Source organism: Nomascus leucogenys, chromosome 9, assembly GCF_006542625.1.
Source record: "Nomascus leucogenys isolate Asia chromosome 9, Asia_NLE_v1, whole genome shotgun sequence".
NCBI classification, from domain to species: Eukaryota; Metazoa; Chordata; class Mammalia; order Primates; family Hylobatidae; genus Nomascus; species Nomascus leucogenys.
The window spans coordinates 54808002-54929897 of NC_044389.1; the positions used below are offsets into that span (position 1 = coordinate 54808002).

The window sequence follows — 121896 nt, forward strand, 5'->3', positions numbered from 1 at the left end:
CCTGATTTACCTAAAATACCGTGTTTGCTTTATTTTCTCTTAATGTTATTCTACATTCCTTTTTCTTTGTTACTACTGTCACTATAATTAAAACTTTTTATGGCCACATAAATTTCGTTGAGTTAACATACCAGAGTGCTCCTGGTTTCCCACTATTTAGTTAAAACTAATACATAATTTTCTGCTTGTAGCTTTTATGTTTAATTGTTTCTAATTGGTATATTTCCAAAAATGAGTTTTCTAAATCAAAAATCTATAAATATCTTTATTGATTTTTAATCAACACTATTAAACTGTTTTCCAAAAGCGTTGTTTTTAAAAGGATTACGCTACTTTTATAACCATCTGACAAGAATGTGTTATTGTTAATTTAAATGGGAAAATGGTACTTGAATGTCACTTTAATCTGCATTTTCCTGATTATTAGCAATGTCTACTTCTTTACTCTTTGTAATTCTACTAATTGAGAATGTGTCATTTATCTATGTCTTTTGCCTTTTGGCTATTCTTAACATTAAGTCTTTTTTATCTTTGATGCAATTTTTAAAATTAATCTGCTTTTTGCCTGTCAAGAAAAAAATAAAACCAACAGCAACACTGAGTTTAAAACAAAACAAAAACTGGATCAGAAATGATCATAATTAAGGTTATAGTCTTCTCTGCCCTTCTTCTCTTCTATTGCCCTCCCACTAGTCACTTGGTTAATTTCTGTTCCTTTCTTGGGTCCAGGTTTGCTTTCTTCTTCCTGTTGTGCTTTCTTGAACTGTCTTCCCAAAGCTTCCATGTAGTTTGCAATATTCTACTCTTTTGCAAGGCAACATAACAGTTTATCCTCATATTCCTTAAGGTAATATTCCCCAAGGTGGGGTACAAGGTGGCACATACTATTAGTGGAATATATGATAATTTAAAATGCTCTATAGACAAACTTTGTAAAAATTAATAACATTTTATTTAATCTATATTATTATCCACCTCCCGTTTATGTCAAGCTACACTGATTTTCCACTTCTGTGAAGAATTTATATAAAAAGATACTTAATAACATATATCTTTTTTGTCAGACGGACTTTTATTCCTTTCTCATGTAAAAGGAATGCAGAGGTAGCCCAGTCCAAACTGGAGATGAAGCTTTCTAGGGCTGTCAAAAACTCAGATTCCTTTCATTCTGTTTCTCTGCCACCCTCAGCATGTGGTATATACCCCATGGTTCAAGGTGGTAGCCTGAGTGCCACCATATTTAAGCTAGCAGTGAGAAGGATGTATGGCAATGTCATCAACTGAGCTAGTGTATGTTTTGGGAAGAAGACCATGATTCTAGTTTTAGATATGCTGAGTTTCAGGAAATGTTGAGACAGCCATTAACACTGTCAAGTAAGAGTCTGGTACTTATAACGGAAATCTCGACTGGAGATGTAAATGTAGGGATTGCCTTCATATGCTTGCTAATTAAGGCCAGTGGTGTGGATAAGAATGCATAGAAATTAGTCTAGCATAAGAAGAGAAGTGAATCTAGCACTGAGCCTTAAAGAAATATCTATGTTAGGCCGGGCAACATGGCTCATACCTGTAATCCTAGCACTTTGGGAGTCCAAGGTGGGTGGATTGCCTGAGCTCAGGAGTTTGAGACAAGCCTGGGCAACATGGTGAAACCCTGTCTCTACTAAAATACAAAAATTACCCGTGTGCGGTGGTGTGTGCCTCTAGTTCCAGCTAGTTGGGAGGCTGAGGCACGAGAATTGCTTGAACCTGGGAGGCAGAGGTTGTAGTGACCCGAAGTCAAGCCACTGCACTCCAGCCTCAGTGACAGAGGCTCTGTCTCACAAAAATAAAAAAAGCTGGGTGTGGTGGCTGATGCCTGTAATCTCAGCACTTTGGGAGGCTAAGGGATCACAAGGTCAGGAGATCAAGACCATCATGGCTAACATGGTGAAACCCTGTCTCTACTAAAAACACAAAAAATTAGCTGGGCGTGGTGGCACATGCCTGTAATCTCAGCTACTAGGGAGGCTGAGGCAGGAGAATCGCTTGAACCTGGGAGGTGGAGTTTGCAGTGAGCCGAGATCGTGCCACTGCACTCCAGCCTGAGCAACAGAGTGAGACTGCATCTCGAAACAAACAAACAAAAAACAAAGAAAGAAATACCTATGTTAAATGGCTGCGTAGGAAAATAAAAATTTAAAAACAGCCTGTAAAGGATACAAAAAATGAGTAGCCAGAGATGCAGGGTAAACAAACAAAAAATAGGGGATTATGATGAAATATATGTCAAGAGGAGGAGCTGTTACAGATAGAAATCAAGCTGTTCTAAGGCCAAATAAGATGCAGTCTGAAAAATATCCATTGTATTTCTTTGTATTTCTCAACATGGAAGTATTGATGATTTTTGCAAGGTTGTCCGGTGAGAAGGTCTAACTGGAGTGGGTTGCTAAGTGGATGGGAAATGAGGAAATGCAAACGACAGATTGGACAGCAGAACATTGCAGTTGTTCCTGAGAAGGAATGATGTAGGTATTACAAGGTACTACACTGTAGGTAGACCTTGCAGGAAAACAGTGGGACTTTTATTTTGTTTTGTTTTAAATGGAAGATCTTGACATACATAAAAACCTGGAATAATTCATTTCACAAGGAGAGAAGAAATATACGAGAGAGTGTGAGAATCCTGAAAATATGGGAGAGGGTGGGAAGAAAAGCTCACCATTGTAGACATAGGCTTTAGCTAGGAGAAAGAAAGACAAGCTCCTCTATTAAAACCAGTTATAGCAAAGAATGATGAATGGAAGCGTGGAAGTTAAAGTAGGGTGTGTATGTGTTTACAGGAGAACTACTCAGGGAAAGGGGCATATCAGGTCCTTCCCTGGTTTTATATAATTTTCTCCTGCTTATGGATATAGTCTATTGTTTTCAGTAGTGGTGGAATGGTAGGGGTGGGGAGCAGGAGAATAGTTCTTGCAGTGTGTTGTTTCATGATGCAGAAATGGAATCATAGTTTAAATGATTGTTACATAAGTTTTATATTTCTTTTAATTTGTAATAGAATCCTAGCAAGCTAGACATTACCTCACTGTCTCATCAAAAGCATTGCTATTGTTTTCATTCATTTTAATGACTTATTTTTCCAGTGGTATGAGGGATTGTGTAGAGCAATGATTCACAATTATTTTTGCACTTTGATTTGAGGATCTCAGGTAATTTGAGAGACAAAATTTGAATACAAAATTTGAGATACAATAATTTGAATACAAAATGCTTTTCTCTTCATAATTTTATTTTACCCAACGAACTTATTATTCTATCCTATGATTCCTGTGTTATCTCTTTAATGTCTTTTTCTTTTCTATGACTTTCTGTGCCTTGAGTAATCTGATAAACTTTAGAGAAGTGGGACCAGCATCCTTACCTTGAACTTGGTAAAGTCTTGGGAGAAATACCCCTTCCTAAATCCTCAGTGTAGTCATCAAACACACACACTACACACACACACTTGTCAGAATCTGCAACTTTAATCCAAGACCAAGGAATCCTACTTTAAAAGTTCTGTCTCACCATAGGCTTTTTTTCTGTATTCCACATGTATCAGTGATATAGGCAGAGAAATATAGTAGATAAAGAAATGAATTTGGCTTCTGGAACTGTTCTTTCATTAAATACCACTCCATAATCTTAGACAAGTCACTAAACCTTGGTGCCTCTGTGTGGATTGGAAATAATTATATACTAACTCTTCACAAACCTAGCGTACTCTTGTGAGGATTAGGTCCAAAAAGCTCCTCACAGGTTTCTCATGCTTACAGCACCTTTAATTATCCCCTTCTCAGTAACTGTATAAATCTCTAAGTTAATCCATTAAAGTGTAGTCATGATCTCTCTATTAGCAAGACCCAACTGGGCAGAAAGTCCTGTTAGGATCATTGCGAGTTTCCCCAGGGTTCTCCCCCTTCCATTTCTGATTATGCTGTGAATGTATTTCCAGAACTTCAGAGGGGTTTGCTTGCAACCTAAAAGATCTTTGCAAAGGCTCAAAAAATAGGGTCTGCTTCAGACAGAGAGAGGGTTTGCAATATGCAATGAACCTCTCAGTCCCATTAGAACCTTAAAGATGATGATAGCTCATATTTAGTGTAATGATTAATATGTACCAGGACCATTCCAGGCACTTTTGCACTTAGACAAATAATTCTCAGATTACCTACTGATTAATATCATCATCATCTCTATTTTACAAACGAGGAAACTGAGGCACGGAGAGGCTAAATCACTTGCCCAGGATCTGGAGCCAAGTAATGGCGATGTTGCTAGTCATACTGATGCTTCCTTTTCTTTGCTGCACTCAGATTCTGAGTTTCACAGGAATGCACCTGGGTGCCCCTTAGCGGGATATGAATAGCTTCTTCGGAATCCCAGCGGCTAGGCTAGCTGGTGCCTCCTGAAGAGTGACGTCTCATCTGAAGGGGACAAAGAGGCGGGGAGGGAGCGCAGAGCACTCAGCGCCCGGCAGCGCGGCGGGGCAGCCTGGAGCGGAAGCCTGGAGTGGAGCAGGGAGCCTGTGGGGGACAGACGTCGGCTGGGATTGAGCCGCCAGACTGCGAAAAGTAGCTGGAGCCGGAGCAGGGACAGAGCCTGTTGCTGCAGACCGGCTTGGTGGATTCTGGTTCCCGCCGCCGACAGGGCTCGCCCGGAGAGGTAACAGCATGGGCCAGTTTGGCTGGGGGCCCCCGCTTGAGGGCGCCAACCCTTGCCTTGATGATACATATTAGCGATTGGGGTCTGACACCTTGGATTTTTCAAATCCCTTCCTAATTATACCGGCACCCGTTTGGTCACCGGCCCAACACTGGGGGGCTTCTCTGCCCTGGATGTCTGCACCACAGATGGCTGTGGCCCCAGGCTTGCAGAGCTTCCTGGGCCACATCGGTGGTCAAGGGATGTGGGGCGCTTTCTTAACCTTAAAGTTCCCCCCAAACCCTCTCCGGGGCTGTGTTATTGTAACTTTGTTGAATTTCCTTAGCGGGTCTGAAGCTAGCCAGTTTCTAAACTGTTTTTATCCATCATGCTTCTGAGCAATGGTCTTTGTGTATCTGAGGCTTCATCCTGTGCATTTCCACTTGCTAGAAAAGCAGAAATGAGGTTTCTGAGCTGCGTGCAGGACACCAGAGTCCTTATTGAAGGCGTTTGGAGAGGTTTTATCCCCTTCTGGGAGTGAGATAGGGTTTCCAGACAATACCATTTTAGTTCTTCTGTCAAACCATCAGGCATTTTCCATCAGTGCCGCCCTAGGTCAAATTTAGGGTCTGGAGGAGAGGAAAATGATCTTCAAGCTGTCGTTCTAGTTAAAGACAGACCTACTAACTAAAAACCAAAAATACGTTTGTTCATCTCCCATTTCCCCTCAGCTAGACTGTAGATATTTGAAATATTTATTGATTTTTAAAAAATTCTTAATGATAACATTAATTATACAAAGATGCTGGTTTCATTTTTTAATCCAAATATTCAAAGTTGTTTTAAACGTATATTTAAATTTATAATTCCATTCACATCCAAATAACTTTCAAGTGGGAACAACTAATGAGAGGAAGGATCGAAAAAATCAATGGTTTGTAAACTTTGAAGGACATATTTTTGTTTCCATCTAGATTTCTAATTAAACCATAATAAATTGAGTAAAATTATCATAATAATGATGAATCTAAGTTATGGATGAATTTGCAAAATGGCTATAACATGCTCAAAAACAGTGCCATTATCATCAACAGAATGGCAATTGTATGCAGAGTTCAATTAGAGTCTTTCATCTGTTAAAAACTTCTATAGGTTGATCATTTAATAAAACAGTGATGCAATATAGTGCAGTAACAGTACTTACTGCACTATATTTAAAGGCACATATTAATATTAAAGACTGGCTATAGTAATAATAAAAAAGTGCTTTCTTTTATTGCTTGAAAATAACATGTTACTCATATACCATTATCCTATTCTTTTTCTCAATATGTGTTTTTCCAAAATCCATACACCCCAATAAGATCTTTCTACTAGCCATGATTTCTTCATGTCTTAGAAAACTTCAGAGCATTTGAGGCTTAAGCTTATTTTTGCTTCATCTATCTATTTGTCTGTTTTATCTGGCAGTTTTATTCTTAGTGCATTTTGTGAACACATTACAAAGTATCTAAAATTATATATTAGAAATTCATTGTTTTATTTGTATGATTATTTTATCCCATAGTTCCTATAAATCATACAGCTCACCAATGCTCTCTTTTACAGATGTCAAAGACTATAGGTTGAATAAATATGAATTCACTATAAACCAATGAATGATTTCTTCCAGAAATATCAGTTTATTTATTGTAGTTGTTCTTCGGCTCTGTGTGTGTGTGTGTGTGTGTGTGCATGTGTGTGTGTGAGTGATTTTTTATGAGAATTCCATGCAAATGCCTCTGTGATAAATATTTATAAACCTTTTCATTGTATTGCATTAAAATGGATTTCCAGCTGTAATATGGAACACAAAATAAGGACAACTTCATGCCTTGAAACTTCAGATACTTAAAAATAGTAATTTTGTAAAATACTACCCTCTTTATTATGGAAAAAAGGACATTGATTTTAGCTAAATACTTCAATACTGTCAAGCACATTCAAAGAAAATGGAATAAATATAATCTCACATTCCTAAAACATATCTGGATTAGTCTATTCTCATGCTGCTATAAAGGACTCCCTGAGACTGGGTAATTTATAAAGGAAAAAGATTTAATTGACTCAAAGTTCTGCAGGGCTGAGGAGGCCTCAGGAAACTTACAATCATGGCAGAAGGGGAAGCAAACACGTTCTTTTTCACGTGATGGCACGAAGGAGAAATGCCAAGCAAAAAGGGGAAAAGCCCCCTATAAAACCATCAGATCTCATGAGAACTCACTCACTATCATGAGAATAACATGGCGGTAACTGCCCTCATGATTCAATTACCTCCCACCAGGTCCCTCCCAGCGACACGTGGGGATTATAAGAACTACAATTCAAGATGAGATTTGGGTGGGGACATGGCCAAACTATATCAATATTTATATAGTATTTTAATAATCTTAACAAATTGTTCCCTTAAACGTATGAATTTTATGCTTACCATTAACCTGATGTTAACAGCTGATTTTCCTTTCCTCTCTGTTTCCCTTTGATTTTAAGTTCTAGCTTTGTGGATAAATTGGTTCTTAAATGAATTTTCCAATTGCCTTGAAACTGAACATTAAGGGTCCAGGGAGACCTTCACTCCATTAAACTAGAAGGAAATGGAAATATACTGCCTATACAAAAAGATGCAATGGTCACTACAGCAGACAGCTGTTTAGAACGGGTCTCGTATCCTTGCTTTGTGGAGTTTTCAAATACAAGACTTCTAAAAGTAAAGAAATTAGGTTTCTTCCCAGTCAGACTTCTAACTGGCTCTGTGCCTCAGGCGAATCATTTAACTTCTCTATGTCTAAGATTCCTCAAACGTAAAAGGATGAATTATAATTTGATTTCTAAAATCCTTTCATCCCTCTAGATTTCTCTGTTTCTATGGTAGAAGGCAGAGGATACAGGGTGAGAAAGCCCAGATATCCTTACTTTGCCATTCGAGAGCTTCTGCCCTTAGGCAAGGCCCTGAATTCTATGACATCAACACCTCCTCTATAAAATGGCCTAATAGAAGAAATTAATAGAATGATCTATCGTGCTGGATACAGTGTCTGGTACATAGGGGATGCACAAGAATGTTTTTAAGGCACCCATCTCTGAAAAATCTAAAGGGATTTCTGCCTGTGGCAGGGGAAGAAATGAGCTAAAAGCAGAGGAGTCTATCCTGCATCTGCAGGTAGGCATTTCCCAATATAGTTTCTATAGTATGCACCAGAGACCAGGAAAAGAGAGGGCCAGAACCTCAAGCATAGTATGAATGCCTCCTTGATATCTTTCCATAGTTTAGTGCCCCGCAAAAAAGTCAAAGTGAGTCAGGACAGCATAAATATTAAATTTAATGCCACACATGACTGAAAAGACATGTCCTGTTCTGGTTTCCATGTCAAACTAGGCTTGATTCTATTACAGCTAAGCATAACAGCTAGGTTGTATAATGACCATCAGAATAATTGCACAATCCAAATCACGCCACACCAGTAATTAGAAAAAGGAAGGAAAACACAAACAAACAAAATAACTCCTGAAATGCCAAAAAATTGGTTCTCTTTCAGCTGTATTTCCATTTAGAATTTAAAGTTTTCAAATATTATGAAAGTATATTTCTTACTTTTTATCTTCTTGGGCTATTGTAAGAGTCTTATTTAGGTGTCTGCGTGGAGTCTGGGTTCCATGTGGCAGTCGAAGACTAAAGAACCTGCCATTAGAACGGATGTGCCTTTTTCTAGTCCCTCAAACAAGTCTCAGTTGATCCATATTTTCAGAACTCTGGAGGGTTTACCAAACATATTAGAATATTACAGTTCTGGTTGAATTCCCACAAAATTTAGAAAGCATCAATAATTTCCCAAAGCCAAATGAGATCAAAATATCTAAACTTGAGTGAGCTGTAACCATACACGTTATCTCATTTAATCCTCATGATTTTAGAAATTCAGTATGCTCAAAATCCCTTTTCGGTGGATAAAGAAACTGAGGCTTAGAAATAACTTGCCAAAGTAAACATGTTTACTAGGTTGAGGAACCAGGATAATGAACTCATGTGGTCTCCCAGTCTACATGCTTAAATTCTACATTGCAGGGCTCCCAAGTATGTAGTAACAACAGCTTATAATCAAAGTACCAATTTCTATATATACTCATCCTTTGCACATGAAAGCTATGTACCTAGGAAGAGATAAATATTATAGTCCTCATGAAGATTTTTCTAAGTGGAAGTAAGAAGCATCACAGTTATTTGTGAAACTTTCAAATGTCCCACCACAGATTAGTGGGCTGGAGTTGGGTTTGGGTGGTATGTGCATATGTATATATATATATACATTTAAATATATAGTATATATATATGATTCTCAAAATTATTTTCATGATTTCCCATAATGAAACAAATTTGTCCCAATCCACAATGCCATTTTTCAGCCATAGACTAATCTGAAGAATCTTAAGTGCTGTCTTGGACAGGAGGTATTTAGAAAAATTATAACGAGAGGATAAACATTTCTTTAATTTAGCCTCACCAGAATGTGAGTTAAATCAAATAGTTGTATATATTAGAATTTACCACCTGCAAACATGCAAGGAAATAAGGACAAATTTCAGATTAAGCGCTTGCACATGACCTTATGATTCTCATATCTTGGGAAAGTTTGTGACTTATAAAAACTGCTTTATCTTATACCAAGAGTGCCATCTCAAACACCCTGTCTCCTTGCTAAATGTAAACATTTAAAGAGGTGATACTTGCAGTGCTCAGGATTTCTCTTAAATTCCCTACTTTCCCTTAAAGTATGGAGTCTCATTTAAAATCTTTAAAATACCTCATTTAGGCCAGGTGTGGTAACTCATGCCTGTAGTTCCAGCACTTTGAGAGGCAGAGGCAGGAGGATTGCTTGAGCCCAGTTTGAGACCAGCCTAGGCAACATAGTGAGATACTGTGCCTACAAATTAAAAAAAAAAAAAAAAACTAGCTGGTCATAGTGGCACATACCTGTAGTTCCAGCCACTCGAGAGGTGAAGGTTAAGGTGGGAGGATCGCTTGACCCCTGGAGGTTGAGGTTGCAGTGAGCCATGATTGTGTCACTGCACTCCAGCTTGGGCAACAGAGCAAGATCTTGTTTGAAAAAAAAAAAAAAAAAAGAGGACCTCATTTAAAGTCTTTAAATATTCCTTCTCATTTTGCTCCCTGTCCTTGCATTCTTGGCACACTGATAATAAACTGAATATGGGTCTTTCTAGGATCGCATCTTCCACTCTTTATAAGGATGCTGCATCTCATTTATAATAGACAACTCTCTCAGCAGAGTTTATAGCCTTGTGTTTCCTTTTGTCCTTATTCATGATCTCCTCTTCTGTCTGGAACAGCCCATCCTCCACAGGTGTGCAAAGTGTTTTGTTTGTTTGTTTTTGTCCTTGGGTAGCCATTTATAACATTTATATCAGTGTTACTTAAGACTTAGAAGCCTTTGGCTAAAATCTTCCCTGTTTCAGGGAGTTCCCTTTGTTCCTGCTCTTTTTTCAGCTGGAAAAACTACATTAAGTAATTTCTGTGATGCTTCTTTCAAAACTAGTGGCCCTGTGCTTCCCTTAACACGGAAGTATCAAAGACCAGCATGAACTTGGCCAATATCCTGAGCTTGCTTTTCTTGATATTTTGATTATCTAGGTTTTAGTAACTTTTTCTAATTCATGTTTACCTACAGAATTAGTGCCCAGCTTGAAGATTCTACAGTATCCAAAGCCTTACAGTTTCTCACTGTCCCTATCATCAGCTCTCATCTCTTTTTTCCTCCTTTGACACCCTTGAGCCTTGAACATGCCAAGCTCATTCTCAATTACAGCTTTTGCACCTGATGCTCTCCCTGCCTGGGAATCATGCGTCTTAGAGCTGCACGGGAGGGGTTCTTTAAGTCCTTTCATCTCGGGTCTGGAACGCCTCTCCACACTACTGGTCATCACAGTATTGTCTAGTATGTGTCAAAGCCCACTTGCTAGTTGAGACTATCTCATTTATGTGTTCACTTTTTTTTTTTCAGCATAGAATAAAGTTTATTTTTAGAAAAGATAAAAAAAACTTACACAAACCTCTAACAGCATTAATCAAGAAAAAACCAAAAATAGTCTACATTTTCATATTAAATTATTGAATAGTAAATTAGGTATTTATAGTATTTAATATAAAAATATAGATTTAATGGAATATTTCCTAGAGAATTAAACCTTATTAAAATGGATCCAGGAAGATATTTTAAAACTGAATACACTTACATGCATTAGGGAAATGCAATCAGTTGGGAAAAAAAGCAGGAGTCCTAGTTATTGACATGCTTTTATCAAACTATCAGGGAATACATAACTATTAACTTTTAAATTTTTCTAGAGAACAGAAAATGTGTTCCTGGTCAGACACTTACTAACTATATTCTTAGGTAAATACTTAGCACTCTCACTGGCTTAATTGGGATAATGACCAGAGTACCTACCACATAGAACTGTGATGATTAAATGGCAAAAACAAAAGAGATATGCTAAGAGCACTGACTGACACATAGTAAGTGCAAAATACTTGTTAGCTATTCTTTTCTTCTTATTATTATGGTACCAAAACCAGAAAAGTTTAGTGCTTAAAAGAAATTCTTTAGACCAGTATTACTTAATATAGATGTAAAGATACTAAGTAACACATTAGCTAACTAGATTCAGCAAAATATTAAAAATGCATCATGGTCAAATAATGTGTATTCTAGGATTTCAAGGGTGACTTAATATTAAAAATTTTGTTAATCTTAATATATTACTATGTTAACAGATTAAAAGAGAAAAAGTTTATGATTGATTCGGTAGATTCAGAAAACTCATGCAATAAATGCAGCACCCATTTGTAATGAAAACTTTTCACAAACTGGGAAAAGGAAGGTACTTGTCCACTTATCAAAGTGTATCTAAACCTGTAGCAAATACTATTAATGGTGAAACCTTACAAAATCTCCATTAAAGTAGGGAGCTATGCAAGAATTTTATAGGAGTTTGTAATCAATGCAATAAGACAAGGATAACGAGTAAGAAGAATGAGAATTGGCATGGGAGAAACTAAATTTCATTATTTGCATATGATGTAATTATCTATATATGTAAAATCTGAGATGGCTTATAAATGAATTATTGGCATGATTTTATTCCCCAAAATGAAGTATAAGCTCCATGAGATGTACACTATGCTTTCATATTTATTGCTGGCCTTAGTGACTAGAACAGAGTCTAGCACATAATAAATACTCAGCAAATATTTGTTCTGTGAAAATTTTACTTCCATTTCACTATTAGATTCTCCTGCATCTTTTTATATGTCCACACAAGTTGCCAAAACTTCAACCTTAGGTTGGTCCCATGCCTCATTCCTGTTTTTAATTCCTTTCTGTTGATCCTACCTTAGCTAAAACACCAATCAGTATATATTTTTTTCCTTTAATATGGAAAAAAATTTTGAAAAAGCTATCATTGCACCATTTTAATATACATTCAGGCTCCATAGTATCTGCATATGTTGATTTCAAAGAATAATCTGGATCTGAGTACTAGGAAAAACGAAAATAAAAAGTAGCACATTTACTTTTTATTAAAGTTACATTACCCATTCCACTATTTTCATCGGCATGATTTTTCATGTTTAAAATATATTTTTAAAATATACACATATAGAGATATAAGTTTGTATAAGTGCCTAAACTAAATTATATCATAATGTTATTTTTCAATTCTTAATTTTTAAATTTCCTTTTTTTTTTTTTTTTTTTTGAGATGAAGTCTCGCTCTGTCGCCGAGGCTGGAGTGCAGTGGCCCCATCTGGGCTCACTGCAAGCTCCGCCTCCCGGGTTCAAGCCATTCTCCTGCCTCAGCCTGCCGAGTAGCTGGGACTACAGGCACCTGCCATGGCGACCGGCTAATTTTTTTTTTTTTCTTTTTTTTTGAGACGGAGTCTCGCTCTGTCGCCCAGACTGGAGTGCAGTGGTATGATCTCGGCTCACTGCAAGCTCCGCCTGCTGGGTTCAGGCCATTCTCCTGCCTCAGCCTCCCTAGTAGCTGGGACTACAGGCGCCCGCCTCCACGCCTGGCTAACTTTTTTGTATTTTTAGTAGAGACGGGGTTTCACCCTGTTAGCCACTATGGTGTCGATCTCCTGACCTCGTGATCCGCCCGCCTCAGCCTCCCAAAGTGCTGGGATTATAGGCGTGAGCCACCGCGCCCGCCAATTTCCTTTCTTAAATGCCTCTGCCCACCACTTCTCTTCTGCTTCCATATTACAGGTAACCAATCTTAACTGGGCTCTATTATGTTAGATTTTTCTCTCTGCTCTTATAGCCATTCACATATATACACATTCAAATCAATCTTTTTGTCCTCATTTAAAAAATATATACATCTTGTTTTCTTACTCATGATGACCTTGTGGAAAGCCCTCCGTGTCAATTGTTACAGATAAAATTCAATTCTAAATGGCTGTATATAATATACTACGACATGGATAATAAGAAACAAACTCAACCATTCCCTTCTTGATAAACATTCACTTTGTTTCCAGAGGTTTCTATTTTGTTGGGTTTTGTCACAAAACAAGGCTACAATAAAAGTAGTTATTTAAAAACTACTTTATCTCCAGGTTTAAAGAGCAAAGCTATTTTTCAATTTTAATGTATGTTGCCTTATTGCTTTCTAAGTACTACAGATATTTACATTTTTACTAGAAGATTAAGACACTGTTCTTTACTCACATTCTTTTGGCAATAGGTGTTGTAACTGTTTATGTTATTAGTTGTCAAATTAATTTGAATTTCTTAACTACTTGTGAAGTTAACTATATTTTTATATTCTTCAGATGTTTGGACTTCTTATGTAAATCATTTATTAATATTCTTGCCCATTTTACTGAGATATTAGTCTTTTTCTCAATTTATATGTTCTTTGAATATTGTAATTATTAATGCTTATCATAGGTAGTAAATGTTTTCCATATTGTCTGCTGCCTTTGCTCACAACTTTATTGTGCACATTTAAAATATTTGTATAGACAATATATTTAATTTTTATTGTATACATTTTGGATTCCAGTGTTGATTAATATGATTTTTCTCATTGCTGCATTAGACATGCAGTCTTCTAGATTTTACTGAAGGACTTTTATGTTTAAAAATTTTAGCATGTGTTTTTAATTCAAGTGGAGTTTTAAAACACATGCCAAAAACAGTGAGCCAACTTTCACTTCTTCCAAACAGCTTACTAAATATTTCATTCTTCCCCTTCGAATTGAAAACCCACTTTTGTCATATTTTAAATCTCATATATAATGTGATCTATATTTGTATCCTTGATTCTGTTTCACTGACCAATTTCTCCATTTCTATGGCAACATCAAATTGCTTTGATTATATTTGCCATAGATTATTTTTCTGATATCCTAAAAAGCATATCTCCTTACTGTTTTTCTTCACAAATGTTCTTAGCTTTTCTTGGGCACATTTTCTTCCCTCTGAACTTTTAAAAATAATATTCCAAAACAAATCCTGTCACTGCTTTGCAAATATTTTTACCGAACGGTTTGTCTATATATATTTTAAATGATATTATATTAAATGCATATGTTAATTTAGGGAGATGACCTATAAATTATTAAAATTTCTTTTCCAAAAATTAGGCATGTTGTTCAGTTTTAAAGAAATTTTAAAATCTTTCAATAGGGTTTTATTTTTTATGTCATTTTATATTCCATCTTTTTCCTGTTAAATTTATTTGTATATATGCTACATTTCAGTCACTGCTGTAAAAAATATATATATATTTATATATATTCATTTTAATTTCTAGGTGCTATTGCTAATATTAAGAATGGCTACTTTTAAAAATTTTTTAACTTATTTTATATTCAGGGGGTACATGTGCTGGTTTGTTACAAAGGTATATTGTGTGATGCTGAGGTTTGGGTACAGTTGAACCCATTACTCAGGTAGTGAGCAAAGTATCCAATACGTAATTTTTCAACCCTTGCTCCCTTCCTCCCTTCCCCTTCTCGTATTCCTTAGTGTCTATTGTTCCCATCTTTATATCCATGTGCTTCCAATGATGAGCTCCCTCTGATAAGTGAGAACATGGTATTTAGTTTTCTGTTTCTGCATTTATTTGCTTAGGATAATGGCCTCCAGCTGTATCCATGTTGCTGCAAAGTACATGATGCTGTTCTTTTTTATAATTGCATAGTATTACATTGTGTATATGTATCACATTTTTAAAATCCAAACCACTGTTGATGAACACCTGAGTTGATTTCATGTCTTTATTATTGTGAATAGTGCTGCAATGAATATATGAGTGCAAGTGTCTTCTTGGTAGAATGATTTATTTTCCTTTGGGTATATACCAAGTAATGGGATTGCTGGTTCGAATGGTAGTTCTATTCTTAGTTCTTTAAGAGATCTCCAAACTGTTTTCCACAGTAGCTGAACTAATTTACCCTCCCACCAACAGTATATAAGCATTCCTTTTTCTCCACAACCTCATCAGTATCTGTTCTTTTTAGACTTTTTAGTAATAGCCATTCTATTTGGTGTGAGATAATATCTCACTGTGGTTTGGTTTGCATTTCTCTGATGTTTAGTGGTGTTGAGCATTTTTTCATGTTTGTTGACTGCTTGTCTCTCTTAACAAGCGTCTACTCATGTCCTATGCTCACTTTTTAATGGAGTTTTTTTTTTTCTTGATTTGTTTAAGCTCCTTATAGATTGTGGATATTAGGCCTTTGTTGGAGGCATAGTTTGCAAATATTTTCTCCCACTTTGTAGGTTGTCTGTTTACTTCGTTGAGAGTTTCCTTTGCTGTGCAGAAGCTCTTTAGCTTAACTAGAGTCTCATTTGTCAATTTTTATTTTTGTTGCAATTGCTTTTGAGGTTTATAAATTCTTTGCTATGGCCAATAATATGACTTGGTTGTGTCCCCCACCCAAATGTCATTTTGAATTATAGTTCTCATAACCCCATGTGTCCATGCTGTTCTTGTGATAGTGAGTTCTCATGAGATCTGATGGATAGCTTTATAAGGGGCTTTTCCCCCTTTTGCTTGGCACTTCTTGCTGCCGCCATGTGTAAAAGGGCGTTTGCTTCCCCTTCTCCCATGTTTGTTAAGTTTTCTGAGGCCTCCCCAGCCCTGCAGAACTGTGAGTCAATTAAACCTCTTTCCTTTTTAAATTACCCATTTCATGCACGTCCGTGTGAAGAGACCACCAAACAGGCTTTGTATGAGCAATAAAGCTTTTTCATCACCTGGGTGCAGGAGGGCTGAGTACAAAAAGAGAGTCAGCAAAGGGAGATAGGGGTGGGGCCATTTTATAGGATTTGGGTGGGCAGTGGAAAATTACAGTCAAAGGAGTTGTTCTCTGGTGGGCAGGGGTGGGAGTCACAAGGTGCTCAGTGGGGTAACTTCTGAGCCAGGAGAAGAAATTTCACAAGATAATGTCATCAGTTAAGGCAGGAACTGGCCATTTTCACTTCTTTTGTCATTCTGCAGTTACTTCGGGCCATCTGAATGTATATGTGCAGGCTTGGGCCCAGAGGCCTGACATTCCTGTCTTCTTATATTAATAAGAAAAATAAAATGAAATAGTGGTAAAGTGTTGGGGTGGCAAAAATTTTGGGGGATGGTATGGAGAAATAATGGGTGATGTTTCTCAGGGCTGCTTCGAGCGAGATTAAGGGCAGCATGGGAACCTAGAGTGGGAGAGATTAAGCTGAAGGAAGATTTTGTGGTAAGAGGTGACATTGTGGGGTTGTTAAAAGGAGCATTTGTCATATAAAATGATTGGTGATGGCCTGGATGCAGTTTTGTATGAATTGAGAAACTAAATGGAAGCCACGAGGTCCAAATAAGAGAAGGAGAAAAACAGGTATTAAAGGACTAAGAATTAGAAAGACCCAGGACATCCAATTAGAGAGTCCCCAAGGGGGTTCAGCGTAATTACTTGCTTGGTTGGTGAGTTTTGGGGCTCTATCCAAGTTTTTGGGGTGCAGTTCAAGTTGGGCTGGTGTCTGGAATGAGACTGGGGCCTAATAAAAAGGACTGTCCATACAGGAGCTCAAATGGGCTGTAACCTGTAGCATCCTGAGGACAGGCCTGGATTCTGAGAAGGGCAAGTGGTAAAAGTATTGTCCAGTCCTTTTTAAGTTGGAGGCTGAGCTTGGTGAGGTGTGTTTTTAAAAGACCATTAGTCTGTTTTACCTTTCCTGAAGATTGAAGATGGTAAGGAGTATGAAGATTCCACTGAATACTAAGAGCCTGAGAAACTGCTTGGGTGATTTGACTAGTAAAGGCTGGCCCATTATCAGACTGTATGGAGGTGGGAAGGCCAAAACGAGGAATTATGTCCGACAGATGGGAAGAAATGACTGCAGTGGCCTTCTCGGACCCTGTGGTAAAAGCCTCTACCCATCCAGTGAAAGTGTCTACCCAGACCAAGAGGTATTTTAGTTTCCTGACTTGGGGCATGTGAGTAAAGTCAATTTGCCAGTCCTGGGCAGGGGCAAATCCCTAAGCTTGATGTGTAGGGAAGGGAGGGGGCCTGAACAATCCCTGAGGAATAGTAGAATAGCAGATGGAACACTGAGAAGTTATTTCCTTGAGGGTAGGAAATGAGAGGTTCTAAGGGGTGGGCTAATGGCCTGTAATCTACATGGAAGAGGTTATGAAATGATGACAAAATAGAATGGGCCTGTAAGGCTGGAAGGAGATATTTTCCTTGGTCTAAGAACCATTTGCCTTGTGTGGGAAGAGATTCATAGGTGGATCAGTGGGGGAGTAGGTGGGAGTGACCGATGAGAAGGAGAAAAACTGGCCATGAGGGACAGAAGTTGGAATGCTAGCTGCTTTTTTAGCTACCTTATCAGCATATGCATTGCCCTAAGTGATGGGATCTGACACCTTTTGACGGCCCTTTCAGTGAATGACTCCAGCTTCCTTTGGAAGTTAAGCAGCCTTGAGAAGAGTTTTATTAAAGAGGAATTAATGATTGGGACTCTTGTGTAGTGAGGAAACCTCTTTTTGCCCATACAACAGCATGGTTGTGCAGGATATGGAAGGTATATTTAGAGTCAGTATAAATATTGACATGCAGTCCTTTTGCAAGTGTGAGGGCTCGAGTTAAGGCAATGAGTTTGGCTTGCTGAGAGGTAGTGGAGGGGGCAGAAAGTATATGTGTCAGGTGTGAGGAAGAAAATAGATTTTGGAAGTTATGACAACTGTAGAGAGTGAGTTGAGCATAGTTTGTGATTTTGAGGGTCTCTAAAAGTGTTAAGACAGTGGCAGCCGCAGCTGCCGCACACAGACATGAGGGCTAGGCTAAAACAGTAAGGTCATGTTGTTTGGATAAAAAGGTTACAGGGGCTGGGCACGGTGGTGGCTCACGCCTGTAATCCCAGCACTTTGGGAGGCCAAGGCTGTTGGATCACGAGGTCAGGAGATCAAGACCATCCTGGCTAACACAATGAAACCTGTCTCTACTAAAAATACAAAAAAATTAGCTGGGCGTGGTGGCGGGTGCCTGTAGTCCCACCTACATGGGAGGCTGAGGCAGGAGAATGGCATGAACCTGGGAGGCAGAGTGTGAAGTGAGCCGAGATCGCGCCACCGCACTCCAGCCTGGGTGACAGAGTGAGACTCTGACTCAAAAAAAAAAGGCTACAAGGCGCAGTCCCGGCTCTTGTGTAAGAATTCCGACCACACAGACCTGTGCTTTGGCTGTGTATGATGAAAAAGGATTGGGATGAGTTAGGGAGATCTAGTGTGGGAGCAGCTTCTAGGGCTGTTTTTAAGGAACAGAAAGGAGTGGCAAAAGGATTTAGGATCTGTGGGGTCAGCTAGGTTTGCTTTTGTGAGTTTATGCAATGGTTTAGTCAGTATGGTAAAACTAGGTATCCAAAGGTGGAAGTACCTAACCATGCCTAGGAAAGAAAGGAGTTTTTCTGTAGAAGGGATTGGGGCTTGGGAGATTAGACGGACATGATCAGCAGGGAGAGCATGTGTGTTTTCATGAGAATTATGCCGAGATAGGTAACAGATGAGGAAGAAATTTGGGCTTGACTGAGGTAATGGGGGCTGTCTGTGAAGCCTTACGGCGATACAGCCCAGGTAATTTGCTGAGCCTGATGGGTGTCAGGGTCAGTCCAAGTGAAAGCGAAGAGAGGCTGGGATGAAGAGTGCAAAGGAATAGTAAAGAATGCATGTTTGAGATCCAGAACAGAATAATGGGTTGTGGGGGGAGGTATTGAGGATAGGAGAGTATATGGGTTTGGCACCATGGGGTGGATAGGCAAAACAATTTGGTTGATAAGGCACAGATCCTGAACTAACCTGTAAGGCTTGTCTGGTTTTGGGACAGGTAAAATGGGGGAATAGTAAGGAGAGTTTATAGGCTTTAAAAGGCCATGATGTAACAGGTGAGTGATAACAGACTTTAATCCTTTTAAAGCATGCTGTGGGATGGGATATTGGCATTGAGCAGGGTAAGGGTGATTAGGCTTTAATGGGATGGTAAGGGGTGCACGATTGGTCACCAAGGAGGGAGTAGAGGTGTCCTATACTTGTGGATTAAGGTGGGGAGATACAAGGGGATTATGTGAAGGAGGCTTTGAACTGGGATAAAGGGCAGCAATGAGGTGTGGCTGTAGCCCAGGAATAGCCAGGGAAACAGATAATTTAGTTAAAATGTCTTGACCTAATAAGGGAACTGGGCAGGTGGGGATAACTAAAAAGGAGTGCATAAAAGAATATTGTCCAAGTTGGCACCAGAGTTGGGGAGTTTTAAGAGGTTTAGAAGCCTGGCGGTCAATACCCACAACAGTTACGGAGGCAAGAGAACCAGACCCTTGAAAAGAAGGTAATGTGGAGTGGGTAGCCTCCGTATTGATTAAGAAGGGGACAGACTTACCCTCCACTGTAAGAGTTGCCCAAAGTGTCTGTGATGGTCCAGGAAGCTTCCGAGGCAATTGGGCAGCATCAGTCTTCAGCCACTATGCCAAGAAGATCTGGGAAGGAGTCAGTCAGAGAGCCTTGGGCCAGAGTTCCAGGGGCTCTGGGAGTGGCTGCTGGGTTAGTTGGACAGTCCGATTTCCAGTGGGGTCCCACATAGATGGGACAAGGCTTAGGAGGAATCATGGGCTGTGGGCACTCCTTGGCACAGTGGCCAGATTTCTGGCACTTGAAGCAAGATCCTGATGGAGAAGGTCCTGTAGGAATGCTTGACTGCTGCAGCTTAGGCATTTCGAAGTTCTTGTTTGCTGGAGATGTGGCTGGGTTTTCTCTCACAGTGGACGCAAGGAATTGCAACTCAGAAATACATTGCTACTTGGCTGCCTCTACTCTATTATTGTACACCTTGAAGGCAAGGTTAATTAAGTCCTGTTGTGGGGTTTGAGGGCTGGAATCTAATTTTTGGAGCTTTTTTTTTTTTTTTTTTTTAATGTCAGGAGCTGACTGGGTGATAAAATGCATATTGAGAAGAAGATGGCTTACTGGCCCTTCTGGGTCTAGGGCTGTAAAGGGTTGCTGCCAAATGGGCCATGAACTGGGTGGGGTTTTTCATATTTGATGAAAAAGAGCCTAAATGCTAACTGATTTGGGAGAGGTCGGATAAAGAAAAAGGAGCATTAACCTTGACTATGCCTTTAGCTCCAGCCACCTCTTTAAGAGGAAATTGTTGGGCAGGTTGGGGAGGTCTAGTCGCAGAATGAAACTGTAAGCTAGACTGAGTGCGAGGAGGGGAGGTGATAAAAGGATTATAGGGTGGGGGAGCGGAGGCTGAGGAAGAATTGGGACCTGGCTCCGCCTGACGAGGAGCAGCCTGTTGGGGAGGGGCGAGGTCAGATGGGTCTGTAAAATAGGAAGATTGGAAAGACTTGGCAACACTTGGGGTTGGGACTGAGGGGACAGGCAGGGGGGAAAGAAGGAAGATTTGGGATGAGTTGCATTGGGAACAGAGACTAGGGAGGGACCGATGTGTAAAAGAATACCTGGACATCAGGCATCTCAGACCATTTGGCCATTTTATAACAAGAATTATGTAGATCTTGTAGGATGGAAAATCGAAAGTGCCATTTTCTGGCTATTTGGAACCATTGTCGAGTTTGTATTGGGGTTAAGCAGCATTGCAGAAGAAATTACGGCATTTAGGTTTTAGATCATGTGTGAGTTGAAGAGGTTTTATGTTCTAGAGAACACAGGCTAAGGGAGAAGAAGGAGGAATGGAGCGTGGAAGTTTGCCTATAGTGAAGGAGGTAAGTCCAGAGAAAAGAAAGGGTAGAGACACAGAGAGAAGGGGTGGAAAGTGCTTGCTGCCAGGAAAGTGGAGAGAAAAGAGAGGGTAGAGAGATGATTTAGGGCATTTGACAGAAGAAATTTCTATGTGGCAAAGCATTCAAGAGAAAGCAGAGCATAAAAGTTTAAAAAATGTGCAGCCTGATTATGAAGTAGAAAAGAAAAATCCATTTTCTAAAAAGAAATTTAAGCCAGAAGCAGAAATTTGAATAAGTAATGAGGAGTAAAATGTTAATCATGAAAACAATGGAAAAAACGTCTCTAGGGCACATCATGGTAGCCCTCCCATCACAGGCCTGGAGGCCTAGGAGGTAAAAATGATTTCTTAGGCCAGGTCCAGGACCCCCTGCTGTGTTCAGCCTTGAGACTTGGTGCCCTGTGTCCCAGCCACTCCAATCATGGCTAAAAGTGGTCAATGTACAGTTCGGGCCATGGCTTCAAAGGGTGCAAGTCCAAATCCTTCGTAGAGTCTGTGTAGTGTTGGTTCTGCAGGTGCACAGAAGACAAGAATTGAGGTTTGGGAACCTCCACCTAGATTTCAAAGAATGTATGGAAGTGCCCGGATGTCCAGGCAGAGGTGTGCTGCAGGGGTGGAACCCTCATGGAGAACCTCTGCTAGGGTAGTGTGGAAGGGAAATGTGGGGTTGTAGCCCTGACACAGAGTCCCCACTGGGGCACTGCTTAGTAGGCCTGTGAGAAGAGGCTACTGTCTTCTAGACCCCAGAATGGTAAATCCACTGACAGCTTGCACCATGCACCTGGGAAAAGTGAAGACACTCAAAGTCAGCCCATGAAGGCTGTTGGTAAGGGGGCTGTACTCTGCAAAGCCACAGGGGCGGAGCTTCCCAAGGCCATGGGAGCCTACCTCTTGCATCAACATGACCTGGATGTGAGACATGGAGTCAAAGGAGATCATTTTGGTAATTTAAGGTTTGATAATTGCCCTGTTGGATTTTGGGCTTGCATGGGGCCTGTAGCCCCTTTGTTTTGGCTAATTTCTCCCATGTGAAATGGTGTATTTACCAAATTTCTGTACCCCCTTGTATCTAGGAAGTAACCAACTTGCTTTTAATTTTATAGGCTCATAGGTGGAAGGGACTTGCCTTGTCTCAGATGAGACTTTGGACTTGGACTTTCGAGTTAATGCTTTAGACTTTAGGGGACTGTTGGAAGGGCATGATTGTGTTGTGAATTGCGAGGACATCAGATTTGGGAGGGGAAGGGGCAGAATGACATGGTTTGGCTGTGTCCCCACCAAAATCTCATCTTGAATTATAGTTCCCAAAATCCCCACGTGTAGTGAGAGAGATCCGGTGGGAGGTAATTGAATCATGGGGGCACTTACTTCCATGCTGTTCACATGATAGTGAGTGAGTTCTCATAATATCTGATGGTTTTATAAGGGACTTTTCCCCCTTTTGCTTAACATTTCTTCTTGCTGCCACCAGGTGAAAAAGGACATGTTTGCTTCCCCTTCCACCATGATTGTAAGTTTCCTGAGGCCTCCGCACTCCTGCAGAACTGTGAATCAGTTAAGCCTCTTTCCTTTATAAATTACCCAGTCTTGAGTATGTCCTTATAGCAGCATGAGAATGAACTAATACAGCCAATGTCAAGAAGTGTATTCCCTAGGTTTTCTTCTAGGATTTTTGTAGTTTTAGGTCTTACATTTAAGTCTTTAATCTATCTTGAGTTCCTTTTTGTATATGGTGAGAGTAGGGGTCTAATTTCATTCTTCTGTTTGTGGCTTGCCAGTTATCCTAGCACTACTTTAACAATATTGACTGTTTGAATCCATGAGCATGGAATGTTTTTCTACTTGATTATGTCATCTGTGATTTCTTTCAACAGTGTTCCCTTTTATCCATATTCTCATCAGTGTCAGTTATTTTTTGTCTTTTTAATAGTAGCCATTCAAACTAGGGTAAGATGATATCTCATTGTTGTTTTGATTTGCATTTTCCTGATGATTAGTGATATTGAGCATTTTTTTTCATATAGCCACTGGCCATTTGTATGTCTTCTTTTAAGAAATCTCTATTCATGTTCTTTGTCCACTTTTTACTTGGATTATTTTTTTTTTCTGTTGAGTTGTTTCATTCCTTGTATATTCTGGATATTAGTGCCTTTTTGGATGAATAGTTTACAATTATTTTCTCCCATTCAGTAGAGTCTCTTTACTGTGTTCATTCATTTCCTTTGCTGTGCAGAAGAAGCTTTTTAGCTTTTACTAATCCCTGTTGTCTATTTTTGTTTTTGTTGCCTGTGTTGAGGTCTTAGCCATAAAATCTCTGCCTAGACAAATGTTCTGAATTGTTTTCCCTATTTTTTCTAGTCATTTTATAGTTTTAAATCTTAGATTTAAGTCTTTATTTCATGTTGAGTTGATATTTGTATATGGTGAAGGATATGGGTCCAGTTTCGTTCTTCTGCATATGGATATCCAATTTTCCCAGTACCATTTATTGAAGAGGGTGTTCTTTCCTGAATGTATGTTCTTGCACCTTTGTCAAAAATCAGTTTGCTCTAAATACCTAATATACTGATTTTGTTTCCTTTGGATAAATACACAGTAGTGAGATTGCAGTATTGAATGATATTCTATTTATAGTTGTTTTTGAGAAATATCCACATTGTTTTCCATTATGGCTGTACTAATTTACATTCCCACAGCAGGGAGTATTTCTGGAGTTCTCTATTCTGTTCCATTGGTCTATGTGTCTATTTTTATACCAATATCATTCTTCTTTTGGTTACTGTAGCCTTATATTTTTAAATCAGATAGTGTGATAACTTTGCCTTTGTTCTTTTTGCTCAGGATATCTGAGCAGCCAAGAACAGATGCTCCTCTGCTTATGATGTATAATAAACCCATAGTTAAGTTGAAAATATTGCAACTCCAAAATGCCTTTAGAACAGCCAACTTTCTGAACATTGCAGCTTAGCCTAGCCTACCTGAAACATGCTCAGAAAACTTGTATTAGCCTACAATTGGGCAAAAATCATCGAATACAAAGCATATTTTATAATAAAGTTTGAATATCTCATGTACTTTATTGAATGTTGTACTGAAAAGAGAAAAAATAATGGTTATACGGATACTCAAAGTATGGTTTCTGTTGAATGCATATGGCTTTCACATGATCATAAAGTAGAAAAATCCTAAGTTGAATCTTGAATGTTGGGAACTGTCTGTATTGATGAGGGTGTGGAGTAATGAAGATTTTTGCTTACTTTGATCACTTTGGAAAGCAATCTGATTTCATACAATTAAAAATGTATATGCCCTATATATGCACAAGGAGATATGTATAAAGATGTTTATTGTGGTATTATTTATAATAAAATAATGAAAAAATTAAGCCATTAATCAAATAATGGGTAAGTAATATGTAATTTATTCATGTGGTAAATACCACAGATAGGCAAAAAAAAAAGAAAAAAAAAAACAGCTGCCATGACTTGGTTAAATGAAAAGACTGGATAGATTCGAGTCCTGGCCCTGTTATAACTTTGGATATTACTTATACTTTTCCTGCTTCAGCACTGTAAAATATAGATAATGCTATGGTTTGAATGCTCCCTCCAAAACTCTTGTTGAAATTAAATTGTTAATATAATATTATTGTGAACTGGGGACTTTAACACATGATTAAGTCATGGGAGTTTCACCCTCATGAGCGGATTAATGTCATCACTGCAGAAGTGGGCTAGTTATTACAGGAGTGGGCTCCTGATAAAAAGATAAGTCCAGCCCCCTTTTGTTCTCTCTGTCTCACATGCTTGCTTACCCTTCCACAGTGGGATGACCCTCACCAGATGCTGGCACCATCCTCTTGGACTTCCCAGCCTCCAGCCCCATGAGCCAAATAAATTTCTGTTCTTTATAAGTTACTCAGTGTGTGGTACTCTATTATAACAGCAGGAAAAAAAGGAATAATATTGGTACTGAAAAGTGAGGCTGTTGTTATAGCAAAGTGCTGAAAAGGTGGAAGCAGCTTTGCAACTAGAAAAGGTAGAGGCTGGAAGAATTTGAAGGAATAGGCTACAAAAAGCCTAGATTGCTGTGAATGTAGCATTAAAGGCAACTCTGGTAAGGGGTCCAAACAAGAGGAAAGCTGTAGGAAAACATGAAACTTTTAGAGATTACATAAGTGGTGGTGACCAGAAGGCTGATTGGAATATTAAAGGTAAAGGCCATTATGAAGAGGTTTCAGAGGGAAAAGAGGAACAATGTTTTAGACATTGGAGTAAAGTCCATCCTTGTTTTACAGTTGTAAAGACGTTGACTGAATTGTACCCAAAGCCTGAGGGCTTTGCAGAATGTAGAGCTTAAGAGTGATGAATTAGGATATCTGGTGGAAGACATACCCAAGCAGCAAAGCATTCAGGCTGCTGCATGGCTACTTTTAATCATATACGGTGAGATGCAAGAGAAAACGGATGACTTCAATGAAGAACTTATAATAAAATAAGAAACAGAGTGAAAGGATTTGGAAAATTCACAGCCTGGTTATGTAAAGAATTTAAAAAAAGAGAGAATTTCAGAAGAGAACACTAAGCGTGTGGCCAAGTAACAATTGCTAAAGAGATTAATATGGATAAAAGCCAGGTGCTATTTATCAAGACCATGGAAGAAAGACCCTGAAGGCATTTCAAATATCACTGGGGTTGCCCCTTCTATCATAGGCGCAGAGATACAGGAAGGCAGAATGGTTTCTGGTGATGGGCCTGAAGCATTCTCCATGGGCTAACTGCCCAGGGCTAACCTGGGTCTCTACTTGTTGCAATTCTAGCAATGTGCCCCTAGTTTGCCCTGTGAGCATCTCATATCTAAGGTTTTGATTTAACTTTTTTCCAAGTGGGCATGCCCAATCTGGGACCTGGTTTAGCTCTCTGTGATCTACTTTGCCCCACTGCCCAGGTTTCTGAAATCACAGAACCCATAATCCTTGTGATTACTTGCTCAATGTTTTGTCTTTTATACAGGATTTTTAGATTAATGCAAACTGTTAAGCCTGAGTATTGTGTTTAATTCACAGCATAAGATCCTAAATGAGTAATGAATGAATAACAATTTTAGAAATATATGCAGATATGTTAATAATAGTTGGGTCTTACAGAGCTTTTCAAATAGTAGCCTTCTTTCCACCCATCTGAATTTGGAGCTATTTAGAGATAGACACAGAAGTATATATGCTTGCATTTAGGATAGATGCAAACATATAGACATCAAAATATCAGCTTTATTTCTGTTGAAACTAACTATTTGAGAATAGACTGTGTCTAGGGACTGTGGGTAAGGAATAAAGTTATTCCTAAATTTGACAGATTTCCCCCATTCAATCTCTCATTACAGGGAGATGACTAAGTTCATATATATTACAGTTCATATCATATTATGTGTGTTTATATTACACAAGTCTATTACATACACACATACACATATATGTATATGTATAGGTCATCTCCCTGCCATATATATGTATATGTGCACATATACATATATATGCACATATACATATATACATATGTATATACACACACACACGTACATAAATACACACACACACGTACATAAATACACGTACTTTATTGGCAGCAAGATCCAATAGGGAGCAATGAAAAGGCCAGAGACACTCAAGTTCAGTTTCTTCTTCTCAAGTTCCGGATTCTCGGAGAAGTGAGGGAGGAGTCAGGCAACTTACCCAAGAGAAGCTTTCACCATGTAGAAACATCAGAAACAGAGAATAAGTTGTCTCTAGGAGGGGGTAATTAGGATTTTTGGTTTTTTGTTTACATTTTCTGTGTTTTCCAATGATCATGCACTATTTTTAATCAGATAAAAATTCCTAAAACATAAATTGCAATCTTAATTTTTCTTGGCCTCTTATTTTCTCACAAGTGTTAACTTGGCCAATTCACAGTATACATATGCCTGTGTAAAATTGTAGATCTCCTGTGTGGGAATGAAAGAAGTATCTGGTGGAAAAAATGAACAAATTGCTCAAAAATATATAAAAGAGAAACATCTATATTAACTATTTACAATTACTTGGAGATAGCTTCTTGTGAGAGAAAATTATATTATAAATGAAGTGGCTGGTGCCAAGTGATATGAGTACTATTTTTTTTAATGATACTTTGGTAATGTGGTCAAAATGTGAAATAACTTCTTCTCTTATCTTTTTTTTCAATATTTTTCTACTACTTCTCAGTAAGCATGAGTTTTGTTGGAATTATTGTGAAGTTTTAGAGTAGAATGTAATCTCTTTCCTAATTTCACAGATCATATTAAAATTTACAAATAGTTATATTGCTTATAGAGCCACAGTGAGGAGTCAGGTTTCTTGTTCTGCCAGTTAATGTAGTGTCTACTTTAGAATACTATCATCTACCCTAGTTCACAATTTTTGAAGATCCTGTGAAAGAAGATATGTAGGGAAGTCAGTAACAATGAATCTTCCAATAAGGAAAAGGAAGAAAGTTCTCATTCCCTTATTTTTTGAACCTACCTTTTAACCTGATGGTTTTACTGCTCTATTACACAGCATAATTGGATTGTTTTCTCTGAAAATGAATAATAAGGACAAAACTTTAAAAATAGAACTGTTTGAACTTAGAGCTTACTTTTATTAAGAGAACTTGTCCTATGAAAATTATTATTTGGAAACAGAAGCCAAAGTACATATATTAAATAGCATCTTTTGCAATCAATGTCAAGGCTGTGTTGTGTCTTTGGTTGTCTTTTGATAAATCTACAAAGGAGCGTCAACTTAGTGTCCTCATAAAAGACACATATGTGTTCCACTACATTCCGTGTGAACAATATTTTAATTTAGCTTGCCAAGATATAGTGAAATAGAATTTTTGCAGGGTGATTGTTCTGTTAAAAATATATAAATGGGCCTAGAAAATGATCTTTTGGCTAAAGCTGTAGAAAACAGACTGCCATTGATTTGCAGAATATGCTGTTTGGTGTTTAGACAGCTGGAAAATGTTTAGTAGGAGAATTTTAAAAACCTGCTATAATTGTAGCCTTGAGTATGATATGATTTGGCAACTAAGAGATCACCTTACAAAGCTGTGATCCACAGGCAATGAAGTCTTAGGTATTATAAATTCATATTTATATCAACAACTCCAAATATCTATTGAGATACTGTGATAGAATAAGAATACACATTTTGGTCTTCTTTCCCAGCTCCTGGCCAGACCTCCTGAAACTCTTATAAGTGCTAGTGATAAGAGCTATAGGAGCACCTTTTATTATAATGTAATTGGTTTTTGTTCCTGGCTCTTGAAACAGCTTCTAAAAATGTGAAAGAATAATCTTTTGCTAGTCATAACAAGCCCCATTCAACTACACTTGAATTAATGTCAATGAAGTGACCTGTGGAAAGCCCCTAAGGGTGGGGGTCACTGGTTGTGAGGGAAATCAACACCATGATTAGAGGTTGGAGCTTTTAGCACTCCCATCCAAACCTCCAAGGATGGGAGAGAGGCTTGAGGTTGAGTTAATCATTAGTGGCCAATGATTTAACAAATCATGCCTATGTAATGAATATCCTAATCCTTCATAAATATCCTAATCAAAGGAGTTTGGAGATTTTCCACGTTGGTGAACACATGGAGGGCTGTAAGTCTCAATCTCCAAACTATACAAACCAAGAACAAATAATGTTACACAAATCCTTTGCCATTGACATTCACCAGAAGACAGAGTACTATATAAACCCAAACTAATATTTTAAGCCCCCTAACCGACTGAATGGAACTGTCTTCTTTGCCAAGGGCATTCAAAAGTTAACCTGAAAAACTAGTTCAGTCTGTGATGGGAAGGGGGGTTGTATGTGCTTCATTATGCACTCCTCCCTTTACAATTCGGGCATAACTGAACAGCATTTACATTAAAACTGACACCTTAAGACTGACAAAACAGACTCTTTGTAGCAATAAAATACCAAATTCCAAGCCGACTCTAGTATAGCATGTCATGACAAATAACAGGCCCTGAAGGAAATCAAAGTGTTTTACCTCAAAATACATTTATTTGACGCATTTTGAAAAGGCCCTGAAAAACTGTCTCTTGTGGGAAAAATCTACATTCTGTAGAGAATCCCTTTCCCTTTCCAGGTCTTTTCCCTGATCTAGGAGAGATTAACTAAGTCTGGCACCTTTTTAAGTCTAATAAGAAACATTTACAATCTATTCTCTTTGAAGCCTGCTACCTGGAGGCTTCGTCTTCATGATAAAAATCTTGCTCTCTACAACCCCTTATCTTAAGCACACACTCCTTTCTATTAATTTCAGGTCTTAGATAATAACTCTTTCAACCAATTGACAATCAGAAAATCTTTGAATCTACCTATGACCTAGAACACCCCTACCCCTTGCTTCAAGTTGTCCTGCCTTTCTGGGCCAGCCAGTGTACATCTTACACGTATTGACTGATATCGTGTGCCTCCCTAAAATATATAAAACCAAGCTGTAGCTCGACTACCTTGGGCGCATGTTCTCAAGACTTTCCGGGGCTGTGTCATCGGCAATGGTCCACGGGTTTGGGTCAGAATAAATCTCTTCATATATTCTACAGAATTTGACTCATTTTGTCAACAACTTCAAACCAAGTTATCTGTAAATAGAAAACAGTGATAATGACAACAACAATACTAATTTCAAGCAGAAATGTTTCTCAAGCTCCCAGATCTCCAGGCTTTGTGAAGAGCAAAGTGAATCTGGGGGAAAGAAAACAGCATAGAAGAGATAATCAGAGAACAGAGAGCCTATGAGTGAACTAAAATTGTCCCCAGAAAGAGAAAGTTTACCCTAGGAACAAAAATACTATAAATAGTACTGGAAATTCTATAAGAAAGGTATTTTTTAACATCCACCAGCAATGTTTTGTAGTTTTAAGTATATGCATTTTATACATCCTTTCTTAACTTTATTTCCATGTATTTTAGTTTTTTATTTATGATAAATCAAGTACTTAAAAAAATTTACTTTCAGGTTATCCATTGCCAGGATATAGAAATACAATTATTATTTGTAAATTGACTTTATATCTTGAGAACTTACTAAATTATTATTTATGATGACTTTCATATAGATTCAGGATTTTCTATGTACACAATCATGCATTACGCCAATAAAGACAGTTTTAGTTCCTTCTTTCTGATCTGTATGTCTTTTATATTTTTTTCCTAATGCACTGGCTATATCTCCAGTAGAGTGTTAAAACAGAAAGAACAGACATCTTTGCCTACTCCTTATCTAAGAGCACAGTATTCAGTCATTTTACCATTGATGACTACAGTAACTGTATGTTTTGTATAGGTCTCCTTTCTCAAATTCCCTTTTCGCCTAGTTTTAAAAATCATAAATAGTATTGAATAGCATGTTCATATTTTGAGTCTACATTTATGGGAAACTCAATATTATTAAGGTTTTGATTCTCTTAAAATTGATCTATAGATTCAGTTGATCTATAGACACTATTGATCTCTATTCAATCTATAGATTCAACCCAACAAAATCTCAGCAGCTTTTTTTGAAGAAAATAATAAGCTATTAATGTATAAGGAAAAACAAACGACCTAGAAGAAACAACGATTTTTTTTAAATGAACAAGTTTGACTAGACTACTTGGTTTACAGATTTGCTGTAAACTACAGTAATCGAGACAGTGTTTTTGGTGTAAGCGTGGCCACGTAGACAAACAGAACACAATCACCGATACAGAAATAGACCCACACTTATGTGGTCAATTTATTTTAGACAATAGATCCAAGATAATTCAATTAGAAAAGGTTAATCTTTTTAATAAATGGTACTGGAACTACCAAATATCCCTATAAAAAATTAACCTTAACTCTTATATTACACCATACACAAAAATTAAATTGAAATGGAACATAAATGTAAACATATAAGCTAAAACTATAAACCTTCTGTAAAAATCATAAGAGAAAATTTTTGCAAACTTTTACAGGAAAGATTTCTTAAATATAACACAAGAATCACAAACCATAAAAGAAATAAACTGACACAATTAACTTTATCAAAACTTAAAGAAAAATTTTTTTTTGCTCTCTGAAAGACACAGTTAAGAAAATAAAGAGACAAACCAGAGAATGGGAGAAAATGTTTTGAAAATATATATTTTACAAATTACTTTATCCAGAAGATATAAACAATTCTTATAACTCAATAAGAATATGAAGAACCTTCACAAATGGAGATATTAATAGCTAATAAACTCATGAAAAACTGTTCAGTCCTGTCTTGGTGAAAAAGCAAACTAAAAAACAATGAGACATCTCTACACCATCATCCTCAACAAGGGTGATATCATCCCCAAGGAAGCAAAAATTAGTTCTTAGGTGCAGATTAAAATTTTCTATATTGTATAATATACAGATTTTATATGCATATATAATACATATACACACAGTATAAAACAGTATTAAACTACTAATATATGCAAAACATCAATGAATCTTAAAAAGCATTAGGCTAAGTAGAAGAAAATCTTAATATCCACATACAGGTATACCTCATTTGATTGCACTTTGCTTTATTGTGCTTCACAGTATTGTGTTTGCAAATTGAAGGTTTGTGGCAACCTTGTATTGAACAAGGCTATCAGTGTCATGTTCCCCAAGCGCATAGGCTCACTTCGTGTCTTTGTCATATTTCAGTAATTCTTGTAATAATAATAAAAAAGTTTGAAATACTGCATCTGTGAACATGATCTGTAATGCTACTATTGTAATTGTTTCGGGGTACCACAAACTGTGACTATACAATGGCAAAGGTAATAGATAAGTGTTGTGTGTATTCTGACTGCTCTACCATAGCAGATAGTAGAGCAGATATTCTCTCTTCTCCCTCTCCTTGAGGCTTCCTATTATATGAGACACAACAGTATCAAAATTAGGCCAGTTAATAACCCTACACTGGCCTCTAAGTGTTCAGGTTAAAGGAAAAGTTGCACATCTTTCCCTTTAAATCAAAAGCTAGAAATAATTAAGCTTAGTGAGGAAGGCATGTCAAAAGCCAAGACAGGCCAAACCCTAGGCCTCTTGAGCCAAACAGCTAGCCAAGTTGTGAATGCAAAGGAAAAGTTATCAGAGGAAATTTAAAGTGCTGCTCCAGTGAATACGTGAATGATAAGAAAGCAAAATAGCTTTATGGCTGGTATGGAGAAAGTCTGAGTCATCTGGATAGAAAATCTAACCAGCCACAACATTCCCTTAAGTTGAAGCCTAATCCAGAGCAAGGCCCTAACTCTCTTCAATTCCATGAAGGCCAAAAGAGGTAAGGAAGCTGCAGGAGAAAAGTGTGAAGCTAGCAGAGATTGGTTCATGAGATTCAAGGAAAAAAGCTCTCTCCGTGCCATAAAAGCCCAAGGTGAAGCAAAAAGTGCTGACACAGAAACTGCATCAGGTTATCCAGAAGTTCTCACTAAGATAATTGATGAAAGTGGCTACATAAGAAATAGATTTTCAATGTGCATGGAAACACCTTCTATTGGAAGAAGATACCATTGAGGACTTTCACAGCTAGAGAGAAGAAGTCAATGCCTGGCTTTAGAACCTCAAAGGACAGCCTGATAAGGCAGCTGGTGACTTCAAGTTGAAGCCAATGCTCATTTATTATTCCAAAAATCCTAAGGTCCTTAAGAATTATGCTAAATATACTCTGTCCATGCTCCATAAATGAAACATCAAAGCTTTGATGACAGCCCTTCTGTTTACAGCATGGTGTACTCTATACTTTCAGCCCACTAGGGAGACCTATTGCTCAGCAAAGATGATTCCTTTGAAAACATTACTGCTCGTTTACAACGCACCTGGTCACTCAAGAACTCTGATAGGGATATACAAATAGATTAATGTAGTTTTCATGCCTGCTAATACAGCATACATTCTTTAGTCCATAGATCAATGAATAATTTTGACTTCCCAGCCTTATTATTTAAGAAATACATTTTTTAAGGCTATAAATGGCACAAATAGTGCTTCCTCTGATGGACATGGGCAAAGTAAGCTGAAAACCTTCTGGAAAGGATTCACCATTTTAGATGCCATGAAAGAATATTTGTGATTTATGGGAGGTAGTCAAAATGTTAACATTAACAGGACTTTGGAAGAAGTTGATTCAAATCTTCAGGGATTATTTTGAGAAGTTGAAGACTTCAGTGGAGGAAGTAACTGCAGATCTGATGGAAATAACAAGAGAACTAGAATTAGGAGTGGAACCTGAAGATGTGTCTCAATTGCTGCCATGTCATAATCAAACTTGAACAGATGAGGAGTTGCTTCTTATGCGTAAGCAAAGAGAGTGTTTTTTGTTTGTTTGTTTGTTTGTTTTTTAGAGGGAGGGAATCTACTACAGGTGAAGATGCTGTGGACATTGTTGAAATGGCAACAAAGAATTTGTACATAAATGACATGAGTAAAACCTCAATAAAGCGATATATTGAAGCTTATTGAATAATAAAAGAATATATTGGTTCATACTGAAATAAACAAATAGAAGAAAGCTCTTCCTTATATTAGATTGCCAACTAACAAATAACAAAAGAAATAATAGAATTTAAAAATTACTACTTGGCAATCATCATCATAATAATTGACTCAGGTGGGAAACATCAATATTGGAAGTCTAAAACTGGTGGGTGCAGGTTTGCTGACCATGTGAGTTTCCTAGGGCTGCTGTAACATATCATCATAAATTTGGTGGCTTAAAACAATAGAAATTTATTTTCTCATATTTCCAGAGGCCAGAAATCTGAAATCAAGGTGTAGGAAGGGCCAAGTTCCCTTGAAAGATCTCAGAGAAAATTCTTCCTTACTTCTTCCAGCGTGTAGTGGCTCCAGGAATATCTTGGTTTAAGGCAGAAAAACTCCAATCTTTGCCTTTGTCTTCTCATAACCTTCTTTGTTGCTGTGTCTGAATTTTCCTCTGTCTTTCTCTTATAAGGACATCTTTCACTGGATTTAGGGCTCACCCTAAATTTCGGGTGATGTCATTTTCAGATCCCTAATTATGTTCGCAAAGACCCTTTTTTCCAAATAAGGTCACATACATAGGTTCTAGGTGGACAAATCTTTGGAGGAGTCACAAGCCAATGCACAACAGTGAAAACAGGATATTTACAGAGTATCCCCCACAATATACTTATTAAGTGCCAAGTGAAAAGTAGAAACTCCATAATGGAGAGACCTGGCAAATCAAGGTCAATGTCATCAATAGTAGTACAAATCTATACCGCATCCCTCCATGCATGATGCACTATGAAGAGTACTGTGTCACTTTTGCCACATTTCTGCCAACAATGCATAATGAGAGTCTAATTCTGAGGAGACATACACAAATCCAAATGGAGTGGCATTCCGATACTTCCAGAAACCTCAAAGTTATGAAAGAAAGGAAGAGAGGATGGAGAGGCTTGACGAGTTAAAAATTAGACTAGATAAATATTTCTTCAGCTTTAAAAGACATTGCCAGGAGGTAATAATATTTGAGTAAGGTCTTTGGATAGAGACAGTGTTTTATCAGTGATAACTTCCTGATTTTGATTATCATATTTTGTAGGATAATGTCTTTATTTTATGGGGAATACACACTAAAGTATTTATGGGCACAGGGACATTATTTCAATAACTTACTCCTAAAGAGTTTAGAAAATACTATGTATATACAGAAAGATAATTTAGTAAATATGGCAAAGTGTGAGTATTTGGGGATTCTGAAAAGTATGTGGCAGGTCTTTGTATAATTGCTGTAACTTTTCTGTAGTTCTGAAATTATTTCAAAATAAAAAGCAAAAAAAATATTTTGAAGAAAATATCTAGTTACCCCAGAGGAGTCTGGTCCCCGAAAGTCACTGTGGCTGGAACGCTGATGTGATACGTGTTTTAATCTATATAAGCTGGTCCCTGGCAAGAAAGCCAGCGACCTGACTGGTTTTCTGAAGCAGCAGTGAATAGTTAGAGGATTTTATGATTGTTTGTCCTTATCAGTCTTTGAATGGGCTTAGGGAAAACAAGACAACTTCTGGATTGTTTATAATTTAATGTGAATTATTTGACTGAGTTTTCTACTTAGGGTTTCATCTAACACGGATTTATTTGTAAAACCCCTGGGATTGGCTGTTTTTCCCCATTCTAGGGTCACCAGGATTTTTTTGCAGTGTCGTGTCTGTCACACACCTTTCAAGTACAATTGAATCTTCATGATTTTAAGGCCCAAGAGGCACAGCAGCTCACACAACAGCATGTATTTGCTGCAAAACCATCTCCTGCTCCGGGCCCCACTCAAACTTAACAGCTCCAGCAAATACACCAGTAAATCCATTACAAAATATTGTTCATATAAGCCAAATAAGCCCATCAAGTGCAGTATTTCTTAGTTGTTGAGGAGGTACAAATTAATGGAACTGTCTTTCCTTTTGGAGGGAATAACTATTCTGGCCATAGACCATTGTTCTCCTAGAAACTTTATTCAGGTGGCAAGTTACTTTTTTTTGTGTGTGAGAATTATCTCCCATCCTCTAGTACTCATGTGTCTTATTAAGGCATCTCATGAATTAGCTAATTTCCGCTCAGCAGGTCTGATTAATATGATCTCATTGATTTAGTAGACCAGTGTAATGACAAGATGGGCAAGGTCCCTGCAAGATAGATTATGACAAAGTTAAAGAAAATACATAGTTTCACATAGCACTGAGGTAAAATATTTACTACTATCTCTGCACAGTGAAAACCAACTAGTTTTTTGACTAGTTTGATAATTTGCATGGAGAAAACATATTTGTCAGACTAAGAGTGGCACACCAGATTCTAGGGACTTCTATACTATGAGATTTAAATTTGCAGTAAGTCCCTGTCATTTTCCAAGACCTGTCTATCTTCTTAAATAGGCAATTTAACAGGGATGTAAGAGGAATCAACAACTCTGTGTCTTTGAAGTCTTTGATGATGGTACTAATCTCTGTAATGCTCCAGAGATATATTAATTGCTTTTGGTTTACTATCTTGGTGGGGAGGAGAAAATTACAGGGTCTTTAACTTGGCTCTTCCTATTCTTATAGTATTAACTCTATGGTGCAGTGAACCAAAGTGGGGTTTCTTCTAATTGCTGAGTATGGATATTCCAACTTATATTAATATGTAGTCGCTAAAGGAAGAAAAGAGCATGGCTTGTTGGCAGACCTACTGGGTCTACTGTGATAGAGACTCAGGCTAATGTTCTATTATTATCTGACCTCTGTAAGTCTCCACTATAACTTGTGGCCTGGAATTAATTTGGGAACCTACACATTAGCAATGACCACAAATCCTGGAAGACCTGGTTATTTCCCCCCCACCAAGATAATTATCACTTTAATAATTAGCTGCAGCTTCCTTTATTAAAATATCTATGGAAATATTTGAGGCAGTGATGCATGATGCCTTCTCAAGTGGATCCAGCTTCCAATTTATTAAAGAGATTTTATGTCTCTGTGAACTGGTTCGGGTCTAAAAATTGGGTGAGAGACTATAGTTTTCCATTGTAGTGACTTGAGACAGATGTCCAATCTTTATTCCTAAAGTATAACTTTAGTAGAAAGTACACATACTTCAGTTCTTGAATCAGTGGCATTTTGTAATAATCTCTGTGTGTCAGACGTTCTTACTACCTTATTCAACCTGCCTCCCATTAGAATAAGCACACTCACCTTTGTCTGGCAGTTAAGTGTCTGTCTGTCCAGGATTCCATAATACCTATTGTAATCAAGGAGCCTCTTTCAAATGACACCATCTCAGCCATTATATATCTACTGATTTCAGAATATAACCATACTCAAGGATGCTGGCATTTCACTGACCAATGCATTTCCCAGTGCTTTGGTAAAATAGAAAGTTCTCTGGGCCCTCCTAGTGATACAATGAAGAGGCAGATTCCCTCCTCAATATTATAACAAAAGTGTTAAGGAATATAATTTTATTTAATGTAGATTAATGTTGAATTTAATGAACCAAGAAAACAGATTTATTCCAGTTGCTTAAAACAATATATTAAATTCTGAACCTTTAGGGAAAACAATGCATGTAAATATAGATGTTGAGCTGAGAATTTAAAACCCTGAGCTTGTCATTCTTATTATTATTTGGGGATTTTTCTGATGAGGTCAGAAGCCAACCCACCTGAGTCCCCTTCATCATCACTTTTCTACTGAAGTCCCCATTTAGTAGCTGCTGAGTTGTTCATTCTAAACCTTGCCTTTAATGGACATTTCATTCTATTAAAAAACCTGTGATAATTTAAGTAACTTTTTTGCCACTGCATGTTAGAGATTACAAATATCACATTTTTCGCTGGAAGCCATTTATGTACCTTACACAATATCAGTCGTCTCTTAAAGGAGAGTTTCAACAGCAGAAAGACATTTAAGTCAGAGAATATACGCTCACAAAAGCATTAGAAATATGGAGGATCAAAGATCAGGGAAAGCTACTGCTGGCTGTAGGTTTTAGAAACCTCTATCAAGTTTTAGAAAAAATCAGGAAGGTGTAGAACCAGTGTCTTCACTGCAGCACTGACAGTCATGATTTGCAAAGCACCTGGAGGCTAGTGAAAGACTTTTGCACCTGGAGGCTAGTGAAAGACTTTCAATCTGCTGAAGCTCATAGATCAGACTGTCACTGCTGGAGGAGCAAAGTAGAGCTTTCTGCCTCTCTTTCACCTTCCAAATCTCATAACTGCTTTTTGCTGTTGGATCTAACCCAGAACTAAAGAAAGTTACTTGTTTCCAGCCCTGCGATACAGGAAGATTAGAGAAAAGTCTGAGACTGTGCTAATCTATCACTAGACAAACTGACATAGTGGTTAAGAGAATGGGCTTTGAAGCTCTGGAGCCAGATCACCTGGGTTCAGAGCCAGGTTCCTCCACCTACTATTGCTATGAACTTTGGCAGGGTGCCCAATTTCTCTGTGCCTCGGTTGTGACAGTTTTGAACTGTAGCTAATCTCCCTACCTCAAAGATTTTTAAGAGTTAGTTCACATATACTGTATGATAATGGCTGGCATATGTAAGTATTTCTTTGCAGGAACATGGATGAAGCTGGAAACCATCATTCTCAGCAAACTGATACAGGAACAGAAAACCAAGCACCTCATGTTTTCACTCATAAGTGGGAGTTGAACAATGAGAACACATGGACACAGGGAGGGGAACATCACACACTGGGGCCTGTCGGGGGGGTGGGAGGCAAGGGGAGGGAGAGTGTTAGGACAAATACCTAATGCATGCAGAGCTTAAAACCTAGATGATGGGTTGATAGGTGCAGCGACCACCATGGCACATGTATACCTATGTAACAAACCTGCACGTTCTGCACATGTATCTCAGAACTTGAAGTAAAATAATAAATAAATAAATAAGGAAGGGAAAAAAATTATTACTAAAATATATGAATGTAGAAAATGGTTTTGCAAAAATGCAAATAAAGTGATTAGGCATTGCATAATCTGTTTGGAACTCTTTGGTACTCTACTTTTTTTATTTGAGGTATTTCTTTCCACATGAGCCATAATTATTTACCTATTTTAGGTTTACGTTATGTTTTAGGCTAAATATACTAGCAACTAGCTTATGTTTAATCAGCATTGCTTTTACATAAAGGACACTCATCTGAAAGCTCAAGGTAGTAAACTTAAGTCATTATATTTTACTTTTTCATGAAGGCCAAGGAAAAATACCACAGTTCTTTTTACTCTTCTTGGTAGGATCATAATTTTGTTAAATGTCCATAAATAATTAAGATGCCTCTAAAGGTTTGCTCCATAACTATAAAGTAATAAAACAAAATCTTCCAATTTGAGTTTCTCTGGAAACATTGATTGCAATTTAATCAATTAAACTTTTCATAAGTTGACTTTATAATTTCATAACGTTTTAAATTCATTCAAGAGTAGCCATACTGTAATAGATTGTAAAAAAAAAAATGGTCATGAGTCTTCATTCTCTCCTGTATCTATGTCCTTTCCAATGTGAAATTGCAGCTTCTTCCATAAAGACGTGAACTCTTCCCGATCCCTTTAATCTGGGCTGCAATGTGACTTTTTTTTTTCCCCAACAAAAAGTGATGGTACTCCAGGTTGAGGCTTTGTGATTCTTTCTTGCTCCTCTGCCTTTATCATGAGAAGATGCTCAAGCTGGCCTGTTAGAGGGTGAGACTTGTGGAACCACATGGAACAGAGCTGATTCAGCCCAGTTGTCTCAGTTAAAGCCCCAGATGTGTGAGAGAGGCCAGTTGAAATTAGCAAAGCTAGCCTATAGCTGACCAATGATGCATAGATGAGCCCAACCAAGCCCATTTCATATTAGTAGAATTTCCAGGAGACTTTTGAGAAGACAGACAAACAAACAAACAAAACACTGTACGTCTTGAAGGTTGTGTAGTTAGTTGTAATTATTGCAGCAACAGGTAACTGTACATACACAGTGACATGATTACAAACTGAGCAGTAAGTATATTTAAATTCAAAAAGTATTTTTGCTTAGCAATGTTAGAAAAGTAGCAGTTTCATCTTTTTGATGCTTTTTCTAAATATACAATATAATGCTTTCAAAAACATTAATTTGGGGAAATTTAGAGCATCTGCATTCATAACCAAAAGTATGTTTTTATTTGTTATTCTACCAAGGGTCTATAAAATAAGTCTAAAGAATTTATTCATTGGCAAAATGAATTTTGTATGGCAAAATTGTATGGTAAAACATACAAGTCAGAGGCAATTATTCATTCCTTGCATTTTGCATTCTACACTAACTTGCTGCCTACGTAGAAGCAAACAAGGTAATTTGAATAAATAAATGGTTTCTCTTTAATAATGTTGTGCAGTAGGGAAGTCAGCTTCTAAAGAAATGGTTTTGAAGTGATTAAGAAGAAAAAGTTTTATAAGTATTTTAAGGGTGTTGAGTTACTCTGAGGATAAATAGGATAAATGTTATGAGTGGAAAGCAGAGCAAGGTTTCAAGCATTCAGCAGGCAAGCTTTCAAAACATAATATTAGTTGGCACAAATAAAAATAAAAGTTCTTTTTAGTATTGCTTGAGAAAGGCAAAAGTGGTTATTTTCAGTCAGCACACTTTAATTCAACACCAGGTGAAGTTTTCCAGCTGGGGCACATGGAGCATAGAAATAACTTATAAAAAGAGGGAGTTCAAGTTAGTTCAAGAAAATTTAATCTTTTACCTATAATGTGTTAGCCATTCTGCTAGGTACTGAGAACAGAGTTGACCAAAGAAAACGATTGTAAATCTGTGTGAAATACAGAATAATAGTATATGCAAGACATGAGAAACAAAATTTGTCTATGTGACTAGAGAATGATTCACAGAGGAGAAAACCAATGACTGGGTCTTGATTTACGTTTACAGTTTACCATTTAGGAAAAAAGGATGAGAGTAATAAAAAGGAACAGTATAAACAAAGGCATAGGGATGTGAATGAGTGAGTCACAATGGGAAATTCCACCCACGAGGAACATAGATAACCTGGGACGGAAGAGGATGGAGGTAAAATATGATAGTACTGATGGTATGTTAGTTATTTATTTCTGTAAATGAATTTGTGCAAAACTTACTTGCTTAAAAACAACAATATTCATCTCACAGTTTCTGTGGGTCAAGAGCTCAGCATGGCTCACCTGGGCCCTCTGGCCCAGGATCTCTCAGGCTGCCATCAAGGCTGCTATCAGCCTCATCTGGAGGGACAGTGCAGGGAGGATCCACTTCCATGCTCACTGGTCAGCAGCGGGATCCAGATTTTGTTGGCTGTTGGCCTGAGGCCACCCTCAGTTCCCTGCCACCCTCCATTGGCAGTTCTCAACTTCTCAGCTTGTAAGCAAGCATGGAGAGCCAGAGAGAGTGTGAGCAAGATGGATGTCAATCTTTTGTTACCTAATCTCGACGTGACTTCTGTCACTTTTGCATATTCTATCCATTAAAAGCAAGTTACTAGATCCAACCCAGTCTTAAGGAAGTGGGAGGGAAGATAATGCAAGGACATAGATAGCAGGAGGGAGAGATCATTGGGAACCTTTTAGAAGCAGCCCCCAAAAGATGGTAAAAGTAATTCCATCCATCATGAGTGATAGTACTAGGAAAAGAGGTGGGTGATAGGGATACATGAAACCGATGAGACAGACAGTTGGTAAATAATAGGGAACATTTTAGTGTTCTACTGAAATGACCAGAGAGCCTGCATAGGTAGGACACATTGATCCCTGTGAGACGGGCTAAAAAATGCTAACACTGATCACTTGAGACATCTAGGAAAAGACAAGCTTCGAGTGCCCACATGGTGGAGACTTGTTTCTTACTTCTTCTACACAGGCAAGATGCTGCTGGAGGGATGCTTGCAGCCTAACCTGACTGCCAAATATGAAAAGAGAAAAGAGGAGGTGAAGGACAGAGCGCAATATCAACCCATCCAAGTTGTCCAGTGGCCGGAGAGAGAAATCTGAAATAAAACAACCACCACTGGTGGCTCAGAGAAAAAAAAACACAAAACTTATGACAAAGGCAATTTTCACAAAAATAATATCAAGAATATTTTAAAAGATGTTAGAGGATTAAAAAACTTCATTAAAAATTATTTTTGAGTGAAATTATTCCATAGGCAAGTGGAAAGAGACCACATTAACATTGAGAACTGAATCAGAAGCCTGAAATATGAAGTTAAAGAATCAGGTCTCCGAAAAAAATCAGAGACCAAAAGGAATGTGATGGAAATAATGAATGCAAATATGTAAATAATCTTAATTCTTAAAGAAGAAAAAGTATCAAGAAATTACAGGCAATCATTAAATATATGAGATAAATAAGCTCTTGATCTCAAAAAGACTTTCTTCTCCAACAGATTGAAAGGAAAATGAAATTCCAATATTAATGTTTTAAAACAAACTCCTGATCATATGTTAATTACTGAATTCTGAGAATAAAACAATTTATCCCATTGTAAATTATATGAATTGACCCAAGGAGATACACATTTTCTTCTAACACAGTCTCTTTCAGCCAAAGTGGTCTATTTGCTATTCATTAAATGCAGTGCACCATCACTTCTAGTTCCATTTTCTTCTAGTAGGAGCAGCCTTTCCCCAACTACACAGTTGGAATTGGAGAGCCAAAGAGAGTGCTATAACAATCACATCAAGACTAGCAGCAGGGTACAGGAACTATCCCAGGCAAATCTGGTCCTACCCAGATCTTCAGAAGGCTCATCCTTGTGATGCCCTTAGGACTTTGCTTAAGTGTCAGCTTATCCACTTCCCTGACCATCCCCTAGTGAATTAATGAACTACTACTCATGCAAGCCCCTTTATCCTACTTGATATTTTGCCTCATAGATTATGCATTAGTTTATTATATCTCTCCACCTGTCTTAGTTAATTTGTGCTACTACAACAAAATACCATAGACTGTGTAATTTGTAAAGAATAGAAATTTGTTCTCCCATAGTTCCGGAGCTTTGGAAGTCCACGATCAAGGAACTGGCAGGTTTGATTGTCTGGCGAGGGCTGCTCTCTGCTTCCAAGATGGCACCTTGTTGCTGCATCCTCTGGAGAGGAGGAGTGCTGTGTCCTTACAAGGTGGAAGGCATAAGGGCAAGAGGGCCAAACGCCTAGTGAAGGCTCTTTCATAAGGGTTTTAATTCCACTAATGAAGAAGGATCCCTCATGACCTAATCACCTCTTAAGGGCCCCACCTCTTAATACAATCTCGTTGGCCAGTAAGTTTTAACACCTGAATTTTTGAAGAACTACATCCAAACCATAACATTTTGCCCCTGGTCATCCAAAATTTATGTCTCTCTTCGATGAAATATACATTCAGTCCATTCCCATAGCCCCCAAACTATTAACTATTTCCAGTATCAACTTAAAAGTCTAAAGTCCAAAGTCTCATTTAAATATTTCTCAATCAGATATGGGTTAGACGCAAAGGTGTATATCATCTGGAGGCAAATTTCCCTTTAGCTGTGAATCTATGAAATTAAAAAATTTATGTGCTTCCAAAATACAGCGGTGGGATGGGCACAAGATAGATGTTTCTGTTCCAAAAGGGAGAAACAGGAAAGAAGAATGAGGAAACCGGTTTTAAGTAAGTCTAAAATCCAACAGGGCAAACAACACTCCATCTTAATTAAGCCTTAAGAATAATCTTTGACTCCATGTCTCACATTCCAGGCACACTGGGGCAAGGGTTAGGTCCCCAAGGCTCCAGGGGACTACAACTCCATGACTTTACTGAGTGTACCCCAAGCAGCTGCCCTCACAGACTGAAATTGGGTGCCTACAGCTCTCCCTGACTGGCATTCCACATTGGTGACTGTATAGATCTAGGCTCTCTGAGGTGGCTCTGCTCCCATGGCTCCACTAAGCATTGCTCTAGTGGGGGCTCTCTGCAGTGGCCCCAACCCCTCAGCTCTGCTGGACTTTTCCCAGTTTGGGGCCTTATTCAGCACATGAGCAACAGTCCTCTGCCTGGACCCCGAGCCTCTCTGAGGGTCATCTTTTGAAATCTTGGTGGAGGTGAAATCATGCCACCACAGGTCAAGCACTCTGTGAGCCTGTTGAATTAGCATCATGTGGATGGATTCTCCTGTTTATAGCATCATGGTTTACAGATCATGCCTTGCAGAGCAGTGACCTGAGTTCTACCTTGCCCACTTTAGCCACAGCTGAAGTGGCCAGTGAGTGCTGTACCAGAATATGGAAAGAAGGGACTTACAGCAACCTTGGGTGGAAAGCCCTGAGGCCCCACAGCCACCCTGGGCCCCTCTCTTCCAGCTGTTCTATTCTCAATGCCTAGCACTCTGGGTGTTTGATGGGCACTGCAGCCTCTAAGATGCCCTCAGTGTCATGCTCCCATTATCTTAATGAATAACACCTGGCTTCCTTCAAGTCGTAATAATCTTATCAAATGGTCTCTTGGGTATGCTGTTGGTTTTCTCTCCTAAACAAGCTTTTAAAATTCTGTACAAGGCCAGGCTGAGCATTTTTTCAAATCTTTATATTTTACTTTTGTTTTAACTATAAATTCCTTCTTCAGTTTTTTCTCTTTTCTCACAATTTACTATAAACAGGAGAATCCATGTAGCACCCTGAATACTTTGCTCACAGAGATTTCTTCCACCGAATATCCTAGTTCATTGCTTTTAAGTTCTGCCTCCTACAAAATCCTAGGTCATAGACCCTATTCAGACAAATTATTTTTCTCTTTATAATGAGGACAGCCTTTTCTACAGTTTCCAATACCTTGTTTCTTATTTCAATCTGAGGCTTCATTAGAATAGTCTTCGCTAACCATATTTCTACCAGCATTCTGTTCACAACCACTTTAATCTTTGAGAAGAATGAACCTTTCCCTGTAGCTCTTCTCTTCTTCTGAGCCCTCATCAGAATCACCCTTAACACTCCATTCATGGCAATACAGGCTTTTTTCAACATTTACTTCAAAAGTGTTCCAGCCTGTACCCATTACCCAATTCCAAATCTACTTCCCCATATTTTGGTATCTGTTATAGCAACACCCACTTCTTTGGTACTGATTTCTCTCTTAGTCCATTTTTGTGACTATAACAAAATATCACAAACTGAGTAATTTTTAAAGAACATGAATTTATTTCCTCACACTTCTGAAGGCTGAGAACTCCAAAATTAAGATGTGGGCAGGTTCAGTTGTCTGGTGAGGGCTGTTATCTGCTTCCAAGATGGCACCTTGTTGCTGCATCCTCCGGAAAGGCATGCGGTGTCCTAAGATGGCAGAAGGCATATGGGCAAGAGGGCCAAACACTGAGTAAAGCTGTTTTAATAAAAGGCTTAGTCCCATTTATGAGAAAAGAGACCCTCATGCTCTAATCACTTCTTAAAGGCCCTACAATAATACTTAATAATATCATGTTGCCCATTAAGTTTCAACACCTGAATTTTGGAGGAGACATGCTCAAGTCATAGCACCACTTCTATGAGAGCAGGGCCCTCTCTGTTCAGTTTACTGCTATATCTATCCCTGTGCCTACAACAGACAGTGGCATATCATAGGCATTCAGTAAATACTGTTGAATGAACCAATTTTTGAATTAAAGAATGAATAAATGAACAAAGTAGAAGAATTATATAGATCAATTTCCATAGAAAAAAGTTGGAAGGGGATTAGCAGATGGATTCAGGTGAGACAGCATAGAATAATGGTTCTATGCTAGAGAATAGAACTTAATAATGCTTAAGTTCTAGAATATGACTGCCTGAGGTTCTTAGTTTTTTTTATCTTATCTTTTTTTTCCTGCATGGCTCTAGACACATATGGTTTGATTTCTTTATTTCCAGGTTTCCTCAGTTGTGAAACTGGGATGTTAATTATAGCTTTTGACATACAAGAAACATCAAAAAGATTGAATGTCTTAATAAGAGTGAAGCATGTAGATCAGTGACTGGTGTGTAAGTATTCTAATATTATTTTGATCTTTTGAAGAAGAGATAATACCAACACTACTTAAGCTATTCTGATGAGGAAAAGATAAGAATAGCATAACAGTAATGCTAAGCCTTACAAAGACTGACTAAATCTCACTTTTAACTAGAGAAATATCATTTATGACTACAGATTTTTAAAAGGCAAAGTATTAGCAATCTGGAAATTAGCTGTGTGTCAAAAGAACACTGGAGTATGACCTATGAAAAAATACCTTATGAATGCAAAGGTAGTCAATAGTAAATTATCAAATTATATCATTATGTAAACACAACATAGCATTTAAAAAACTATAATTGTACCGTCACGTTCTAAAAAGGCATTTCAAATAATGCAGCAGTCTTTGCTGATTAAAGTGCTAAATAAAATATAAATTTAAAAAACTTTTATGTAGAAAACAGAGTCTTCACCAAAGTCCAACTGGAAAAATTCTAAAAAGTGAACTTTTAAAGCCGTTTTTATTAAAATAGGAATCAGACAGGGATGCCTATGATCACTGCAGATGTTGTTATTACTATTAGTCAACATGAAAGTTTTAAAACGTTTGCAGTAAGACAAGACAATAAACAACATTGACAAAAGATATAATAAAGTCAAAAGCTTTTCCATAGATTAGAAAAATATTTAATGTACAGAATATTTCTGCAAATTAATAAATGACAATTAGTAACAGAATTATTGGAAATATGAATAGGAAATTCACAGTAAAGTAAATCTAAATGGCAAATAAACATATGAAAATATGTTCAACCTAGTAATAAGGAAATGTAAATTGTTTCAAAAGTTATAGAATACTTTTTCTATATCAGATTGGTAAATATAAAAAAAATTGATCATACAAGCTGTTAATAATAGCCAACATTTATAATCAAGTATTGATTTATGCTAGGGACTGTTCTCATGTTCTATGTATATTAAGTCATATGTTCTTTATAACAAGCATATGACTAAAAATAATAGTAGTCTAATATTTCAATACTGGTATTATTATTCCTATTTTACACCCAATTAAACCAAGGAATATAGCAATTTAGTAATTTACTCAAGGTCTCACAGGTGAAAAGTTGAAGAGCTATAATTGATCCCTAGCAGATTGACCCTAGAGATTGCTCCTTTAACCACTACACTAAATTTTCTCATTGCTATCAGCAACATAGGTAAAGTGCCCTTCTCATATATAGCTCATTGAAATAAGAATTATTATAGTTTTTATAGAGTAACCCACAATATTTATTGAAATTAGAACTATAGCCTTTGACCCCTCACTTCACTTCCAGGTTTGACAATATTTATTTGTGAATAAGCATTCCAATAGGAATAAGCATAAGCAAATTCAGGGAGGTAGAGGAACACACGGTTTTTAAAGGAAAAATGAGGAGGGTCACATACGTTTTTTTAAGAAAATTATCCCTGGCTACAAGTATCAATAACACGGGTGGCATCAGTCCAAAGTTGGACAGGCAGTTGCTGGGCAGATATCCTCATGGAAGTATCGTGTGCGTGTGTGTGTGTGTGTGCGCGCGTGTGTGTGTGTAAGACTGTGGTGGCCTTTGTGAAAGATTGTGTTTTTATGCAGAGTGTTTTGTGATAGTTATTTTATCAGACACACATGCCCAGGAACCCTCCTCTCATGGCCTTCTGCAGCTCCATTTGTCAGGGTTTTCAAAATAAGTGGCTCCATTTTGATTCTGACAACTTTCACACACTTTATAGGAAAAAAAGTACATGAATGTAAAGATGTGTACAAGATCGTTTATTGCAGCATGTAGTACTAAGGGGTGGATGCATAGCAATAGGTTTAATGATTGAAAAACCTATTGTATACTTGTAATGAACTTTGTGGTTTTTATAATATCCATTCCCATTTCCTTAGGATCAAATTTATTTTGACAATGTTTCAACCTTCACCCTCTTGCCAATAGTTCATGTTCTTTGAGAGGGAGAGTAACAGTTGACTGCATTTCTAGTTTTAAAAGTGGTACACGTGACTGAGGCTTTATCACTGTTAGCAAATTATCAAAAGCAAATAATGTTGAACATTGACTGAGAAAAAAACATATTTCTGGACATCATCTTCAGAAATTATGATTCAATAGCTCTAGAGTTACTTCTCCAAGAATCTGTGTTTTCCTTTTTTGTTAGCAAGCTCTCCAGGTGTTTCTCATGCACAGACATGTTTAAAAACAAGCATGACTATCATAAATGTCAATGCTGTATGGTAAATATCACCTAGCAGAGGCTATGAATTCATGGAGGAAAGTGTAATTAATTACAAAGATCAGAGGTACAGGCAAGAGTTGACACTTTATTGATTTTTGAATATTAAGTGAGATTTTGTTTTTGTGAGGAGCGTGTATGACCCCCCAAATAGAAGATAGTACAGAGTGGATTCTTGGAAGATGGTGGAGTATAAAGCATGTGAAATCTTTCTCCCTAACTAGACAATAATTGCACTGGCACAATCTGTCTGATGTAACTATTTTGGAGCTCTACAGTGTATTGAAGGCTTGCAGTTGAAGACTTGGATGACAAATTGCAGTTAATTTCAGTAAATTTCAACTCTTGGCACAAAACCATCCATTCCCTACCTCTCAGCCACATGACAGGTAGATCTGCACATGTACCTGGAATAGCTTGAACATAGCTTGAAAAAGCCTGGGTGCACCAAAAAGACCCTTTCCTTTATATACCGGGGATCTGTGCCCTGATTGTTACTTCTGATTGCAGATGCACAAAGAGGCTAAAGCCATTGTTGTTTTACCTCCTCCCATTGTTGCAAGCCCTTCCCCTTCTGGCTGAAGTGACTGCCAGGGGTATTAAAGGGCCAGTGACTTCCCCTTCACCTTCATTTTTCTCTTTTTCCACTTTGTGAGCCAGACATTGAAGACTAGCTCATTGAAAAGAAACCACATACACGAGAAAATTAGAAAGTCACCACTCATGTCCAGGGGAAGGCACTGGCTCAGAAAAGGCCAGAGAATACATTAAGTTTGCCCCTCTGGTTTATTCTTGGCACAGAGATAGATAGCCTACAACAATCAAGAAACAACAACAAAAAAAGCAGCAAATCCTGGTGAAGAGGAAGGATTCAATTTCCAGCGTTGCTATATCATTAGATTAACATGTCTAGTTTTCACCAGAAGTCATAAAGCATATTTACAAACCAGGAAAATATGGCTAATTCAAAGGAAAACCACACAAACTGCCCCTGACAAAGAACTGATAGTGGATCTATGAGACACAGACTTAAACAACTGTCTCAAAGATGCTGACAGAACCAAAGCAAGACATGAAGAATGCCAAGAAGTCAATGTATGAAAAAAATAGAAACATAAATGAAGAGATAGAAAACCTAAAAAGAAAGAAAAAAAGAAATTTTGGAGCTGACAAATAACTGAGATGAAATAGTCACTAGAGGGATTCAAGAGCAAATTTGATCAAGCAGAAAAATCAGCTAACTTGAAGATACGACCATAGAAACTATTGTCTGAGAAACAGAAAGAAAAAAGATTGAAATAAAGTGGACAGAGACTATGGGTCCTGTGGGACACCATCAAACAGATCAACATATACATTATGAAAATCTCAGAGGGGAAGAGAAGGAGGAAGAAGAAGAGAGAAATATTTGAAGAAATAATGGCTGAAAACTTTTCAAATATAATGAAAGATATGGAAATAAACATCCAAGAAGCTCAATAGATTCTGAGTAGAATAAACTCAAAGATACGCAAAGTTATATACATTATGACCAAAGTATCAAAATCCCAAAACAGATAATGTTGAAAGTAGCTTTAGAGAAGTGACTTACCACATAAAAAGGATCTCAATACTATCATCAGCAAATTTCTCATCAGAAACCTTGGAGCATTTCCCCTGTGGATAAGGGGGACTAAGGTATAGAAAAAAATAGCAAAATGGCAGCAGTAGGTCCTTATTTATCAGTAATTGCTTTTAACGTAAATGAATTAAATTCTCCAATCAAAAGGCAGAGATCGGCAAAAAAGAGTTTTTAAAATGATTCAACTATAAGCCATCTACAAGAGACTCATTTTAGATCCAGAAGGCAGTGGAATGATATATTAAAACTTCTAAAATGGCAAACAAAGAAACAACATGTCGACCAAGAACTGTATAACTAATTTAATTGTATATTTTGAAATAACTAAAAAAGTATAATTAGATGGTTTGTAACACTAAGAATAAATGCTTTAGGGAACGGATACCCCATTTTTCATGATGTAATTATTACATATTGCATGCCTGTATCAAAATATGTCCTGTACCCCATAAACATATACACTACAATGTACCAACAAAAATTAAAAGTATTCTATAGCCGGCAAAACTATCTTTCAAAAGCTTACCACTAGAACTGCCCTGCAAGAAATGCTAAAGGGAGCCCTGCAGGTTGCAATTAAAGAACACTAAATAATAAGACATAAAGATCTCAATAAAGGTGAATACATGTGCAATTATAAAAGCTAGTGGTGTGATAACTTTGATGTATGATTCCACTTTTGTTCTCTACTCTATTTAAGAGACTTATACATTTAAAAAAATTATTAGTGTCAAAGTTAGTATTATTATAACTTTAGTTTGTAAATTAACTTTTTTTCTACATAATGGTAGAGATGAATACATTAAAATTTATTAGTTAATGTTTCTTAAAACACAATGTGTAAAGATATAATTTTGTAACACCGACAACTAAAAAAGGTAGTGCTGAAGCTGTTAAAGGTGCAGAATTTTTGTGTTATTAAAGTGAAATGGTATAAATTCAAATTGGTGTAACAACTTTAGGATGTCACATGTAATCCCCATGGTAACTACAGAAAAATAACTAAAGAGTATACTCTAAAGGAAATGAGAAAGGAATAAAAATATTTCACTACAAAAAAATTAGCTAAACAGAAAAAAAAATGGTAATGCAGAATATGAGGAAGAAAACAGCTATAAGGCATAGAGCAGTTCCCCATATGCAGGGTTTCACTTTCCGTGGTTTCAGTTTCCCAAAGTGAACTGCAGTTCAAAAATATTCATCAGTACTCTTGTGCTTTTGAACCAGAATTAAGTAAAATAAGTGTTACTTGAACATAAGTACTACAATACTATGACAGTTAAGCTGCTAACCAAGATGGCTATTAGGTGACTAATGACAATCCAGGTAAAGATTTCATCCTGCTACTCAGAATGAAATGCAATTTAAAACTTATGAATTGTTTATTTTTGGACTTTTCAATTATGTCACAATGCCTACATAATTCACCTCATAAATCTCATCATGTAGGGATTTTGTTATCTCACTTCATCACAAGAAGAAGAAGGGTGAGGACAGTGCAATAAATATTTTGAGGAAGAAACACCACATTCACATAATTTTTATTACAGTATGTAGCTATAATTGCTCCATTTTATTATTACTGTATTTTTGTTAATCTCTTTCTGTGCCTAATTTACAAATTAAACTTTATCTTAGGTGGTTACGTGTAGGAAAAACCATAGTGTATATAGGGTTTAGTACTATCCATGATTTCAGGCATCCACTCTGGGTCTGGGAACATATCCCCTATGGGTAAGGGGGGACTGCTATACAGGAAAAAAAAATCAAAATGACAGAAGTAAGACCCTACTACTTATCAGTAATTGCTTTTAATGTAAATGAATTAAACCTTCCCATCAAAAGACAGAGATTGGCAAAATAGATGAAAAAAAATGATCCAACTATAGGCTGTCTACAAGAGACTCACTTTGGAGCCCAAGACACAAATAAGTTGAAAGGTTGAAAATGGATATTCTATGTAAACAGTAATAAAAATTCAGAAGAATGGCTTAACTAATATCAGACAACATAGACTTTAACTTACAAAAGATTATGAGATGAACAAGGATATGACATATTAATAAAAGATTCAATATGGCAAAGAGACAATTATAAATATGTTTATTTTTTGTGATGGTTAATACTGAGTGTCAATTTGATTGGATTGACGAATACAAAGTATTGATCCTGGGTGTGTCTGTGAGGATGTTGCCAACAAAGATTACCATTTGAGTCAGTGGAATGGGGAAGGCAGACCCACACTTAATCTAGTGGGTGCAATCTAATCAGCTTCCAGTGAATATAAAGCAGGTAGAAAAACATGGAAAGGTGAGACTGGCCTAGCCTACATCTTTCTACCATGCTGGATGCTTCCTGCCATCGAACAACGGACTCCAAGCCCTTCAGTTTTGGAAGTCAAACTGGCTCTCCTTGCTCTTCAGCCTGGAGACAGCCCACTGTGGGACCTTGTGATTGTGTGAGTTAATACTTAATAAACTCCATTCCATTAGTTCTGTCCCTCTAGAGAAACTTGACTAACACACATTTAATAACGGACTACCAAAATACATGAAGTAAGAAATGACCAAAGAACTAAAGGGAGAAATACACAGTTTTACAATAATATTCAGAGACTTCTATGCCCTACTCTCAATAACGGAGAGAACCACCAGACAGAATTATAACTAAGGAAAGAGTGAACTTGAACCCATAATAAACCAACTATATCTAACATAAATATATGGAACATTCTACCCAACAACAATAGGATACACATTTTTCTCAGGTACACTTAGGACATAAGCCAATCACAAAATAACAAATACTGTATGATTCCACTTATATGAGGTACATTGAGTAGTCAAAATCATGGGGACTGAAAGCATAATGAAAATTGCCACAAGCTGGGAGGAGAAAGGAATGGGGAGTAATCGTTTAATGAATATAGAATTTCAGCTTTGCAAAACAAAAAGAGTTTTAGAGGTGAATCGTGGTGATGGTTGCAAAACAATATGAATGTACTTAATATCCCCAAACTTTACACCTAAAATAGTTAAGTTACTCGAAATAATAAAAAGTAAATCAATCTCTCTCTCTCTGTCACACACACACACACACACACACACACACACACACACACACCACAGAGGGCAGACAGCACAAGCCAAAACAAGAAGGAACAAAGCACTTTCTATATCTGGGAAATAACAAAGGACCAGTGAGGCTAGACGGCATAAGTAGTGGAGATAAGTCTAGAAAGTTGGGTAAATGCCAGATCTAGAAAAATGATGCGATGTTACGGAGTTTTTTTTCCATTATAGTTTAAAGCAAATACATTTTTGGATTAAAAAAATAAAATGACCTTATTTGCTGTATGTCTTGGAAAAAAATAATGTGGAAATATAGATTGGAGAGGAAAGAGAATTAAGTAAGATATTTTGTATTTTTGGTATATTGAGAAAAACTAATTATTTCATCTATATAATATATAGATTGTTATATTCCAACAAAAGTTGATTTTTATATACTCATTTATATCTAATTTTAACAATATTGAGTACAAACCATTTCCCTAATAATCATGTACCCCAACCTGAATATTAAGAGAATACAGGGCTTTGGAGTGCACAAGAAAGACATCATGATTTGATGTGAAAATAAGCCATTGGTTTGACCATCAGCAAATGACCTTAGCAAGTACAGATTCAGTGGAAAATAGAGGCAGAAGCCAAATTGCTGTGTGTGGAAGAGTAAATGGTGGTTGAAGGGCTAAAAACAGCATCGTTTTTCTTCAGGATGATTAAGAGTGACTGCTAGAGAAGGAGGCCAGCTTGAGGGTAACCAGATCATTTTAGCACACATACAACCAATGTAGCCAAGTCCTGAGAGAGCAAGCAAATTCACGCAACCGTCATCCAGCAAGAATGTCCCTCATCTCTCCTTTGGTGCTGCACTTTCACACAGTATATCTGTGATGTGATCATGAAAAGCAACTAAAGAAACAGTCTGCACTGTCAGTAAAGCATAACATTTAAGTGTTTATTCAATGTTACTGCCTTTAGTCATCAGCATTTTTAAGAAAGAGTAAAATATTGTTCTTTTTTCTAGAAAGTAGTAAATCATCTAAATTAATTTTATCTTATTCTTATTTTCCTCCAAATGAGAATATGTGCTACTCTCCTTATCAGTTAATGATTTGCTGAGGTACGTAGGATAAAATAGTATTTAAAAAATCTTTTGTTTATATTCATTGGTTTCCATTTTCTACCTCTATATTCATCCTCATATTCAGCCTACTTTAAAATGCTTCTTTCCTGAGTTCCATTCTTTCAGGCTTTCTCTAATGTGACCGTGTACATTACACTGGATATGTTGGGGTTTTTTGTTGGCTGGCATAAACTTACTACAAGAAAATTTTGTTTCTACATAATATTATATGAAAGTACTAAAAGCTACCAGTATCATCTCTTCCAGGGGCTGTGGTGGGCCAGGAAAATGACAAATTCACTGCCAAATCTAATGAAAGGTTGATTAAATATAAAGAGAAGAAAAATTCAACCATCCTCATGCACTGACAACTGAGGTTTCTTGCTTTTTTCTTTCCAAACGCCCTTCCAATGAGGGGAAGACAAAATTAATATCTCATCCATGGTTTCAGTCTGGCAGAAAATGAACCTCTTTTACAAACAGGTTGATTATTAGTTCGCATTCCTAAAAGGTCGTTCATTTTGCTAGTCTTTAACACTGAAACTGAAATTGCTGCAGATCTTGACAGGCACGCACTGAAAGTCCTCACTCCTTAAATAAGAGCTTCATGAGAAACTATCAAAACTTTTAGCACAGCTTTGTCCCGATTTTTAAAGCATACTTTTCTTGGGGCTTTAATTTTCACTTGATTCTATTTTACTATTTTTTTGTATTAGTTCCCTCACACATTTTAGCTATTAGAAAGCCAGCAGGAAGCGATGTGTTTTTGTAAAAAATAGATTTGCCTCAACAAATTTTTACTCAGATAAAGAAAGTGCAAATTAGATTTAGTTTGCAATTTTAAAGTAGAGATTTTAAAGGTCATTTATGTTGTGTGCATGTGTGTAGCGGTTGTGTGGTGGTGTCATTTCCTTTTTTTGTTTGCCAGAACCATTCTTAAATAAAAAACAAGTGCAATATATTAGAAATAAGAGGTATCTGCTCTCTCATAATCTATAATTGGTGTGCTATTTCTTAATGTTTGCTCCATAGTAGATGCCATGGGTTATCAGCCATAATTATGGATTAAGATTCATCTTTTGCATATAGGTACCCTATTGTCCCAGCAGTATTTGTTGAAAAGATTGGATTAGAAGTTTTAATGTAGCAACAAAATTGCTGCTGTGACATGATAAAGTAAATGAACTGAATGTATAAGAATGTCTTCTAAAATCAAGCTTTCAAAGATGGTGTCTTTGAAAGATATCAAGAGAAAGGGTTGAGGAAAGAGAGTGACATATGTACTAAAGCTATCAATGAATGAGTGAGAGCAGATAGCAACAAAAAAAGATTAGCATGAAGCTTTGTCTTGTGGCATGAGTTTCAAAGATCTGGTGCTTTTTGAAAGAGGACAGAAGACTCCCCAAATTGATCTGTAGAATATTGTAATTTCTATCAAAATGCATACAAGGATTTTTGTGGACATAGGCAAGTTCCTCCTAAACTTTACGTAGAAAAGCAGAGGACTAGAATAGCTAAAACAACCTTGAAAAATAAGAATAAAGTAGAAGGAATTACTCTACCTGCTATTAACGCTTACTATATGGCTGCATTGATAAAAAAGCAATGTGGTATTGGTGAAGAAATTGACACATAGATCAATGAAAGAGCATAGAAAAAGCAGAATTTGACCCCTAAAAACATACCCAAATTTTTGACAAAAATGTAAAAGCAATTCAGTGGAATTATGCTGAGTGGAAAAGGCCAATCCCAAATTTTCCATAATATATTATTCCATTTATATAACATTTTAAAATAACAAAATTATAGGATAAAGAATAGATTAGTGGTTGCCAGGTTTATGGAAGTTGGAGGGTGGAAGTTGGCTGTTGCTATAGAAGGGTAGCACAAGGAATACTTATGATAAAACTGTTATTTTGACCGTAGTCATAGTCAAAGAATCTACATGTGTTATAAAATGCATAGAACTAAGCACACACACACACACACACACACACAGACACACACATATATCTGTTGAAATCTGAATAAGGTCAGCGGATTGTATCAATGTCAAACTCCTGCTTGTGGTATTGTACTGTAGTTATGCAGGATGTTACCTTTGAGTGAATGGCACATAGGCTTTTCATTGTATGATTTCTTACAACTATGTGTGAGTCTACAGTTACTTCAAAATAAAATGTTAAAAAACCAGGAGATAAAATATAAATGTTCTGATCTTAGTCTTCTATTTTTTTTTAGTTCCTGTTGAAAAAAACATTGTAAGGTTTCAAATACTACATTTGGATGACAGCCTTATGAAAGTTTTTGTGGTTTGATGCATGCAAATTATTGCTTTAAAAACATATGACCAGTTAGTCAACATAATCAACTTATGTTACCAATCAGCACTGTAATTAAGAAATAAGAACATGATACCAAAATAAACTCAAAATGGATCAGAGACCTAAATGTAAAACTTTAAGCAATAAAATACCTAGAATAAAATAGGAGGAAATCTTTGTGACCTTGTTTAGGAAAAGATAAAATTCATAGATTAGACCTCATAAAAATTAAGAAATTCAAAAACCAGTTCTGAGAGAATGAAAAGACAAACCGTAGATAGGGGGACAGTATTTTCAAACTACACATCTGATAAACAACTTGTATTCAGAATGTACCAAAACATCTCGGAACTCAGTGTACAAACAACCCAGAAAAGTACTTACAGCCAGATTAGCTTTGCAGCATATGTCCCCTGGGCCCTGCAACCCTGTAGATTGATGCAGTGAGAACCAAATGGAGCAATCTCTTACGTGATTGTCAGATTTTACTTGTTGAATGAGGAAAACAGAAAAAAATAAATTCTTGTGCTTTTAAAGGGAAAAGAAACCAATTTCCCCTCTTCCCTTCTGAGAGAGGCTCCTTGGATATGTAATGGAAGGAATGCGCACTCTAGCTCTTTGATATATAAATAATTCTCTCTAGGAACCAAATAAGTTCAGTGTCTCCAGGTTTCACAACATAGAGATGTCTCTAAGGTTCTGGGACTAATTTTTTTGAAATATAAATACCTGTTTTTTGTTTGTTTGTTTTGTTTTTTGTTGTTGTTTTGTTTTTTTTGAGACAGAGTCTTGCTCTGTCACCCAGGCTGGAGTGCAATGGCACAATCTCGGCTCACTGCAACCTCCACATCCCGGGTTCAAGAAATTCTCCTGCCTCAGTCTCCTGAGTACCTGGGATTAGAGGTGCTCACCACTGCTCCTGGCTAATTTTTGTATTTTCAGTAGAGACAGGGTTTCACCATGTTGGCCAGGCTGGTCTCTAACTCCTGACCTCGTGATCTGCCTGCCTCGGCCTCCCAAAGTGCTGGATTACAGGCGTGAGCCACCGCGCCTGGCCTAATCTAAATATTTCTAAGTGAAGTAAAACAAACATTCTCTATCTTTATATTATACATATTTCCATGTTTCATGGACCTGCGGCTTTGAAACATGGGAATAAATCCAGGTTTACTTTCTCACAGTTACATTATGCTAAAATGAGAATATTTGTTCCTCAATTTCAGCTGAGATCCAAAGATAGAACACACCAATTTGTTCTAGTGTCAACTGTATTGAACTAGGAGCTATGTTCCCCATAATCTCCTTAATCTGTATACTTCCAGCTTAGAGTTGGATAAAAGAGGAAATCCCATATTAGGAGGTTAAAGGGAATCAGTGGCCTTTACTTTCAGAAAGATCTAAGTTTGAGAGGCAATGACAGCTACAGAGGCGCTCAGCTTTTCCTCACTTTCCTATACTCCACCAGCTCTTCTTCCCAACTGTTGACCTTGGGGACCAACAGTGCTTCCAAACCTGCCCCCAGATGTGGATAACAGAGGCCACACTGAAACATCTTCCCCATAGATCCCTCCACAACCTCCCTTATACAGTCCCTCAAAGGAAGCTCAACTTGCTTGTCTACTCAGACGTCACTGCCAACTCCTAGTGGTCTTCTGCACCAGTGCTTCAAGATGACTGTTTAGTGACTTTATCTGCAATACTCCAAAACGTCCCTCTGAAAATTCACCTCCCCAGCAATTCCTACTCTTGTCTAAAACAGAGGTGGGCAAAGCATCTACAGTCCCATTGCTTATTTTTTTAAATAAAATTTTATTAAAACAATTATTCCCATTTGTTTCTGCATCATCTGTGGCTGCTTTCTGCTATATAGCAGAGTTGAGTAGTTGTGACAGAAGCCTTTGGACCTGCAAACCCAAAATATTTACTGCTGGCTCTTTACAGAAAAGGTGTTGATGTCTGCTGTAATGTATAATTCCTATAAAAATTCCATATTCCATTATGTTTCTCCCTTCCTGACTGAACCTTCACTGATGTTCTCACTTAAATAGGACATGTAAAGGAGATGGCTAATAATTGATTTAAGAATTCTTTTTTTTTTTTTTTTTTGAGACTGAGGTCTTGCTCTGTCGCCCAGGCTGGAATGCAGTGGCATGGTCAAGCTCACTTGCAGCCTCAATTGCCTAGGCTCAAGCAATTCTCCCAGCTCAGCCTCCTAAGTAGCTAGGACTACAGGTGCATGCCACCACGCCTGGCCAATTTTTTCTATTTTTTTGTAGAGATGGGGGTCTTGCTATGTTGCCTAAGCTTGTCTTGAGCCTCTGGGCTCAAGCAATCCTCCTGCCTTGGCCTCCAACAGTGCTAGGATTACAGGCATGAGCCACCACACTCAGCCTGATTTAATAATTGTTAGTTCATCTCCAAAAAGGCACCCCTAAAATGTTTTACAGAGGTTTAGAGTCCAGTGAACAATTGGCGAGGGAATTTCCTTGAAAAACATTTTGTTGAACAGCTGTGGCATTCTCCCTTGCCCACTGTTTTTCCATCCCACTACCATATTCTCACATGTTTTATAGGTAGGACACAGGGATATTCTCCTAAGATCGAGCCTTGTCAGGGAGTGAGATGAGGGTTGGAGTAGCTTTAAGTAGTCCACATAAGTTTGATACTAGAGACTTGTAACTGCAGACTTAATTGGAAAGAGACTGGCTATGGTGCCTATGGCAGCAAAGTACATAATTGTGTTTGGAAAGTAACTGTATTCCCATCATAGCTTCAAAAAGGATGCATGTTTCCCAGATAATACATATGGAACCTGATGTAGAGACATCGGCATAAGACTGATTTAGAAAGAACCACTTTCAAGACAACTTCCTTCAAGGAAAAGGAGGAGCTCAGCAAAAAGACTGGAATTGTCCCATTGAATGAAGAAGCCAAGGGGCTAGGTATCTCCTCTCTGAGTCTCTCTTTAATTCATTCCAATCAGGCTCTCTGCCTACCCACTCTAGAAAAGATAATCTTTTCTAGTTTATCTGGAATATCTATTTTGCCAAATTCAGCGACTACTCTTTGGTTCTCATTTTACTCAACTTGTTTTTCTTAAACTGACATTTTATTTTATTTATACACAACCTAATTTGTTATAGATTTTTATTGTATATATTTATGGTGTACATTGATGGTTTGATAGGTATGTATTGCAGAATAATTACATCAGGCTGATTAATATATCTATCACCTCATAAATATGCATCTTTCTTGGTGATGATAACATTTAGAATCTACTATCTTAGCAATTCTTAAGTATATGCTACATTATTAATTGTAGTTACCTCGATGTACAATAGATATCCAGGCTTAATCTCCTAACTAACTGAAACCTTGTATCCTTTGATCAACATCTCTCCATTCCACCTGCCCACCCCAGCCCCCACTCCCTGGTGGCCCCTATTTTCCCATCTACCTCTCTAAGTTTGGCTTCTTTATATTCCACATATAATTGCTATCACGCAGCACATTTATTTCTGTACCCAGCTTATTTAACTTAACATAATGTCCTTTAGGTTCATCTGTGTTGTTGCAAATAACAGGATTTTCTTTAAAAAAAAAAACCTGAATAGTATTCCACTGTTTGTATGTGTGTACATTCGTATGTATACGTGTGTGTGTATAAACAACAGATAAATTTATAAAGAAAAGTGGCATATATATCACACTTGAATAATGGCTACTGTGAATAATGCTCCAATGAACATGGAAGTCTAGTTATCTCTTCGAGATACTGATTTCATTTCCTTTGACTCTACCCATAAGTGGAATTGCTGAATCATATGGCAGTTCTATTTTTCACTTTTTGAGAACTCTCCATACAGTTTTCTATAGTGGTTGTATTGATTTATAGCTCTAACAACAGCATACAAGGGTTCTCTTTTGTCCACATCCTTGTCAACACTTGTTATCTTTTGTCTTTTTGATAATAGCCCTTCTGATAGATGTGAGGTAGTATTTCATTGTGGTTTTAATTTGAATTTCCCTCATGGTTATCGGTGTTGGGCAGTTTTCAGTACCTTAGCAGCATTGGAGTATTTGCCATCAGTGACAACTCTATACTTTTTGAAATACTTCATTGGCTTCAGGAACACCACGTTCTCCTGGTTTTGTTATACCTCACTTTCTGTTCTCAATTTCTTTTCCTGGATTCACTTCCTCTGCCTAAACTCTAAATACTGCAGGACTCTGAGCTTGACTCTGGGCCCCTCTCTTCTCATCTACTTTCTTTTCATATGTGATGTTTTCTGATTCCACAGTTTAAAATACTATCAATATGCTAATAATTCCCAAATTGATCTCATTATCTTCTATCCCTCCTCTAAGCTCTCAGCTCATAAAACCAAGCACTTTAAGTCTCCACTAGGCTCTCTAAAAGGCATCTTATATTTAGTACGGCCAAAACATAACAGGCTTTCCAACATAGGTAAGTGTTACTGCATTCTATTCAGTTCTCAAGTCAAAGCTAGGGCGTGTTTACTTGCTCTCTTCCTTTCTACTCAAGTCAGATCCAATACATTGTCAAAGTCAACACTATCACCACCAAAGATCACCCATCCATCCTTTTCTCTATATTTGTACTGCTATCGCCTAACCTAAGATACCAGCATCTTCCATGTAAACTACTAGAATCACTTCTTAATGACTTTCCTGCTTCTATTCTTGCTCCTCTCCTTTGCCCAAACCATTCTATATAACAATCAGAAACATCTTTTTAAAATGTAAAGCAGGTAATTTTCTCCCCAGTTTGAAACACTTCATATTAGGAAAAAAAATTCATTTCCTTTACCAGGGCTTGTAAAAATTTACTTACAACCGATTTGATATTTGCAATCTCTTATCTCAACTCCACAAAAGAATAGAAAACAGCATGTTGTAGCTGGGGAACTGCAAAACATTAATATGGCTGAGGATAAAGGTAGATACGTGAAACTTTGGAAGGTGATGAGACTGAAAATGTAGAAAGGATGAAATTGAAAAAGACTTACGAACTTAGAAGTTGAGACATTCCTCAAGGACTTTGAGCAATAAAATGACTACATCAAAAATTACACATTTTTAAGACCAGCTGGCAATAAACTAACTTTGGTCTATCAATGAGAAACAGTGCCTTAGATTAATCATTTTAGCAGATGTTTTAGGTGACCCCTCATTCTTTCAGCCCAAGTCTGATTTCAGCAACAGCTGTGGTGAACAGTTTCCACAAACGATGTCAACTTTTCATCTCAAAAGTGGCCCACTCTCAGCGTTTGTGCTTCAGTGCTTTCCTGGAAGCAGCAGGTCTCTCAACCTGGAATGAGGGACACTGAATGCCTTGAGGGTGTCTGGAGTCAGTAGATAAATGCCCTGGCCACAGGTCATGATTTCCACACATTTACTCAGAGAGCTCTTTATGCCCACAGCACTGAGCAGCTGGAAAACTGGCCTTTATTGAGTTTTCTTCTTTCACTTTCGCATTCATCCTGTTCACTCACTCTTGCTTCCTGTAATTGCCTCCCAAATACGGCATCCAAGTCCTTGTTTTAGACTCTGCGTTAGGTGGAATCCAAAAATTACAAACAATCGTGCTGTTCTTTATTCAAGAACTATTAGTTGAGAATAATGAGCTTAAAAAAATAGTTATTAAGACATTTCATAAAATAGTGGTAAATCTTCTAAGAGTAAAACTAGAAATGTATGGGATGAAAAACAAGACAGATACCAACAAATGTTAATACTAGTTAGTCCTATTTTCCACATTCTTCAGCCCATATTAGTTTTTTTGGTAGCTATTTCAACTGGCTTGAGGTGGCTTTCAGCTGAACATGGAGTTACTGTTTGCTCTCAGTTTTGTATCTTATATAATAGCAGTGTCAAAATCCTATGAAATCTAAGCAATCTTCAGCTATGAAGGACAAGAGAAGAAAGTCTATTGAGACAAAGGGCTATTAACTTGGATTCTTGTTTTTTATATGTATATTTTGCATTTCAAGCTTCAGCCACAAACTTTTTTTCCCTGGTATATATTTTACGTTTTTTTCTCTTTCTCTTACATGCCTTAATCTACTTTTTCTTTTGTTCAACTAAATGTATGCCATGTTGATATCCTCATAGCTTAAAACCTTTCATTTCAGAGTTGTTTTTCCGTAATTGCCTAGGCAAATGGTATTCTACCATTAAATTGTTTCACTTTTTTTTTTTTATACTTTAGGTTTTTTGGGTACATGTACACAATGTGCAGGTTTGTTACATATGTATCCATGTGCCATGTTGTTTTGCTGTACCCATTAACTCGTCATTTAGCATTAGGTATATCTCCTAATGCTGTCCCTCCCCCCTCCCCCCACCCCACAACAGTCCCCCGAGTGTGATGTTCCCCTTCCTGTGTCCATGAATTCTCATTGTTCAATTCCCACCTATGAGTGAGAACATGCAGTGTTTGGTTTTTTGTCCTTGTGATAGTTTACTGAGAATGATGTTTTCCAGTTTCATCCATGTCCCTACAAAGGACATGAACTCATCATTTTTTATGGCTGCATAGTATTCCATGGTGTATATGTGCCACATTTTCTTAATCCAGTCTATCGTTGTTGGACATTTGGGTTGGTTCCAAATCTTTGCTATTGTGAATAGTGCCGCAATAAACATACGTGTGCATGTGTCTTTATAGCAGCATGATTTATAATCCTTTGGGTATATACCCAGTAATGGGATGGCTGGGTCAAATGGTAACTCTAGTTCTAGATCCCTGAGGAATCGCCACACTGACTTCCACAATGGTTGAACTAGTTTACAGTCCTACCAACAGTGTAAAAGTGTTCCTATTTCTCCACATCCTCTCCAGCACCTGTTGTTTCCTGACTTTTTAATGATGGCCATTCTAACTGGTGTGAGATGGTATCTCACTGTGGTTTTGATTTGCATTTCTCTGATGGCCAGTGATGATGAGCATTTTTCCATGTGTTTTTTGGCTGCATAAATGTCTTCTTTTGAGAAGTGTCTCTTCATGTCCTTCACCCACTTTTTGATAGGGTTGTTTGTTTTTTTCTTGTAAATTTGTTGGAGTTCATTGTAGATTCTGGATATTAGCCCTTTGTCAGAGGAGTAGGTTGAGAAAATTTTCTCCCATTTTGTAGGTTGCCTGTTCACTCTGATGGTAGTTTTTTTTTGCTGTCCAGAAGCTCTTTGGTTCAATTAGATCCCATTTGTCAATTTTGGCTTTTGTTGCCATTGCTTTTGGTGTTTTAGTCATGAAGTCCTTGCTCACACCTATGTCCTGAATGGTATTGCCTAGGTTTTCTTGTAGGATTTTAATGGTTTTAGGTCTAACGTTTAAGTCTTTAATCCATCTTGAATTAATTTTTGTATAAGGTGTAAGGAAGGGATCCAGTTTCAGCTTTCTACATATGGCTAGCCAGTTTTCCCAGCACCATTTATTAAATAGGGAATCCTTTCCCCATTTCTTGTTTTTGACAGGTTTGTCAAAGATCAGATAGTTGTAGATATGCGGCATCATTTCTGAGGACTCTGTTCTGTTCCATTGATCTATGTCTCTGTTGTGGTACCAGTACCATGCTGTTTTGGTTACTGTAGCCTTGTAGTATAGTTTGAAGTCAGGTAGCGTGATGCCTCCAGCTTTGTTCTTTTGGCTTAGGATTGACTTGGCGATGCAGGCTCTTTTTTGATTCCATATGAACTTTAAAGTAGTTTTTTCCAATTCTGTGAAGAAAGTCATTGGTAGCTTGATGGGGATGCCATTGAATCTATAAATTACCTTGGGCAGTATGGCCATTTTCACGATATTGATTCTTCCAACCCATGAGCATGGAATGTTCTTCCATTTGTTTGCATCCTCTTTTATTTCATTGAGCAGTGGTTTGTAGTTCTCCTTGAAGAGGTCCTTCACATCCCTTGTAAGTTGGATTCCTAGGTATTTTATTCTCTTTGAAGCAATTGTGAATGGGAGTTCACTCATGATTTGGCTTTCTGTTTGTCTGTGATTGGTGTACAGGAATGCTTGTGATTTTTGTACATTGATTTTGTATCTTGAGACTTTGCTGAAGTTGCTAATAAGCTTAAGGAGATTTTGGGCTTTACCATTCCTTCTGAAACTATTCCAATTGATAGAAAAAGAGGGAATCCTCCCTAACACATTTTATGAAGCCAGCATCATCCTGATACCAAAACCTGGCAGAGACATAACCAAAAAAGAGAATTTCAGACCAATATCCTTGGTGAACATTGATGCAAAAATCCTCAATAAAATACTGGCAAACCGAATCCAGCAGCACATCAAAAAGCTTATACACCATGATCAAGTGGGCTTCATCCCTGGGATGCAAGGCTGGTTCAACATACGAAAATCAATAAATGTAATCCAGCATATAAACAGAACCAAAGACAAAAACCACATGATTATATCTCAATAGATGCAGAAAAGGCCTTTGACAAAATTCAACAACCCTTCATGCTAAAAACTCTCAATAAATTAGGTATTGATGGGACGTATCTCAAAATAATAAGAGCTATCTATGACAAACCCACAGCCAATATCATACTGAATGGGCAAAACTGGAAACATTCCCTTTGAAAACTGGCACAAGACAGGGATGCCCTCTCTCACCACTCCTATTCAACATAGTGCTGGAAGTTCTGGCCAGAGCAATCAGGCAGGAGAAGGAAATAAAGGGTATTCAATTAGGAAAAGAGGAAGTCAAATTGTCCCTGTTTGCAGATGACATGATTGTATATCTAGAAAACCCCATCGTCTCAGACTAAATTGTTTTACTTTTTATTGACATCATTACTGATTAAGGAAGACAACTAAATTATGTTAGGTTCAATTAAGTAGGCTGATGGGACAATCCAGATGTAAAGAAGTGCTAGTTATCTTATTTTTTAAAAACTCTCTGAACCCTCCTACACTGACTACATTTCCATCCCACTCTTCAGCACATGATTTTTTTAGAGCAAACTAAAGTTTTTTTGTTGTTGTTGTTTTTAAATGAAACTAATGGTTAAAAATTTAATTATCTTTTTGGTAAGTCCTAAAAGTACAAGTTTAGATGTATATCCATATTGTCACAGCAAGCCAAAATTTAAGAAGAAACAATGGAGGGAAAACATGGATTTCTTTGTCTTATAAACTGGAAGAGAGCAGGTGCTTTGTCTGATTAGCTTGATACATACCAAGAAGATGCTCAATAATGATCACTCGTTATCATTGTGCCATTTGTTATCACATTACAAAGTTATTATGAGCATTCTTTATATTAAATAATGGATAGGAGATTACTAAATACCAAGCACATTGTAAGTGTAAAATAAATGTATTTTTCTTGGTATGCCCTATTCTCATTTGTTGATTAATGCAACAATCATTGCTTTATATCGAAGGTTGAAAATAAGTCTAAATAAATAGTCCGTGAACTAGCAAAGTCCATAAAAAAAGGTTTAGATCCCTGTTGTTTTGCAGCGTGGTAATGGCTTCAGCTTTCTTAAGCTCTCCTAAGTAGGTAGCAGCCATCTTACATAGATAGCAGCCTGATGGACCAGAACATGGATATCACTAATAACTCTGTATTTCTGTCTCACTGTAAGTAGGCTACATTATTTTCAGCTATTTTTGCCACCTATAGTGCTCTATTTAGAACCCCTTAGAATGTAAGCTAACAAACTGACAATTAAAAATTAGGTCTTAATTGAGTAAAGGTCTTGTGAAAATTTAGATATTAAAACATAATTTATATGTTTCTTCTGATTTTCTTGATTATAAGGAAATAGCTATATGTCTATTCACTTCAATATTTTAAACTAGTTAACAGAAAAAAGTTGAAATTGATGGTTTACATTAGTTAGTTCTGTTTAGTATCCAGAATACTTTAGAATCTCATTAACCATATTGTATGCTATTCTTCAATAATGGATCCCCTTAAATAAAAAATATTTTGGAACAGTTTATTGATAATGCAGAATAAATAGTAAAACAATTGTTGGTAGAGATTGAGCTGCATATAAACAATATAAGATGACACCATGTTTAATAAAGAGTTAAGCATCTCATGGGAACACAAAAATATATTTCCTGGATTACTGAACTGTCGATAAACTATGATATGCACATTTAATAATAATAAAATTAGTAAATATTTTGTCAAGTCTGTAATTTCTGCATAAACATTCTGACAGAGAAATTGGGAGAGAAAAAGAAAATAAAGCATTTATTTTCACATTTAGCATTAGAAGGGTGGTAGACTCCACCAGAAATACCTTCTTGGGTTGAAAGAGAGACCATTTTGCGCTAAGCTTACATTGATGATGTACGTATTTTGGTGTGAGGATTTTGCTTTGAAGGTACATGCCAGCTTGTAGGAGTTCGATTTAACATTCACCTCTAAGCACTGAAAAATCTGGGTTATGGTCAACACAGCAGCTTGCTAGAAATAAAATTAAGACTCACCTGAGATTCTATGAATTGCTTTACTAAAAGCCTGGTTGTTTAACACCGTTGCTAACATGCTGGGAAGAAAATCCAAACACAACATATAAAAAGAAATTTCCATGGCTCCTACTGTTTCCTTTGGAAAGGCAGATAATATAATCTTTATTATTATTATTTTACTTTAAGTTTTAGGGTACATGTGCACAACGTGCAGGTTAGTTACATGTGTATACATGTGCCATGTTGCTGTGCTGCACCCAGTAACTCGTCATTTAACATTAGGTATATCTCCAAATGCTATCCGTCCCCCTCCCCCCAACCCACAACAGGCCCTGGTGTGAGATGTTCCCGTTCCTGTGTCCATGTGTTCTCATTGTTCAATTCCCACCTACAAGTGAGAACGATGTTTGGTTTTTTATCCTTGCAATAGATTGCTGAGAATGATGGTTTCCAGCTTCATCCATGTCCCTACAAAGGACATGAACTCATCATTTTTTATGGCTGCATAGTATTCCATGGTGTATATGTAATAATCCAGTCTATCAATGTTGGACATTTGGGTTGCTTCCAAGTCTTTGCTATTGTGAATAGTGCCTCAATAAACATATGTGTGCATGTGTCTTTATGGCAGCATGATTTATAATCCTTTGGGTATATACCCAGTAATGGGATGGCTGGGTCAAACGGTATTTCTAGTTCTAGATCCCTGAGGAATCGCCACACTGACTTCCACAGTGGTTGAACTAGTTTACAGTCCCACCAACAGTGTAAAAGTGTTCCTATTTCTCCACATCCTCTCCAGCACCTGTTGTTTCCTGACTTTTTAATGATTGCCATTCTAACTGGTGTGAGATGGTATGTCATTGTGGCTTTGATTTGCATGGCCAGTGATGATGAGCATTTTTTCATGTGTTTTTTGGCTGCATAAATGTCTTCTTTTGAGAAGTGTCTGTTCATATCCTTCACCCACTTTTTTATGGGGTTGTTTGTTTTTTTCTTGTAAATTTGTTTGTGTTCATTATAGATTCTGGATATTAGCCCTTTGTCAGATAAGTAGGTTGCAAAAATTTTCTCCTATTCTGTAGGTTGCCTGTTCACTCTGATGGTAGTTTCTTTTGCTGTGCAGAAGCTCTTTAGTTTAATTAGATCCCATTTGTCAATTTTGGCTTTTGTTGCCATTGCTTTTGGTGTTTTAGTCATGAAGTCCTTGCCCATGCCTATGTCCTGAATGGTATTGCCTAGGTTTTCTTCTAGTGTTTTGATGGTTTTATGTCTAACATTTAAGTCTTTAATCCATCTTGAATTAATTTTTGTATAAGGTGTAAGGAAGGGATGCAGTTTCAGCTTTCTACATATGGCTAGCCAGTTTTCCCAGAACCATTTATTAAATAGGGAATCCTTTCCCCATTTCTTGTTTTTGTCAGGTTTGTTGAAGATCAGATAGTTGTAGATATGCCACATTATTTCTGAGGCCTCTGTTCTGTTCCATTGGTCTATATCTTTGTTTTGGTACCAGTACCATGCTGTTTTGGTTACTGTAGCCTTGTAGTATAGTTTGATGTCAGGTATCGTGATGCCTCCAGCTTTGTTCTTTTGGCTTAGGATTGACTTGGCGATGCGGGCTCTTTTTTGATTCCATATGAACTTTAAAGTAGTTTTTTCCAATTCTGTGAAGAAAGTCATTGGTAACTTGATGGGGATGGAATTGAATCTATAAATTACTTTGGGCAGTATGGCCATTTTCACGATATTGATTCTTCCTACCCATGAGCATGGAATGTTCTTCCATTTGTTTGTATCCTCTTTTATTTCATTGAACAGTGGTTTGTAGTTCTCCGTGAAGAGATCCTTCACATCCCTTGTAAGTTGGATTCCTAGGTATTTCATTCTCTTTGAAGCAATTGTGAATGGAAATAAACACTGTTAACACTTGATGAACATAGTTACAGATATGTCTACTGGTGTGCTGGAACTGGCTTGTACTGGCTTCTCAGGACTAATTGTATGCATCTTGTCCCAGCTCTGTACCTGGGGACATTATATTGATAGACTGAAATCAGTCATGATGGGAGTATTAACACCATGGAAATAGACTACACTGAAGGGCTCTTTTTGTGTTGCTGTTTTTTGTTGTTGTTTTGAAAGCCAGTTATTAAACATTTGCGAGCCCACACACCACTGAATATATCACTATGAGCAGATATAGAAATACAGCTAAACATTTTCTATAAGGAGACAGACAAAAATTACCTCATGGTCTACATTATAATATTTAATTAAATGTATTCAATTTAAAAATATTTTTAAATTTTAGAAGACACAGAAATTGAAGTGAAATTAAAGGAATTGCTAAAGTCTGACTGGTGATGTGAGGCACTATTATGGGCCCTATATAAGCCCCAGCACTGCTCCCTCTTATCATTTAAGGAGGGAGAGGACAGTTCACTTTCTGTGCAGCTCTCACCTTTCCAGGAGTCTGTCTTGAAGATTCTAGTTGCCTTGGGGTTCTTGGACTTTCAACTGTCTCTTTAACTTAGAAAGTTCACAGGGCTTAGCTCATTCTCTGCTCTGTAGCCTCAAAACTCTCTCAAGGCAGTAAGCTAGGCAGGCAGTGATAGAGCTCTCCTTATTTGTTTTCCAACTCTCAGTGATAATTGTCCTTTCTACCTGATGTCTAGTGTTTTTGAAATAATTGTTTCAATATATTTTGTTCATAATTTGTTTGTTTCAGATGAGAGAGTGAATCCAGTTTCAGATATCCCATTTGGATATAAGTTCTAAGGATATTTATGCAAATATAAGGTCTTTTTCAAATTGTGTTGATACTGCGGATAGTTTAACATTCCTTCCAATAGTTCTCTACCTTTACAAAGGTCTGATAAATGCCAGAAAAATATTAGATGGTGAAACCTTGATAAAATGAATGGTACCAGGTAAATATTGGTAATTTTTAAAAAGATGAATAGGCCATGACATCTGTTTTGAACCTAAAGCTGAGTATCAGAATGAATCTTCTGCTTTTGTATTAGCATCCATGGACTGTCAAGCCTTTACATTTTATTAGGTAACAATAATCCAAGCTCTATTTATAATATGCATTCATGATCAAACATATTTAATAAATACTGTTGAATTAATGTACAGTTTTGTTTAGAAATGCAGCCTGAATAAAGTATTACAAGACAAACATAAAATTACATTCTTTAATGTGCAGTTTTGATAACTATATATCATTAAATATATATATATAATTTTGAGGAGAATACCTATCTCAATTAAAATTCTTCTTGAGCATCTACTTTTAATATTGTATGAAGAGAGCTACATCAATATCAAACAAGCCTCTTTTCTTTATAAATATATGATTTTAATGAAATTTACCAACCTGGGGATTGTGACAACTAATTAACATCTTACTCATATGCACTAGATGTTTCTGTTCACTCAGTTGTATATTCATGTATTCAACAAATTGTTTTATACAGATGCTCCTTGACTTACAATGGCATTACATCCCAATGAAATCATCAAAAGTCTAAAATATCATAAGTCAAAAATGCATTTAATACCCTGATAAGCCTATTGTAAAATAAAAAAATTTAAGTAAAACTATCATAAATGAGGACTTTCTGTGTAATACAAATATTTTGCCATAAATAAAATATTGTTAAAAGTTTAAGTTGTTCTATAGACAATTTATAAAGTAAAATAAGGCTTACAATAATAATAAATGTTCTATCAGGTATTATAGAATACTAGATGTTCCTACATTTTTTTCTAGATAATTGAAGTTTTCCCTAAATAGAATCAATAATTTCCAAAAGGATTACCTATTTGCCACATATTTTTCTAAAGTACATTCCATGTATTTTTTTCCTCCTACATAGGGCAAACTTATAAAATTTATAGTTTCACTCATAATTCAATGTCAACACTTGCATCAAATACTGTTTTTGTGGCTATAATATATTATTGTCTTTAGAAAATGTGTGAAATTGATGTTCCCTACATGAAATTTTCCAAGACTTTGTGCCTTTTTAAATATGTCAGTGTTTTATAGTTTTCCTCTCCCTTCCTTTACTCAGGCTTTTATATGGCCCTTTTCTAGTTCTTTAGTGATTCTGTCTTCATCAGCTTTTCCTCTCTCAATTCTAATCTATTGTGACCAGCTCATAAGGTAACCAAGCTAATTAGAATAATGAGTTTAATAAAATTGTTCTGCGATAATGCGTTAAAATATGGACTTTATAGTAAAACCTTCACTGTAGTCTTTTAACTACTGGAGACTTTTCCTTGTTTTCTTCCTGCTTCTGGACTCTCGAATTGCAATTGTTCTTTGAAGTTTTACATTTAAACTGCACTTTCACATCTAGAAGAAAAATCACATCTGTAAACCACACCTAAGTCCTGGGTGATAAAGCCTTAATCTGAAAGAGACCACCACACTTCTGAGATGTATCTAATAAATGTTTAGCCTTGCAGAAGATTGTGCAGAATATACAACCCCCAAAATATACAAGTGGGAAATGTGTTTTCAAATTACCTCACTTGTTGGTTGTTGATGTCATTTAATGAACTACACTATACACTTCAGATTAGGCTCAAATAACTTACATTCTTGGAAGCAATTTCTGACCTTTCAGATAGAGCTGACAGATTCTTCCTTTATATTCTTCCTACATCACGAATTTTTCTCTATCTTAATCCCATTATATACATATTTGTTTACATACATATCTTGCTTTTTAGATTGAAAGTTTCCAGATGACAAGTACAGTAACTTAAAGAATCTCTAAGCCAAGCACAGCACCAACATAAAGTAAGAACTCAATGAATGTGCACTGAATAGATGGATATTCCCTTTAGCAATTATGGAAACAACATGATATTTTATGAAATCTATGGGATTAAACAAATAGCATATAATGTACTGTGTTATGTGATCAAAGTCACAAAAGTGAGTAAGATATAAGCCCTTATTGTCAAAAACTAGACATATGTAAAAAGAGATAAAATGGTACACAAATAACTGTGGAGCTGTATTAGTTGGGATAGGCCAAGATATGGTCTAGTTTAAATTGGTCCAACTTGTGGCTCATGGGCTGCATGTGGCCCAGGATAGCTTTGAATATGACCCAACACAAATTTGTAAACTTTCCCAAGATATTATGAGATTTTTTTTGATTATTATTCCTTTTTAGCTCATTAGCTATCATTAGCGTTAGTGTAGTTTATGTGTGGCCTAAGACAATTATTCTTCTTCCAGTGTGGCCCAGGGAAGCCAAAGATTGGACACCTCTGCTCTAGTGAGTAATGAGTAAACCCTCAAATCTTAGTGGCTTACAACAATAGAATTTTCTTTCTGCTTCATCCAAGTTGGAGGTGGGCTAGAAACTTATACTCACTCCTCTCCAAACCATGACACAGGGATCTGGGCTTCTTCTGTCATGTATCTGGGCCAACTCTGAGTCTTCGCCTCCAAGAAATGGATGGGAGAGACAGACAGAGGGAAATGGGCAATTACACAATGCCTTTCCATGAGGATCCAGTTTGAAATAGACATGTGTCACTTCTTGTCACATTTGTTTGGCCAGAACTTGCCCTATTACTCTGTATTGTTTCAAGGGGCTCAGAAATATATTCTTCCTGTCTGCCTAGGAGGAGAAAAACAGATGTTCTGATTAGCACTGTGGTATGTAGCATAGAGTATTGCCTCTAGCTCAGTTGCCAAGTATAAGTATGAAGTCAATATGTACAGGCAACTTATAAAGGAACAATTTACTTATATAGTACTTCAACTTATTTCTTATCACTATACCCCAAGATGTTTTCCTGATGTGTCATTAAATTACAAGTATAAAAACCTCTCTTCAGACAAGAAAGCATAACAATCACATGCATCTTAGCACTGCTGAGCTTTTATTTCATTCACCTCCTGATAAATTGCTGTTTGTAAATATTGTGTTAATGTCTGTTGAGACCAGCACAATGGATCGGGTAAAAATTGATTCAACTAAGAGATAAAGAATGGAGTTTACCATTTCATTATTTTACCTTTTTGGTGACACCAATAGAACCATGTATTAGGTCATTCTTGCATTGCTATAAAGGAATACTTGACACTGGGTAAGTTATAAAGAAAAGAAGTTTAATTGGCTCAGGGTTTTGCAGGCTGTACAAGCATTGCACTGGCATCTGCTTGGCTTCCAGGGAGGCCTTGGGGAGCTTTTACTCATGGTGGAAGGCAAAACTAGAGCAGGCATATCACATGGTGAGACCAGGAGCAAGAGAGAGGGGGAGGAGGTGCCACAAGCTTTTGAACAGCTCGATCTCATGTGAACTCACTACTGTGAGGAAAGCACCAAGCCATGAAGAATCTACCCTGATGACCCCAACACCGCCCATCAGTCTCCACCTCCAACACTGGGAATTACATTTCAACATGATATTTCGAAGGAACATCCAAAGTATATCAAACCATTTCTTAAAAATTACTTGGCATTTTATTAATTTACTGTGGTTTAGTGGTATAATTCTTTATGCTACTATCTCTAGAGAACAGACATATGTGCTGTGTATGCATAACACACACACAGAAACACAGAAACACACAAGGGGCCCATGCCCACACATATACATAAATATCAGTGGTCTTAGCATTGACCTAATGTCTGAATTTGTACCTTCAGACATATGGGAATATTTTCATCTCTAAAAATCATTTTGCACATTATTGTTTAAATTATAGCTTCATATTGATAAAAAATTCTGACATCTAACTTAATATGTGGTTATTATACTGCTGCTCAGTGAATGTATTTTCAACATTCGAACATTTTGTCCTTCAAATTATTAATCATTTTTCATTCTAAAGATAACTATAAGAAGTACAAGGAAAACATTATAGAATAAAAGTGCATATGATTCAGTCTCCATATTTTACAAATGAAGAAATGGCTTACTACTGGCTAAGACAAGAACTCAAGAATTGTAAAGAAAACTGTATAGGTTTTGAATTCAGACACACCTGGATTCAAATTTTGGCTCTGTTGCTTAATTTCTATGTGAATATGCATAAGCTACTTAATCTTCCTAACTTTCAGTCTTTTTATTTATAAAATAGATATTATAGTACATGAATTTCAGAGCTGCTGTGATAATTAGATGAAATTAGATAATTAGATGAAAGATATTAGATAATTAGATGAAAGAAATTAGATAATTAGATGAAAGAAGAAGAAGGAATGTAGCTGTATAAAATTCTTGTTATCAGCAACAAATTTCTGACTCTCTGAAAATAATAATTGGATATTCTTATACTACTACTACTAGTACTATTATCAGTTTCTTTCTAAATTCCTTGAGGACTTATCAGAGCATCTTCAAACTAAAATAGAATTTAAAAGTGTACTTCTTTTCTTCTTCATTTAAATACTATTATTAACAGGTTGAGTTTTGGCAAATAGTTTCCCTGTTAATATAATTTCTTGAATTTGACAAGTATAACAAAATACGTTATCTGAACACAGTGGTAATAACATAATAATTGAACACATCACAGAGCAGAGAATTAAAATGATGTAGACTTCAGAAATTTCTTGTGTTGTTAGAAAAACGAATAAATTGCAAGAAAAAGATGATTTATTGTATGGCTGTTATCTTTTTAAATCATCTTGGTAGAAGGTATAGGAAGTATCTTTCTATGCATTTTCCATCCTCATGCGTTCATGTTGAGAGAAATCATTCTATTTTTTTTGTCAATGATAGTGTCTCATTGCTAAAACAACTGCTTGAAAACAGTTTTCAAAAACCAGATTTCACTTTAAAGAAAAAATAAAAATCTACACTATTTCCACTTATTTACATTTTAAATAATAAAATTATCTTAAGAAACAAAAAAAATAAACACATTTGCCAAAATCTATCTGTCTTTGTTCTTCACATCACTTCATTTTATTTTAACAGATTTACTGAGGTAATTCACAGGCCATACAATTCTCCTATTTATGCACATTACTTCTTGAATAAGATATACCTACACCTATTCAATCTAAGAATCCAAAGAAAAATCAAAATAAACATATTGATATTGAATATCAACTCTGTAAAAATGATCAGAATAGACTAGAACAGGTGCTGGGGTGAGATAATTATTTATATGTTTTTTCCCTCAAGATATTAACTTTCAAATTAGAATTGAACACAGGTACATTAATAAAATATTTAAATAAAATATTAAAATATGTTATATATAATAGAAGAGATACTATAACATACTCAATGACCAATAATAAAATAGATGTCATGAAATAAAAGTGATTTAGGAATTTCAAGGAAGAATACATATTTTACACTATATTAGTTAATAAAAATTTCCTAGATGAGATAAAATTTAAGTTAAGAGTTCAGAGAAGGCCGGAAGAGAAGGGGAATTTTCCTGGGTACAGGGGAAGGAAGGGGTCAAAACATCAGCAAAAGCAAAGGAGTAGAAAACCATAAGACTCCCTCAAGGAACAATTTGTGAAAAATAATCAGCTGGAGCAGAGTGTTGCCCTTGAGAAGAATTACAATGTATTCTCCAGCTGGGACTCATGGGCAAGGTTGTTAGCCAGAAGATATACCTAAGCCCATCCAATCTAAGAATCCAAAGAAAAATGAAAATAAACATATCAATATCGAATATCAACTCTGTAAAAAAGGTTAGAGTAAACTAGAATAGGTGCTCCAAAAAGCCACAGGATATGCAGCATAGCTTATCATATGGAAATATCATATTTCTGTGGGACTAATTAATTGAAGATGTGATTTTTGTTTTTGAAAACTCATGTAAATTGGAATTTTATGTCTTTTTCAAGTGTTTTAGCTGCTCTCTTTAAAAATCATGCGTATGGGTTTATTCCCCTTAATCATTTCAGTTTTTTAGTGGAAAAAACTGACTATCAAGAATTGAAAAAGACAAGAATTATGAGATCAATTGGGTTCTGTTGGTGGAAAGACTTAAATGTCAGATTAAAGAGCTTGGACTTTGTGTTAGAAGTAAGGAGCCTTAGAATAATGCTAAACTGTGGGAAAATATATAAAAAAAATCTTTCAAGAAATTAATATGGCAACAATATACAGGATGTATGAATGAGGAAATATTATAGGCTGAAACCAGCTTAGAATGTGCAAACACAAATGATTTATTAAGGCAGTTGCATCATTTTAAGAGCCAATTCTATTATTTCATTTATAAAAATTGTTTAAAGTCTGCTACAGTTTGAATGTATCCCACAGAATTTATATGTTGGAAACTTAATCCCCAGTGTGACAGCGTTGGCAGGAGGAGCCAAATGGGAAGTGTTTAGGTCTTGAGGACAGGATATAAAGGGCTCTCAAAAGAGATTTGCCATGTGCCACTTTGACCTCCTGCCATGTGATGATGCAGGAAGAAGGCCCTTACCAATTGCCAATGCCTTGATCTTGGACTTTCCAGCCTCCAGAACTCTGAGGGAATAAATTTCTATTTTTTTATAAATTACTTGGTTTCAGGCAGTTTGTTATAGCAGCACAAACGAATTAAGCCAAGGCCCGTTGTCCTTGACTAATTCTTGAAGATTAGAGGGCTCAGTTCATTGGAGCCCACGATTGCTAATTTAAAATCTAATAATTGTATACCATCAAAGAAAAATCTGTGAAGGCAATAACCTTTTTTTATGGAAATAAAAAAGACACTAAGTTAGTTATTATGCCATATCATTTCAAAGCTGAACTAATAGAAAATATTACCCATTAATGATTTGTGTTGTCTTTATCAGAAAAAAATGCCTTCCAAATACATTTTATCAAAAATCATTTAAGAAATACATCTCATTTTATATAAGAAATCAAAGTGGGTCTAATCCCAAGCTATTATAAATAGCAAGTGTTGATCTCCTCCTCTGTCCTCCAAGAAATAGAAATGGCAAATTTCTGAAATTGTTCTAAAAAAATCAGTGATTATTTCAAAAGGTGGTAACAGTGTTTGAAGATTAGCATTCTTGGTGGAATATTTAATGAGCAGTTTAGCTGTAGTTCCCTAGCAGAATGAAGAAGTCCAGAAATTGTCAAAAACATATGGAGGCAAATGGCAAATTTCACATCCCCTGCCCAGTTGGATCTCAGCTACATCCATGTGATCCCTCAGCCATATTTAGGTCTTTCGATTTCTGCAGATGAAAGACCATTCTTTCACAAGAAATAGAGAAGCTACCATGATAATAAAAGCTCTTTGGGTGCCCCATCAGATGTAAGCTGTCCTTGATGATGATGTCAGTTATCATCCTGTTATTTCTGGCATTTATTCATTTTTCTCTCAGGCATGGGACTTTGCCTCATAATAAGTAGGAGGGCCTCAATTTCTTGAAGCTGCCAGAACAACCATATTCCAACTATCAATTTTTTCACAAATGCTTACAAGGTAATGTATGGTGAACTTCCTGGTTGAGAATGTGAAATGTTTTTGTACATTTCTGAAGAATGGCAAACTATCTAGCTTAAATACCCTGTGCCTAATTTCCACTAACATTGTTCAAGAGTCAAACCTCATAAATCCCAAAGCATATATAGCTAAGGGCAGAATAAAGGTGGGCTCAGAATGCTTAGAGCCAGTTATGTCCCATGTTATAAAGGACGCAGAACTAACTTCTCCCCCTGGTACTTTCCTTTTGCTTCTCTTAATGAGGTCTTTCCAGAAGATATGGGTGTCATTAACTCCTGGAAATCAATTCTTCCTTCAAAATGGTTGCAGGTATCATTAACTCCTGGAAATCAATTCTTCCTTCAAAATGGTTGCAGGCATTAAACCAGAAGTGACTATTAATATCAAAGGAATATTTAAGTTACAGAAGAATTAATATAAAATATACATTAATATACATTAATAAGAAGTATACACTCATAGGGTATTGTTAGGTGCCATAAGAAATTGAGAAACCTGTTATCTTTCCACAGTCCAAATATTTAAGAATTAACTATAGAAACATATGTACATAAAGAATTGTAAACAACTGTATGACAAATTTTCTATCAGATTTTAAAAATGCAGGAAGTAACGACAATCTAAGTGGCATAATGTATATTTAATATTTTCTAGGGATATATGTATGCTTGATATATTTACAAACTTCGATTTGATTTTCAATGTAATATATACACTTTGAGACATAAATTCAGGTGTTCATAAAGTAAGGAAAAAGTAGCCAATAAAAATGAAGTGTCAGTTTCATTTGAATAGGGATTTTTAAATGAATAATTTACAATATATAGAGAGAGTTATAAAACATGAAAAATATTTCAAATAGTATAAAATATATGTGAATATTTATATGGTGCCAGAAAGAATATCTTAGAAGAAATACAAAGGAAACGACATATTTTATACAAAAATACGAACATTTTAAAACCCAAAACATGGTACAAATTAATGGCATATTGCTAGCTGGAAATTTCTATGTACTCTGGAATAACTATGAAGCAAGACCAACACTCTAGGAGAAAATTATCAATATTTGTTAAGAGCAGAAAGATGATCGTTTTTAAAATCTATTAATTCTCAATCTAAGAGTATTCTAGAGACTACTAATGAATGTAAGGAAAGATAAAACATCAAAATATTACCTTAATACAAAAAGGAGTGGAAATTTAATAATTGCCTAACACCAGGTTATAGGTTAAATTAATTGTGCTACATCTTATAACAGATCGAGTCACCATTGAAAAATCATTCTTGAAAAGAGCATATCTTGCTGTGAACTTTGAAGAGACTATTTATTTATATGAATAAATACAATATAACTTTAAATTACATCAAGAAAAAAAACTATTTTTCAGTAAAATTCCAATTTCAAAACCTTAAATATAATGAGTGTCACATGCTAGACTATTCCTAGATACTCTTGCCTTTGGGGTTTATCCTCCTAATAATTATGTGACAGGATGTTATAACACTATGGAACTATTCTGGTTTTAGTTTCAGCTAAAGCCCCAATACTATTATTGAGACCACCATGCAGAAATTGTAAAGGGGAGTTATTAACCCTTATTAGGAACACTTATCCTCAGCCTGGGAAGATAAAAAGACCCAGGATGAGAGAGAACAGTTTGTTGATGTGTAGTGAGTCCTACATACTTGTAAGATGGAGCGGTCAGTGTGCTTGCCCTTCAAATCATGCTTTAGGAAAGGGGATTAAAGGAGATGTGCAAAGAGTTTAATATATGAGCTGAATACTTTGGAGAACACAGTGGACTTGGGTCTGCCTCACAGACACACCTGAGACATCTAAAGTGGAAGGACCTGGTTGGCTGGTTTCTGACACCAGAGGGAAGGAGAGTTGGCGCCACTCACCAACTGACACTCCTAGAGTCATTCTGGACAAAAGATGCATTACTGTTAATGGCGAAGCTAGGGGTGAGTGACACATGTGAGTGAGAGTTAACTTTGGTAGTCTACAGTGAGGTGAATTGTCAGATTTCTCCCAGCCAAGGAAAGAGCCAGCAGCAGCCAGAGATGAATTGCCCTGCATGAAGAGAACGCTTGTTAAGAAATTCACAGCAATAAGTTGGTATCTCCAAAGAGCCCATAATAACACTAAGAAAAGTAAGAGTCAGCTTAAAACTCTGTCCATTCCAAGGAACACCTCATGACAACCCGAAAAAGAGAAGTAGGACTTTCCCTGCCTCTTTCTGCCGCTCTAAACTTGCTCATCCACAATCCTGGTGAGGATGGCAGCTGAGAATGACAAGCTGGAGATGAAGATACTGCAGAGTAAGTCAGGAAAGAGAAAAGAAGCCAACGAGGCATCCTTGTTGGAAATTTTGCATTTTGTTTATTATTAGGCTGAACAAATTAATTACTATACCATTTTTATTATTAGAAATCAATTAGAAAAGTAGTACAGTGTATTCCGTCCAAATTTCACCCAAAGGAAAGGGAGAAATTTAGCTTCAAATATTAGACTTAAAAGGATAGCGGCATTAAAAGTATAGCTGCTTTCACATTGAATATCACAAATCATGCTTGATCAATGCAGCTGCTATATACAGATAAAGTTGTCCCCATTTCTTGTATTTTAGAGAATCCAGTATTCACCTATCTCCCCCACCACAGTGTGCCCAGGATTTTCCTGGATATAGATGCTTTTTTTCCTGTTTCTGCCTCATCACTTACAGCTGCTTATTTCTCTCTGCCCAGCACTAATTCAGACATTGCAATACAAGTCCTCTACCTTGATATTTGAAAAATATCTCTCACAAAGGGAGTTATATTTAATAGACTCCTGCTCATAATTTGGGGTTATAGGCAGGGTGGGGGAGTACTTTTCTGTACAGTATAAAAGTTAGCATAAAATTAAGTATAAGGCACACTAGATTTTAGAAATTCCTTGGCCATATTCACCTCACTGAACTTCATTCTGGTTAGTTTTCAACCCTCAAGTTGCCCATTTCCCAGCTATGTTGCTGACCTTCACAATCCTGGGAGATCATCCTATGTGTTTCCCAGCTTTTCCAGTATTAGTCGTGGGGCCTGGGTCAGGTTACTTAGCATCTTCCTATCTTTCTTTCCTTTTCCCTTAAATTGGGATACTATGAGTAGCTACCTCACAGGATTACTGGGAAAATTAAATGGACTGAAATGTATAAAGCAATTAGGCTAGTGCCTGGTACAGAGTTTATGTTTCATAAGGTAATAAGCTTGCATTTTGTTTCTTCTACTCATCATAAGTATGTCCTAGAGGATAAGGTAGAATGGGAGTGGTTTCCTTCTTACATGAAAAGAACTCCTCAAAATGTTTTCCTAAGTGAAACAGTTCTCACTCCCAATACAATGAGTTACCTCCTTGAAAATAATATTATTTTCCTCTCTGGGACTTGTATGTCAAAAAATAAAGTCAAAAGAATTATATGAAATAGACTAAAATATTATATATGTGTATTTCTGGATATAAAGTTATGAAAGTTATTTTTATGCATATTGTATTTTATAGATCAAATCTGAATTTCTTTTCTAAAAACAGAGATCTTACTTATTATCACCATGCTTTACTAACAATTTCATGAATATAGGCGATCAACGAACTTAATCAAAGAAGGTCTGGGACATTGACAGTGGTGCCTTAGGACCCTCCTTCCTACGTTAGATGCTCACTTCTGGCCCAGAGCAAGTGATGAGGCCTCCAAGGAGGGTTTTGCAGTGTTATATACCACAGCAGAGTGAAGGTTCATTTTATAAAATATCTCCATTTTATACAGTTTGTATGACAGTTTCCAGGGAGTCATGCCTCATAAATTCATATATTCTGTATTTATTTATAAGCAATACTTAGGGATACCCTATTAAAGAATTAAATAAAGAAGGCTTATCCTAGTAAATATCATTAGTCTACATTGTGGTTCAATTATTATGTTCACAAGAACATTCATTTCAATTATCAGTCTTCTTTTTATTTCCCCTGGGTGCAATCTCCTGGTATTGGCGGAGAAATAGATTTCTGTCCAGTTGCTTTAACAGCTTCTACCAATTCACTGTCTGAACTCAGTTAATATTTTCTTGCCACACATTTCTCTAGTTATTATTATTTGTTTTACTATATTTTAACAAAGAATTAAGGAATCTAATACCTTAAAAATTCTCAAAAGAATTGTAGGAAATAGACTAAAATATTATACATATGTATTTCTGGATATAAGGTTATGAAAGTTTAGTTTTATGCATATTATATTTTATAGATTCTTGTTCAAAACAACAAGATTTGAACTACCTAATAGGGACTATGAATAAAATATATTCATAGTGAAAATATTTATTTAAAAGAATGTTGATACATTTATTTCACTTAATTGGTGTTTATCTTCAATTGCGCATTTTATATGATTTGATGGAGACACTTAATTGAACAATGCAATATTTATAAGGTCAAATTCACTTTCTTCTCTGGACAATCCATTTTAACATGTTTTTAATCAGTGGGAGGATTCAATCCAACCTCTCAAAGCATTTCCTTATCCTGGGAAGTATCATTTGCATAAGTCTAGTTTTCACTTACTTCTATTAATAAATTACAAACCCTCTAATACACCTTGTAGCTATGATAGAGAGATTGATGTAGTGTTTGACACACTATATATTAGTAAAACTTACAGTATCAATCAGGGCAATGTGTCTCTTCTTTTCTTTAGATTACAGATTACTAAGAACCCAATATTCCTTTTTCAGAGAAAAGAAGTCCAAGGATTTTCTTTCAATATTGGCCATTGGTCAGCACCCAGATCTGAGAGAGATGTCCAACAGTGTTATTCTTGAGTTTATTTATTTCGCATAACTGAAACTTTATTCCAATTGAAGAACTCCCATTTTTCCCTCCTTTTAACTTTTGGTAACCACCATTCTATTTTCTGCTTCTAAGAGTTTCTCATACCTCATATGAGTGGTATCATGTAGTATTTGTCCTTCTGTTACTGGTTTATTTCACTTAACGGTAATGTCTTGCACATTCATCCATGTCGTCAGAAATAGTAGGATTTCCACAGACATTTTTAAATGATTTTCTCTGTTGACTGACTGTGGGGTGCAGTTTCTTATCTCATTAGCCCTTCAGTGCATGGCCTGAGAACCCAGTGCCTGCTCACTTCTAGAAGCAGATAATAATCCTGGAAATCTGACTAAAGCATCTGCCTTATTCCAAATCTCTTCTGAGTCAACAAATAGTTATTTCTGGTAGTTATGTACATGGCACACTTGAATTCTTCCCTAAATTCCCACAGAAATTTTTTGTTGTTGTTGTTTTGTTTTGTTTTGTTTTGTGTTTTTAATGAATGCCCATTCCCTTGACAACAACGACAAGGCCATTTGGCTATAAGTGAAGAGTCTTTGAACTGCTTTCATCTCTGTCCAATGTGCAGGTGTGCCCTTGTCTTCTTTCATTAAGCTTTCCCCATCTGCAGGGTGTATTGTTGTTGTTTTCTAAACAAGTGACATAATCCAGAAACTCTCATCAGTGAAACAAACAACTTACTTTGCTTCAATGGGGAGCAATTCGCGAGACTCAGAACATGCAGCAATTAAGCTGGAAAAGTCTGCTGAGGGCTTTATTTGATTGGCTCTATAGTCAATGAGGCAACCCGCTTGATATGGTTTGACTGTGTCCTCACCCAAATCTCATCTTGAGTTGTAGTTTCTATAGTCCCCACGAGTCATGGGAGGTGCCCAGTGGGAGATACTTGAATCACAGGGGTGGCTAACCCCATGTGCTGCTCTCATGATAGGGAGTTCTCATGAGACCTGATGGTTTTATAAGGGGCTTTTCCCTTTTTGCTCAGCACTTCTCTTGCTGCTGCCATGTGAAGAAAGACATGTTTGCTTCCCCTTTTGCCATGATTGTAAGTTTCCTGAGGCCTTCTCAGCCATTCTGAACTGTCAGTCAATTAAACCTCTTTCCTTTATAAATTACCCAGTCTCAAATATGTCTTTATTAGCAGTGTGAGAACAGACTAACACACTGCTCCTGTATGCAGTGATTCCCTTCTGTGAACTTGCCCACTTCCCACAGTATGCCTTTTAACATCCCATTTCTAATTTCTGAGTGAACTTTGGCTGTGCTGTTTGATCCCTATATGAATGTTTCTGACATGATCCAAGACAAAGTTGGTTTCCCTAGCTTTGGAGTTATCTGATGCCCTTCTGTGGTGGGCACAGTTTTGATGACCACCACTCAGTAACAAGCAATCAATTGTCTTTTAAATGGTTTGTTAGGAATAGCTATTTTGCCTAACATTTGTTCTCAAAAAAATAAGAGGTCTTCACCGATCTCTTTCATTTCTGCAGATAGCTCTAGTCTGTGTATGTTCTGGTTTCAGGTGCATCTAATATTATCTGTGCAGTCAAATCATACAATCCTAATAGACCTTCCTGCATCACCACCCTCCAAAAATCCTTTAGCAATTTCTTCTGCTGAGAGCCTCCACTCAAATTCATTTATCTTTCCGGTGACTTCATGAACAGAGGTCAATAGCATTCTTAGATTGAAGAAAACAAAAACAAAGAATTTCTGCAAAAGCCAAAGTAAGCTCTATTTGTCTCTAGGTCTCTTACTCATTTGCAGATTCTGTAAGCGATAATTTTTTATGGTTTCAAAAAATGTCTCTAGTTGCTCCAGTCAATGTAATTCTAAGGTCTATGAATTTTATTTGGGCTCATCAGCCTGGCTCTATTTGTCCTGTGAGTCGCCACAGTCCTTAACTCCTCTTTAATTCTTACTAGAGGAGAAGCTTTTATAATATAATCAATTTAATAACTTGCTTTGAATATTTGTTAAGTCCAAGTCCCACTTCATGAAATTATACAATTGTGCAGGCAAATTCAAACATACTTCTGGCAATATAGTAAATGTTCACTGAGTCCTATTCTGTGAGAATGCATATTGTACCTGGCTGTTCCTGGAAATTGAGATGGAGAAGAAAGCACTAGGCAAGTTTCTAATGACATAGCCATCCTCCTTGGCTTGTTGTGCATCTTATACAGTGTTTACCACATCAGGTACAGTTGAAGCAATTAGGAGAACTACTTATTGAATGCTTGATAATCTATAGTTAACCTTCAGGGACTGGCCAGACAGCTCTGTTAACGGGAAAGCTAATGGGAACCAATAATCATACCTCAAGTATTCCCTTAATCAGGGCAATAATCTCTCGTACATTCCTGGAATTCTGTATTGTTTACAATTTATTGTAGGACAACACAGGAAATTCCAAAAGTCACCATTCAGCATGGCCAGTTAAAACTCCAGGAAGGGTGATTAGGCAATATACCTCCCCACCAAAAATGGAAAAAGGGAATATCTATCCCAATTATGCATTCAGCTAAAGGCCATTAACCAGTGAAAAGTCTCCCCAGTCATATTCTTCACTCCTAATCTTATTTTGATGCTAGTCCCCACAATATGGCATCTCCAAATCCTGCTAGTTTCAGCTTTGCGTCTTTCATAGCACTGCCTTGATTTATCATAAGTACTGCTGAACATTGAAAACCTCTATCTAGTCATTTTAGAGGCTTTGCCTACCAGTTCCTGGCTTTTTTACCCAAATATTTGCAAAAGGCCTACGATTGCTTGTTTGGGGTAGGATAAGAATATCCCAGCCTCTCAGCCAACGTTTTTCAGACTCAATGACTTTATCTATGGAAATACATTCAGGCTGCTGTTTAAGTACTTTCCATTTTGAATCTTGATTCTCATCAGTTGATTTGATTTTTTCTGGACTACAATAATTTGGGTGAGCTTGCAGTGACACTTTAAGAAGTGGCAGGGAGGATCAGAGCAGCTCCCCACCTTCCAAATGTGGATACTGTTGTTCTAACTTCTTAGTAGAAACTGTAAGATTCTTTCTCTCTCTTTTTACACTGCTTTTTATAAACCATCTAAAGAGCTCCACTAAGTTGAGGGGATTCTAATTTCCTTTTTCTTTTTTCATCGTCCTTTCTTTTGTGTGCATAGATCTTTTTATCATCATGCAGCCCCCTCTGCATTAACTGAACTGGCAGGTTCATCATCATCTCCTAAATATTCCCTTGGTTTCCCATTATATAAGGAGAACAGGAGACAGAAGCTCTCCAAAGTAGCACTTCTTTCATTATCTGTGCCAGAAATGTTAAATTGATTGTGTCTTTCTGATCATCAAATAGACAACTTTGGATTGGTCACTCACACCATGCCTGAAGCATGAAGAGACATATGTGAGTCATATGTCTCATATGTCTCACGATGAGTCATGTTGTGAGTCATATTGTGACATTCGTGAGTCATATGACTCATGTGTCTCACAACGAGTCACATTGTGAGATAGGAAATCACCTGTCTCACAGGGGAGGGGATAGGGAATTTACCCCTCTCAGGAGAGGGTTGCTCTGCTTCTACTTTTACCGGTTATATAGATTAATTATTATACAACAGGAAAATACCTGCTTACAGAAGTTTTCAGCCACTGGGGATTGGCCTTCAACTTACATAGCTCTAAAATTAGTGAGATTTCCTAGACAGGTGAAGAAACCCTGCAAGTAATGATTTACCTGGCTTCTGCTGGTATTTTTATGTAAAACATTTGAAAATTTGCACAGAATATCCTTGGGATTTAGTAGTCACCTGATCTTATCCTCCAGTTATTTGTGTATTTTTTGAGTAATCAATGGCCTTGTTTATGCTACTTTGTGAAGAAGTGGGACATCATTCCAAGTAGTCCATAGAAGTACAAGTATGTCTTCCATGACAGGAAAGAAAAGTCTCACAGCAAAGAATAGTAGGATTTGGAAATTTTTTTCTTAGGATTTGGTAATTATAAGCAATACATAGATTTTATTGTTCTTTTCTTGAAGGGAACGTATAGGTCTTACTTTATCAGCACCACTAGCACTAGCCAAGGGATAGAAATTGTTCTATCTTCCCCTCTTCCAGCCACCCTTCATCAATCCATTTAGCCATTTCCCTCATATCTAAGTATACTTCCTCCACGTTCCATTGCATCAAAGATTTGCTGTGTCCTATCATCAATGGGTAGGACTCAACTTGTAATTAGATCTTCACTATATTTTTTATATATTTTTTATTGCTAAAAATGACCCAACCCATTAAGATTTATGAGATTAAAACATAGTTCTGCTTGCACTGCCAATCTGTGCTAACACAAAGTCTCAGACTGGCAAAGAAACATGGTTCAAAATCTTTACTGGTTCTGAAATGTATTAATAATTTCAAGAATACAGGCAACCAAGAGGCTCAGACAACCCTGGAGGGTTGTCCACAAGTAGACCAGTTCCCTGGCACTTTCTATGTTTGAGATGTAGTCTCCGGTTCGAATAGAAGATGAGGTCTCTTGGTGGAGTTTTGCTTGGTTGCCTCACACAGCAGAGGAATATTTAGTCAATAAAATATTGCCACCTTATACCTCAGTTTAAGGGACATTTTCTAGGGAGCCCAGTATTATAAATCCTTAGGTTCTTAATTTATTAATGTTTTCTACAGGCAATCCTTTACCAAGGACATTCTGTTAAGAACTTTTCATAGATAAGGACTTTTCTAGAAATATGGATAGACTATTTGCCTAGAGGTTCAGTTATCACATTGACAAGGAGATTATACTGGGTCACTTGCCCTCTTATTTTCTCCCAGGGTCAGAAATGAATAGCCAGTCAGCAGCTTTAACTCCTTCCTGTTCAAAAAAGCATGCATAAATATAAAATTCATTGAATTTTTAAAAACTGAATATATTCTTGTAACCAGCACGCAGATCAAGAAATATCCCTATTCCAGCTGCCCAGAAACCTCCCCTCATGCTTGTTTCCTGTCACTACTTCCATCCAGGGGCAAGTAATCACCATGATATAATTTTATAATTAAAAATGTGTTATTTGAAATTGTTGATTGGTACGCCTATAAGAATTCATATGTAGATAATCACATATACACATGTGTAGATAGTAATTTCTTAAATTATAGAATGGGGTCTATCTTCTGTCTGTTATGTGAAAATATGAAGCTTTCTAAGCATGTGGCTTTCAAAAGTTTTCTTAGGATATGGCAAGTGTAAATAATGCATAGATCCTGTCATTCTTGGTATATATTAATTATTTGAGTACAACATGAATATATTTGTGCTGTAAAAAGATTCAAGCAATAAAGTGTAGTAAAATGTAAAAGCTTTTTCAACACCTTACAACACAATCTACTCCTGACCCCAGAAGTCACCCCTACTAATAGATGTTTTTCTACTAGAGTTTTGCTTTTGACATGAACAACATGTTATAGAACATTATATGTCAGAATAATTAGACTCTTCCTATTGATTATAATGGCTTTATTTTATTATAGCACAGAGGTTACCGTAAAGTCTCTGAAGTCAGACTATCTGACTTTAAATCTTGACCTTGCCACTTCCCTGCTGAAGAACTTGTGCCAGTTACTTGCTTTTTCCCCAGTTTCTTCACCTAAAAATGGGAATAGTGATAATCATAGTATTTTCTTAGAGGATTAAGTGAATTAATAGGGATAAAGTTTATTACAGAACCTGGCAGAGGTCAAGCATTAGATATATTATGCCATTATTAAGATGTTATCATGTTGCACATTTGATTATTAATATTGCTATAATTCACTTAAATTTTTGTCTGTTTATGGCCAAATATGTTGTTTCTAAACTTTTCCTATAGCAAAGTTACAATGAATATAATGCTTTCATGGCTTTTTACTCAAGGATGAATACAGTTTTCAGAACTAGATTTCACTAGTTATTTGTTAAGTCCAAGTCCCACTTCATGAAATTATATTTGTAGAAATGAAAAGGTCAAGTGGAACATACTGCACATTTTAATTTGACTGGCATTCCCAAATTCACTTTCAATAAGCCTTATCATTGTATCTCTAACGCTGTATGAAAATATTTGTTTCCCTGCATCTGTTGTCAGCCAACATCAGATATCATTAATATTTTAAATTTTTGCCAGTGTGATGGATGTGAGTTTTGATTATTAGAAACATGTTTGCCGTGACTGGGAGGGCATGGGAATGACTGCGTCTAAACAAGGTCTTAGGACCAAATCTTCTGAGCATGTGTGGCCTTGGTCTTATATAGGCAAAGGCGTAGTGGGTACTGCCGGGTTCAGCTGATCCAAAATCAGCTTCCCAGTTTACCTCAAATAACTCCCCTGGATTGTCTCCTATTTCTGTATGTTGTAACTCTGATCTTGGAGCCATCTCTAAACCCTCCATTTTCATGAAAGTTCTTTCTTTTATGTGTTTTAACCTAGAATTTCCCGCAGTCTTGTTTCTCTTTATCCAATCTTAACAGCCTTCTGTGTTCTGGGCCTGTAAGAACATTCTTCTTTTGTTTTCCAATGTATCTACAGATTGTTTTTCAATAGTCTTCACTGTTTTCTTTAGAACTTTTAGTTTAGACTTCACAAAAGGTATTGTTGCATTAAAGTGGTTCTCACTTTCAAACAAGTCATTAAAATTGATCATTCTAGTTTGGGAAAATATTAATATCGCTTGGTTTGTATGGGCAATGAAACTATAGTATTCTAATGCACACATAATTAATTATTTTTACACATTGATTTGTACATTTATTAAAATAAGAATGAAAGGATGCCAGAGTAGGAGATCCCTAGCAGTATGTTTTTTCCACTGCATATGTTTATTGTTTTGAAATTATTGCATAGATTGCATGAAAATATCAAACTTAAATTTTTGTACTAAATAAATTTTTTTCTGTAACAAACTGTGAATATGCTTGTTTATATATTTTTATTTATAGATATGTTTCACTAAATTATATTTGAAATTTATTATTATACTATCAAGTAGAATTCCATTCTTAAGGTGATTATTTAATTATAATCTGCTTTCTTTCATAATTTTATCATAGTAATAAAGCTAGTGAACTTAAACTTGACCATACATGGATATAAAGATGGGGACAATGGACAACGGGGACTACTAGAAGGGGAGGGAAGGAAGGGGATAAAGACTGAAAAACTACCTGTTGTGTACTATGCCCACTACCTGGGTGATGGGATCATTCGTACCCCGAACCTCACCATCACACAATATACCCATGCAACAAATCTGCACACGTACCCCCGAACCTAAAATAAAAGTTGAAGTTAAAAAAGAAAAAAATAGTACTTTTGAAATTAAAAAAACAAGAAGAAAAATACTTCACTGACACTACAAAATTAAGAGGGAAACCTATAAACAGTTCACTTGAGTTGTAAAATATAACAGTTATTTAATTAATGGGCTTATTTCTTTTATGGGCATTAGTTTGATTAAAACTTTTGTTCAGGCATATTTATAATTTTATATTATACTGTCACTCTGATCTTCTACATTGCCTCATTTACTGTACCTCTTTTGCTTGTGTTGTATCTTCTTTTCAGTTTAGTTGTAGTTGTTAGGGTCCACCCAACTGGACTGTTTCCCCCTCCTGTAGACCTAAGCCCCAAAGGCCAAAAGTAAAACCCCCTACCCCAAACCCACCTGTATCTGTCTGACCGGAGGCCAGCTGTTCCAGGATGCGGTCAAGACGTCTACCTTACACAACAGAACTGGCAAGAAAAACATCTCCAGGAAGCGGTCAGACACCTGGCACAAAGGACACCCCCCGCCACCTGCCACCTTTTCTTTTTCCTTCACCCTGATGCAGTTCTATGCCCTATAAAACCTTGCTATAGCCTGTAAGCGGGGCTGCCTCCTCTGCTTTTGTCAGGAGGCAGCCCGGCAGGACTGACAATAAATCAGCTTGCCTGAACTTGGGTCTATTGGCCTCATTCCTTCCTTGGCTGTCCTTCCAATTATCCCTTACAGTAGTCACTTAATTCCTTTTCTATTTAACCTTCCTAATTATCCTCATTTTTACGTTTATCTTCTGCTTCTGATGCTTTGGTTTAATCTGTTGGCATATGAATACATGTTTAATAATTAATTTTTAAAAATAAAGAGGTTTCATCTTTAGAGTTTGCCAGTTCTCATGGTGTAAATATATCAATCACAGTCAACTTCAAGCAGCAACCATAACATTACTGAATGTGCCTTTGGGCAGAGATGTACACAACTGGCTCTCACTGTAAGCTTGCTCCAGAATACCAGTATCTATATTCCTCATTACCATGAAAGCTGTGACATGGTCTGCTTCGTTGTTATATTCCCTAGTTCTTAGAACAGTACCTAGCACATTGTCAACACAGTCAATATTTGTTAAATCAGTAAATGAATGAATGAACAAAAGATTTTCCCCTCACTTCCAAGAAAGAGTACAGTGAACTGTTTCCCTGATGGAATGTCCATATGATTCTGGCCCTTTACCACCTGCTTCAGGAATCCAATAACGAAAGAAAATGTAAACAATTTCAGTACCCAGTCCTTGAGATAACTTTCTGAAGGAATGATGTTAACATTAATGAATAAAAAAGGAAAAAATAAAAAGCACACCATACATAATACTTTGTTTGTGTTCTGGTAGCACTAGCCCTAAACACAATATGAGTAAGCTAACAAAAAAAGTAAACTGAGATATATTAAAAATGGTTTTAAAACCAAAAGGGAGGAAGAAAGGAATAAAAGAAGAAGTGGGCAGGGCAAAAGTGAAAAACATATGGAGGAAGGAAAGGAAAATAATATCAAATGTTCACGGAGTGCTTACTTTGAAGTATGTACCCTTTTATGTGCTTTATATAAATTATAGTGTAAGGTTGAAAATATGTGCTCTGGAGCAGAGCTGCACAGAATAAAATCCCACTTCTGCTTTTTACTGATGGTGTGACCTTTAGCAGATTAGTTAATTTGGCCATTGCTTCAGTTTCCTATTTGACTGTCCTACCATAAGACTATAATACACCAATGCATATAAAAATGCTTAGCACTGAATCTGACATCTGATAAGCATACAATAAATTTTAACTACAATTATTTGATGAAAACCTAACTACACTATGAAGTTTGTATAATTATTATTTTTACTTTTTTGATAAGGAGTCTGAAATACAAAGAGATTAAATAATTTACTTAAAGTCATGCAGTTATTAATCATGCATCTATCTTCCAGGAAATATCAATAGAAAACAAGATGTGGGATTTGAGTGCAGGCAATTAGACTCCAGAGCCTAATGTTTTAAACCCTATGTTATTACAAGAAGACATGCACATACCTTTAATAGAAGAAAATTTGAGACAGCAAATGCTTAACAACCAAGAAATTACAAAAGAAAAAAACTACAATCTATGAAACAAAAATTACATGATGAGATTAATTAATGCATTTAACAAATACTTGTTGAGCACCAATTATTGGTTCAACCACGCTTTTAGGTACTGAGAATTCAACTGTGAACTGGTCTCTACTCTCACAGAATATACTTTATAATACAGTATAAAATGGCATAACAAAATGGAAATGTGGTTGGCAAAGGCAGCAAAAATCTTCAACAGAAAAATAAATATTTTTATAAACCAATAATTTTTGAAAGATAGGATATAGCATATCAACATATGGAAAATAGGTATCCATGATAGAGAATATAACAGTGGGACAGTTAATGACTTCTGACCTGAAGGAAGTACTGAGATGAGAATTGGACAGGATTTGTTTTCTTTCAGAAAAAAAAAATCAATAGAAAAAATATATGCTAATATAGCTAAAAAATTTGAGGATTAAAAAATCTCTTCTATACAATATATAAAAATGCATAGCACCTATAAGAAAATAAAAATATTGGGTTGGATTCAAATTTTTTTGTACCAAAATTTCCAATAGATAATGGAGCAAGTCTGCAAGGATATGGGCAAAAAATAGTGGGATCTAAATATGCTGTACATAGATTGTTATTCCTGTCAAAGGGATAAGGAGTTGGTCTCATATATGTACTAACTCAGCAAATACAATAATTTGGAAACATCTTGAGAAGCTTTGTAGTTATATACACACTGTAATTATTTATAATACTATTAAATGCAATATAACAATTTAATACATGGAGAAGCTGCCTTATTAAAATATTGAAATAAGCACTGAAAAATCTAAATGTAGCTGGCAAGATGGCCGAATAGGAACAGCTCTGGTCTGCAGCTCTCAGCGAGATCAACACAGAAGGCAGGTGATTTCTGCATTTCCAACTGAGGTACCTGGTTCATCTCACTGAGACTAGTTAGACAGTGGGTGCAGCCCACAGAGGGTGAGCCGAAGCAGGGTGGGGCATCACCCCAGCAGGGAAGCACAAGGGGTTTGGGAAATCCCTCCCCTAGCCAAGGGAAGCCCTGAGAGATTGTGCCTTAAGGAACAGTGCATTCTGGCCCAGATACTATGATTTTCCCATGGTCTTTGCAACCTGCAGACCAGGAGATTCCCTCAGGTGCCTTTGCCACTAGGGCCCTGGGTTTCAAGCACAGAACTGGGGGATCATTTGGGCAGACACCCAGCTAGCTGCAGTTTTTCTTTTTTTCATACCCCAGTGGCACCAGGAACCCCAGTGAGACAGAACCCTTCACCCCCCTGGACAGAGGGCTGAAGCCAGGAAGCCAAGTGGTCTGGCTCAGTGGGTCCCACCCCCACGGAGCCCAGCAAGCTAAGATCCACTGGCTTGAAATTCTCACTGCCAGCACAGCAGCCTGAAGTAGACCTGGGAGGCTCGAGCTTAGTTGGGGGAGGGATGTCCGCCATTACTGAGGCTTGAGTAGGCAGTTTTCCTCTCACAGTGTAAACAAAGCCTCCAGGAAGTTCAACAGGGCAGAGCCAACTGAGGCAGCACAAAGCCACAGTAGCCAGACTGCGTTTCTAGATTCCTCCTTTCTGGGCAGGGCATCTCTGAAAGAAAGGCAGCAGCCCAAACAGGGGCTTATAGATAAAATCTCCCTGGGACAGAGCACCTGGGGGAAGAGCAGCTGTGGGTGCAGCTTCAGCAAACTTAAGCATTCCTGCCTGCTGGCTCTGAAGAGAGCAGCAGATCTCCCAGCACAGTGCTCCAGCTCTGCTAAGGGACAGACTGCCTCCTCAAGTGGGTCCCTGACCCCTGTGCCCCCTGACTGGGAGACACCTCCCAGCAAGGGTTGACAGACACCTCAAACAGGAGAGCTCCAGCTGGCATCTGGCAGGTGCCTCTCTGGGATTAAGCTTCCAGAGGAAGGAATAGGCAGTAATCTTTGCTGTTCTGCAGCCTCTGCTGGTGATACCCAGGCAAACAGGGTCCTGACCAAAGTAACTTATAGATTCAATGCTATCCCTATCAAGCTATGATTGACTTTCTTCAGAGAATTAGAAAAACTACTTTAAATTTCATATGGAACCAAAAAAGAGCCCGTATAGCCAAGACAATTCTAAGCAAAAAGAATAAAGCTGGAGGTATCATGCTACCTGACTTCAAACTATACTACAAGGCTACTGTAACTGTACAGTTACAGTATAGTTTGGTACCAGTAAACAACATGGTACTGGCACCAAAACAGATATATAGACCAATGGAACAGAATAGAGGCCTTAGAAATAATACCACACATCTACAACCATCTGATCTTTGACAAACCTGACAAAAACGAGCAATGGGGAAAGGATTCCTTATTTAATAAATGGTGCTGGGAAAACTGGCTAGCCATATGTAGAAAGCTAAAACTAGACCTCTTCCTTACATATTATACAAAAATTAACTCAAGACAGATTAAAGACTTAAATGTAAGAGCTAAAACCGTAAAAACCCTAGAAGAAAACCTAGGCAATACCATTCAGGACATAGGCATGGGCAAAGACTTCATGACTAAAATACCAAAAACAATGGCAATAAAAGCCAAAATTGACAAATGGGATCTAATTAAACTAAAGAGCTTCTGCACAGCAAAAGAAACTACCATCAGAGGGAACAGGCAACCTACAGAATGGGAGAAAATTTTTGCAATCTATCCATCTATCCATCTGACAAAGGGCTAATATCCAGAATCTACAAGGAATTTAAACAATTTACCAGAAAAAACAACCCCATCCAAAAGTGGGTGAAGGATATGAACAGACACTTCTCAAAAGAGGACATTTATGAGGCCAAAAAACATATGGAAAAAAAGGTCATCATCACCGGTCATGAGAGAAATGCAAATCAAAACCACAATGAGATACCATCTCATGCCACTTAGAATTGCAGTCATTAAAAAGTCAGGAAACAACAGATGCTGGAGAGCATGTGGAGAAAAGGGAACGCTTTTACACTGTTGGTGGAAGTGTAAATTAGTTCAACCATTGTGGAAAAGAAAACCTCCAACCTCTCAACTATGTATATAGAAAGTTCAAGGAAAAGATCTCAGGTAATACTACAAAAATTGGGGAAGGATAGGTGGTTTATTGGTTTCCTATTAGTGCAGTACCAAGTTGTCACACTTAGTGTCTAAAATAGCACACATTTGTTATCTTGTAATTCTGAAGGCCAGAAGTCTGGAATGGTTTCCACTAGGCTAAAATCAAGATGTTGGCAAGGCTGCTTTTTTTTCTTAAGGCTCTACAGAATAATCTGTCTTCTTGCTTTTCTTTTCCAGCTTATAGAGGTTGTCTGCATTCCTTGGCTCATGGTCCTTTTCAATCTTTAAAGCCAGCAATGGCCCATCAAGTTGGTCTCACCTAGAATAGCTCTAATACTGATGCTTCTGTGTCTCTTCCACTTTTTAGGACTCTCACGATTACATTAAGCCCACCTATATAACCAGGATATCCTATTTTAATATAAGCTAATTAGCAACCTTAATTCCCCTCCGCCATGTAACCTAACCTATTCAGAAGTTCCGGAAATTTGGACAGAGGCACTTGGGAAACCATTATGCTGCTGACCATAGGTGGTAGGAAGTTTAAATTTTATAGCTAAGGACAATAAGCATTCATTCATTTCTGAGGCAGATTAATATTGAAATATTTTACATTTATAGAATTTTTCTAATTTAGAAATTTTGTGATATTTCCTCAGGATAAGATTATGCATTTTTGACAAAAATATTGCTAAACTGATGTTGAATTCTCATGCATTACATCAAGAAGCATATGATATATTTGCATCTCATTATCCAAAATGTTATCTTGGATCATTAAACTAAGGTAGAATTTGCCCAGTTTTTTCACTGAAAAATTACAATTTTAACTTTGAAATTAATAAAGTATTTTGTGGGTAGATAATTTCAGACTATGTAACTATCCTGTTTCAAACTTTTGTCCACTGCTTTAAGCAGTCATTTATAATTCTTTGCTGGAACACACCAACAGTGTGGGGAGGTCAATTTTATAAGCCCACTGTCAAATTCATCATTTTCATTTATGGGCAGATATAACCTTCTGTTCAATTAATTAACAAGGTGTGTAGAAAAGAGATAACAAGCAGGCCTGAGGCTGCTACCCTGAGAAAAGCCTGCTTGCTAAGTTGGCCCTTGGTTGGGGTCTGGGAACTTAAGTAATAAACACTTCCTGTACTGATACACAGGTTTACTTAAATGAGTGGCTCACTATGCCTAGACTGTACAAACGACATGGTTTATGCTGAATATCTACTTTCTATCTGGGAGTCTGGAATTTTGATATATGCTAGGAAGTAGATCCCCACTTGATCATTCTCCAAGAAACACCCTGGGTGTTGAGTCTCTAGTGAGCTTCTCTGGTTGACAACACTTTACATGTGTTTTCACAGTTTGTTACTGGAGGAATTAGGCATGTTCTGTGTGACTCCACTGAGATTAGGTGCATGAGGCTTATGCCTAATTTCCTGCAGTCTTCACCCCATGTACCTTTTCCATTCCTGATTTTGCATTGCATCCTTCACTTTAATATATATTAGCTGTGAATACATTATATGCTGGGTCCTGTGAGTCATTCTAGTGAATCACCATACCTAGGGGTAGTTGTGGGGACCTCTGACATACAGGATTGATTAAGCTGTCTACATTAAGACATACAGGCCGGGCACGGTGGCTCAAGCCTGTAATCCCAGCACTTTGGGAGGCTGAGGCGGGCGGATCACAAGGTCAGGAGGTCAAGACCATCCTGGCTAACACGGTCAAAGTGAAACCCCGTCTCTAAGAAAAATACAAAAAAATTAGCCAGGCATGGTGGAGGGCACCAGTAGTCCCAGCTACTCAGAAGGCTGAGTCAGGAGAATGGCGTGAACTGGGAGGCAGAGCTTGTAGTGAGCCGCGATCGCGCCACTGCACACTCCAGCCAGGGTGTCAGAGCAAGACTCCATCTCAAAAAAAAAAAAAAAAAAAAGGACATACAGATTCTAAATAATTTCTTGATACATTGTATATGAATAGAATTACGCTAAATGAAACCAAGACAAGAAACCTGGCCCTATATTAAGAGACTCACAATATGGTGGCTGTGTCTGCATAGAAAAGTATCTAAAAATAATATTCAGGCCAGGCGCGGTGGCTCATGCCTGTAATCCTGGCATTTTGGGAAGCTGAGGTGGGTGGATCACTTGAACTCAAGAGTTCAAGACCAGACTGGGCAAAATGGCAAAACTCCATCTCTACTAGAAATACAAAAATTAGCTGGCCATGATGGCATGCACCTGTGGCCTCAGCTACTTGTGGGGCTGAGGCAGGAGAATCACTTAAACCTGGGAGATCAAGGCTACAGTGAGCTGAGATGGGGCCACTGCACTCCCGTCCAGGTGACAGAGTGAAACCCCTGCAAAAAATAATAATAATATTGAATTAATTGAGTCAGAACAGAATATGGCAAATACAAGAAGCTTACTTCTTTAGGAGTTTCAAAGATGTAGACATTGTATCTTGTTCAGATTATCAGGAAAGCTAGAGTCATGTGAGTTAGCTTTAAATTAATAAGTAGGTCTTGACAGAATATGATACCTGGAGGTAGAGGGAAGATATGATACCTGGAGTAGAGTTTTGGAAAGCAAGGGAAATGGATAGAGTGCATGCCAAAAGAAGTGAAATATAGAGTGTATTAGAAATAAAATATAATAATAACCATTACCTGTGGCACAAATTGGAATTTTCAAATGCTCTTGGTTAAAATCCTAATAATTTGAGTGCCTTATTTATAATTCACTTTTATGTAAAACTTATAGATTATTATAGAAAGACCATAAAATTTCCGTGGCATTTTACAAGTGTTCCTCTTAAACTCAGGCACAGAATTTATGCTTTACTGGTTCCTAATTATGTTTTTCTTTTCTGTCTCTTCTTTGTTAAGGTTCATCATGAATGAGAAATGGGACACAAACTCTTCAGAAAACTGGCATCCCATCTGGAGTGTCAATGACACAAAGCATCATCTGTACTCAGATATTAATATTACCTACGTGAACTACTATCTTCACCAGCCTCAAGTGGCAGCAATCTTCATTATTTCCTACTTTCTGATATTCTTTTTGTGCATGGTGGGAAATACTGTGGTTTGCTTTATTGTAATGAGGAACAAACATATGCACACAGTCACTAATCTCTTCATCTTAAACCTGGCCATAAGTGATTTACTAGTTGGCATATTCTGCATGCCTATAACACTGCTGGACAATATTATAGCAGGTATGTTGGCTTTTGTGCAGCTCGAAGATAATATGAAATATTTGTCCCATATTTCGACAGCGATTGGCAGGGCTGTTCATTCATTCATTTATTCACAGATATTTACGGAATTCCAGGAACTGATCCAGGCACCTGCCCTCATTGGATCTACATTCTGAAGGAGTAGACAGACAATAAACAAATAGTTATATAATTAGAGAATGAGAATGATTCTGGAGGAAAGTAAAAGTGATATAATAGAAACAGAAAGTGGAGGCTGCTATTTTTATAGAGTATTCACTGGAGGTCATGAGAAAATAAGATTTAGTATGTCTTACCTGAAGCCTTTGAATTTTCTTTATAAAGTTCAGGGCACATATAAGATGATAGAAATATCACTATGAACTGTAAGCTCCAAAGAACTGATACATCTGATTTGAGTTAATGCAATGTCTTCAATCTAACATAAGTAGAAATTTAGGCTCTCATTTGGTTAGCTAGAGTTTTTGAGAGAAGATGCAACAATCTTAATGATTCTTCAAAAATTGGTAGTTTATGTATGCAACATAAGTAAGTTTACATTGTAAAGCTTAGGGTAGCACCCTATAGTACTTCTGGGCCCAGAGAAGTACTTTACTTTACTGCATAGATCTGAGTTTTTGTGATGTTTATTATTAAAAAAAATTTTATCGAGGACGTGATGAAAGGACTGTTCCCTTCACCCTTTCAAGGGACTGGTGAAGGGGTGACTCCCTTACTCTTAGTTTAGCACTACCTTACATGCTCCTGAAGTGCAGGAAAAATGTATCTCCAGCTTCCAATACACTTTTTATACACAATACCAGCTTAATAAGTATTTGTTGTATTAATTAAAGAACAGTGCTAACATTATTGACATTCCAAATCTGTGTAATAAAAAAGAAAATCAAAAGAATATCAAATATATTTAGAACAGCATGAGCCATAACAAAGCTCATATACTTTTATAGCATTCAGCATCAATTTACTGAAAGATAGGAAAAGAGATTTCTCTTAGGAGTTTTCCTGTTTCCTTCCTTTCTCTGGAGTGGGACTCAGGGAGAGTTCAGAGCACAAGTTCTGTCAGTCACATACTGCATAGATCTGACTTTTTGTGATGTTTATCATTAAAAAAGAATTTATTGAGGATATGATAAAATCCGTTCCCTTGACCCCTTTTCGGGACTGGTGAAGGGGCGGCTCCCTTACTCCACCTGCAACTCTCAAGCCCCTTGTGGGAGGGGTAGCTTGCAGGTGAGCAGGTGCAGGAGCTAGGGCAAGTGCTTTTGGGTGCCAGCAGGAACTAATCCTGTACCAGCCCCATGGTTGTGTCTAGAAGTTGGCTGCGATCCCTGGAGCCCCAGAGAGCAGACAGCTGAATGTTAACCAGTTCAGTGGAGGGTCAGGGTGACAGTATTTTGCACCTGCCCTCTTGGTACCTGAGTTCCTGTCTGGCATTCGGGAAGAATCAGGTCACATGAACAAATTGAAGGGCGGTAAATGTGGAGGATTTTATTGAGCGGTGGAAGTGGCTCTCAGCAGGATAGAGAGCTGGAACCGGGATGGAGTGGGAAGATGATTGATGGTCCCCGGCTGAACTCCTCTCCAACCATAGTCTCCAATGCCCAGCTGTTTTTTTTCTCGATGTTCAGACGCTTCTTGTCTTCTCTCCTTCTCTGCTGCACCACTCTGCTGCTGTGCCATTGGAACCTGGGGTTTTTATAGGTATAGGATGTGGGGCGTGGCAGGGCAGGGTGATTTTGAAAAAGGCAACGTTCAGGTGGGAAAACAGGATTGCATGTTCTCACTTAGAGCCACAAGGTCCAAGCTTGAGGGTGGAGTCCCTGCCAGGGACTCCATCCTTTTCTAACTAGCATTTCCTTGCCTCACATCCGTATCAGTTACATTATCAAGATACTGTGCTAAACAAAAAGAGGGTGTACAAATTGATAAAAATTATTGTTATCACTCTCAGACAAGTTTTTTTTATTTAACTTCTATTTTTAATTCGACTTCTATTTTTAATTCAGGGATACATGCACAAGTTTATTACACAAGTAAACTTGTGTCATGGGGGTTTGTTGTACAGATTATTTTGTCACCCAGGTATAAAGCCTATTACCCATTGGTTTTTTTTTTTCTGAGTCTCTTCGTCCTTACTCCCTCTACCCTCTGATAGGCCCCAGTATGTGTCATTCCCCTCTATCTTATCATTAGCTCCCACGTATAAGTAGTAACATGTAGTATTTGGTTTCCTGTTCTCGCATTAGTTTGCTGCAGATAATGGCTTCCAGCTCTATCCATGTTCCTTCAAAGGACATGAGCCCATTCTTTCTTATGGCTACATAGTATTCCATGGTGTATATGTACCACATTTTCTTTATTCATCTACCATTGATGGGTATTTAGATTGATTCCATGTCTTTGCTATCGTGAATAGTGCTGCAATGAACATACACATACATGTGTCTTTATAATAGAACAATTTATATTCCTCTGGGTATACACCTAGTATTGGGATTGCTGGGTTGAATGGTAGTTCTGTCTTTAGGTCTTTGAGACATTGCCACATTGTCCTCCAGAATGGTTGAACTCATTTACATTTCCCACCAACAGTGTGAAAGTGTTCAATTTTCTCCACAATTTTACCAACATCTGTTATTTTTTGACTTTTTAATAGTAGCCACTCTGGTGTGGGATGATATCCCATTGTGGTTTTTATTTGCATTTCTCTAATACTCAGTGATGTTGAGCTTTTTTTCATATGTTTGTTGGCCACATGTATGTCTTCTTTTGAAAAATATCTGTTCATGTCCTGTGCCCACTTTTTAATGGGGTTGTTTATTTTTTGTAAATTTGTTTAAGTTCCTTTTAGATGCTGGATATTAAACCTTAGTCAAATGCAAAGTTTGCAAAAATTTTCTCTCAGTATGTAGGTTGTCTGTTTACTCTGTTGATATTTTCTTTTGTCATGTGGAAGCTCTTTAGTTTAATTATTAATAGATTCCATTTGTGAATTTTTGCATTTGTTGTGATTGCTTTTGGTGTCTTCCTAGTGAAATTTTTGCCTGTTCCTATGTCCAGAATGGTATTGCCTAGTTGTCTTCCAGAGTTTTCATAGTTTTGGGTTTTACCTTTAAGTCTTTAATCCATCTTGAGTTAATTTTTGTACATGGTAAAAGGAAGGGGTCTGGTTTCAATCTTCTGCACATGGCTAGCCAGTTATCCCAGCACCATTTATTAAATAGGGAGTCCTTTCCCCATTACTTCCCATTGTTTTTGTCAGCTTTGTTGAAGGTTAGATATTTGTAGGTGCATGGACTTGTTTCTGGGTTCTCTATTCTGTTCCATTGGTCTATGTGTCTATTTTTGTACTAGTACCATGCTGTTTTTGTTACCATAGCCTTGTGGTATAGTTTGAAGTTGGGTAGCATAATGCCTCCAGCTTTGTTCTTTTTACTTAGTATTGCTTTGGCTATTCAGGCTCTTTTTTGGTTCCACATGAATTTTAAAATAATTTTTCTAGTTCTGTAAAGAATGTCATTGGTAATTTAATAGGGATAGCATGGAATCTATAAATTGCTTTGGGCAGTGTGGCCATTTTCATGATACTGATTCTTCCTATCCGTGGGCATGGAGTGTTTTTCTATTTGTTTGTGTCATCATGGATTTCTTTGAACAATGTTTTGTAGTTCTCCTTGTAGAAATCTTTCACCTCCCTAGTTGGCTGTATTCCTAGATATTTTATTCTGTTTGTGGAAATTTTGAATGAGATCGAGTTCCTGATTTGACTCTCAGCTTGACTGTTGTGGATCTATAGGAATGCTAGTGATTTTTGTACATTGATTTTTTTTATCCTGAGACTTTTAGGGAAGTTATTTTGCCAACAAAAAGTGCTCTCAGTATTTTGTCCCATACATATTTTAAATTACATTAATTATTTTAAAGTTCTTGCATACAAATTACCCATCCTTGGCCAGGCAGAGTGGCTCACACCTGTAATCCCAGCATTTTGGGAGGCCAAGGCAGATCACTTGAGGCCAGGAATTCAAGACCAGCCTGGCCAACATGGTGAAACTCCATGTCTACGAAAAATACAAAAATTAGCCTGGTATGGTGGCATGCACCTGTAATTCCAGCCACTCAGGAAGCTGAAGCATGATAATCGCTTGAACCATGGAGGCGGAGGTTGCAGTGAGCCGAGATTGTGCCACTGCACTCCAGCCTGGGTGACAGAGCGAGACTCTGTCTCCAAAAATAAAAAATAAAAATTACCCATCTTTAGCTCTTTGTTTGCATTCTCAGGAGGCAGCCACCTTTGGCAATTTTTGCTTTTATTTTTTTGTAATTACTACTATATTTCTAAATAACATGTTTTCAATATTTTTTCTTCAAACTCTCATAGACGTAAATTGAGTTGTCATCAACTTTCACCACATCAGCACAAACATGCATTCATACACTTCGCCTTCTCACACTCTCCTGGTGTAATTATATCACAATTTTTGTTTGAATCAACCTACAGAATATACGTTCTTATTTTACATATATCTTATCCCTGCTGAGCCTTGGAAAGTGCTATATCAATTTCTCTCTTATAAAATGTTTTTCATTTTCCTAGATTTATTAAGGGTATATTTTGATTTGCTTAGTTTGGGTGTGTACCCATTAGTAATGTATCCTCAAATTCGCTTCCAGAGGTGTTACTCTCTTGTCAATACCTTTAAACATATCAGGTATCTATAAATATACCTTTCCTGGTGTTTTCTGTTCTCTTGTCTTTATAGGAACACATTACTCTCAGGGCAGAGCAGCTTCTGCTCTGGGATACCCCTTCACTGATACCCTAACAACTCTCTTCACCTCTCTTTGTGTACAATCCCATTTTCTGGATGCCATGTCCACTTCTTTTTTGGTTTATTCCTTTCTGTGAAATGGTTTATTGAGATGAAACGTTTGAGCTCTTATTTGTCTGCAAGTATCTTTATTCTGCCCTCACACTTAATTAGTTAGCTGTATGAAGAAGTCTAGGTTGGAAATTTCTTCCGTCAGAATTTCAAAGGAATTACTCTATTGCTACTGCTGTAAAATATGCTATTACTGCTGAAAAAATATGATATTTAATTCTTTCTTCTTTTGCCCATGATTTGTATTTTATTTTCTTATGGAAAGCTTTTAGAACTTCCCTTTATCCCTAATGTTCTCAATTCCATGAAACTATGCTTTGAAGTAAGCCTTTTTATTTTGTATTTATTGTGCTGGACATAAATTCTGGCTTTTCTATCTGAAAATGAGTGGCCTTTAATCTTAGGGAATTTTCTTGTGGAGTTCTTTTCTGTTTTTCTTTCTTCTACTCATATCAATCAGATATTAGAGATTCTGGATTGCTCTTTTAATTTTTTTCATCTTTTTACTTTAAGTTTTTGCGCCTCATTCTTCTATTTTCAAAGATTTTCTCAACTTTCTCTTTTAAACTTTATGTTGAACTCCTCAATACTGTTACCATATCTTAAATATTTTGAGTTATTTTTATTTTCTGCATATTTCTGTAGTTCCCACCATGATACAACAGTATCATGATACAAACAGTATCAGGCACATGTTTCACAGACAAAGTGCATTATATCTCTGGGGTTATTAGTAATATTTTTTTCTGTTTTCTATTTTTCATATGTCTGGCTCAATTTGGTTTTCCTATAAGTATTTTTCTTCCTATGTGTGTTAGTCTTTTTCTTTTATGTTTGAGGTTTCCCTAGTGTTAACTGCTTATTTTTCATTGCATTTAAAAATTGTTTTAATTTGTTTTTTTAGTTAATATGGGTACATATGTGTATATTTATGGGGTACATATGATGTTTTGATATAGGCATATAATGTGTAATAATCATATTATGGTAATAATCATATTAGGGCATTTGGGATATCCATCACCTCAAGCATTTATCATTTCTTTGTGTTAAGAACATTTCAATTCTACTCTTAGTTATTGCTAAATATACAATAAATTATTCTTTACTATAGTCACTCTGTTGTGCTATCATATACTAGCCCTGAGGCTGGGTGCAGTGGCTCATGCCTGTAATTTTAACACTTTGGGAGGCCAAGGTGAGAGGATTACTTGAACCTAGGAGTTCAAAACCAGCCTGGGCAACATAGTGAGACCCCATCTCTACTAAAAATTTTTCAAAAAACAACTGGTGTGGTGGACTGCACCTGCATTCCCAGCTACTCAGGAGCTGGAGGTAGGAGGATGGCTTGAGCCTGGGGACCGGGTGGTGGTGTGAGCACAGGGGTTAAGGCTACAGTGAGCCATGATCACACCACTGCACTCCACCCTGTCTCAAAACAAAGAAACAAACAAACCAAAACAAAACAAAATACCACCAGAAAAAAAAAGACTAGATTTAGTTAACTGCTTCTTAGCTTCTGTGTTTTAGAGTGAGGCATAGCGTGGCTGCCTGGAAGTTCTGCGTGCCTGGAGGATAAGGTTAGGACCACTGTCCACTTCATTAGTCTGGACTATTCATTGGGAAATTTACAACTGTCAAAAATCTGCATATCAGTGTTATTGAACAGGTCACTTTTTCCAGAAGGAGATTTTCTAACGTACTGCCGTAGGAATGTAGGGCTGGCTGTTACATTCCACATTGCCATGCAGTGCAGCGATATACCTTCGCTTAATCCTTCTGCCTCACAGTGGCACTCATTACCCCTGCACCTGGTGACTCGGGGTTTAGAGTACTTATGGTTCTGCCTCCTCAGAGAGTAAATCTCCATTCTTCTATCGACATGGGGGAAAAGCCAGTGGCATCTAATTGGATTTATACAAAATTTCCACCAATCATGTTGTTTTCTCAACCCACATTTAGTAGTATCTGGCACTTTAATTTCTAAGGATTTATGCTTTATCCTACACCTATCATTTCAGTGGAATTGTGTGAGGGAGATAAGGTAAAATATATGCTTAATATTCCATGTTCAATCAACGGCTACACACACTTTTTTGCATTTTTGTTGACAAATAATACTATCATAAGCTAACACATTTTATTCTCTTTTGGTTTCCACTCACTAGAGTCACTCAAGCATTTATTTTAATATGATCTGGATAGGTGACTTTTAAAAGATATACTTGAATTATTTAGGTTATTTAAAGATACTTTACGGGTAAGAATATTTTGTTTCAGAAAATAAATTGCAGAAAAATTAAAAAAACAAATTTCAAAACTCTGAGAAATGCATAATATTCATCTTTTGAGAAATGAGAATATTTGCTAGGAGAAGACTACTGTTCCTTTTCTGTAATAACAGATGGGGGTTTAGAATATCAAACTACTACAATAATTTTATTATTTTTTTTTATAAACTTTAGCTAAGTAATACTTTTGTTTGTGCAAAGTGCTCTTTATTCTGGATGTGTCTCTGGGGTAAATTGTCTCATTTCATTCTATATTAATAAATACATTTTATTCTGCATGTAACTCCTGATTCCTCATAATTTTGGGGTGCCTTTCCAAACTAGAAAACCGACATTCTGACTGTTTATTCATTTAAAGGGCATTATTGCATCAGAGTCAATGGTTTAGACTCTGGAGTCTTACTGCCCAGGTTCAAATTCTTTTTTTTTTTATTTTTTTTTATTTTTTTATTATACTTTAGGGTTTTAGGGTACATGTGCACAATGTGCAGGTTTGTTACATATGTATCCATGTGCCATGTTGATTTCCTGCACCCATTAACTCGTCATTTAGCATTAGGTGTATCTCCTAATGCTGTCCCTCCCCCCTACCCCCACCCCACAACAGTCCCAAGAGTGTGATGTTCCCCTTCCTGTGTCCATGAGTTCTCATTGTTCAATTCCCACCTATGAGTGAGAACATGCGGTGTTTGGTTTTTTGTCCTTGCGATAGTTTACTGAGAATGATGTTTTCCAGTTTCATCCATGTCCCTACAAAGGACACGAACTCATCATTTTTTATGGCTGCATAGTATTCCATGGTGTATATGTGCCACATTTTCTTAATCCAGTCTATTGTTGTTGGACATTTGGGTTGGTTCCAACTCTTTGCTATTGTGAATAGTGCCGCAATAAACATACGTGTGCATGTGTCTTTATAGCAGCATGATTTATAGTCGTTTGGGTATATACCCAGTAATGGGATGGCTGGGTCAAATGGTATTTCTAGTTCTAGATCCCTGAGGAATCGCCACACTGACTTCCACAATGGTTGAACTAGTTTACAGTCCCACCAACAGTGTAAAAGTGTTCCTATTTCTCCACGTCCTCTCCAGCACCTGTTGTTTCCTGATTTTTTAATGATGGCCATTCTAACTGGTGTGAGATGGTATCTTACTGTGGTTTTGATTTGCATTTCTCTGATGGCCAGTGATGATGAGCATTTCTTCATGTGTTTTTGGCTGCATAAATGTCTTCTTTTGAGAAGTGTCTGTTCATGTCCTTCGCCCACTTTTTGATGGGGTTGTTTGTTTTTTTCTTGTAAATTTGTTGGGGTTCATTGTAGATTCTGGATATTAGCCCTTTGTCAGATGAGTAGGTTGCAAAAATTTTCTCCCATTCTGTAGGTTGCCTGTTCACTCTGATGGTAGTTTCTTTTGCTGTGCAGAAGCTCTTTAGTTTAATGAGATCCCATTTGTCAATTTTGCCTTTTGTTGCCATTGCTTTTGGTGTTTTAGACATGAAGTCCTTGCCCACGCCTATGTCCTGAATGGTATTGCCTAGGTTTTCTTGTAGGATTTTAATGGTTTTAGGTCTAACATATAAGTCTTTAATCCATCTTGAATTAATTTTTGTATAAGGTGTAAGGAAGGGATCCAGTTTCAGCTTTCTACATATGGCTAGCCAGTTTTCCCAGCACCATTTATTAAATAGCGAATCCTTTCCCCATTTCTTGTTTTTGTCAGGTTTGTCAAAGATCAGATAGTTGTAGATATGCGGCATTATTTCTGAGGGCTCTGCTCTGTTCCATTGATCTATGTCTCTGTTGTGGTACCAGTATCATGCTGTTTTGGTTACTGTAGCCTTGTAGTATAGTTTAAAGTCAGGTAGCGTGATGCCTCCAGCTTTGTTCTTTTGGCTTAGGATTGAGTTGGCGACGTGGGCTCTTGTTTGGTTCCATATGAACTTTAAAGTAGTTTTTTCCAATTCTGTGAAGAAAGTCATTGGTAGCTTGATGGGGATGGCATTGAATCTATAAATTACTTTGGGCAGTATGGCCATTTTCACGATATTGATTCTTCCAACCCATGAGCATGGAATGTTCTTCCATTTGTTTGTATCCTCTTTTATTTCATTGAGCAGTGGTTTGTAGTTCTCCTTGAAGAGGTCCTTCACATCCCTTGTAAGTTGGATTCCTAGGTATATTCTCTTTGAAGCAATTGTGAATGGGAGTTCACTCATGATTTGGCTCTCTGTTTGTCTGTGATTGGTGTACAAGAATGCTTGTGATTTTTGTACATTAATTTTGTTTCCTGAGACTTTGCTGAAGTTGCTAATCAACTTAAGGAGGTTTTGGGCTGAGACAATGGGGTTTTCTAGATATACAATCATGTCATCTGCAAACAGGGACAATTTGACTTCCTCTTTTCCTGATTGAATACCCTTTATTTCCTTCTCCTGCCTGATTGCTCTGGCCAGAACTTCCAGCACTATGTTGAATAGGAGCGGTGAGAGAGGGCATCCCTGTCTTGTGCCAGTTTTCAGAGGGAATGCTTCCAGTTTTTGCCCATTCAGTATGATATTGGCTGTGGGTTTGTCGTAGATAGCTTTTATTATTTTGAGATACGTCCCATCAATACCTAATTTATTGAGAGTTTTTAGCAGGAAGGGTTGTTGAATTTTGTCAAAGGCCTTTTCTGCATCTATTGAGATAATCATGTGGTTTTTGTCTTTGGTTCTGTTTATATGCTGGATTACATTTATTGATTTGCGTATGTTGAACCAGCCTTGCATCCCAGGGATGAAGCCCACTTGATCATGGTGGATAAGCTTTTTGATGTGCTGCTGGATTCGGTTTGCCAGTATTTTATTGAGGATTTTTGCATCAATGTTCATCAAGGATATTGGTCTGAAATTCTCTTTTTTGGTTATGTCTCTGCCAGGCTTTGGTATCAGGATGATGCTGGCTTCGTAAAATGTGTTAGGGAGGATTCCCTCTTTTTCTATCGATTGGAATAGTTTCAGAAGGAATGGTACCAGTTCCTCCTTGTACCTCTGGTAGAATTCAGCTGTGAATCCATCAGGTCCTGGACTCTTTTTGGTTGGTAAGCTATTGATTGTTGCCACAATTTCAGAACCTGTTATTGGTCTATTCAGAGATTCAACTTCTTCCTGGTTTAGTCTTGGGAGGGTGTATTTGTTGAGGAATTTATCCATTTCTTCTAGATTTTCTAGTTTATTTGCATAGAGGTGTTTGTAGTATTCTCCGATGGTAGATTGTATTTCTGTGGGATCAGTGGTGATATCCCCTTTTTCGTTTTTTATTGCATCTATTTGATTCTTCTCTCTTTTCTTCTTTATTGGTCTTGCTAGCGGTCCATCAATTTTGTTGATCTTTTCAAAAAACCAGCTCTGGGATTCATTAATTTTTTGAAGGGTTTTTTGTGTCTCTATTTCCTTCAGTTCTGCTCTGATTTTAGTTATTTCTAGCCTTCTGCTAGCTTTTGAATGTGTTTGCTCTTGCTTTTCTAGTTCTTTTAATTGTGATGTTAGGGTGTCAATTTTGGATCTTTCCTGCTTTCTCTTGTGGGCATTTAGTGCTATAAATTTCCCTCTACACACTGCTTTGAACGTGTCCCAGAGATTCTGGTATGTTGTGTCTTTGTTCTCGTTGGTTTCAAAGAACATCTTTATTTCTGCCTTCATTTCATTATGTACCCAATAGTCATTCAGGAGCAGGTTGTTCAGTTTCCATGTAGTTGAGGGGTTTTGAGTGAATTTCTTAATCCTGAGTTCTAGTTTGATTGCACTGTGGTCTGAAAGACAGTTTGTTATAATTTCTGTTCTTTTACATTTGCTGAGGAGAGCTTTACTTCCAACTATGTGGTCAATTTTGGAATAGGTGTGGTGTGGTGCTGAAAAAAATGTATATTCTGTTGACCTGGGGTGGAGAGTTCTGTAGATGTCTATTAGGTCCACTTTATGTAGAGCTGAGTTCAATTCCTGGATATCCTTGTTAACTTTCTGTCTCGTTGATCTGTCTAATGTTGACAGTGGGGTGTTAAAATCTCCCATTATTATTGTGTGGGAGTTTAAGTCCCTTTGTAGGTCACTGAGGACTTGCTTTATGAATCTGGGTGCTCCTGTGTTGGCTGCATATTTATTTAGGATAGTTAGCTCTTCTTGTTGAATTGATCCCTTTACCATTATGTAATGGCCTTCTTTGTCTCTTTTGATCTTTGTTGGTTTAAAGTCTATTTTATCAGAGACTAGGATTGCAACCCCTGCCTTTTTTTGTTTTCCAGTTGCTTGATAGATCTTCCTCCATCCCTTTATTTTGAGTCTATGTGTGTCTCTGCACGTGAGATGGGTTTCCTGAATACAGCACACTGATGGGTCCTGACTCCTTATCCAGTTTGCCGGTCTGTGTCTTTTGATTGGAGCATTTAGCCCATTTACATTTAACGTTAATATTGTTATGTGTGAATCTGATCCTGTCATTATGATGTTAGTTGGTTATTTTGCTCGTTAGTTGCTATAGTTTCTTCCTAGCCTCGATGGTCTTTACAATTTGGCGTGTTTTTGCAGTGGCTGGTACCGGTTGTTCCTTTCCATGTTTAGTGCTTCCTTCAGGAGCTCTTTTAGGGCAGGCCTGGTGGTGACAAAATCACTCAGCATTTGCTTGTCTGTAAAGTATTTTATTTCTCCTTCACTTATGAAGCTTAGTTTGGCGGGATAGGAAATTCTGGGTTGAAAATTCTTTTCTTTAAGAATGTTGAATATCGGCCCCCACTCTCTTCTGGCTTGTAGAGTTTCTGCTGAGAGATCAGCTGTTAGTCTGATGGGCTTCCCTTTGTGGGTAACCCGACCTTTCTCTCTGGCTGCCCTTAACATTTTTTCCTTCATTTCAACTTTGGTGAATCTGACCATTATGTGTCTTGGAGTTGCTCTTCTCGAGGAGTATCTTTGTGGCGTTCTCTGTATTTCCTGAATCTGAATGTTGGCCTGCCTTGCTAGATTGGGGAAGTTCTCCTGGATAATATCTTGCAGAGTGTTTTCCAACTTGGTTCCATTCTCCCCATCATTTTCAGGTACACCAATCAGACGTAGGTTTGGTCTTTTCACATAGTCCCAAATTTCTTGGAGGCTTTGTTCATTTCTTTTTATTCTTTTTTCTCTAAACTTCCCTTCTCTCTTCATTTCATTCATTTCATCTTCCATCAGCGATACCCTTTCTTCCAGTTGATCGCATCTGCTACTGAGGCTTCTGCAATCTTCGCGTAGTTCTCGAAACTTGGCTTTCAGCTCCATCAGCTCCTTTAAGCCCTTCTCTCCATTGGTTATTCTAGTTATCCATTTTTCTAATTTTTTTTCAAAGTTTTTAACTTCTTTGCTGTTGTTTTGAATTTCCTCCCGTAGCTCAGAGTAGTTTGATCGTCTGAAGCCTTCTTCTCTCAAGTCGTCAAAGTCATCCTCCATCCAGCTTTGTTCCGTTGCTGGTGAGGAACTGCATTCCTTTGGAGGAGGAGAGGTGCTCTGTTTTTTAGAGTTTCCAGTTTTTGTGTTCTGTTTTTTCCCCATCTTTGTGGTTTTATCTACTTTTTGTCTTTGATGATGGTGATGTACAGATGGGTTTTTGGTGTGGATGTCCTTTCTGTTTGTTAGTTTTCCTTCTACCAGACAGGACCCTCAGCTGCAGGTCTGTTGGAGTTTACTAGAGGTCCACTCCAGACCCTGTTTGGCTGGGTGTCAGCAGCGGTGGCTGCAGAACAGCGGATTTTCGTGAGACCACAAATTCAGCTGTCTGATAGTTCCTCTGAAAGTTTTGTCTCAGAGGAGTACCCGGCTGAATGAGGTGTCAGTCTGTCCCTACTGGGGCGGTGCCTCCCAGTTAGGCTGCTCAGGGGTGAGGGACCCACTTTAGGAGGCAGTCTGTCCGTTCTCAGATCTCCAGCTGCGTGCTGGGAGAACCACTACTCTCTTCAAAGCTGTCAGTCAGACAGGGACATTTAAGTCTGTGGAGTTTCTTGCTGAGTTTTTGTTTGTCTGTGCCCTGCCCCCAGAGGTGGAGCCTACAGAGGCAGGCAGGCCTCCTTGAGCTGTGGTGGGCTCCACCCAGTTCGAGCTTCCTGGCTGCTTTGTTTACCTAAGCAAGCCTGGGCAATGGCGGGCGCCCCTCCCCCAGCCTCGCTGCCGCCTTGCAGCTTGATCTCAGACTGCTGTGCTAGCAATCAGCGAGACTCCATGGGCATAGGACCCTCCGAGCCAGGTGCGGGACACAATCTCCTAGTGTGCCGTTTTCCAGGCCCATTGGAAAAGCGCAGTATTAGGATGGGACTGACCCGATATTCCAGGTGCCATCTGTTTCCCCTTTCTTTGACTAGGAAAGGGAACTCCCTGACCCCTTGCGCTCCCTGAGTGAGGCAATGCCTCGCCCTGCTTCGGCTCGTGCACAGTGTGCTTCACCGACTGTCCTGTACCCACTGTTAGGCACTCCCTAGTGAGATGAAACCGGTACCTCAAGCAGAAATGCAGAAATCATCCGTCTTCTGTGTCGCTGGGGCTGGGAGCTGGAGACCGGAGCTGTTCCTATTCGGCCATCTTGGCTCCACCCCCACCTCAAATTCTTAAAATGCTCCTAACTAGCTGTGTCAAAGTATGTGATATTTGTTTATTTGTTACCTCGTCTATATTGTGAGGAAAATAACAAAGCCTTCAAAAGCTTGTTGTGAGGATTAGGTATGTTAATAGACAGAGACCACTTATAGTGCCTGGAATGTGATAACTACTATGTAAGTTTTGATGTTATTTTTAGTGTACTGAAAAACAGAGCTCTGGAGATATTAGGGGAAATACTGAGAAACATTGATTGTTCTCTGCCTATCATGTAGAAAACAGTTACATTAGTCTTTGTTTCCACAACTTTCTATTTTCATTTTCAGTGAGATTTTGAAAATATGATCTTTTGAAAGACTGTTTCATTTTCTTTTCAGGATGGCCATTTGGAAACACGATGTGCAAGATCAGTGGATTGGTTCAGGGAATATCTGTCGCAGCTTCAGTCTTTACGTTAGTTGCAATTGCTGTAGATAGGTAAGTCTGCACCAAACTCTGAATCCACAAAAATGGGCATGTCTGCAACTAGTATACCAGAAAAATATATAACCTACTAAATTTGGGCATATCTTTTCAAATTGCATTCACAATATCTACCTCTTTTTTTAAATTATTATACTTTAAGTTCTAGGGTACATGTGCACAACGTGCAGGTTTGTTACATATGTATACATGTGCCATATTGGTGTGCTGCACCCATCAACTCGTCATTTACATTAGGTATTTCTCCTAATGTTATCCCTGCCCCTGCCCCCCACCCAGTGGCAGGCCCCGGTGTGTGATATTCCCCACCCTGTGTCCAAGTGTTCTCATTGTTCTATTCCCATCTATGAGTGAGAACATGTGGTGTTTGGTTTTCTGTCCTTGTGATAGTTTGCTCAGAATGATGGTTTCTAGCTGCATCCATGACCCTGTAAAGGACATGAACTCATCCTTTTTTATGGCTGCATAGTATTCCATGGTGTGTATGTGCCACAATTTTCTTAATCCAGTATATCATTGAAGGATATTTTGGTTGGTTCCAAGTCTTTGCTATTGTGAATAGTGCCACAATAAACATATGTGTGCGTGTGTCTTTATAGTAGCATGCTTTATAATCCTTTGGGTATATATCAAGTAATGGGATCACTGGGTCAAATGGTATTTCTAGTTCTAGGTCCTTGAGGAATTTCCACACTGTCTTCCCCAGTGACTGAACTAGTTTACACTCTCACCAACAATGTAAAAGTGTTCCAATTTCTGTACACCCTCTCCAGCATCTGTTGTTTCCTGACTTTTTAATGATGGCCTTTCTAACTGGTGTGAGATGGTATCTCATTGTGGTTGTGATTTGCATTTCTCTGATGACCAGTGATGATGATCATTTTTTCATATGTCTGTTGGTTGCACAAATGTCTTCTTTTGAGAAGTATCTGTTCATATACTTTGCCCACTTTTTGATGTGGTTGTTTGTTTTTTTCTTGTAAATTTGTTTAAGTTCTTTGTAGATTCTGTATATTAGCCCTTTGTCAGATGGGTAGATTGCAAAAATTTTCTCGCATTCTGTAGGTTGCCTGTTCACTCTGATGGTAGTTTCTTTTGCTGTGCAGAAGTTCTTTAGTTTAATTAGATCCCATTTGTCAATTTTGGTTTTTGTTGCCATTGCTTTTTTTGTTTTAGTCATGAAGACTTTGCCCATGCCTATGTCCTGAATGGTATTGCTTAGGTTTTCTTCTAGGGTTTTTATGGTTTCATGTCTAACATTTAAGTCTTTAATCCATCTTGAATTAATTTTTGTGTAAGGTGTAAGGAAGGGATCCAGTTTCAGCTTTCTACATATGGCTAGCCAGTTTTCCCAGCACCATTTATTAAATAGGGATCCTTTTCTCATTGCTTGTTTTTGTCAGCTTTGTCAAAAATCAGATGGATGTAGATGTGTGGTGTTATTTCTCAGGCCTCTGTTCTCTTCCATTGGTCTACATCTCTGTTTTGGTGCCAGTACCATGCTGTTTTGGTTACTGTAGCCTTGTAGTATAGTTTGAAGTTGGGTAGTATAGTTTGAAGTTGGGTAGCATGATGCCTCCAGTTGGTTCTTTTGGCTTAGGATTGTCTTGGCAATGCAAGCTCTTTTTTTGGTTCCATATGAACTTTAAAGTAGATTTTTCCAATTCTGTGAAGAAAGTCATTGGTAGCTTGATGGGGATGGCATTGAATCTATAAATTACCTTGGGCAGTATGGCCATTTTCACGATATTGATTCTTTCTATCCATGAGCATGAATGTTCTTCCATTTGTGTGTGTCCTCTTTTATTTCGTTGAGCAGTGGTTTGTAGTTCTACTTGAAGAGGTCCTTCACATCCCTTGTAAGTTGGATTCCTAGGTATTTTATTCTCTTTGTAGCAATTGTTAATGGGAGTCCACTCATGATTTGGCTCTCTGTTTGTCTGTTATTGGTGTATAGGAATGCTTGTGATTTTTGCACATTGATTTTGTATCCTGAGACTTTACTGAAGTTACTTATCAGCTTAAGGAGATTTTGGGCTGAGATGATGGGGTTTCCTAAATATGCAGTCATGTCATCTGCAAACAGGGACAGTTTGACTTCCTCTTTTCCTAATTGAATACCCTTTATTTCTTTCTCTTGCCTGATTGACTTGGCCAGAACTTCCAAAACTATGTTGAATAGGAGTGGTGAGAGAGGTAGTCCCTGACTTGTGCCAGTTTTCAAAAGGAATGCTTCCAGTTTTTGCCCATTCAGTATGATACTGGATGTGGGTTTGTCATAAATAGCTCTTATTATTTTGAGATACATCCCATCAATACCTAGTTTATTGAGAGTTTTTAGCATGAAGGCTGTTGAATTTTGTCGAAGGCCTTTTCTGCATCTATTGAGATAATCATGTGGTTTTGTCTTTGGTTCTGTTTATGTGATTGATTACATGTATTGATTTGTGTACCTTGAACCAACCTTGCATCCCGTGGATGACACCAACTTGATCTTGGTGGATAAGCTTTATGATGTGTGGCTGGATTCAGTTTGCCAGTATTTTATTGAGGATTTTTGCATTGATATTCATCAGGGATATTGCTCCAAAATTCTGTTTTTTGGTTGTGTCTCTGCCAGGCTTTGGTATCAGGATGATGCTGGCCTCATAAAATGAGTTAGGGAGAATTCCCTCTTTTTCTATTGATTGGAATAGTTTCAGAAGGAATGGTACAAGCTCCTTTTTGTACCACTGGTAGAATTCAGCTGTGAGTCCATCTGTTCTTGGACTTTTTTTGGTTGGTAGGCTATTAATTATTGCCTCAATTTCAGAGCCTGTTATTGGTGTAGTCAGCGATTCAACTTCTTCCTGGTTTAGTCTTCGGAGGGTGTATGTGTCAAGGAATTTATCCATTTCTTCTAGATTTTTTAGTTTATTTGAGTAGAGGTGTTGACAGTATTCTCTGATGGTAGTTTGTGTTTCTGTGGGATTGGTGGTGATATCCACTTTATCATTTTTCATTGCATCTATTTGATTCTTCTCTCTTTTCTTCTTTACTAGTCTTGCTAGCAGTCTATCAATTTTGTTGATCTTTTCAAACAACCTGCTCCTGGATTCATTGATTTTTTGAAGAGTTTTTTGTGTCTCTATCTCCTGCAGTTCTACTCTGATCTTAGTTATTTCTTGCCTTCTGCTAGCTTTTGAATTAGTTTTCTCCTGCTTCTCTAGTTCTTTCAATTATGATGTTAGGGTGTTGATTTTAGATCTTTCCTGCTTCTCTTGTGGGCATTTAGTGCTATAAATTTCCCTCTACACACTGTTTTAAATGTGTCCCAGAGATTCTGGTATGTTGTATCTTTGTTCTCATTGGTATCAAAGAACATCTTTATTTCTGCCTTCATTTCATTATGTACCCAGTAGTCATTCAGGAGCAGGTTGTTCAGTTTCCATACAGTTGTGCTGTTTTGAGTGAGTTTCTTAATCCTGAGTTCTAATTTGATTGCACTGTGGTCTGAAAGACAGTTTGTTGTGATTTCTGTTCTTTTACATTTGCTGAGGAGTGCTTTACTTCCAACTATGTGGTCAATTTTGTAATGAGTGTGATATCATGCTGAGAAGAATGTATATTCTGTTGATTTGGGATGGAGAGTTCTGTAGATGTCTATTAGGTCCTCTTGGTGCAAAGCTGAGTTCAAGTCATGGATATCATTGTTAACCTTCTATCTCATTGATCTGTCTAATATTGACAGTGGGGTGTTAAAGTCTTCCATTATTATTGTGTGGGAGTCTAAGTCACTTTGTAGGTCTCTAAGGACTTGCTTTATGCATCTGGGTGCTCCTGTATTGGGTGCATATATATTTAGGATCGTTATTTCTTCTTGCTGAATTGATCCCTTTACCGTTATGTAATGGCCTTCTTTGTCTCTTTTAATCTTTGTTGGTTTAAGGTCTGTTTTATCAGAGACTAGGGTTGCAACCCCTGCCTTTTTTTGCTTTCCATTTGCTTGGTAGATCTTCCTCCATCCCTTTCTTTTGATTCTATGTGTGTCTCTGCATGTGAGATGGGTTTCCTGAATACGGCACAGTGATGGATCTTGACTCTATCCAATTTGCCAGTCTGTGTCTTTTAATTGGGGCATTTATCCCATTTACATTTAAAGTTAACAGTGTTATATTTGAATTTGATCCTGTCATTGGGCAAGAGTGTCCCGATTTTCCAGGTACAGTCTGTCATGGCTTCCCTTGTCTAGGAAAGGGAAATCCTCCAACCGCTTGCACTTCCCAGCTGAGGCAATGCCCCACCCTGCTTTGGCTCACCCTCAGTGGGCTGCACCCACTGTCCAACCAGTCCCAGTGAGATGAACCAGGAACCTCAGGTGGAAATGCAGAAATAATCCATCTTCTGTGCCTATCACGCTGGGAGCTGCGGACCAGAGCTGTTCCTATCCTGCCATTTTGGAAAGGAACCTGAGAATATCTACCTCTTTAAGAGCAACATACTTACTAAAGTTTCAGTAATAAGAAAATGAAACTATTGAATTTTCCATACTTTAAAAATAAATAATTGGAGATGGTAAAATTTCCCTATTTTTCACACTACAATATAGACGTTTCTAACAGCAGAAATGCAAATGAGCTAAAATAAATCTGAAATTTTATCTAGATTTTAAGATTGAAAATCATTCATCCATTCATTCATTCACACATGTTGTTGAGCATTTATGATGTGCCAGATACTGGGCTGGATTGGTAACATCTAAAACAAATTAGAAGTCCTGCCTCAGGAAGGCTACAATCTAGCAGAGCAGGCAAAGTCATTAACAAATATTTACAAATAATGCTTTCTAATAGGGGACCAGTGTTTGGCAGCTATGCAAAAGAGATAATAATCAATTCTACCTAAGAGGACAGGGAGTGGTGGATTCACAAAAGAGGTGAGACCTTCTGATTCCTTGAGGAGTCAGAAATTCACCCTTAGAAGAAACTGGGAAAAGGGCATCCCTTAAGACAAATATATACTTATGGCATTGAAATAGAAGGCACTTGTTCAGAGAAGTGCAGAGAGGTAGTTCAGCTGGAACAAGGAAGGTGAAGTGGTACGTTTGTCCACAAAGAGAGAGATTTATTATGAGAAATTGGCTCACGTAATTATGAAAACTGAGAAATCTCAGAATATGCTGCCTGTAAATTGGAGACCTCAGAAAGCCAGTGATATTATTCAGTCCAAGTTCCAAAGCCTGAGAACTAGGGATAGCCAATTGTGCAATTGGCCATTTGTGTAAATTGCATCCTGTGGGCAGGAGAAGATGATATGAGATGTCCTAGCTCAAGCACTGAAGCAGGAAAAAAAGGAGGCAAATTCCTCCTTCCTCAACTTCTTGTTCTATTCAGGCCCTCAAAGTACTGGATGATGCCTCCCTACACTGGGAGGGCAATCCACTTTACCGAATCCATTGATTACGATGCTAATCTTATCCAGAAACACTTTTATAGGCGCATCCAGAAATAAGATTCAATCTTGGCACCCCTTCGCCCAGTCAAGTCGATAGATTAGCCATCACACTTTCATAGCAGAGACTCTCAGTGCTCTGCCAGATCTCTTAAACTTTCAGTGGGTTCTGTCTTACATCCAACTGCCAGTATCTTCATCTCTGTATCTCAAATCCAAATTGTGCAAAATCTCAGTTCCTAAGCAGAACAGACAAGAAATGCCAGACGGCCGGGCGCGGTGGCTCAAGCTTGTAATCCCAGCACTTTGGGAGGCTGAGGCGGGCGGATCATGAGGTCAGGAGATCGAGACCACGGTGAAACCCCATCTCTACTAAAAATACAAAAAAAAAAATTAGCCGGGCGTGGTGGTGGGTGCCTGTAGTCCCAGCTACTCGGAGAGGCTGAGGCAGGAAAATGGCGTGAACCCAGGAGGCAGAGCTTGCAGTGAGCCGAGATTGCGCCACTGCACTCCAGCCTGGGCGACAGAGAGAGACTCCGTCTCAAAAAAAAAAAAAAAAAAAAAAAAAGAAATGCCAGACAATTAATACCCCTAGCAATAGCCCTCAACTAAAATCTCATGAGAGTTGATGTACTCACCATTCTCTCCCCTTGGGTTGCATAATTCTGCAACAAATGGTTTGATTTACATCCCTCACTACCTACTTTCTCATTAATGAATGACTTCTCTATACTTTCAGTTATCTATTGATATATAATGAACCACCCCCAAATCAAACCACGTAGTGAGTTAAAATGACAGCAATATTTATTATGCCATGAATCTGTGATATGTACAGATTTAGAAAGTACAGCTTGTCTGTGTTCTACTTGATGTCAGGCAGAGCATCTTCAAGGTTAGGGCTGAACCTTCTTTCACTCTCATGTTGGTACCTAGTCCAGGGAGACTTGAATATGTGGGGGCTAAGAGAGCTTTGTCTCTATTGGTCTCTCCAAATGGGCCCTCCAGCAAGGCTACTTTAAGGTACCTGGACTTCTTATATGTCAGTTCAGGGCTCTGACGGTCTGGGTCCCAGAAGAGAATACCAGCAAAAATCATGATGTGGTATCATTTTTGTTGCATTCTACTCATGAGATTGAGTCATCAATCCTTAGCCAAGGAAAAGGGAATAGAATTTGGAAGCAATGTCAAAGAACTTGGAAATGTTTTAAAACTACCACATCTTTATTTCTTGCACTTGCACTCAAATACTTTCTTTTCAGGGCTAGCTTTTGCAGGAAACCAAACTAAAAAAACTTCCAAGCTGACTTCTCCTGACTAAATCATTTGCCTGAATTTTACAGTTACATTCCAAAGCACCTACCGTACAACTTCAACTGAACATTCAACAAAAGGCACCTTAAATTAAACATGCCCAGAGCTGAACTCATTAGTCCAAGCCCCACACCATACACAAACAAAATAAAAGGCAGCTTTTTTTCTCATGCTCCCCAAATCAGTGAATGGCAGGACCACTCACTCAATTCAAACAAAAAACCTGAGCTTTATCCTTGAATCTCCTTTGTGTCAACTTTGCTGTCACTCTCCAAATTCTATTATTTCTGAGTGCTAACTAGTTCTGAACCAGGCCACTGTCCTTTTGTCACTTGGAATACTGAGATTGTTTTCTAACTGGCCTTAGGGCTTCAGGAAGCCAACCTCCAATTTATTTTTTCTCATAGCAGCCCAAATAAGCTTCTTAAATTGTAAAAATGATCCTGCCTTTTACCATGTAAATCCTTCAATGAATCCCCATTGCTCTTTAAATGAAGTCCAAACTTTTTAGCAGAATTTTAGTAATTATTATATAGTTTTTAATATTTTTATATTTCCATTGTCTATTTCTCAGCAGGGACTATTCTCTGTCTTATTCATCTTTGCCTTCCTGAAAATATACACACAAACACATATATATGTATGTGTACAAATATATAAGTATATATACTCATATATGTACATTTATTAAACAAATATGTAAGTACATATATTTGTTATAAATACAAATATATAAGTATATATATGTACAGATATACATATGTACTTTTATATTTGTTCATTATTACTTTTATTGTTAACAGTGTTTGCTATACTCCATTTATTCAAATTTTGAGTTAAAGTTTATCTCATATGTCAATGTATGTACTTATATATTTGTTTAATAAGTAAATGAAACAATAATATCCAAAACCATATTAGTTGGTATTCAAAAAGAGCAAAATACATAAGTTTGTGTCTATGAAATTACCCACAATTTCAGGGCAGGTGAATGGGAGGATTCTGGGATTAGAAGACTGGAAGAACACTTGATGGTGAAGAGAGAAGATCTTACACATGAAGGAGTTATAATGAATGACAGCAGAGCAATCAAAGCCCAAGCTAACTAGTCATTCTATGAAGAAAAGTTAGATGAGTTAATTTGGAGTTGCTGCTCAGCCACTTAAAGCTCTACATTTTCTTGTCTACAGATCTGGAATGTAACAATTTTCATAGCATTTCAGTTTTATGGAGTCATAAAAATCAAAGAAGATTAAATAGGTAATAGTTACTTTGAAAAAATATAAAATGTTACACAGTTGCATAATAGTATGATTATCTTACAACTAACATAATGAAATTCAATAATAATAACAAGATCCACAATATCAAAATCATAGTAAAATGAATCAGGCTTACTCTACATACTGATGCTGAATTTTTGTACTCACCAGAGGACATAGAATGTTAGGAAGGCTCATAATCAGAAATCATAATGAATACTTTCAGATTTTTACAGCTGTAAAGCAAATCAGCAAAACACTTAGTGGCTTCAAACAATATTGATTTATTATATCTCATGATTTTGTGGGTTAACTGGGCACATCTTTGTTCACCCTCCTGCTCCATGTGTTATAACTGGAATCACTCCTGTTGCAGCATTATTCTGGGAGCTAAACTGGGGCTGGAACATCCAAAATGGCTAAGCTCTTATCTCCCAGAATCTTTCTCTATATGCTTTTCATCTAATTCAAGTTTCTTGGAAATTGAAGGCTGGATTTTAAGAGGAAGCATTCCAGAAGGACCTGCCCCACATGCAAGTGTATAAAAAGCTTCTGCTTGCATCATGTTTGCTAATATCCTATTGGTCAAAGCAAGTTACAGATAATGCGTAGGGGACCACACAAGAGCCTGAGGGATAAAAGGTTCATTGATTGCTACAGATTAGCAGTCTACCACAGCCTAACAGAGCTACCTATCTAAAGAGGACATTGTAGAGGTTGAGTTTGAGCTCTGAAGCCAAACTACTTGTGTTAAAATCCTGTGTAATTATTGGTAAAATTTTTACATTTTCCAAGTCTGTTTTCCTATCTTTTAAGCAAGGAGGCTTAAAGAGATGGTCCATGCAAATTAATGGAACAGAGTCTGAAACAGTTTTAGGCATTCATGTTCATTATTACTTTTTATTATTAATAGTGTCTGCTATACTCCATTTGTTCAAATTTTGAATTAAAATTTATCTCATATCAATTGCAGAAAATGACAATGCATGCCTTTCTACTACAAATGGTAACTTTCTATATTTTTGAGGGGACTGTGGGGTGAGAGGCCTGTAACTACATAAATAAATTTGGTGTATGACTTGGTCAGAAGTGATGAAGCAGTGCCTCATTTTTATTCGTCTTTAATTGCAGGTTCCGGTGTGTGGTCTACCCTTTTAAGCCAAAGCTCACTATCAAGACAGCATTTGTCATTATTATGATCATCTGGGTCCTAGCTGTCACCATTATGTCTCCATCTGCAGTAATGTTACATGTGCAAGAAGAAAAATATTACCGAGTGAGACTCAACTCGCAGAATAAAACCAGTCCAGTCTACTGGTGCCGGGAAGACTGGCCAAATCAGGAAATGAGGAAGATCTACACTACTGTGCTGTTTGCCAACATCTACCTGGCTCCCCTCTCCATCATTGTCATCATGTATGGGAGGATTGGAATTTCACTCTTCAGGGCTGCAGTTCCTCACACAGGCAGGCAAAACCAGGAGCAGTGGCACGTGGTGTCCAAGAAGAAGCAGAAGGTCATTAAGATGCTCCTGATTGTGGCCCTGCTTTTTATTCTCTCATGGCTGCCCCTGTGGACTCTAATGATGCTCTCAGACTATGCTGACCTTTCTCCAAATGAACTGCAGATTATCAATATCTACATCTACCCTTTCGCACACTGGCTGGCATTCGGCAACAGCAGTGTCAATCCCATCATTTATGGTTTCCTCAATGAGAATTTCCGCCGTGGTTTCCAAGAAGCTTTCCAGCTCCAGCTCTGCCAAAAAGGAGCAAAGCCTATGGAAGCTTATGCCCTAAAAGCTAAAAGCCACGTGCTCATAAACACATCTAATCAGCTTGTCCAGGAATCTACATTTCAAAACCCTCATGGGGAAAACTAGCTTTATAGGAAAAGTGCTGAAAAACCCCAACAGGAATTAGTGATGGAAGAATTAAAAGAAGCTACTGACAGCAGTGAGATTTAAAAAGAGCTAGTGTGATAGTCCTAACTCTACTATGCATTATATATTTAAATACCATTGCTTTTTGTGGCTTCGCACTTCAAATTTTTCAAAGAATATTCTAAATAAAACATTTACCGAAAGCCCTCTCTGGCAAAAAAATTATAATAAACAAAAATGGTCATAAGATCATAAACGATCTTATGTTGTATAAAAATATGTAGA

At 37.3% G+C, this 121896-nt stretch overlaps 1 protein-coding gene across 1 annotated transcript; it reads left to right on the forward strand.

The window, feature by feature from the left end:
- The first annotated feature begins 4382 nt into the window (after positions 1–4382).
- On the forward strand, positions 4383–121695 carry NPFFR2 (neuropeptide FF receptor 2). The gene is given in 5 exon segments (XM_003265723.4): positions 4383–4409; positions 4412–4686; positions 97117–97451; positions 111618–111717; positions 120861–121695. Coding segments are annotated over 5 exon segments (1572 nt in total).
- The last annotated feature ends 201 nt before the right edge of the window (positions 121696–121896 follow it).